At 40.3% G+C, this 126,729-nt stretch overlaps 1 protein-coding gene across 4 annotated transcripts; it reads left to right on the top strand.

Moving 5' to 3' along the window:
• The first annotated feature begins 8,019 nt into the window (after positions 1–8,019).
• On the top strand, positions 8,020–115,907 carry RPS6KC1 (ribosomal protein S6 kinase C1). Of its 4 annotated transcripts, XM_073338924.1 has the most exons (16): positions 8,020–8,225; positions 16,348–16,383; positions 26,130–26,250; positions 33,616–33,731; positions 36,121–36,214; positions 41,051–41,110; positions 41,942–42,310; positions 61,258–61,379; positions 64,864–64,956; positions 80,494–80,541; positions 82,089–82,221; positions 93,911–95,497; positions 95,769–95,858; positions 109,784–109,866; positions 111,116–111,211; positions 114,269–115,907. In XM_073338924.1, exons 1-16 carry the CDS (start codon positions 8,121–8,123, stop codon positions 114,377–114,379), a joined length of 3,264 nt encoding a protein of 1,087 aa, XP_073195025.1. In that variant the 5' UTR covers positions 8,020–8,120; the 3' UTR covers positions 114,380–115,907. The 4 variants fall into 4 exon arrangements, with proteins under 4 accessions (XP_073195025.1, XP_073195028.1, XP_073195026.1 ...); XM_073338925.1 differs by lacking the exons at positions 8,020–8,225; positions 16,348–16,383; positions 26,130–26,250; ... (2 more) ...; positions 41,051–41,110; positions 41,942–42,310 and adding an exon at positions 55,415–55,526 and having other exon boundaries at positions 114,269–115,906; XM_073338927.1 differs by lacking the exons at positions 8,020–8,225; positions 16,348–16,383; positions 26,130–26,250; ... (3 more) ...; positions 61,258–61,379; positions 64,864–64,956 and having other exon boundaries at positions 42,161–42,310.
• The last annotated feature ends 10,822 nt before the right edge of the window (positions 115,908–126,729 follow it).

The raw sequence follows: 126,729 nt of genomic DNA, 5'->3' as shown, positions 1-126,729 counted from the left end.
TTGCTGGGACCCAGGGACGATACCCGAGCCCCACCACCCTGGGCCAAAGCTGAAGCCCGAGGGCTTCAGCCTGGGTGGCGGGGCTCAGATTACAGGCGCCCTCATCTGGGGCTGAAGCCCTTGGGTGGGTGGGGCTCAAGCTTTGGTTCCCCTCCTGGGGTGATGTAGTAATTTTTGTTGTCAGAAGGGGGTCGTGGTGCAGTGAAGAAGAGGAGGAATAGAGTTTTGGTATGAGGAAGAGGGAAGGGGTCAGAGCTCCCTGCCAATATCTTCCTGATGAGGAAGTAAAGTGTCTTGAGGAGGGACAAATTATTAGACACTTCATTTATATTCTTGTACAGCAGCAAGGTGCATTTTCAGTGACAGGCACTACATAAATTATGTACATAAAAATAAGCCTTTTCTATTCACTGTAGATTATGAGTGACTCCCTTTAAAGTGCTTTCTGAGGTACTACAGAACATGACCCTCATCCTGCAAGCTGCTCTGTATAGGCAGGCCCCTGAGTCCACTGCAGAGTCCCTTTAAGACAATGGGGCTCCACAAGGGTGCATGGGGTCTGACTGTATGCACGAGTTTGGAAAATCAGCTTCTATGAATAGGGCCATACCAAATTCATGGTCCATTTTGGTCAATTTCATGGTCATAGGATTTTAAAAATTGTAAATTTCATGATTTCAGCTATTTACGTTTGAGATTTCAGGATGTTGTAACGGTAGGGGTCCTGACCCAAAGAGGAGTTGTGGGGGGGTCGCAAGGTTATTGTCGGGGGGTTGAGGTACTGCTACCCTTACGTCTGCGCTGCTGCTGGCGGCGGCGCTGCCTTCAGAGCTGAGCAGCTAAACAGGGGCAGTTGTTGGCCGGGAGCCCAGCTCTGAAGGCAGCGCCACCACCAGCAGCAGCACAGAAGTAAAGGCCTGGTCGGGTGTGGCCACCCTTCCTTCTGCGCTGCTGGGGTGGTGGGGTGCTGCCTTCAGAGCTCGGTGCCCAGCCAACAGCCGCCACCCTCTTGCCACCCAGCTCTGAAAGCAGCTCAGAAGTAAGAGTGGCAATACCATGACCCCTCTAAAATAAACTTGTGACCCCCCTACAACTCCCTTTTGGGTCAGGACCCCCAATTTGAGAAACGTGGGTCTCCCCCATTAAATCTGTATAGTATAGGGTAAAAGCACACAAAAGACCAGATTTCACGGTCCGTGCTGTGTTTTTCATGGCCAGGAATTTGATGGGGCCCTACCTGTGAAAGATTTTGCATACAAACACATAGTTTATTCAATTCCTGGTATAAAGAAGCATCTACTTCATTTCTACCAAAGTATCAATATATGTAATGTAAGTAGAAGGTTAAGAGCTACATTGGTGGGATTTAACGACAAATCCAAAGCAGGCGTGCAGCTTAACAGCATGTGAAGATAAATAGCATGCGGAGAAGACATGAGAATATGATGGGGTCTGATGGAGTGACAAACAGTGCAAATACTACATGGGAACTAAAACCAAGAAGGGCATGGTATCTCCATACTGCAGTTGTTTGTTACATGCAACTTATTAAACATTTCTAAAGTTTTCCCAGTATGGAGGGTGGGGGAGCATGCTTACAAACTGAGATGTTACTGAGTTAAGGAGGTTTAGGGTGGTTACCCTATCAAGTCCACTTTGGCTATTTATTTTTCAAAGGTAATTTACTTAAGACACCTCAGTTTTAAAAGTGCTCATTAATTCTTAATTTGCTTCTCCAAATGCAGTAGCTTCCAATAATCTCTGTTAGTTATATATCTTTCTGTGAGATGGGGGACAAATAAGAAATAATTACAGCAAACTACTATTAAACCATTTTCCTAGCAAAGGGAAGTTTCACATGGAATTTAAACAGTTACTGTATTGATACTTAGTACTATATTCAACACATCTGTGCTGCTGTCACTTTAAAAGGCCTTTGCTCAGTAGTAATATTTTAATAGGACTACACTGGGAATTTTGGTGAGGAAGGAGGAAAAAGGAGTTTAAAAGTTGGTAAAAGTATGTCAAAAGCTTAAAGGAAGGAGAAGCAGGAAGAACAAAGAGGTCAGGCTCAAGGAAAGTAATGATATGTCCTCGCTACAGGGAAAGGTTTGTTAGGCACTAAGCAAAACAAAGGGTAAGTAAAAGACTAATCCATTCAAATGGCTTCTTATCACAGCTGTTCCCTTGAACTACTACTCCCTACATTGATCTAAGCCAAGAGGTGTCACTTTGTAACAGATAGTTTGCTCCCCTCTTTATTACAAAACTTTGGGAAATCCCTGGTTCTAAGTATTTAATGCATTTCCATGTATAGAACAGAGTTAAGGCGAGATGGTATCTCTATAATTCTTATTGCCTAAACATCCTATTGGTCACTTTTGAAACTCCCTAACAGATGGATGCTACCAACTAACTGGGGAGATGTTTTGATTATTGAGGAGCTGTTTCTCTGCTGAAGGAGTGTCCCTCCCACATCAGTACTAGCAGGGGTGCTGGAACAATTTTTATAGTCGAGGGTGCTGAGAGCCATTGAATCAAACTGTAAACCCTGTAGAAATGGAAACCACTTCAAGCCAGGGGGTGCTGCAGCAACCCTAGTTCCAGCACCTTTGAATTCTGCTGACTTTATGACCATTTTCCTTTGTCATATGCAAAAAGAAAGTAGTAACTGTCTCCAGTAGACTATAAAATAACTAAACAACCCCCACTCTTATTAGTGTAAGTACTCTGGTGAACTAACTCACAAAAACAAAATGGGCAAGCATTTGAAAACAGCATACTTCATCAGGTCATGGAAACAACGTTAGGATAACAGCAGTTGCAGCTCCACTGGTAAGAGTTTTTTTGCTCTTATAAACTAAATGTAGGACTAAATCAAAGAGGAGTGGAAAAAATGGAAAACTGGAATATTCCTTCAGTTTCCCAATATACACTCCATTATAGCTGAGAAGGCACTTTAATTTTAAACCTCTGATTTCAGCGATGTATCTTTCCTCCAAAATGAGCTTGTGGGCAAACTCTGTCATGCTTTGTCTCCACCTAGCTCTGAAACTATTGTATGGCACAAAATGTGGGGTTTAGATGTCCTCTTGCAATGCAATAATCTAAACCGTTTGGTTTCATAATTTTAGATCTAACATGTGATAGTCTTTGGTGAGTGAGAAATATGTATATTACTATGTTTTAGGGAATAACTGAAAACCAATAATAATGAGTTAAACTTGGTAGTAAACTCATACTAAGTATTTGCCTTAACAAGTTACTTCATTATTGGCTTTTTATATCTGGATGTCTGCAAACACATAATCTCCTCAGGCTCCTTCCATCACTGGTTTCTGGGTTCTCCTCTGTTCTTAAAGTCATAGCAAATCTGATGGCTTCCCTTGAATCACGTTGGCATGTGCAGTTTCAAAGTTTGTACATATTGGCGTATAAATACATCCTGTGATGTGTTGATCAAAACCCCGCATGAGTTGAAATGGCTTGATTATGTGAAGGCAAGTAAACGCACTTTACTTTTTTCTCTTCTAAATATTTTTCCCTCTTTCCCTTGTGCTGTCCCTTGTTAATTTGTTGCAGAGAACAAAGAAATTCATGCAAGCAAATTGTTAATTTAACTTTAGGTTTGAAAGTTGTAGAAACTTGCCAAAACTCGAAGTTCTGGTTCCCACAGTGACTTTAATCTAGCTACTCTGAGCATATATAATAAATAATTAGACTATGAAATAGACTGTAAAATGAAATATTACTCATGTGCAAGTATGCAAGAGTTGTGGCTGCTGTGAGGTTAAAACCTTTAAATTTCTGCACTTTTGTGCATTTACTGTCTCAACCATAATGTTGCATTAAGGTTACTTTTCTTATACAACAGCATGAGCTGAGACCAGCAAACTGGACAGAGAACATCACTTGGAAAAACAGGATCTCAAATTTTGTCAAACTGCCACTTTCAAATATGTAAACATGTATCCAGCTCATCCAATGTAACCCTTATAAAAGTCAACTCAATATCTCTGGATCATTTTCTTAAATTCCCAGAAAATACATGTGATAAAAGACAAATTACATTGATGAATTTGAAAACCAGAAAAAATGTTCATAATACAAAACAGAGGGATGTCTATTGAGGAATATTTGTCACCAATACAATGCTCCATATCTAATTTACCCACTACAGTTTTTTTATATAGTTGAGGCTGGTTGAGAGATTCCCAGTTTTGTGTTTTAACAAAAAGGTTATCTCTCTTTTTGGCAATGGGCACCTTTCTGACAATCTTGGAAAGGCCAAGGATTTAATGGGAGGTTGAATTAATAAACCTCACCCTCACAGGAGGGTTTAGGCCAATTGGCAGACCTGTAAGGGAAAACCTCTATGGCTAACAGTCTGCAATATTTCACCTTTTGCTAGCAGTAAATTACCAAATTTAATAATATCTAGGTAAGAACCCAGGTAGTTACTGCAAAAGGAAAAACAACTATCTACATATAGACAACAGTCTCTATTAGGATCACACAGAGGAAACATCTCTAAAGATAGCAAAGAGAAAATATAACTAATATACACCAACAGAAGGACTTGGGTATTGTACCTTGCAGCCATGATATCACTCAAATCTGCTTCTTACAGTAACTGAACTTTCAGAAAAAGAAAAGGAGTACTTGTGGCACCTTAGAGACTAACCAATTTATTTGAGCATAAGCTTTCGTGAGCTACAGCTCACTTCATCGGATGCATTCTGTAGCTCACGAAAGCTCATGCTCAAATAAATTGGTTAGTCTCTAAGGTGCCACAAGTACTCCTTTTCTTTTTGCGAATACAGACTAACACGGCTGTTACTCTGAAACCTGAACTTTCAAATTCCCTCTTGCCACATGCAGATTTTTTTGAGACCATATAAGACTCCCAATGGAAAGTTTCATTGGGGTTACCAAGGCAGTGTTAGATGCCATTCTTGGAACTATGGGCCTGCTACTGTTCTGTAGTTATAAGTTTCCAAAGGACCAGCTGTGACCCAGGAACCTCTTAGTGCCAACTGGGAAGTGGCACGGAATCTCCTGAATCTGGTATGTACATTCTAATGCACCAAATCGTGTCATGTAAAGACTCAAATAAAAGCTGGTGTCACAGTGGTCATCAATATCACTGTAAAATGCATGTATGGATGTTGTGTAAGGAGTTATTTATAGGGCCCTCCCAAATTCAGGGTCCATTTTGGTCAATTTCACAGTCAGGATTTTAAAAATAGTAAATTTCAGATTTCAGCTATTTAAATCTGAAATTTCAGGGTGTTGTAGCTGTCAGGATCCTGACCCAAAAAGGAGTTGTGGGGTAGTTGCCAGGTTACTGTAGGAGGTGTTGCAGTACTGCTACCCTTACTTCTGCACCGCTGCAGGTGGCGGTACTGCCTTCAGAGCTGGGAGGCTGGAGAGCAGTGGATGCTGGCCGGGATCCCAGCTCTGAAGGCAGAGCCGCTGCCAGCAGCAGCACAGGACTAAGGATGGCATGGTGTGGCATTGCCACCCTTACTTCTGCGCTGCTGCCTGCAGAGCTGGGCCCTCAGTCAGCAGCTGCCACTCTCCCACCACCCAGCTCTGAAGGCAGCAGCGCAGAAGTAAGGGTGGCATGGTCTGGTATTGCCACCCTTACTTCTGCACTGCTGCTGGTGGGGCACTGCCTTCAGAACTGGGCACTTGGCCAACAGCTGCCGCTCTCTGGCTGCCCAGCTCTGAAGGCAGTACAGAAGGACAGGTGGCAATGCCATACCCCCCCCCAATAACCTTGTGACCACCCCCACCCCCCTGCAACTCTCTTTTGGGTCAGGACCCCCAGTTTGAGAAATGCTAGTCTCACCTGTGAAATCTGTATAGGATAGGGTAAAAGCACACACAAAAGACCAGATTTCATGGGGGAAGACTGGATTTCACAGTCTGTGATGTGTTTTTCATGGCCATTAATTTTGTAGGGCCCTAATTATGTATATACAGTTAAAATTATGTTCTTAATGTCCGTGTCTAGGGCCAGGTCACCAGCAAAGGTGAAAAACAGATGAACAGTTTTTTGTCAGACAAAAAACTGTTCATCTGTCTCTTTACATGTAAATTTAGTATTTGGTCCTGGAGGAATTCTCTGTCAAAAAAATTAAAAATTCTGTGCACAATATTTAAAAATTCTGCATATTTTATTTGTCAAAATAACACAATATAATCACACTGTTTTCAATTATTTTGGTAATTTATTTCAAAATACCTGTTAGCAAGTATGTCTCTAACAATATAGACAACAAAAAAGATTCAGGAAAGATTTTTTTGACAAATAGATTTCTTACTAGGCATATTAATACAGAACTTTGAGTAATAATTCATTTAAACTACAATATAGAAATGTATTTCCTGCTCCCTTCTGAAGCAGTGCAAATGCTTGGGGAAGTCAGATTTAACAGAGGAGCTGAGGGACAGGGAAAGGTTACAAGATTACATGGAAATCTGAGAAACTAATGCAATACGGATTTCAAGTCTGTGTGACCAAAGTCTTCTAGGGAAGACTTTTTACTATATGCAAGGGAAAATGGGCATTTAAATTAATCTGGAATCCATTCCTTGAATCCCTGGAGAAAAAAGACTGCATAATATATCCCAAGTCAATCTGTATAATACATCCAAATTTGTATCCCTTGCCTTTGTACTCTTTGCACCAGTAGTATACTCCATGCTATGAGACTCCACTCCCCCGCCTGCCTCTGCCTGCAGTTCAAAGGTTACTTTTGTCTGTACTCCTTTTCCTCACCAGTAGGGTAGACAATGTTCCAAGCATGAAAGTTTAACCCCAAAGTTAACTGTGGCCAGCTAATATGTTCTTAAACATGATATGCACCTTGTCCACAATAAGAGCAAAACCTGGTGCACTGTAGATGCTAAAGCTTGAGTGCTGGTAACACTACCATTCTGCAATGTGGGCACAGGGTGATGAGGTAGGGGTGGTTTTAAAACATACCTTAACATGTTTACATGTTTTCATTAACATGTTTTTAAACACCACTTAGCACCTAGCATAGTCAAAGACAGTCATATCTAAAGCATGTTAGCTGGGTATGGTTAACCTTAAACTCTCCTCCCTCCCCAGGATTAACAAAGTCAGTTAGCTGAGCTTTGTTATACATCAGAACTGTGCCTATATTAGGAAAACGGGTTTGTGTTTTAATACACATTCAAAAATGAGACTAGTCTTAGTCCAGACAGGACCTAGTTGTTAAGGCATTAACTCACATTTAATTAGAATGTTTCTGAACATTTAAATCATGCCTGCACTCTATTTGTTTTTAAAGCTCGGGTTCACTGCTAATTAACTCAAGATAAACCGACCTCTAATGAAGACAAATCCTAAAATGCCCCTGGTTTTCCCATGGTAGAAAAAACTGTCTCCCTTTGCCCACCTGTAAAATGCTTATCTCACATCCGCCCTCCAGAATGTTTAACTAGCCGATACTTGTCAGGTGCGGTGCTTTGGATGCAAGATGCTATGGAAAGAAAGTACTAAAACCATTGCATGCATCCGACGAAGTGGGTATTCATCCACGAAAGCTTATGCTCCAATACGCCTCTTAGTCTATAGGGTGCCCCAGGATTCTTTGCCTACTAAAACCATTGTTCACCGACCCAGTAGCTACAAGCTTCAGCGCCGCCGCAGCTGCTTCGTGGTGCCCAGGCCCTGGGAACACGGCCTCGCTCTCGGAGCCGGCGATCCGGTGCCAGGCGCCGCAGCAGCTGCACAAGGCGAAGCCACGTTTGTGGTTTTAAAGCTGTCTAAGCAGCGGGGCTGCTGCCGCTGTCCCCGCCGGTGGGTTGAAGGCCGCTGGCTCGGGGCAGTGCGGGCGGCTGGCTGAAACGGAGCAGCACGCTCTGTCCCCACAGGTCACAGATCCGGCCTTGCAGCCCAGCCTCCCTGGCTGTGTGCACGGCTCGGGCGGCTCCGGATTGGGGTTCGGGGGGTGGGTGGGGCGCGCCTGGTCTCCGGCAGCCTCCCCGGGGAGAAGGGAGGGGAGTTTCTCGGAGCTGCTTCCGCCTCCAGCTGAGGCCTGACCCGGGAGTGGATCGCAGCGGCTCTGAGCGGCGGGGCCAGCATGAGCTGCCCCCGGGAGCTAGCGGGGGAGCTGGCCCGGTTCTACACGGTCACCGAGCCCCAGCGCCACCCCCGGGGATACACCGTGTATAAGGTCACCGCTCGGGTGAGTCCGGGGCGGCGGGGACCTGGACAGCTCCGCTCTTAGCGGGTCGCTCCCCAAGGGCCGGGAGCAGGGGGGGCTTAAAGCAACCCCCTCCCCCCCAGCCCCCGACCTGCCTCTGTGAATGGGGGGCAGAGAGCATCCCTTCCCCCCCCTCCCTAGTCCCGGACATGCCACTGTGAATGCGGGGCGGGGGGCAGAGAGCATCTCTCCCACCCCCAATCCCCGACCTGTCCCTGTGAATGGGGGTGGGGGACAGAGAGCATCCCTCCCTGCCCCTCTCCACCACCTGCCCCTGTGAATGGGGGCAGGCAGAGAGCATCCCTCCCTTCCTCCCATCCCCAATCCCTGACCTGCTCTGTGAATGGGGGGTGGGGGGCAGAGAGCATCCCTTCCCCCCCCTCCCTAGTCCCGGACATGCCACTGTGAATGCGGGGCGGGGGGCAGAGAGCATCTCTCCCACCCCCAATCCCCGACCTGTCCCTGTGAATGGGGGTGGGGGACAGAGAGCATCCCTCCCTGCCCCCCCACCACCACCTGCCCCTGTGAATGGGGGCAGGCAGAGAGCGTCCTTCCCTCCCCCCAGTCCTTGACCTGCCCGTGAATGGGGGCAGGCAGAGAACATCCCTTCCTCCTCCTGCCCCCCCAGTCTTGGACATGCCACTGTGAATGGGAGGGGGGCAGAGAGCATTCTTTCCTGCCCCTCTGAAGGGGGGGGTGTCAGAGAGCATCTCTCCCTCCCTCCATCCCCGACCTGCCCCTGTGAATGGCAGCAGGCGGAGAGCAGCCGTCCTCCCCAATCTTCCCCTCTGAAGGGGGGGGGGTGAGGATAGAGAGCATTCCTCCTTCCCTCCCCACCAGTCCCGGACATGCCACTGAATGGAGAGGAGGGCAGAGAGCATTCCTCCCCGCTCCCTGCCAATCCCGGACCTGCTTCTGGGAATGTGGCCCCAGGCAGAAAGTATCCACCCCATCACAGAGCTTCTCCCAACAGAGGGCCCAGATGAAGCTTCTCAGACCTGCCCTCGTGCATGGAAGTGTGTGGGTGGCTAGAGCAGAGATCATCCCTATTCCTTACCCTAGACTTGCATCTATGGGGGGCTTATCAAAGAGCATATCCACCTCATCACCTCCTGCCTCCCACCTGTTCCCTAATGAGAGGAGGATGAGAAAGAGAACATCTTCCCTTCACCTCACCCATCTACCCCAAATGTGGGACAGGTTCTGAGCATCCCCAGCATGCCTGTCCAGCTTCATTCAGATCTGCCGCGAGTCTCACATGTGATGGGGATAGATGGGTGAGGAGAGGAGGTGGGAGGAAGGAATGAATGAGACTTCTTCATAAGGGAGTCTGCTTTACAGTATCTCTTTGTCCGTCAGGGGATTGGAAGAAGATGATTTCGACATGTCAGTGAGACATTTAAAATTAGATGCTTGCTGTAACTCGGCCTGTACTGTCTCCCCTTTGCTGTATACTCATCTTAATTTTTTCATAAGTATTAACTCAAGGAGTTGAGTCCACTTCAGTAATATTCCACCCATGCAGATTATCCCAACAGTTAAAGAGCAATCGTAACCCTGACACTAGGGAATGCCCTATCCAGCCTAAAGCACATTGCCTCATGCTCTTCTGGTTTTACCAGGCCACTAGCTACCCAGACCTGCTGTGTCTCAAGCTCTGGTACTTTGAATGAAGGTGGTTTTTATTTTATTTAAAAAAATTAAAAAAGCAAGCTTGGTCCACTGAGGGTCAGACTTCAGCAGGTGTCATCAAAATGAGTCTTCAAATGAGGGCCCCTGCCACTTCCAAATGAATGAGAGACTGCAGGTCTGCTTAACGTTTCCTCAGTAGCACTTGAAGGTGATTGTTTTATTTTGAATTTCTCTATCCTGTAATTTAAAAAAAAAAATAAAGCTAGAGGGGAGACTGTGTTTGGATAAATGTCTCCAAAGTGCATGTTACACAAGACCAGTGCTTAATTTATAATGAAAGAGGTGCTGGGACTCAAGCAATTTTTATTTTACTTTAATAACTGAGCTGCAAAGCCCAGAGGTGCTGGGGCTATGAACTGCCTAGCTCAGAGGTGCTAAGCCCTGGGACAAATTAAGCACAGCACAAGACCAAATGTGCTGGAGTTGCGAAAAGCCTTAAATACCTTCATAAGTGTTCCTTGGACTTGCCCTAACCTGACAGACTGGTAACCTGAACGTTTGGACTCTAGTGTATATGCAGTAATTCTTGATTTTGCGTGTTTCTTAGTTGTGCATCATCGGTCAGAAGCTATGAGACAGTGTTGGTTTCTATTGTTGAGTTTCTGACTTACACAGGTGTTCTGATAGCATCTTAAGTCTGGTAATGTAATGCTGCTTAGTGACAGAAAATAGTTGTTCTGTCTGATGGAACTGTTAATACTGTCCTAGAAATTGTTAGCTGCCTTAAAACTGCAATAGTGGACCAGTCCAGAAGTCCATCTAACACAGGATCCTGTATCTCACAGTGGCCAGAATCACAGTTCTGAGGAAGATGCAAGAAGCTCTGTAATGGACAGATAGGGGGTAAGAGTGGGATCCACAAAGGGTCTTAGGCGTTGCAAAGTGAGTGGCATGGCACCTAACTTTTAGGTGCCGAGAAAATCACAGGAACAACACTATGACCCACAAAGCCTCAGTTAGGCATCTAGGCTCCTGTACACTGGGGAGAGAGAGAGAGGTGCCTTAGAATGGGATCCAGAAAGCCAGCGTGCTAGGCGGTGAGCTGCCTAAACTAGCCAGTGGGAGATGCCAATGAGAGGGGTATGTCCCAATCCCTGTCCCCTCCCAGGGATAGGCACCTAAGTCCAGGCTACAGGGAAGTGCCTCTCACAGCATAATGCTTCATGAATGGAAACCCCTCTCTGGGAGTCAGATGACTTAGGCAATAAGGCATTTCTTGTCAGAATGAGTTAGACTCCTGTCTTGCTCTACACAAAATGGCTAGAGGAGGCGGTGCCCACCTTGTAACTTAGCCCAGTTCAAGCACTCAGCTGGGATGGGGAAGACACAGGCTCAATTCCGTCCTCTCTGACAAAGAGGGAGACAGGATTTGAACAGCGCTCTCCGACTTCTCAGGACACTGTTCTAATCACTTAGCTATGACATATTCTGAAGTGGGGCTCCTTCAATCTCTCCTGTTGAAGCTAATCCACTGTGGATAAATAATGAAGAGCGACTGGAGCAGGGGGACTGTACCCTGGGTCTTCCATCTCCCGGGTGAGTGTCCTAAACACTGGACTACATAGTCATTTTCTCTCTCTCTCTCTGGCTAATGACTGTTTAGTCACTGAGGAGTATAAGTGGAACTAATTACAGAGCAAGGTATTACTCAGTCTGAGTAACGCCGCAGAATCTGGCCCTTGTAAGAGGGGAGGATGGCCTTGCGTTGGAAGAAAAAACTGGAAATTAGGAGACCTGGTTTCTGTTCCTAGTTTTGCCAAAGGCTTCTTGGGTTCCCTTGGGTAAGCCTCTTACCTTCTTTGTACCTCCACCTTCTTTTTTCACAAATGGGAATAATGCTGCATAGCAGTGAGTGGGAGGGACTTGTGAGTTCAGTTAATTAATTTTGAGATCATTGGATAGGAAGTGGTATAGAAATGCAAACTTTTATTGAAGTGACATGTCCTTTTGCAATCACTGTTGCTGTAAATTTTCTGCCTGTGCGAGCTGTCCATATTTGCACATATCCTATCTTTATATAAGGAAGAGGATCTAGAAAGTTATCTGTGTAGAATGTAGATATATAAATAAACATAGCTCTCAGGCTGTTTGTCTCCGTGTCAGTTTTCTGCATTAACTGTAAGACCATAGACTACTTGAATAATATTTTGTTCTAGATATGATATATTATTCCATCATAGGGTAATGTAAGATGTTTAAACACTAATTAAAGTGCAATAAAAACATGGTGTTTTTTTATTGAGAAAAAACACTTTTTCCCCTGTAGGTTCAGTGCTAGAGAAGCTTGTCATGGGACAGAGGCAAGGAAGATAAGGCATTTAGTTTTTCCACATATCATCCTGATTAACTCAGTTCACAGGCTTAATCCAAGAGGTCAATATAGTGGCTTAATTTCATTGGTGGAACTGAAAGCAATGCCCCTTTAGTCAGGACAGTAGAACACAGTCTTGTATTTATCTTAATTCTAATTCTTCACTAATTTTTGTATTCTGCTTGACTTATATTAATTTGAAATACAGCATCACACAGCTGTAGTACATGTGCTGAATTCTCCAAATCGGAATGAAAGTTGTATATAAGTCAGGGGGAATGTCAACATTTTCTCAGGTCTCTGAAGTTGCAGGTTCTCAGCTTCTACTCCAAGTGACACATGGCAGTTCACACAAATTGCTGGTGGACAGAGTAATTCAGATTTTTCTTAATTTAAAATCCCCAAATATTAGTTCTTTAAAGTATTTTAACCTTATAGCCCAGAGGTGATAAAATACTATTCATTGTGCCCAAACGTGCTTGGGATTTCACAAACACAGAAATGTTCAGAGCTCTTGCCTCCTAAAGGCTTATGCTCTAATCGGACATGTAATAATAACTGGGCTGGGGGTAAAAACGTGGGACAGTGGAGAATATTAAAAGAAGCTGTTCAAAACTATGTAACAATATTTTGTTTAAGGCAGTTGTCTGACCCCCACCACTTTTTGTTTTCTCCCTCCCATCCATGCAGTTGGCTGGCTCCATGGTTGATATGACATCACTACCACAGTGCTTGCTGGGGCTGTGTCACTCATACCGTGAACTGGTGATCTGCAGCTTTGGGTGACTGCATGGAAAAAAGTAAGGCTGACCTGCCCAGTGTACTGAATACCCCTCTTATGCTAGCTATTTCGGGTATTCAGCACATTCTACTAGAGATCTCTGATTTCTTTTGATTCTGTACTTGTGGATCATCTGTAAAACTGGTTTAATAGGTTAAGAGAACTTTACTGTCAAATATAAAATACCATTTTAATATTCGTGAGTAGGAGAGTTGCATGTTGAAAGTGTCCTGAACATCTAAACCAAATGCACAGGTCTCATTGGAGACTTTTCTGAATGCTAAGCTGAACTAACTTTGGGAAATTTTTCTTAAGGTCTGTTCTTAGGAGATGATTTTAAAAGAAAGCCAGCTTTAACAGTGTGGAAGCCCTGAAAACATTCCTTTTATATTTTTAGCAAGGCTGGCACAATGTGGAAACTGTATGTAAGATGTGAATTCTACATAATATATTTAAACTTTTGTACTGTGAAAGACATTACATACATCTGCGAAGTTAGGCCTAGTTTACATTGGGGGGAGGGTGAGGGGATCGATCGAAGTTACGCAACTTCAGCTACATGAATAACGTAGCTGAAGTGGGCGTACTTAGATCTACTTACCGCGGTGTCTTCACTGTGGTAAGTCAATGGTTGACGCTCCCCATCAACTCCGCCTGCGCCTCTCGCTCCGGTGGAGTACCGGAGTCTATGAGAGAGTGCTCGGCAGTCGATTTATTGCATCTAGACTAGACGCGATAAATCGGACCCCTCCCTCCCCTGGATTGATTGCAGCCCGCCAATCCAGCGGGTAGTGTAGACAAGCCCTTAGAGAAGCATTACAGGTCCTGTATTCATTTCCAACAATTGAATTCAAGAAAAGATATGAAAGGATTAAAAAAAAAAAAAAAAGAGGCACCACAAGAGTATAGTATCCAGTGTAGAATTAAGAGAGATTTTAAAAATTAGTTTCTTATTAAAAAAGTCTGCTATTTATTGATGCTGAATGTTTACAGAGCAGACAAAAACATAGGATATTCTGACCATCTTGTTAAGTAACAAAGGGAGATTCCTATGGTCCTGTTTTATGATTGTTGTTTCCAGAACGTACAGTATTAGTTATGTATTCATCAGTTTGTATATGCAGGTGTGCTATCTATTGATAGCCTATTGATTATTGTGGATGAAAGCTGCTTTCATTAAGGATTTACAAACGATGCTGGTTGCATCATTCCATGCTGAGATTTTTCTGTGCAACTTTTTATCTTCCTAGAGCTTGAGATTTATGGGGTTGTTAACCCATATTCCCTCATGCCAACTATCTGAATTGATGATAGGATCGGTAAAAGTGAAAGAACTCTGTAGAGGTCTCTGGCCTGTGTTGACTTTTATGAAAAGGCTATGGAGAACAAATTAGTCCAGCATATAAATAAATAATTGCTGTACAGTGACTTGCAGATGGAATTGGGCAATAGGTATGGAAGACGATGTAATCTGTAGAAGAAGGGACTGTGAAACATATGGGTCCTATTCCTGACTCTCACTAGCTTGTTGTATAATCACTCATTGCTCTAGGTCTCCCTTTACCCATTTGAGTAACTTATTTACTGTAACCTCACAAAACTGTTGTAGGCTTTACTGAAAGGTGAACTGCAAAATAAAAAAGTTTATGCCATTTACTGCTTCTTTTGTGATGTGTAAAGATTGTTTAAGTTGCCATCACGCACCCCTCCACATGGTTTGCCTATGAAGTGTTCTAAAATTCTCACCAGGGAGAGAGTATAAACTCTTTACTGAACTAGCTATGTGGACTCTGCTATAGACCGAAACAAACATGAAAGTAGAGTGAAAGGAAAAGAACAGCTGAAACATAACTGCAGTAAAGAGGCAAATAGGCCTTCAGACTAATCACAGCAAGGGAAAAGGTGTGTAAGGTTTTGTCAATTGTCGGCTAAACTGGCACAGGAGAGTTTTAAGGTGCAATTTGAAAGAAGTGACTCAGTGTTTGGGAAGAAGAGTGTTTCAGGTTGATGGGGTAGAATAATGGAAAAATAACCCCGTTCTCCTCAGTCTAGTCCCCTCCAAAAACCAAATGGAGGATGAATGGGAACACTACAGTGAGGTTGGGCAGTAGGCTGAAGTTAGGGAAGCATGGAGGAATAAGTCACAGAGATCCTTGAAAACCATAAGGAAGATTTAGAAGAGTAAATCTAATAAAACTTGGGGTGGAGGGCTGGGAGATGAGAACAGTCTGGCTGCAGCACCGCGGATCCTCCAAGTAGCTTAGAGGAGAAGTTTTCAGGTGGCCTATGGTCTGGAGCTCTCCTGGGTAGTGTACTTTACCGCTGAGACAGAAACAACACTGCAGTTCAGGGCTTTCTTACACACAAGCAAACCAAACGAAGGCTGGTTTAATTCACACCTTTAATTATCTTAGTGCATGTCAGTGTATGGACAGTGTTATTTCGAATGAAACTGTCCATATGCTGACTTATGGCGTGAATTAAAGCTGACTTAGTTTAGTTTGCATGTGTGTAGACAAGCCTTCAGTCTTTGAGCAATGGACTTGATTGCTATTTGTAAATCTAATGCAGAACTCAGGCATTCTAGAGGCTCTCTTGACCAATATAATATATATTTCTTTTTTAAAAACACCAAAATCATATTTGCCCGGTGCTGCCATACCTGTCAGTCTTTGTCAGGTATTTCTTTGGGGTAAAGTCAGTGTGATCAAATGTGCAGAAAACACCAACATGTGACAGGTAGCAAATATGCACGAGGACAAAATCAAAATGAAAAGTGATCTGTAGAGAACTGAGCTGTGGGTAGCATGGGGAGATTTTGTCCTAAAAGATACAAAACCCACCCAGGCTGAGGTTGTGTGCAATCTGGATTTCAAAAATGGCTTAGTTACAGCTACCCATATCTATTACATTAATGTTACTTTCCTCTCGTGTTTCTAATAACAATTTCTTCAGGAAAGAATTGGAAGAATGGATGGGAAGATGGTCCATATGTGCCCCAGTTCTGAGTGTTCCCTAATAAGAAACTTGCTTGGGGATGTAGCCCTTAGAAGAAGGCATAAGTTATCTATTTTGTAATTTATTTGCTAGTTTCTAACATACCAGTTAGCTTTGTTACTAAATACTTAATCTTTTGTTCTATTTCTTATTTTGATAGGTTGAACTTCACTTAACTAACTTAAATCTGCTGAATGCAAATTGAAAAAGATATGCACCTTCTGTGTGGTTTCTTTTTATCAGCAACAGATCACAGTATATTCCTCTTTTAACTCTGCAGACTGAAATTCAGACACTGATCAGGTTTTTGTTTTGTTTTACAGGTTGTTTCAAGAAGAAATCCAGAAGAAGTCCAGGAGGTAACACATTTACATTTGTGAAAATGCTTCAGTTCATGTTCTCATTACTAACTTTTGAAGTATCTTTTACTTAATTTAGTATTTCCTGTGCGTTTTGTCAAAGAAATGAAGAAAACCTTTTTTGTGTCCATCTGTGTTTTTTGTCTTAATAATTCAAAACCAAATAGCTAAGGTAGCCTATTGCAACTTTGCCATCAGTGATGAGTGTTGGGGATGGGGTGGGGTGGGGAAATTATGAATCATGACTTCAAACAAAATTTTTGAGGAGTAAAGTGTCTTTTTATGACAAAACTTCTTTGATAACTTTTTAGCTCCTGTTTCATGGCTGAAATTGGAAATGGAGCTTTACTTTAACCCTTACTGGTAAAATTAGATAAGTTCACCATCAGAGTCTAGGTGTCCGCTGTAAGTGTTCTTTTTCCCTCTTTACCTAATACGTCACTGAAAAGCCTACATTAGTGCTGCCTGTCTGTTAGGTGAACAGAGTAAACTGAAGAGGATGAGGGTGATAAAGAGAGAGAGGGTAGATTTTAATTCTTTCTTACTGTAGGGTGCTCTCGGGCTTCTTAAGAAGTAGCCTGTTATACAATAATAAAAACTAGGGCTGTCAAGCGATTAAAAAAATTGATCGTGCAATTAATCGTGCTGTTAAACAACAATAGAATACCATTTATTTAAATATTTTTGGATGTTTTCTATATTTTCAAATACACTGATTTCAGTTACAACACAGAATATAAAGTGTACAATGCTCACTTTATATTTATTATATTTGCACTGTAAAAAACAAAATAGTATTTTTCAGTTCATCTCATACAAATACTGTAGTGCAATCTCTTTATCATGAAAGTTGAACTTACAAATGTAGAATTATGTACAAAAAGTAACTGCATTCAAAATTAAAGCATTGTAAAACTTTAGAGCCTACATGTCTACTCAGTCCTACTTCAGCCAATCACTCAGACAAGCAAGTTTAGTTACAATTTGCAGGAGATAAAGCTGCCTGCTTCTTGTTGACAATGTTCCCTGAAAGTGAGAACAGACATTCATTCGCATGGCACTGTTGTAGCTGGCGTCGCAAGATATTTACGTGCCAGATGCACTAAAGATGCATAAGTCCCTTGATGCTTCAACCACCATTCCAGGGGACATGCGTCCTGCTGATGACAGGTTCTGCTTGATAACAATCCAAAACAGTGAGGACCAACGCATATTCATTTTCATCATCTGAGTCAGATGCCACCTGCAGAATGTTGATTTTCTTTTTTGGTGGTTCGGGTTCTGTAGTTTCTGCATCAGAGTGTTGCTCTTCTAAGACTTCTGAAAGCATGCTCCACACCTCATCCCTCTCAGATTTTGGACGGCACTTCAGATTCTTAAACCTTGGGTCGAGTGCTGTACCTATCTTTAGAAATCTTACATTGGTATCTTCTTTGCCTTTTATCAGATCTGTAGCAAAAGTGTTCTTAAAATGAACAACATGTGCTGAGTCATCGTCCGAGACTACTATAACATGAAATATATGGCAGAATGTGGGTAAAACAGAGCTGGAGACCTACAATTCTCCCCCCAAGAACTTCAGTCACAAATTTAATTAACACATTATTTTTTTAACGAGCATCAGCATGGAAGCATGTCCTCTGGAACGGTGTTCAAAGCATGAAGGAACATACAATTGTTTAGCATATCTGTCACATAAATCCCTTGCAATGCTGGCTATAAAAGTCCCATGCGAATGCCTGTTCTCACTTTATGGTGACATTGTAAATAAGATGTGGGCAACATTATCTCCCATAAATGTAAACAAACTTGTTTGTGTTAGCAATTGGCTGAACATGAAGTAGGACTGAGTGGACTTGTAGGCTCTAAAGTTTTACAATGTTTTGTTCTTGAGTGCAGTTATCTAACAAAAAAAAAAAAGTAAGTTGCATTTTCACAATAAAGAGATTTCACTACAGTACTTGTATGAGGTGAATTGAAAAATACTATTTCGTTTATAATTTTACAGTGCAAATATTTGTAATAAAAATAATATAAAGTGAGCACTGTACACTTTATATTCTGTGTTGTAATTGAAATCAATATATTTGAAAATATATTAAATATCTTTGGATGTTTTTCTACATTTCAATTGGTATTCTGTTGTTTAACAGTGTGATTAAAACCGCAATTAATTGCGATTAATTTTTTTTAGTTAATCGCATGAGTTAACTGCGATTAATTGACATCTCTAGTTTACATTCCTGCTTTTTCGCGAAAAGCCAGTTGCCAGTTGTTGTGGAACTTCATACAGTATAAGTTCTTATGCACTCTCTGGATTTTGTGTGTAGTTTTTTACTTGATTTCTCTCCTACGTTTTTAATAGGAAGTCTTCCTGAATTTGAGCTCTGGCTGAAGTTTTTCTTCAGGAGTCCTACTTTTGTTGTTGACTATCTTAAAAATAGTCTATCCAAAATTTAGTAAATAGGTGGCTCCTGAGTAGATCTTAATTTTCAGATGCTTGAGTTAGGATCACTTTTAGCTATTATTCATGTTATAACTGAACATTTAAGCACAGTGCACACAATCCTGTCTAGTGGCCAGGTATGCACCCAACCTCCATCAGGAGCTTTTATATCAGATTTTTATCCCACAACAGAGAAAGATTTATGTACAGTCACTGAAGGACTATCAGCAGCTGCTCTTCCATCCTCTCCCCCTAATAGGGTCTATGCTTATCACCATTAATCATTTTAAAAACCCTAGAAAATAAATACATCTACTTAGTTGTGAAGCAGTTAGGCATGTTGTACATGTAGCACCCTTGACACAAACCCAGAAAAGTTGAGCCACTTTACAATACGTATTTCCTCCACTCACAACATTAACATTGCTACAACTACTGCTATTCATGGGCCATCCACCGCAGCCTTCAGTCTGCTTCCCTCTCTTTGCAGCCTTCCATCTCCCCTTTTAACAGCCCTTCTGGACGTAACCCTTTACCAAATTACCGTCTCCCATCACAACCAACTTCTACATCAAGCACCCCCAACTACTACTGTGGGGAGAGGGAAGGGAGATAATCAGGTAAAGCCGTGTGTGCAGAAGGAGTAAAGGGGTAATGATAACTGTGTGTGTCCAGCCCAGGGTGGAGAAACCATTGTTTATTGTGGAAGGAAGGTGTGTAAAACAGTTACTAGTGCTCCAATTATTCTAACCATGACAAACAGCCTATCACATCAGAACAGTGTAGCCTTTGCAGAATTGGATTAATTTTTTATACAATTTCAACAGATAATATCACTACTTAAGCATTTTTTCTATTTTTAAAATTGCAGAAATTATGGGGGAGTGTCAACAATTATTTAATGACAGCAGACAGAGACTCAAAATTTAAAGCTTTTATAAACCGTGAAAACACAAGTGGTCAACATCACATGTCCGAATATACAAAGTAAATATCCTTAAATCCAATCATACCTGTTTTTGCTGTTCATTTTTTAGTCCATTTGTAACCAGGTTAATTCAGAAGTTTGGATCACTGGATTTTGACTCTACAGTTTCAAACAGCATTTTCCTTACTTTTCCTACCTGTAAATTTTGATGATTATTGGTGGAAATATTTTTTTCATCTGTTTGTGTGTGGTTTGTGAAATTGTTTACTGACATTTACCTTTAAAAATTGAATTCTTCCAAGCCTAACTATAACAACTAACAATATATTCACACTCTCACCAGACAAATACCCTTTACTGCATTTCTTTAGTCCTCAGATTGCAGTTTGTCATCCTCCCTCCGAACCAGATTCCTCTCCATGATCATGGACTTTTCATTCTCTTGAGCAGTTTTATGTGGTGGTTCTGGGATTATCTATAAAACAGTGCTCATCAATCACCCGATTAGAATTTGACTCCTTTGCTTGTGGTAGCTTGGATTGGGCACTCAAAAACTTGAAGCATCCCTAATTATTAGTCCCTTCTGAAAACTTAGGCCAGGGGATCCTCTCCCTCGGGAAGTCCTAGATTTCTTGTTTTGTTCTCCTGAGCCTGATCGCTGCAAAGAGTGTGCCTACATTACTAACTTTTGCTGGCACAAGTTCGTTGGCATAAAGACACTGCAGTTAGTATATCGCTTGTGCACATGCATACTTGGCTTCTTGCGTTGGTGCTGCGGGCACTCACCAGGGGTGCTTGTGTCAATGCACGGTGCAGTGCACCATAGGTAGGTTTCCCAGTGTGCAACTCGTCACTGTCCAGTGCGCTGTCTTTTGGGAACTGTTGGCAATGTATGGTGGGGCAGAAACAAGTCACACGGGGGTGGCTGGGAGTAAGGAGTTAACTTCCCAGCATGTAACTCTCCATCCCACAATTTTGAGAGACAAGGTGGGTGAGGTAATATCTTTTACTGGGTCAACTTCTCACTCACCGTGTCTCTCTCATAACCAGGGACCCACACGGCTACAACTACACTGCACCCATCCCATAATGTCATCTATGTCTCATAATTGTTATACCTTTTTTTAAAAAAAGGTATTTCACCAATCCCTGTGGCCCTCCTTGCTGTCTGACATCTCTGACAGAAGCATGGAGCCTGCTCAGCTCTGTACTGTTGTCATAAGTGTAGCAGGCACAGGACACAAAATCCTGTAGTATTTGCAGAGCTGTAAGAAAAACTGAATCAGCGTGTGACATGATGATTTCCTGGAGGACATTGCTGTGGGAATGCAAGGCTGATGGTGGTGTTCACAGAGCATCTGCAGATGGTGGAGCGTAATTTCTGGGTCCAGGAAATGAGCACTGACTGGTGGGATTGTGTCGTAATACAGGCTTGGGATGATGAGCAGTAGCTGCAGAACTTTCGGATGCACAGTCCTGGATCTGTGTGGTGAGCTTGGCCCAGCTCTCCAGCTCAGAGACACCAAAAGGAGAGCCACATTGACAGTGGAGAAGCGAGTGGCAATCACACTGTGGATTGCTATTGGTCAGTTGGAAATAATTTTGGAGCTGGAAAATCTACTTCAGGGGCAGTTGTCATGCAAGTGTGCAGGGCCACAAATCATCTCCTGCTATGCAGGACTGTGACTCTTGGCAATGGGCAGGACCCTGTAGAGGATGGATTTGCAGCAACTGGATTCCAAACTGCAGTGGAGTGATAGATGACGCACACGTCCTTCCTGTGGCACCAGACCACCTTGCCACAGAGTACATCAACAGAAAGGACTACCTTTCTGTGGTTTTGCAAGCATTATTGGATCACCAGGAATGCCTCACCAACATCAGTGTTGGCTGGCCATGGAAGGTGCATGACACTCCCATCTGTAAGAACACAGGACTGTTCAGAAAGCTACAAGTAGGGGCTTTCTTTCCTGACTGACACATTACCATTGGCAACATTGAAATGCCAATAGTGATTCTGGGTGACCCAGCTTACCCCTTCCTCCCCTGGCTCTTGAAGCGGGTACACCGGTCACCTTGACAGCACCAAGGAAAGATTCAACTACCAGCTCAGCAGGTGGAGAACGACAGCTGAATGTGCTTCTTTAGATAGATTGAAGGGGCGATGGTTTTGTTTACTCACAAGATTGGATCTCAGTGGAAAAAAAAATCCCAAAGGTTATAGCTGCTTGTTGTGTCCTGCATAATATCTGAGAAGCAAAGGGGGGAATGTTTGCCACCAGAATGGAGAGTGGAGGTGTATCATCTGTCTGCTGAGTTTGAAAAGCCAGAAACGAGGGCTATTAGAAGAGCTCAACACAGAACTGTACGGCTCAGAGAGGCTTTGAAAGACTGTTTTAATAGTGAGCCACAGTAATGAATTGTGGTGTACCGTGCTCTACCTGGCCCTGCTGTTTTGGGGCATGTTAGGAATTGTATGGTGCTTGCTGTATGTTTGTGGTGCTTTCAGTATCACTAGGCATTCTGCAGCATATATTGGGAACTAATAAAGAAGAATTGTTTTCCAAACAATAGAAGTTTATTGAATAATGAAAACACTGCAGAAATGTTCTGTGCAAGTTAAAAAGCAAATATACTAAAAACTTAATAAATCTATAGAACAGAGCTTAAGATGGGGAAAGAATATTCATGCCCATTTTAGCTATGCGTACAGCAACTGTGGCTCTCATAGGTCAATGTACATGAATCTGTGGTTGTCCTTAATGGGGTGGAGTTGTAGGCATAGGGATGCAATCCCTGATGCCATGTTGAATGTTGAGGGAGGTGTGGGGAGGTGCTATAATGGAGTTCTCCATGGACTGCAAAGGGAGGTAAGCCTGTGACTTTTGAACCTGTAGGTCTATACGTTTGCAGCATCTGTGTTTGCTGCCAGAGAAGTCCCATTATGCTGTGGTACCTCTCCCTCTGCTTTTTCTGCACCTGCCACTGTAGTAGGAAATAAATTTTCACACTTATCTGAGGTTCTTTCCGCTTCATCAGGCTCACCTGTGCTCGTCTGAACTGCAGTGGAATCTCAAACGGGCCCTGGTTTGTGGCATAGGTGGACCTCTCTGGTCACATGTCCCCCATCCTCCTCCTCCTCCTCCTCCTCCTTGTGCTTGCTGCTAATGGCAGGGGTCTGTGACTCTGAGATATCCATGGTGGTGTGTGGGGTGATGGTGGATAGAGCCCTGCATGGATACAAAATTTATATCTGCGGCTGCAAAGTGGATATCTGAGGAGCTGCAGGGCTCTACTGGGAACCGCAGCGGCGAAAGCAGCAGCATCTTGGGCCAACGCTTGCAGGAGCCAGCGCCACGCGTGGCAGTCCCTCTGGCGTGGCTCTACTGCCCTTCGCCCCGCCCACTGGAGTGGGCACCAGGCTCGAGGGCAGCTGTCCTTGGTCAAGCTAGTATGTGCAAGTGGCTCTCATGCTCCCGGACAGGAGACCCTTCCACTCCGTGGTCTGCGTCTCCTGTAGAGCCCTGCAGCTCCTTGGATATCTGTGGACATCCACAAACGTGGATGTAAATACTGTATCCGTGCAGTGCTCTAGTGGTGGAGTCTCCACCTAGTATAGCTTGCAGCTCTTTGTAAAAGTGGCAGGTCTTCAGCTCAGCATCGGATGGACTGTTGGCCTCCCTGGCCTTCTTGTCTGCTTGCTGCAGTTCCTTGGCCCTGTTGTACCCCTTCTCCTGCATCCCCTGAGCAATCTGCTTGTAGATGTCAACATTTCTACAGCTGGTCCGTAGCTGTGCTTGCAAAGCCTCTTCTCCTCACAGGTCCAGGAGATCCAATATATCTTGTCTAATCCAGGCTGGAGAGGGTCTGCTGTGTGTACCTGGCGTCTTCAGCTGGGCAGTTGAATGCAACAGTGGAGAGCTGCTAAGAGAGCTCATCAAGGTGGAAAACCAGGAAAAGGCATTTAAAAAATTCATGGGGTTTTAAAGTGTGTGGGTGGCTTCCAGTCTCTGTGACTCTGGGCCATGGAGTTCGTGATTGCAACCAGAGAGGTCGGTGTCTGGCATTGTGGGACAGCTGCTGGAGGACTGTTAGTTTTGACGTAGGTAACACAGCATCTGTACTCACACTGTGTTGGCCTCAGTATATCGACCATGGCTCAATGTTTGCTCGGGGAGGTGGTGTTACTGTGTCGCTGTAAAGGAGCACTTTCGTTGGTGGGAGAGACATTTAAATGTAGATACTCACAACAAGGTTGATGCAAAGTGGCTTATGTCAACCTATCTTTGTAGCGGAGACCAGGCCAAAGTATAGTAGAGTTTGTGGCATAACTGCATCAGGAGAGCTAGTTACAACATGGATTAAAATTTATAGAGTGGCTAGGATGTATCTAGATTAAAGCTTTGGACAGTCCGTTATTATGGCCTACTGGTGAAGAAATGGTTAGGTCTATCCACACCACTGAAGCTTTAACCATGTTGTAGCAAGCTCCCCTTAATGTTTATATTTTTAGTGTGGGTTGGGATTTATGCATATTCTCATTACCAATGAGTTTAAGAATGTCCTCTGGCCTCGGCAAAATATGGGGTTTTTTCTACCAAATTGGGTCAAATTGAGGGAAAACCACAACAACCTTTTGACTAGATCTGATTCTTGATATCTCAATACACTTCTGATTTGGTTTGTATGAACAAAATTTGGTCCTTAATTTTGATACTTTCAGATTTCTACCTGGGGAGTAAACTGTTTAAAATCAGTTAAAGGAATATTTCACTTGGAATCTGTCTCATGGTGTTTTACTACATAAAACTTGAGAGATGAATTTGACTGATAAAATAATTGGATATGCTGCTGCATATACTTCACGTGTTTTGTCACTGTTGTTACACCTTAACATTTAATGTGGATTAGGACAGGGCAAAGGGCCTGAATGAACTCAGAGCTGGCACATAAAATGCTTTCATCTCTTTCATAAACCAAAGCTTATTAGGTCTGTTAGATTCAGATTTAATTGCTGAATTCTTTTCCTGGCCCTAATTTCCCCCCACTTATAGTTCAGGCTATTGTAGGGTGAAACACAAAGAACTGGGAAGAAACAGTGGAAACTGTATTAATAGCTGACTTTTGTACTTTTCAGCAATTGGGTAGAACTACGGAGTGGAGCTAAATTTTGTTGAATATAGTAATGTAGAAATCCTTATCCTGCCAATGTTATAATGTACCAGTGGTCTCCTTGCCCTCCTGTAATCAAAGGTTTTGCCCAGATTACACAGAACATGGTGTTGGATTTTTGGTTCAGGGATGTTCATGGCAAACTATTTAAATTCATGCTTACATTTATAGGTAATCAGATCTTTACGCACACAAATATTATGGGCCAAATTGTTCTGTCTCTGATTCCCTGTCTCATGAACATTCTCTGTTTTTCTTTCGTCTCTCTCCCCTCCATGATTTTTTTTCACCTGCTGGTGCTCAACGTATTGTTGTGTATGGTGGAGGTAGAATAACTCCCCATCCTTCTTTTTCTTCCTCCCTCCCCTTTTGGTTCCCTGTGCAGTATTGAGTCACTGTGTGATTGAAGGCAGCATCATTCTTCCCCTCTTCATCACCTCCGTTAGGCTTTTCCCCACAGTTCATCTGTACATTATGGTTCTGTTGGTCAAAAGGGGCCAGTGGAACAGGGTGTGTACATATGTAAAGATTGCCTGTGGCTATCATATATAATTACATATGTAGCTGTTCGGATTAGATATAAGAGAAGGAAAGATTCTGAGCTAAAAGACACTTGCCATAGGTAATCTTCATATTTCCTTAGACAATGCATTTGAGGCCAGATGCAGGGGCTACACAGTATATCCTGTCTATTGCCCAAAAAGCATGTTATGCATGCCTGAGTAATTGCTGACTCTTAGAATACAGAGGTAAGGAAAACAGGCCATATAGCCCTTTGTGCAAGTATTAGAGAAAACCATTTTGGTTGATGTGCCATGGTGTGTGTCAGATCAAGGAACTGTGCATCTCACAAAATGAGCTTTTAAAGTAGGAGTAATACAACTTTATTAAGACAGAATTTATGTAGCGAGCACTCAAAAGTAAAGTGGAACGATTTACAAACAAGAGACCGTAAAATTATTGCCTAATTTTTTCCCCTATGGAGAAACTTCTAAGCTAGCTGTTAAAAGAAACCACTAAAAATACTAATTAGAACCTGTTTAGCATCTTGATTTTTGTAAAGAGTTTGTTGGCAACTCTTTTTGGATGACCTAGTGCAATTATGTTAAACTGCTCTTGCTTTCAGCCACACTTAGCAACAATTACCTCACTGTGAGCTATTAAACTCATTAATGCTTTTTTCCCCCTTTTCTGTTTCAGATTGTTGTTTGGAAGAGATACAGTGACTTTAAGAAACTGCACAAAGATCTCTGGCAAATTCATAAAAACGTAAACAGGCATACAGAATTGTTTCCGCCTTTTGCCAAAGCAATAGTATTTGGTAAGCATGCCTTCTTTTTGAATTTCTAAAACTGTTCAATATTAGCTAATGAATCATAAATACATCTCATTCTGGAGCTGCCAGCTGCACCTTTGTACATGCTACTGCTAAAACTTACTTGGTTTTAGTAGTTAACTCTTTGTCTTATTATGAGGATCTTAATGAGATATGGGTGGATCACAGTTCTGTGGCTGTAAAGTTATTGACTTGTACTGAAGTTATCAAAATAACATAGACTGTATCCTCTTGTTTGCTTTCAGTTAAAGAACTATATGCTCTGAATGTTTATGGATGTATGTTGCACTTTACAGGCATAAAAACATGAGGTTCCTGTTCTGAGGAGTTTGCAATCTGTAACAAATATTAGCTATGTGACTAACACTTGTATACTGTCAGCTACAAAACAAAATAATTACATTTGTTCTTACACCAAAAAGATGGTTGTAATTTTTAATGATCTATTTATATTACATTATTAAACTATTTAGTGAAGGAAAGGATTTTTGTCTCTTAGGAAATTAATTTTTTGTCTCTTAGGAAATTTGATGTTCATTCCCAGTTTTATCTAATTATGTTTTTGACATCACCATTATATCTAGAGCAACCGTTTATTGCATCAGAGGATTATAACTTCAGGTGAGGAATAAGTAGCAAGAACTAACTAGCTCTTAGGAACACAGATCTTTATATTATTGTCCTTAGTAATAAAAATGAGAAGAAGAAGAGCTTCAGAAAATGTGAGTTATTTAATGGAAACTGTTTATAAATGTGTTTCCTTGAAGAATTATTTTTTAAGAAGTATTTGAGAATTAACTTTTGACGTAGGTGATCAAGCTTTAAAAGTGAAATCAAATGGACATCTAATAAAGTGGAACAACTCCAGGTATTGGAAGTTGTATTGGAACAAACTGTATAATTATAATAAATCCAAAAAAAGTTGAAAACTGTTACTCCCAACAAGAAATGTAATGTTAAGGTTTTAAAGTGGATTAATGTGCTCCATTTTAAGAAGAAATGGGTTTGTCCTGGGTGTCTTCCTCAGTGTAGAATTGCTTGTGTTTTTTGTCCTAACCTTAAGCTTACTATAGGTTTTTCATAGCGGGTACTAAACCCACACTTTTCAATAAGTGCATACAACTCCGATTACCTTTAAAACATCGAAGGGAGAATAGGCTCTGTAGCTTGAACCCCAAGACACATAATTAAAAATAAACCTCTTCTTCTTCCCATATGTATTATTTATTACATAGTTGACTCTGAACCTAATTGCAGTAGGAACCTCCCTTCCTCAAATCCTTTAGAAACATTCCTGGTTTTTGAGCATTACGCCACAATAATCATCGTGCAAAATTTTGTTTACTTACAGATTTATGTGGAAAATCCAAAGCTGTTCAGGTCTATTTTTGTAATTAGAGTATTCTTATTTCAGAGAGCTTTGTGCTCAGCAAGACAAAATGGGACTATGGCCTCTTATTCCACTAATTCTCTTTCTAAAAGATATTATGCATGTGGTATCTAGGAATGGTTGAGGATATTGTCAATACTAGGGCAGGATATTGCCTGTACTAGGCAGTTTACTTATCCCTATATGGAGTACCTAGCAAACACTTGTATGTATATGTGTCTATAATTTTTAAAATGGAATTATTTTGACCATTTTAATTTTGGGGTTTTTTTTAAGATTAAAAGTGATTAAACCATTTTTGCCAAATTTTAAATTGGCAAAGCTAACACTGTGTTCACAACTGAAAATTCTAAATTTAAGGATTTCCCCCCTCAAAATAACTATAATTCAGTGGCAATACTATCATCTCTTCACCATACCTGTGTTTATAGCACCCTACAAATACTTAACTTTTCAGTTAAGAACAGTCTAAAGCTAGACATTTTAAAATGTACATAGACTGAAAGTAAAAATCTCACTCTTATTAATGTTTTGAATTCATTCAGGATACTAATTCAATGCTAACAAATACTTCAAGGGGCCTGATTATTGTAATAGTTTTAGGAGCTTTCTGGTGGTTTCTCCACAGTGATTAAGCATGAGACAGACCCTGCTCTGTGCTCAAAAATCCTGAAAACTTCAAGGAAAGGTCTGCACTCACAATGACTGCAGCATTGGGCTTTATTCCTTAACAGTATCTCTTGGTAGAACTACCATGTACATTAGTTTTTTGTCTTTTCAAGATACATTGTGCATTTTCTCTATCCTCTACTTACTATTGCACACAAAAACCTATGTTAAAAGAACGCTAAGGTTGCAAAGTCAAGCACTTAAAAGTCTGGAAATGCCAGAATTAAGATTGCCTGTTCAATCTTAATTTGGCCCCCTTGTGCACGTATGTTATAACAGACTTCAATTACATGATTATATACTATATTTTTGTCCCATGGAGCCCCTGCTTTATTCAGAGAATGGTTCAGCTAAAACTTTCCAATTAAAACTCATTTTGAGGCAGATGCCCCGCTTGGAAAAGTTCAGCCTGAATCGTTAAAGTTGCAAAGTCTTTTATAAGCAACTGAAATCAGGGTCTTATAATGAAGCGTGTAAGGTAACCTTAATTATAGGTAAAAAGAACAGGAGTACTTATGGCACCTTAGAGACTAACAAATTTATTAGAGCATAAGCTTTCGTGGGCTACAGCTCACTTCATCGGATGCATAGAATGGAACATATAGTAAGAATAAATATACACACACACACACACACACACACAGAGAAGGTGGAAGTTGCCGTACAAACTGTATGAGGTTAATTAATTAAGATGAGCTATTATCAGCAGGAGAAAAAAACTTTTGTAGTGATAATCAGGATGGCCCATTTAGACAGTTGACAAGAAGGTGTGAGGATACTTAACATGGGGAAATAGATTCCATATGTGAAATGAACCAGCCACTCCCAGTCTCTATTCAAACCCACGTTAATGGTATCTAGTTTGCATATTAATTCAAGCTCAGCAGTTTTTCATTGGAGTCTGCTTTTGAAGCTTTTCTGTTGCAGAATTGCCACCCTTAAGTCTTTTACTGAGTGGCCAGAGAGTTTGACATGTTCTCCTACCGGTTTTTGAATGTTATGATGTCAGATTTGTGTCCATTTATTCTTTTGCGTAGAGACTGTCCGGTTTGGCCAATGTACATGGCAGAGGGGCATTGCTGGCACATGATGCGGATACAGACTAACATGGCTACTACTCTGAAACCTTAATTATAGGTGTCACTACATGTTGCCTGATCCTGTTGCATTTAACACAAAATGGTGTTTCCTTCTGATAACTAATAGTGGATGTGAAACATGTAAGTGATTTGCAAGAAAATTGAGTTGTGATGTGGATTTTATGGATGCCTGCATAGAGTCCCCTGAAGTACACAGAGAGCTTTGGCTCTCTTCCAAAGCTGAGACTGAATTGCATTTAATGTTGTTTTTATTTTGCTTATCTGTGAAATTGGATCCGAGGTGAATATCAGTTCCATGTCAGCACTTGCACGCTGCATAGTTAAGTGGAGAATATATTATCAATATAATCTCGAGTTGATTTTGTATCTAATTTACAGAGTAGCATGGTCATTATCCAGGATGCTTTCAAAGCTGATATTTGCTGTCCAAGATTTAAATTGAAAACAAAGATATGCTCTAGGAGTGGAGAGGAGAATAGATCCCTATATAAAGCCATATAGGGTAAGATACCCAAAAAAGAAACTAAGAGTTCTTGAGAGAGATTTTAAAAGTAATTAAAATGGATGGAAATCTTAAATCTGAGGCTAGCCAGTCTTGCTCAAGCCCTGTGAGCTGGAGTAGAATTGTGGGTGAAATCTCTTCTGAAAGACAGCCTTATTCTATTGTTTTATACACACACAAATGGCTACAGTATAGAATATAAGGGGAGAGAATCTACAAAAGTATTCAGTGTAGTTCTTTTTCACTTCTTGTACAAAGAGCCTTTCTTTTAAAAAAATCACATTTGAAATAAGAGCAACAGAAAAGCCCAGGAAAAGAGGTAATGCATAACAAGTTAAAATGATAACTTATTGGAAAGCTAAAAAGGAATAAAAATGGATGAAGCTGCCTTTTATTCCAGTTGAGGCATTTCTTAAAATTATTCAGGGCATCTTTCTTCAGAGGATCAGTTATGGTTGCTTGTTTAGTGGAGGACAAAGTGAAATGTTGGTATATTTTGAGTTGTTGCATATAGGTATTTTATTTTCATGAGTAGTGTTTTATTTTGAACTGCAAGATCAGTCCCATTTGTATATTAATTCCTTTTCCTCTAACTCTACATTAGCAATTGATGCTTTTCTGTATTCTTCCTTCCATCATGTGATTTTTGTCCCCTTTGCGGTAGCCTTTAAACTGGTTATTTGTTAGCACTGTCATTAGTTGCTGACTTCTGAAAATGTGTATATTTTTTAAAACTTTGTCATTTTAGTACAAAGAATAGCAGATGATGCAGTTTACAAATGAGCTTTAACAGTTGTTACAGCTGCTCTTATTTTCTGTACAGAAAATATTAAACTTGTACAGAGTCCCAGGCTGTAGCACTTAAAGAGCTGAAGAGAACACTCTGAGGCATCAAGGACTGTGTGGAAATGGAAGAGCCATGATACACTTCCACCTTTAGTGGAATAAATAGTTGAGAGATCTGCAGAACTGGAATGTTTATATTTCGTGCTTTAGTCCCACAACTTTTGAAAATGAAAAGCTGTAGTGTGTGTATTTTTTTTTCTGGTGTAATAGTGCTGGTTATATCACAGGATGAAACCCTTTGGGGAAAATTCATATTGCTTTCCTGTACTTCACCTGGACTTTTTCCACCCTCCTCACAGGAAAAAACACATTGGCATGGACCATGGGAATTTAAAGTGCTGATAACAGAGCCAGCTGTTAAAACTTCTTTGAATTGTCATGTGGCTGTTACCGTTAAAGTATCCTAGTATCTGTTTCTAGGAAATGACCGTTCTCAGTTTGGCTGCAGAGATTCATTTTGATTCCCGCACAACCATGAAACATGAAGGGAACATAATCTGAGGTACCAGTTTTTGACCCATTGTAATCTCTATGTACAGCTGTTCACATATTTGCAAAACAAGAGTATTACTCTTGTTTATGTAGCATCATGGATGTGCACAGTACTTGAGAGAAAACAGAAGACATGGTGGTTGCCCTGAAGCGTCTGAAACTGTATTTTAGGTTGGCCAAGAGATGCAGGGAATTGAAGGTGACAGTGATGATTTTAGCATAGCATATGGCTGCATATATTTGTTGACTAACAACTAGAAGTAAAGGGTCAATACTAGCTACGTTATTATTAGACAGAGCGGGTTTGGTGATTTCCTCCAGTGCTCCCCACTACCATTCTCCATCCATTGCATTGTAGTTTAAATAAATTACCAAAATAATTAAAACTAGCTGGATTGTATTGCATTATTTTGACAAAAAATATGCAGAATTTTACAGAATTTTAAAATATTGCACACAGAATTTTAATTTTTTTGGTGCAGAATTCCCCGCAGGATTTATGGTTGAGACGTTAGAGACAGATCCATCCAAATATAGAAGCAGTTAACAAGATTGCCAACTTGAGAATATGAGGGGGAGCGGGGCAGGAGAGTGTAGGAAATGGGAGCCATCACTGTGATCAGTTTTTCTGACTGCTGTCAGTGACATGGCTTTACTCAAGTGGGTGCGCTTATATATAGTGCACAGACAAGCCAATGCGATCTGATATTTCTACCTCTGACCGCCGAGTATTATAGTTGATAGTGGCGCATGAGTTAAAGAACTAAAAAGCATTGCAATTGTTAAACTTTTAATGGGATAGTTCAAATGCGCAGTGTGCTTTTTGTCGATGTTATAGGTTCCAACTTAGCTGGCTGTTTGACGTCTTTTTCAGCAGGGTTTCTGTTATTTAAGTCAGTATGTTTGTTGTATTTAGCGTTCAGACTTGTAAGACCATGCAATTTCAGTCACTGCAGTTTACTGAGGTGAGATTTTTTTTCCCCTCCATATTCTGTCCTTGTTAGTTTAGAAAAACAAACCACTCCACACCCCAAACGCTGCTTTGTGAACTTAGACATTGATCCTGGTTGGGGGTGGGGTGGGGGAGAAGGGCTTTTTCTTTTCCCCACTACCATGTGGAAACGGTTCATTTGAGGGACTGCTGAAAAAAATCCTACTTTGACACTTTCTATCTGGATTATTATTATTAGTCTTTTTTGCATGCCCCTAATGTAAATGAGGTTTGGTTTTTTTGTTCTATGTGGTTTTCTACAGTCACCTTCAAAGTTAGCTTTCAGTGATGTCAGGCAGCCTTATTTTATGCCATGCTTCAGTGGAGGTGCTTTTTCTTGAATTTGTCTCCCAGTCTCTTGTTCCTCTATGCAGAAGTGCGTGCCATCTATTTTGTTCTCTCTTGTCTGTTCCCCTTAACTTCTGTCCCTTTATCTTTTGTTTTAAACTTGTAACTGTCTATTTTGCATGATAAAGTAGCTGTGACATAATTGGTATGAAAGCCTATAGGAAGTGAGGTTCAGTTGCATAGTGTGTGCATATAATTAATAGGCCAGATTATTCCTTCACTGCTTCCCCCAGTCGTTGGGAGGGAAGGGAAGGAGGGGACTCTAAGGTGAGCCTTAATAATCTCTCCTTCGGTGGGAGGGACTTGGGGCATGGCATGGGGAAGCAGTGTGAATTTTGAAGGCTGTGCTGCCTCGCAGCTCTGCAATCCTTTTGTATCCATGAGGAAAGGAACACCCTCCTGCGTGGAGCCAGGAGCTATCCTGGAGGGAAGGCTAGTTCTTTGTTACCATCCTTGGTGACTGGCAGCGTGGCTCCAACATGGCTGGGTGTCCCTGACACTGCTTATCGTCTCCGTAAAGGACTTCCGAGGCAATAGAGAGAGAATATTATGGAGATCTATCATCTGGATTTTAGTAGCACTCCCTCTACTCTTTCCCTGCATGCTTTTTGGAGAGTGAGTGGCGAGTGCTCAGCTCCTTCCAGGATTGGGGCCATAATTAAGACTGACATTGACGAGTGTATTGTCAAATAGAGCGTGTATCAGTTACTTTTAGATCTCAGTGGACATATGTTAGTGTCTTTTGGCTAATCAAGAGTGTTGCCTCACATATTCTTAGAACGAAGAGCCAAGGATTCCTGTCATGGCTGCCAGCTTTCATCACTTAAGTGGATTGCAGAAGACAAGACTCTAGGGACAATTGAGACTCCGAAGTGTGAAGATTGCACAGTCTCTCCTGAAGCATTTGAGTGACTCTCATAGATGCAGGGCATTCTCTTCTGAGGGTTTCTTGTAAAGTAAATGTTCGCTTTAGTTATTTCTAAAAAAATGTCAATTCATATTTCTGTTCTAGGGCGGTTTGATGAATCTGTGATTAAAGAAAGAAGACAATGTGCTGAAGATCTGCTGCAGTTTTCTGCCAACATCCCTGCTCTATATAAGAGCAAACAGTTTGAAGACTTTTTTAAGGTTTGTTAATACTTCTGTGATAATTCAGATGTGCTTTGTCTAAATAGCGATACAAATAAAGTTTTAATGCTGCTGCTCCTTTACTCCGTAAATTGTGAAGTGACTTTAGGCCTGATCAGATGCCCTCTTCAAGGTAAATGGGAGTCTTTCCATTGACTTGGCTGGGAGCTGGAAGTGGTGCCCTTAGAGGGTAAGTACAGTGTCCTTACTCGTTAAGTTGCCAGTATTCTGTAGGGTGCTCAGGGAAAGGGCTTTAATTTTTTTTCATTGACTTATTAAACATACTGGAGGTCTGGAAAGCAATACCAATGCTATTTGATCCAAGATGCTCTGGAGGGAAATAATAAAGTATAACTATTTCTGTATTTTTATGCTGCTATTAATATACTTTGAACCAAGGGAAAACTAGTTAAACTTTTCAGTATTGACTGTCATTGGGGATTGTAACAGTTCTGTAACAAAACAAATATTGTATGTAGGAAGCCATGTGCAAACCACTACAGCTTTTGCAGCGCATAACTGTTTATGGTAACCAAACTTCAGGATGTGGTTTAGGACAGTAATTAACTTGTTTGGGATTTTAATATAAAAATCCCAGCATATAGTTCTTTCCATATTGAAAGCACCATATGCAGAGTAACATTTTAAAATGTTTTGATTTACAGAAGATAAATCTAAAAGCTTCTTACAATGTATGTTTTATTATTAGTCCCCAATCCTGTAAACACATATATACATGATTAACTTTACATACATATCAGGGGGTAGCTGTGTTAGTCTGGATCTGTAAAAGCAGCAAAGAGTCCTCTATAAATAAATATAAATATATATACCTGCCTCTGGAAATTTCCACTACATGCCTCTGACGAAGTAGGTATTCACCCATGAAAGCTTATGCTCCTATATGTCTGTTAGTCTATAAGGTGCCACAGGACTCTTTGCCGCTTTTACATACATAAATAGTCCAATTGAAATCAATGAGATTGCATAGATGTCTGAAGTTCAGAGCCTATGTGTTTATAGTGATATAAAGATAAAAATCATACTTCATATAGGTGAGTATTTTTACCTTTAACACGTTATGAAAAAATGAATTTTAAAATGCTTATTTTAATTCACATCCAGCTTTGGTATTGACACTGCTAATAGGCTGGACTGTTCCACTTTGTTGTCTTGTACTGCAACAACTGCATTTTGTCCTTGGGTTATTTTTTGAAAATATTTCTATTTTGATTAGGTTTTGTGTGGTTTAAAAACACACAATAAAAACCCCTTTCTTGCTTAAGAAAAATAAATTTATGACCTAAAGTACTTGAGTGTCCATCTTAAATTAGAAAAAGCATCTGTACTTACGGTTGCCAGCTTTGTAACATTTAAAAACCGGACACTACAGCAGGAATGCCGGAACCTCCTCTGCTCCTTCCCCCTGAGGCCCTGTGCCCATTTGCTCCTCTTTCCGTCTCCCTCCATCACTTGCTGCTTTTCCCCTCTCCCCCCTTCCCTGCGTGGGTTAGGAGGGACTCGCCTGCAAAGCCGGGGCTGGGAGCTAGGGCCACTTGAGTAGAGGCTGGCTTGGGTGATGAGTCAGTTCCTCCCACACCTGTAGTGACCAGACTTCCGGTGTCTGATCAGTAGACTTTTCTTTTTATTTTAAGTTGGATTTTAAAAAAATTATATACAGTAGTTTTTTTTAAAATAAACCTATGCTAAGGCATAAACTTACTATAATATATTAAAAGAATTTAAATTAAATACAAAAATAATATTAAACAGTACAGTAGAACCTCAGAGTTACGAACACCAAAGTTACGAACTGACCAGTTAACCACACATCTTATTTTGAACCAGAAGTATGTAATCAGGCAGCAGCAAAGACAACACCCCCCCACCCCAAGCAAATACAGTTCTGTGTAAAACATAAACTACTAAAAAATTAAGGGAAAGTTTCAAAGCTGTATTGAGTCAAGGTTCAGTTGTGAACTATTTAAAGAACAACCATAACATCTTGTTCACAGTTACAACCTTCATTCCCAAGATGTTCGTAACGTTGAGGTTCTACTATACATGTTTGCTGCCACGTTTTTAAGAAGTCAGACCTCTGAACTGGTGGAATTCACTGGCTAAGCATCTGGAACCAGAGTTTGTTGCAGTGCAGAACCAGCTTTTGACAATAGTAACCTCTACAGCAAATACAGGGAGAATATTTTCTTCATTTCAGCTTATTCAATTAGTTGAGTTCAATGACTAGTTGATTTAAAGTTAAACAAATTGGAAGCTGAATAGATCTCTTAAACCCAATTGACCACGTCCTCCTCCTTTACTGTTGTACGATAATGAGACTGTACCTGGTACATAACAGTTAAATGCATATTTTTCTTCCTTTTTTCAGGGTGGTGAGGTGCATGATGGATCTGAATTGATTGGTCCTGTTGAGCCTTTATCTGATTCCCTGATTGACAGCTTATCTGACTGCAGTTCTGAGGGTTGGTTTTCTTCTGTGATATAATCTGACCTCTTTGGTTTTTTTATAAGCTATTTAAAAAAAACAAAAACAAATAAAACACCCTCCAAAAGCTTTCAGTGCTAGAAGGCTACAGGTTATGTGGCCTTTCTTAGAATCTCTTGATGTTTAAGTCTCACAATTACTTGTATAGTATATTCTATGTATGTGTTGATTTAAGTTTCTTAAAACTTACAGAAGCTAATATAATAATGACTGACTATTTTGCTTGTCCAAACAAGGGAACAAACTCTTGAGCTGTTTAGCCCCTGAAGGTAGCTATCATATCTAAAGGTAATGACTTTTAAAAGGGCACTGTTTGATTATTTTTTCTAAACCCCAGATTCCAATGTTCAACCTTCACACCGTGTGTCCTTTTTAAAAATTCCTTTGTAAAATGTTTACAAGGATCTCTCTGCTACTTGATTATATTTTAGGTATTTATGTGGCCTCTATCATAGTAGCTGAGTGACTCACAACCTTTAGTCTAGCTATCTTCACAACACCCCTGTGAGGTAGGGAAGTGCTGGTACGATCCTCATGTTACAGATAAGGAACTGAGACAGAGAAAAGGCTAAGTGACTGACTTGCCTAAGGTCACATAGGAAGTCTGTGGCAGAGTAAGAAATAGAGCCCATGTTTCCCAAGTGCTAGGCTAGTGCCCTGACTCCTGGACCATTCTCCTTCTCCATGTGAAATTTACAAGGGCCCTTTTTAGGAAGGGAGAAACACATTGATTATTAAGGAAAAACTGAAACTGATTAGACACTATGTTCTGTAGAATGCAGAAAATGAACAAACTTGAAAAAATACAGAAGTATATTTTCTTATTCCGATATAGTATTTTTCAATAGTGTTTGCAACTACAGGATATACATTGTCAGGCATAAATGTAGTTTCCAGGTTGCTGTCCTTTCTTAAAGCCTATAATCTAACCAGATTACTGGGATAGAACAATTAATTCAAAACCAACACTGAAAACGAGAAATAATTATATTCAAATCCTCTAGATGGCAGTACTAGTACTCAACTGTGACTTTTTCCCCCCCTCCTGATTTATGCAAACTTCTAGACTTGTATTCCTGTTCCAGGCATGTTTAACGTTGTTAAATGCAAGTGCTTCCAAGTCCTATTCTGCCACCTCCCGCCCACACACACACTCTGGAGCCTTGGGATGACTGCGGGTCCTTTAAATCATTTTAGGACTCCCTTTTTTGAAAGGGAACTGATGAAGGGATTTACTTATGAAGGATCTGTAGCATTCTCTCACTCTTGACTCTTTAGTTCCCAGGGGCTATAAATGCGGACTCTGTAGCAGTCCTGCAAACCCGGCTTCGGAAGATGAATTTGGGTTTCCTGCATGGCATTGTCAATGACCCCTGCTAGATCAATGAGCAGGCTCTCAGTTGCCTTTTTAAACTGCGTGGTGCACTAGTTAAGGGCCAAATCTTATTTAAAAAAAAAAAAAAGTGTGTGTGGAGAGTGCCTAACGTTAGGCTCCTGAAATCAGAGGCCTTAGTTTTCAGGAGGGCGGAGTAGCCACAGCTCCCAGTGATGTTAAATACACTGCTTTGGATGTTCAGCCCTTCTGAAAAGTCAGGTCGCTGATTTCAACAGCCTAATTTTAAGCACCCTCCATTTAAAATCTTGGTTATGATTCTTTAGACACTTAGACACTACAGTGAAGGGGACTAGTACTTAAATTCATTTAATTATTTTGGCTTCTGTTAACTTCAGTGTTTCAAAACCTGGGTGTAAAGATGGAGGCTTCATTTCCAGAGGTAAAAAGTATTTTAACAACAAAGAGAGAGAGAGTGAACAACCTAACAAAAAGCATTTCTAAAGTTCAGAGAGTAGGAAAATCAACATCTATTTTGTACAGTTTTTTTCTGAAACAGAGTACCTTGGAGAGAGAGATTTTTTTCTTTCAATATGGTTTATGTATAAAGATTTCATTTGTTGGAGTTCTGTGTATAAAAATGAAGAAATCTTTCAATATGGTTGAGTCAGCATCTGAAACTCCATTCCAAGCAGAAAACTACATGTGAATAGAGGACTGCCTACACCAGAACAAGCCAGTGCATCTGGCAGTGGTCCGTAATCTTATGAGGAGTGCAAATTTCCTCAGCTAGACCTGGACAATTGTTTGCAACTTTATTTATCACTTCATAGTAGCTGATGCTTGAAGGATGAGGGTTAATGGCCTTCATAATAATTATTCATACTTGTATGGTGGTAGATGTTAACAGTATGCTCAGATAGTATGCCATATTAATTCTGAAACCTCACTCCATAGAAAATATTAGACTGGACCAAATACAGCATTATAAGCAATGTGCAATCCCACTGAACCCAGTGGGATTGCATGGGGTGTACACAAGTACGGTAATTTGGCCTGTTAATTTTTTTTAACCCTGAGTACTCATCCCCTGTTAGCTGCGTCACAGTACAAATGTGTAATGTTCCTTTATCTCCAAACAAGCAGTGGCCCCTCTTCTACCCTGCAAGCATGTACATATACACATCGTACCAACCTCTCCCCCTACACCAATTGCCAAATCCTCTAGACAAGTGACTTAGGGAGTCTTTCTTTCTATATGCATTATCATGGCCACCTTCTCTTCCCCAAAAATGAATCCATTCATGGCCTTGCCCCACCCACAGAACAGTTTCAATGTATCATCCAGCTGGAAATTGGGAAATATTCTAAGGACTAGTTCAGAAGTGACCTTGTCACTTATTTTTGTGAACTTTCTTAACATCTTAACCATTATTTCCTCTCTTGTGAAATTCTTGTTTATTTTTAAACAGGCAAGTATAGCTAAGCCATCCACTTCTCAGGACACTAATAGGAAAAGATGTGATGATGGGTAGGTCTACGCTGCCAAAAAAAAGACGCGTGGCAGCAAGTCTCAGAGCCTGGGCCAACTGACTTGGGCTCGCAGAGTTTGCGGCATGGGACTAAAAATAGTAGTGTAGATGTTCTGGTTCTGGCTGGAGCACAGGATCCGAAATCCACCCCCTCACCAGGTTATAGAGCCTGGACTCAGCACAAGAGGGAACGTCTACACTGCTAGTTTTAGCCCCGCAGTATGAGTGAGCCCAAGTCAGTTGACCTGGGCTTTAAGATTTGTTGCTCCAGGTCTGTTTTTGCAGTGTTGACATACCCTTTATTTACAATGGGGGGAAAAACTAAGTCTGCTAGTCTGGAGGGCCTGTATACCCCTCATCTAAAACCACCCCTATTTAACATATATTGCCATATCTACATAACTTCACCCATAAATCAATGCTTCTTCAACCCACACTCCTAGCTAATCGCTGTTTCCCATAAACAAAATCAACTGACCACCCCAGTTAATAAATTCTGGGCTCTCAGCACCTAAATTATGGGTTCACCTATAAATGCACAAATGATAGATTCTCCATGTGCACTCTCCTTTATTAATGAATTGTCTGCTCTCCCGTTGCCCACCTGGTAAGGAGTTCAGGCCCTCTCCCTTTTGCAGAGCTCTAGGACCCGCAGGAGACTCTCTGCTTCCCAGCAATCTCTGTTCCTCCTCCTGCTTCTCTTATGCCTTGTCTGCACTTCCTCTTTACAGCGCTGCAACTTTGTCGCTCAGGGGTGTGAATAAATACACCCCTGAGCGCTGCAAGTTTCAGCGCTGTACAGTGGCAGTGTAGGCGCCCAGTGCTGGTAGGTACTCCTCTCGTGGGGGTGGTCCTGTTTACAGGGCTGGGAGAGCTCTCTCCCAGCGCTGGTGCCACAACTGCACAGCCATGTTAAAGTGCTGCCTTGGCAGTGCTTTAATGTTGCTAGTGAAGACATGCCATTAGAATGGAAGTGGTGTCTGTACCACGCTCCTTGTTTTCTGCAAAAGAACAATGGTGCCCTGCACTCTCTCTGCCTTCCCCCAGGCTTTTTCCTGAAAGAGCAAATGGGAGTGGCTCTACTTCCTGCCTCCTCTTCCCCCTCACTCCCCTTAAAGGAACTAGTGTCTCCAAAGACCACTTTTCTAGGCAAAAATTCTGCTCATCCTTCATGAGAAGGTGAGTGGGGTTTTCCCCCCAAACTCTGTCTCTAGAGCTTTGGAGAAAGTCTAAAGGAGTTTGTTTTTGTTTATGAGAACCACCTGAGTCATGAAACATTACCTGGTGGTGTGGAGAATCTCTTGCCTGCAATGATAATGCACAAGACAGCAGACTTCAGGGTTTATCTCAGAATTTTCTTTTGCCCATTCATTTATTGCTTCAATGGGTATGTGTGGCAAGATGATAAAACAAACTCCCATTTGCGGTCCAGCTGGCAGTGTCAAGTTCATGGCTTATTCCAGACATCTGGTGCAGGATGTTATTCTGGAATATTGTTTTCCAAATTGAAAGCTTGTGCGTCGTCTTAAAGCGTATGCATGTTTGCAAGTCCCTCAAATCTTAAATTTCCATAAAAATTGTGGAGGAGCAGAATAGTCTATATTGGGATTAAATGCCATCATCACAGTTGAATTTGGATACACTAATGCAGTACTATGGCTTCATGTAGTTCCCCTAAATAGGCACCTTTGCTGTTTAATCTTTTTAAACCTTTAAGGCCTCAAGGAATTGAAAGAATTAAAATCATAGTTACGATGATGTCGCTGTTTTGGCAATCCAAAATGAATACATCTGAAAGCAGGTTTGAGTGCAGTTGCTTCGGATACACTTCTCTATCTGCCACAAGACTGCATCAATAAGTCTCTTCTTCCCTTTGCTTGATATTAAATTAATTTATATTCTGTGATGTAAAAATATATCTAATGCCTTTCCCCTCTGTCCTTTTTAGTTCAAAAGGATTTAAGTGGACTCGATGATGTGATGCTTACCAGCCAATCAGAATGTGGAGGTGAGATCTAGAAATAGCTTTGTTTATATATCTGCCATATAGTCAAATACCAAAAAGAATATTTTTCGAGTTGAAACTTGGTGCCTTTTATACATGATAATATATACAGAGAGAAAAATGATAACCTATATATTAAAATTGATTTGAAACCAATGGGTCACAAATATCTAATTGGTAATTTAACAACTTGGGCCACTTAGTCTTACTAACTTAAAGCAACAAGTGAAGTGTTTTTTTTTTTTAAACAGTAAACAGTTGCAGCCTGAATTCATTTTGTAGCATATTCCACGCAAGTAGGGTTAGCTGTGTAATTTCCAGGAGCCCAAATGAGAGTGGGCTCTGCAGGTATAGATTGGCTGCTAGTTGCTTATTCTCCTTGCATTCTCATTGTTATAGTGAGGAATTTGGGCTGAGAGTTGCTTTTGGAAGCCTTTTGCCAACTTGGGGAAAATTGGGCTTCTTCCACAGGAACTCAAAAATCTTGAGGTCCCAAGAGAGTGCTGGTATATAACGCTAGTTCTACCCTTGAAGTCTTGTGATGATATATATCAAAAAAACAGGTGAGGTAAAGAGTCTGTAGGTTTGAAATTCAAAATGGAAGAGGAATGGCAAGTCTTGTGATAGAGAATTCCAAAGGGCACTTATGGTAGAGGAGGAAATCAGATCATCAGTAGTCCTTCTGACCTACACCAGAGATGCTACAAAAGTTATGGAGGCTTAACTTGAGTATACATGGTGGGTAACAAGAAAGAAATTTTCTCAGAGTATTTGTAGAAATACTAATACTAGCTGCTTTCATTTCTTTGTATACTCTTGTGATCATACTTCCAGGTTTCTCCAGTGATAGTGACCTCATCTCTTTGACAGTCGATGTAGACTCTCTTGCTGAATTAGATGATGGAATGGCATCCAACCAAAATTCTCCCAGTAGAGCTTTTGGTCTCAGCCTTGCTTCAGAATCCTTAGGACAAGGTGCTGTTGCTTATGATTGTGAGTGGAGCAAACCTGAAGGCGAGAGGGAGAGCGAGAGCCGTAGTCTGTTTACTGGGAGCTTAAGACACAAACTTGGCAAACATGATTACTTGGAGAAAGCGGGGGAGCTGATAAAGCTGGCCTTGAAGAAGGAGGAAGAAGAAGATTATGAAGCTGCCTTTAGCTTTTATCGGAGAGGGGTCGATCTGCTCCTGGAAGGTGTTCAAGGTATGGATCTTCCCACTGCATTGGATGACTTCTTTGATATGTTAGTCTTCTATTAATAACAACAATTTAGTAAGTGCTAAAGAGGTTCTGTTAAATGGCAAATGATATGTGTAGCTGAGAACTGAAATGTGTTTTCTTATCTGAGACTGTTTTCGAACAGTAATGCTGAGTGTCAAATACCTGTTCTCTTTTCAAACCTGAAGCACAACCACAATCTAAATGCTGAGTTGCAGTTTGTCTTCTCTGTCTAGTATACTCCTGTAAATATTCCTTTTATTACACATGAATTATTCTTTATGTACCATTGGGAATGATTATCTATAATACTCAGAATTTGCAGAACTGTTGTAACATAACTTAACTTACATGGTTAATTGAGGGTTAATTATCCCCTTTTGACACATGGGGAAACAGACTCAGGTTAACTTTCCAAACACATCAGGGAGCAGAAGTGTTTCTGCCTCCTAGCCTTCTTCCTAGTCCACTAGACCCTTTTGCCTTCTCTAGCTGAAAGACGCATATACATATAAATGGTTTTCCAAATTCTTTATTATAGAGCTATTTTCATTGCTAGAGGAGAACAGAATTGTATTCACACATGACCTCATCCCTGTAAAATGTCAGTTTGGAAATGCTGAAGTTAAACAACAGAACATCCTGCTTGCCACTCAAGGAAGGGTTTTCTCTCTTCCATCTCTGATCCCCAAAAGCCCCAAATTACAGCAGCCTTTCAAGCCAATGAAAATTAAAATATATTAGTATTAACTTCTGGTCTGGCTGCAGGAATTGTAGCAGAGCAGTTGCATGTGACTTTGTACAGGAGTGAATTCAGAGCCTGTGCAGTACTCCCATCCCACGCTAACCTGCTGAGAACAGAAGATTGGAATCCAGGTCCAGGTCTCATTTGACAGTGCAGAGCCCTAACCACAGATCGACTGGGTGGATTCAGAAATTAACTCCAGTAGTTCCAGACAGACTGGCTTTCAGATTTTTATTGTATTTCATAAGGACACACAGCATCGATCCTCTGGAGGGGCCCCTATATGGTTCTGTGAATGGATGTTGCATAATGTGCTGCTTTTTACACTGGCCGCAAGAAAATAATAGGAATAGTATTGTAGGTGATGGAAAATGTAGGTGATGGACAAGAGTATGTGCTTATCCTCTGCTAGAGATGAGCCAACTCACTGTTTATAAATCTACCTCTTTCCTTCTCTCTGGGAGTCATGTCATTAGGATGACGGCACGTCATAGCTTTTCAATGGCATCTTATCCCTACTTATCCATATTATCAACATGCTTTTCATTCCGGATGTTGAATGTGTTGGGAATCCATCTGTTGGTAGCAACCCTGCTGTTCATTCTTTATTAATACACTTTCGTTTAGGATGATGTGCCTTTCACTATTGCTTTTCTGAAGGACATTCCATTTTGTCATAACCACTTCTGCTTTTTAACCACAATGCAAGGGCCTTTCAAACAGGCATTTGCAGCTTCAGCATAAAAAGGCCTTTCTGACAAATCTACCTTTAAATTCTTAGTTTGCTGCAATCGCTAGAGTATTCTCTAAGAACTTGAGATTTCTTGCTTTCTCCTACTCTCTCTCATATTTCCTATCTCTTTGTACAGCTACCTAGCAACAGTCCTAATTCCCAATCTTATTCTCTAATCCATTGATATCCAGGATTTTCAGCCTGATGGCCAAACATTATTTCAAAAAAGTCAAAGGGTCCCAGAAAGCGTGGTGAAAGTGAATAAGGAAGCATTATTTACCCCTTTACATAACACAAGAATCAGGGGTCACTCAATGAAATTAACAGGCTGCAGGCTTAAAACAAACATAAGGAAGTTCTTCTTCACACAGCACACTATCAACCTGTGGGACTGGTTGTCAGGGGATGCTGTGAAGGCCAAAAGTATAACAAGATTCAAAAAGAATTAGGTAAGTTCATCGACGATAGGTTCATCAATGGCTATTAGCGAGAATGGTCAGGGATGCAACTCCATGCTTCAGGTGTCACTAAAGCTCTGATTGCTAGAAACTGGGGCTGGATGATGGGGGGGATGGATCACCTGGTAATTCCATTATTCTGTTCATTCCCTCTAAAGCACTGGGCACTAAACACTGTTGGAAGTCAGGCCGTTGGACTAGATGACCATTGGTCTGACTCAGTATGGTCATTCTTATCATCCTAATGGTTTTCGGCAGATTTTCTGCCCTTTTTTTGCTTCCTTTCTACCACTTGGGCAGCACAAAGGGAGTAGTAACCAGCTGCAACTCCATGCTGGGGATACCCCCCCAACATGGGGGATTTCTGTGTGGGTACAGAATTAGCATAGCTGTTACCTACACTTTACTTTTCCTATATGACAGGCTCTCTGTGCCAGGGATTGGGGATCAGGGACGGAAAGTGATTGGAGTGTGTATCATTCTGTCCATCTCCAGCTGGTATGTAATTCCTTGGAGACCATAGCCAGCTAATTCAGGTTAGAGCAGCCCCTAAATTGCTCTAAACTAGGCTGGGGCAGAGAACCTGGGAGCTGTAACTGGTTGCTGGTTCTGAGCTTGTCATCTCCTCTGTGAGGGTGGGATGAAAGAGAGAAGTCATCCTTTGCTAGACACTCCCCCTAGGCTCAGGTAGAGCCAGCTGAACTTGTATCCAGTTCTTTCTGGGGCTCTCACAGCCTGGCAGAGAAGTCCCCAGCCTCTTTGCCACAGTGACACAGCTAATTCAAATATTTCAGTTTCAAAATTCCAGGGTGTGGTTCAGAGAACATCTTTTCCATTCCTAATAAAATACATATTTTCTTATTACAGTCTCCTTTGAGGGACACAGGTGGCCCCCAACCCACAGATTAAACGACTGTGCTGTAACTCTCTAATCTCTCTGAAGGGTTTGAATTCATCATATTCTTAACTAGCCCTGGAGATACTTATGTCAGTATATCTTCATTTAAAATATGCTGTTACTGTTAATATTGACAAGTGAATATTCACTCTACATTGCAATAATAATCTTAACTCTGACTCATAAAACATGCTTATTATCTTTTCCAACATATATCTCACGTGGTCAAAAACATGCATGTATTAGTGATATGCATGTTAAAATCCTTTGTAAATGTCTTGGGTGTCAATAGTTCGTGGTTTACTTACAGAATATCTTCATTTTGTGTCTCTTTCCAGGCCAGCCAAAACAGTTATCCGATCTTAGGGTGGGTTTTTTTTTTTTTCCTTTTTCCCCACATGCCATCACTACATAATGTGTGTGGCCTGTCGTCTCAGATTTGACACTATTAGATTGAAGGTGTCCTTTCCATATAAAGTGACAATTCAGAATGCTGCCACTTGGTGGCACCAAGAAAATAGAAATTGACGCTTAAAAAGCAGAATCACAAAATGCAATCTATGTAGCAAACAGTCAATCCCTTCTGTTTGGAAGTTCCCTCTGACTGCTTTTCATATTGTAGTTTAGTAACTTGGCATCACAGACCTGGAATTTAAGTTTCTTTTTATCCTGTTGTTAAGCGCTCCTATTGATTTGGTATAAGGTATACTCACTCGTGCTTCTGACCTGTCCCAATGGTATTGCCCATGTTCCTAACTGTAAATATTCTTGAAGTTATTACATGAATTACTTTAATCTTGCAGACTTGCAATTCCTTAGCCGATGATAAATAGCTATAATTTGTCTGCTCTTCCGTAAAGGCAGTCTCTGTAAATGGAAAATCTGACATACCTGATGACTCTTCAGCCCTTTGACTTTATGGCACTAATCCCAGAGGTGAAAAATTCTGCATGTGCTGAAGCCAAGGAGATAAGGATGTTGACTTGGTTTTCAGTTTCCTTTGTGTATACAGTGGAAAGCAGGGTTCTGTTAACTGCATTGTTAGCAACACACTTGTATCTTCCCCTGTTACTCTTCTGTGACATTTTAGCATGAAATCTTTAGTGTTCAGTTTACTGTCCTGGCAAGAAAACTGATCGGGGTGCCTTTCAGGGAATAAAGGGGGTTGTATGACAGTGTTAAATTCTGAGAACTAGCTGTACTATTTTTGCTCTGGGCATCAATACAATAAACATCTTAGGCCAAATTTTGTTCATGCACAGCCCATGTGCATAAAGAGATGAAATTCTATAACCTGTGCCCAGGCTCGAAATGGCACCAGAGCCCATGGGCTGCAGTAGTATCTCTTGTACTCTAAGTACACCTCCAGACTGAAATGGATAGAGTACTTATTGCAGCACGGTTCCATGGCGTACAGTGGGCAGCAATGGCTGTTTGCATCCCTCTCCCCCTCTCCTGAAGTGGAATCCCACTGGTGCGGCTTCAGAACTAGTTTGGCTGACAGATATGGCTATTTCTTTATTTTGTTAGCATGGTGAACAGTCTGTGTTGCTTCAGGCCTGTTGATGATGAATTACATGAACAAAAAAAAAAAAAAATCAGCAACAGCAAGCCTTGTGCTTCCCAGCTGTCCCTCATTTTGAGGACTTTGGTCATTTTAGTCCCAGAGTTAACTACGAAGCTGGTGTCCCTTCATTCTTCTTGCTGGACATAATTTACATTAGTAAGAAACTAACTGGGAGGCTGAGGTAACAGAAAATGCTATTTGTACTAGAGAAATTAATCCCATCTCTTCAGTTCTTTCCTTATTGTGTGACCATCCCAAATTATACCCCAGTTGGGCGTCGACAAGTTGAGATGTATGGGGAGCAGATAGTTAAACATGATTACTTATTTTAACCTAAAAAAGCCGACAGTGCCTAAGATGGTGAGGCAAGAAAGATACAGAGATAGAGGGGAACCAGATACATGAGTAAGGGTGACAGAATCTGTCCTATTAGGTTGAAAAAGTAAGGACTAATAGCTAACCCTTTTTTACAGGTCTCCAAGTTATACATGAAAATCTGGAGGAAGATTATATACCTAATCTATGGTAGATCTGGAATGCTTGTTCCACTTTGGGACTGTACATTCTTCACTTGCATGTGTATATATCTGAATGATGAACAGTCTTGGTTGTGTGGAGTGAGCATTTGTACAGTGTAGTCTTCAAGGCTGAGCATCTGATTAAATAAACCATGATGCATACAATTTGTGTGGTGTCCTTGTAGATCATAAATAGATCTTAAGATAATTAATTAGTTCTATCTGCCAGGTCTTGGACACTAGTTTTCATTGGCTATCCACAAACTATGGATAAGCTTCTGGTGTCAGGGAAAACATTTTGATTAGGGCTGTCAAGCGATTAAAAAATAATTGGACTGTTAAATCATAATAGAATACCATTTATATAAATATTTTTGGATGTTTTTCACATTTTCAAATATACTGATTTCAGTTACAGCACAGAATACACAGTGTACAGTGCTCTTGTGTAGAATTAAATACAAAGTGTACAGTTTATTTTTTACAGTATATTTTAATATAAATGCACTGTAAAAATAAAAGAAATAGTATTTTTCAATTCACTTAATTTTTCAATTCACTGTAGTGCAATCTCTTTATCATGAAAGCTGGACTTACAAATGTAGTTATGTACAAAAAATAACTGCATTCAAAAACAAAACAATGTAAAACTTTAGAGCATACAAGTCCACTCAGTCCTACTTCTTGTTCAACCAATTGCTCAGAGAAACAAGTTTGTTTACATTTGCAGAAGATAATGCTGCCCGCTTCTTGTTTACAATGTCACCTGAAAGTGAGAATGGGCATTTGCATGGTACTGTTGAAGTCGGCGTTGCGAGATATTTACATGCCACATGTGCTAAAGATTCATATGTCCCTTCATGTTTCAACCACCATTCTAGAGGACATGTTTCCATGCTGATGATGAGTTTTGCTCACTAATGATCCAAAGCAGTACAGACCAACTGAGTCAGATGTCAACAGCAGAAGGTTGATTTTCTTTTTTGTTGGTTCGGGTTCTATATTTTCTGCATCGGAGTGCTGCTCTTTTAAGACTTCTGAAAGCATGCTCCACACCTCATCCCTCTCAGATTTAGGAAGGCACTTCAGATTCTTAAATCTTGGGTTGAGTGCTGTAGGTATTTTTAGACATCTTACATTGGAACCTTCTTTGCGTTTTGTAAAGTCTGCAGTGAATATGTTCTGAAAACAAACAACATGTGCTGAGTCATCATCTGAGACTGCTATAACATGAAATATATGGCTGAATGCAGGTAAAACACAGAGCAGGAGACATACAAGGAGTTCAGTCACAAATTTAATTTACACATTATTTTTTTAACAAGTGCCATCAGCATAGAAGCATGTCCTCTTGAATGGTGGCCAAAGCATGAAGGGGCATACGAATGTTTAGCATATCTGGCACATAAATACCTTGCAATGCAGGCTACAAAAGTGCCATGGAAATGTCTGTTCTCGCTTTCAGGTGACATTGTAAATAAGAAGCAGGCAGCAGTATCTCCTGTAAATGTAAACAAACTTGTTTGTCTGAGCAATTGGTTGAACATGAAGTAGGACTGGGTGGACTTGTAGGCTCTAAAGTTTTAGATTGTTTTGTTTTTGAGTGCAGTTATGTAACAAAAAAAAATCTACATTTGTAAATTGCGCTTTCACGAATAAGAGATTGCACTATGGTACTTGTATGAGGTGAATTAAAAAATACTATTTCTTTTATCATTTTTACAGTGCAAATATTTGTAATAAAAGTAATATAAAGTGAGCACTGTACACTACACTTTTTGTATTCTGTATTGTAATTGAAATCAATACATTTGAAAATGTAGAAAAACATCCAAAATATTTAATGAATTTCAATTGGTATTCTATTGTTTAACAGTGTAATTAAAACTGCGATTAATCGCAATTCATTTTTTAATCATGATTAATTTTTTGAGTTAATCGCATGAGTTAACGGCGATTAATCGACAGCCCTAATTTTGATAATATCAGTTGTATACCCACTTACATTAGTTTTGCTGATATCCAACAAACAGAGCTGGAATGAAAGGTACAAATACGATTTGAATGTCATTTTGAACTTCAACCCAGAAATTTATATATAATGAGGCATTCCCACAAAAAATGAAATAGGGTTGCCTTAGGTGCGTAATATTTTTAGACCTCTAGATGATATTTCTAGCCATTTTGGAAACGAACTAACTTTCCAGTTTAAAATGTTACCTCCGCTTTTGATGGGGGAAGATTAGGGTTTAAATCATCTATTCAGAGGAACAGGGCAGCATGATTGGAGATTATTCTTGGATCTGTTAGGGATGCCACACAACTTTCAGAATATAATATAGATAGAAGAAATAGATCTAGTCTAGTATGTCTGGTATCTTAAGGTGTAGTAACCGGAGGTTTTGCCTGTAGAGTTTAATGCCTCATTGAGTGGTGTCATTTGAGGTAAGCCTTTACTGGTGAAGGAAAATTGGGTATGGGTTTGAGGTCCGGTCTGGTGCTACGTGACCTTGTTGAATACAGAAACAAGCAATGTATTTTTTTTTTTTTAATAAAAAGTATAAACTTTGGTGTCCTAAAAGCAACCGACTGAATAGTTTATTTCCACCTCCTAGCTACTGAAGTGGGCTTCCTACACAGTTTTGCATAAAAAATTAATCCCTGCTCCTCAATTTATGTAAACCAATGCAAAATACAGATTTAAATCTGGTGATTTTTAGTCTCAATTATCCAGGCCCATCCCCACCTATAGTACTTTCTGGTAAGCAGCAGAATATACAAATACTAGAATACCTGATTTTAATATAGCGAAGAGCTTATCTCTGTGTTGAAGGTGTAAACAGTTCTCAGAATCTAAGGATTCTTGTGAGGGTTTTATGTTCATTCCTGGTGAAGATTTTTAAAGAAGCTGGATAGATGGGGCTGCATCTGTAACCATATTGCCTGATGATGTTCCTTACTGGCTTAAAGTCTGCGTAGTGTGAAATCCTACAGAGACATCTTGGAAGAAACATGCTCATGCCATTGCGTAGAGGAGTAGTTCCTTTTTTTTTTTCTTTCCCCATAGCGGCTTAAAACAGCTTGTCTTCACAGCTGTGGGGCTGGGCCAGCATGAGTTGTAGCCTTTTAGGAGGAGTGTACGGTCTACTCTTTCAATTTTGGGTTTGCAATTTTTGTTGAAACTTCAAGTAAGTGGGAAGCTAGTCTTCAAATAAAAAGAAAACAGAGAGAAGTAGGATTAGGCAGTTCACTACCTTCTGGGAGTACTGTAATATGAATCTCTCTCCTTCCTCCCCCCCCCCCTTCCTACAATTCCTCATTCTTCAGGCTGTTGTAGCTTCTTTCTTGGAGTCAGGAGTGTGTCTTCAAACTCCTGTTGGATTTCCTCTGACCTGTAACAAGTTTGGTGTCACATTCACTGACTTTCAGTCATATTTCTCTGTTTAGTAGAACGCCCCCCGAGAACAGACTGAAGAGAGGCTTGGAAACATTTCGTTTTTCATTTCTCTGGTAAGGTTCTGTGTAACTACGTCCACTATTTTGGCTGCCAAAGCTGTCTCCTGTTTCTGTGTTGCTAGTGTTGGAGGACATGCTGCTGCTGGCACCATTTTGTTTTCTTATCAGTGCTAGGAGGCTGCTGCTTCTCCTTCTGTTTTTGTGCTGATGTAGGTTCCAGATTTTATTTTTTTAACAGAAGAGTATCCAGGGATGTTTCTTCCATTGTAGAATCCATGTAGTTTGACTGATTATTTTTTGTTGTTAACTGCTCAATGGGAAATAGAGCCAGAGCTCAGTGTGAATGCAGATGCTAGCTAGGTTTGCCTCACATGACCAGATCACAGGTTTCTTTGGACATTTACACACATACTACAGATTACCAGCTTCTGTCCTGTTTAACACAGTTATGAATGCAAGAAACATTTTTATCTGAAGTGAGATACTCCTATGAATAAAACTTTTGAAAAGCTATGTCTTGTATGTACTGTGAAATTTGTGGTTCTTAACTGATACCTGCCTGTTAGTCACTTGAGCACTCCATATGCAGAACACTTTCCTAGGTAGCCTTAACCTTTGCACTTATTTCTACATATTTTTCCAGATACTCTGTTCAGATTTGTGATAACCCATTGGTGGGTTAAATTTTGTTTCACTGTCTGAGTTGGAGTTGGTACCTTCATTCAAGGTATATGGGTTCTAAATACATAGGTAAACATGCATTAAATGTGGTGTACTCAGAGTCCTTAAAAGAACCCAAATGTTTGTCCTGGAAAGTTATGAGGGTTCTGTGTTCCAGGGAGTCCACTTGATGCCACAGATTTGTGCTTCAGACTTTAAGGCTTCACTTAAAAATATGCTGTTCTTCACGGTTGCGTAGATAACCGATGAAGTCTGCAGATAGCGAGAAAAAATAACTCAAAAAAGTGAACTGCACTATTATCTCAATCAGTTAGTTACTCTGAAACCCGAAGAAGGCAAAATGTCAACATTAACTGTTTCAATGCTGATCATTAACAAACTGCTAGCGTATGTGCTCATCCTCCATCCCAAGCTGCTTCCAGGTGCTGAAATTACTAGCTGCCTCCTTGACAGCTGCCAACATGTCCAGCAACTAATTATGCAGTCAAATTAAAAAGCATTCTAGCTTGCTGTGGCGTTCAGGGGGACTTGTTCGTGACTCAGCTCCTCCTCCCATTCCTGAAACAAATTTCCCAGAAGTGTGCTTGAAATTTCAGGGCTACAGAATAGTGGCTACAGTGTCAAGATTTACAAATTGCATGTTCACTTACGGTGTGCACGAGTTTGTTTGGTTAATAAGGAGATAGCAGTCTCATTCGTATGAGGTAAGAAGTGTTTGCACTAATAAAAATAGAGGTCCTCAAACCAGATAAGCAAAAATAACAGCTGGGTTACCCACTAATGAGGAAGGTGTTGCTAAACCTCCTTTCACTGTGGGAAGGATAAGTCTTTTAAGGCTTCCCCCCTTGCATTTTATTACTCTGTGGGAAAACGGAGGCATTCTTTGAAAAATCCAATAATCAAGCTGGGGGATATATATGGGGTGGCGGTGAAGGACATAGAGAAACTTGTTTATATAACAAAGAGTATTTAACTGTTACATTGGGTGATTATGAGTGACTTATTCAAGCTTTTAGCATCTGAAAAAAGTTTTACTGTTTCAATCAATGGCCCAATAATTGGAGTTTGGGAGGAATTGCATAGACAGATCCTCCATCAAATTCCTGGTATGATTCTTTAAGAGAAGAAACTTCCAACCTCTTCTGGTTGGTTCTTAAATCCTGATATGGTCTAAAATATTTGAGTAGTCATGAGAGAGAAAACAGAAGGGTATGAGATACCTAGAAGCAATAACATATCAGTAGAGAGATAATGGTAGCTTGTTGGTCTTATTCCTTCTGTGGAAATGTCCTTGTCGTGTGCTGAGGTTTACTGCAGATAGTTGAGGACAGGGGAGAGAGAGGACATCATCTGATTAGATGATTTTCTAGCAAAAATGAAAGTGATCTGATATTTATCTGATAAATCTTGGGCCCCGGCAGCACTGTGAAGACTGGAAGGTGGAGACATGGAATGTCTCCCCTCCTCCAAATCTCACTTGGGCTACTATTTCCAAAAGCTCAGTGCAATCAAATGATTTTCCTGCGTGGTATGAGGCATCTGTGTATTACTCTCCCACGTCTTTTGTGGTACCTGCAAAGTATGCCTTCTAAAAATTACAGCAGTGGAATGTTCTAACTTGAAACTCAATCAATTGCCATGAATCACTCTGGGGGAAAAAAACCAGGCCCTTCTTTTCTCTAGGCTAGGGCCCTGGCAATAATGTAAAAATCTAACTTTGATGGCTGTGCTGGTCTCTGAGGTGAACAGAAGTGGTTCTGTTTGGTTTCAGTGATGCACATAGGAGCGTCTCTCAAGGAGCTTGCAAGGTTATTCTTTTTTCGTAACATTCCTTGTACATTCTTGGTAGAAGAGGTGATTGTTTAGTTTGATCTTTAATTGTAAATCAGATCCATTTGGAGTGCATCTGTTTTTCCTTCACAAGAATAAATAGCTCACGAATCTCACTTCCTGAAATGGGATGCTCCAACGCGATTGTCTCATCTTGCAAGAGATGGACCAAGCTCATTCTGGAACGTTGACTGACTTATTTTTAAACTGGAGGTTTGGTCTGAACTATAAAGATTTATGTAGTATTTTATTTATGTGTATATATATATATATATATATAATATAAACCTACTTAGGTGGGGTAGCCTCCCCTGGCTCACCAACTGGTTGAGAAAAGTGTAGGTTTGTTCAGTGGTCACATTAATAGAGACCGCAGTCTTCATTCTTAAAAAATGTGCAGGGGGGCTCAAGTCTATATCTGGATGGATATTATCTCTTGAATTACTGGAAACAAGGGGTTCTAGTTTCTGAGCCCATGGCAAGTTTCTTCACTGTTAACGTGTATAAAAAAACAAAGTTAATGGTGACCCGCAAAGGTTTTTTTTAAAAAAAAACAAAACAAACAGATTTGTGTTTTATGATGTATAAAGGGGACGTGTGTGTGTGTGTGTGTGTGTGTTTTGAGGTTTTTTCCTGCTTAGTTTGTACCATAAAAATATCCTGATGTCAATTTTGGTTGTGCTAGAGGAATTATTGGAGTCTCTGAAGATGTATATTATGTATTTTTCCTGCTTTTGTAGTGCTTCTGTCCAGTCAACAGGTTTTCCAAATCCAGGATAACTGGATATATTCCATCATATATGTTGCATCAAAGTTATTTGATAAGTGATATTATTTAAGTGATAAGGAAATATACTATTTCTAGTGTCCTTCAATTGGCATTGCATCTGTGCAGGAGATTCAGGTGCATAATTAGGCAACAGCAATTTCTCACCTAGCTGGTATCTTCTCTTTGAATCTGATTCTTTTCCCCATTCCTGGATGCACTTAGTGATTCTCATGAAGGGCCGTGTTTTTTTTAAGATGTGACCCTTAATCTACCTGCCCTTTTTTCCAGGGATGGGAATCAAAGGTGACCGTAATTGTGGCCAAGAAGTAGGCAGGCGTATCTCTGATGGAAGCATGGGCCAGTCGGTAGACCAGAGTGTTAATCCTGCGTCTGCCAATGATTGGCTGTGTGATTTTGGGCAAGTGTCTGAACAGCTGTGTAGCTGAATTACTCCAATCTGTTAAATGAGGCTAATGGGGTTTACCCACCTTTGTAAAGCACTTCAAGATCTAAAAGTTCCCAGTGTATTTTAAGTATGATAGTGGATCTGAGTGGGAGAGATGAGCAGGTTTTGAAATGGATGTTCATTTGGAAGCTTGTATTTTAATCTTCAGAACAAGTTTTCACTTTTTCTCCCTTTTGCTCTTTAGCAGCCAAACATGGCACTCTAGTCTAGCATGTTTTGTTTTTTTTTTTAAAGGAGGGGGGGGAATGGAGGGAGAGGAGATGGCCTTGTCTTCCCACTTGCCAAGAGAGAAACAGTGTGGGTCTGTTGGACTAAGTATAAGATCGGGAATTAGAAACTTCTGATTTCTAATCCTGAGTCTGCCGCTAATTTACTGTGTCCTTAGGCAAGTTGCTTAACCTTTCTTTTTCACATCAAAATAATACTTCATCTCTGCTGTATTAATTACAATAGTTAACATGTCTGCAGTCCCTTGAAGATATAAAGCATTAAGTATACCGAACAGCAGAGAAGAAGCCCTAAAGGTGTTTTTCTTCTTGTGAGGTAAATGAAGGTACAACCAAACTCCTGCATGTACGAAGGCATGATGTGCTTGCGTCAGAAAGAACTGATTTATAATATATTACTTATGAGACAGGTGGAGGCTTGGAGGTTGTTAGACAGTTGGTGAGAGAAGGAAATGAGAAAGAGAGAGCGAGAGAGAGCGCATTTCTGACCTTATGTTATACTTGTTGTTTGCTGGCACCCTCCTTTTGATTACTGTGCCTTTTTCAAAGCTTGTTGGTTGCATCTCTCTATATGGGGGATAAGCCATTTGTTGACCCTATGATGCTGTATACATCTAACTTTAAACGTCTTGCAGACCTTTTCAGTGATTTCTTTTTTCTTCCTCTTTCTGTTAGTACCTGCTACTTACCTATCTACCTGGGCAATCTGAATCTTCCATCTTAGTCCATGCTGTCCAGTATCCTTGGGGAAATGCAGCATGTCACTCAAATGTCTAATGACGCAAGTTGCAGGGCACTTCTTGCAAGTATTTGAAGCACATTTTGAGGTTACCAAAAGGACTTTTTGATCAAGGTACATGTTTACCTATAGGCCTTTTCTGATCTGTAAACTTTAAATACAAGTTTATTTTATAAAGTCATTTTCAATAGCTCATTGCCAACACCTCAACATAATTCCTTTTTATATCTAAGAGGATCTTCTGACTAAACAAGTAACCAGCTGGGGTTTGAGTAGCCAGCACATCGACATCCAGCAGATTGACAATTGAAAGATATATTCACTGCATGTTAGAACCCAGATATTCTTCATAATATTCCTAGTATCCCATGTGCTACCTCTTGTAATTATTCTGTGAAAATGCTTTTTGCGCCTATATATCTCATTTTTCATCAGTTGACCACAGGGTGACTAAGGAGGGGCATGGTATCCAATATTTATGCTCTTTGTCTATGTCAGACCCTCCAGATTATTTGAATATTGTTGAGAATTTCTTTTTTTGTGAGTGTCTGAGTTAAATAATTCTTAAAAATCTAAATAGCTAGCTGCTGGCTTATTATCCTGTATTTATAGAGTACCGCTAATGGGTCAGAGGTGTCCTGGCCAGCTGATCTAACACCAAGTTTGATTTTAAGAAATGTATTTTATTACTTGGGAATATACAAAGCTGTTGGGAAATGAGGGAGCAGACTGCTTCTGCTTGTTTAGATGGAGGCTTATGCGCAGCGAAGTAGCTGTAGAGTTTTTATATTCTGTTTGCGGTAACAGTAAACAGAGCATCTAAAATAACCACTTGCACATTGCAACAAACACATCATCATTTGCTTAAAAAGAGTTCTAATTACAGTTGACGAAGCATGGACACCATAAAAATGCATTAGTTTGGCTTGACACATTAATTACCTGTTTTTGCAGATGTTTTTATATATTGTTGTGTGAAGAGTTTACAAAATAATTACAGGAGAGTCATATGGAAAATAAACTAAGTGAGTGGTTTCTCGCCTTAATATTTTCATTCATGTGAATCTGTGTGAGGCACAGCTGCTCTGTAGCAAATGCAAAGAGAGAGAGCGAAAAAGAGGAGGAATCTCGAAGGGTTTTTATTCAAAGGTCTCTGTCATCATCATTACCACACTTTTATATCTTGCTTCTGCAGCACAGTTTGTAAACACTTAAAATGACATGGCTGATTTCATCCCAGTGAATGGGGTGGGATGTGGGGAGAGCTTTGATACTGATCAGATGAAATGCAACTCTTTTAAAAAAAACAAAAAACAAAACGAGGAGTCCTTGTGGCACCTTAGAGACTAACAAATTTATTTGGGCATAAGGTTTCGTGGGCTTCATCGGATGCATGCAGTGGAAAATACAGGAGGAAGATATATACTTATACACAGAGAACATGAAACAATGGGTGTTGCCATACCAACTGTAACGAGACCAATCAATTAAGGTGGGCTATTATCAGCAGGAGGAAAAAAAACTTTTGTAGTGATAATCAGGGGGGCCCATTTCAAACAGTTGACAAGAAGGTGTGAGTAACAGTAGGGGAAATAATTAGCATGGGGAAATAGTTTTTACTTTGTGTAATGACCCATCCACTCCCAGTCTTTATTCAAGCCTAATTTAATGGTGTCCAGTTTGCAAATTAATTCCAATTCTGCAGTTTCTCATTGGAATCTGTTTTTGAAGATTTTTTGTTGGAGAATTGTCATTTTTAGGTCTGAAATTGGGTGACCAGGGAGGTTGAAGTGTTCTCTGACTGGTTTTTGAATGTTATAATTCTTGATGTCCGATTTGTGTCCATTTATTCTTTTGCATAGAGATTGTCCGGTTTGGCCAATATACATGGCAGAGGGGCATTATTGGCACATGGTGGCATATATCACATTGGTAGATGTGCAGGTGAATGAGCCTCTTATGGTGTGGCTGATGTGATTAGGTCCTATGATGATGTCCTTTGAATAGATATGTGGACAGAATTAGCAACGGGCTTTGTTGCAAGGATAGGTTCCTGGGTTAGTGTTTCTGTTGTGTGGTGTGTGCTTGCTGGTGAGTATTTGCTTCAGGTTGGGGGGCTGTCTGTAAGCAAGGACTGGCCTGTCTCCCAAGTCCTGTGAGAGTGAGGGATCCTCCTTCAGGATAGGTGGTAGATCCTTGATGATGCCCGGGAGAGGTTTTAGTTGCGGGCTGAAGGTGACAGCTAATGGTGTTCTGTTACTTTCTTTGTTGGGCTTGTCCTGGAGTAATTGACTTTTGGGTATTCTTCTGGCTCTGTCAATCTGTTTCTTCACTTCAGCAGGTGGGTATTGTAGTTGTAAGAATGCTTGATAGAGATCTTGTCGGTGTTTGTCTCTGCCTGAGGGGTTGGAGCAAATGCGGTTGTGTCGTAGAGCTTAGCTGTAGACAATGGATCGTGTAGTGTGGTGTGGATGAAAGCTGGAGGCGTGTAGGTAGGAATAGCTGGAGGCATGTAGGTAGGAATAGCGGTCAGTAGGTTTCTGATATAGGGTGGTGTTTCTGTGGCTATTGCTTATTAGCACTGTAGTGTCCAGAAAGTGGATCTCTTGTGTGGACTGGTCCAGGCTGAGGTTGATGGTGGGATGGAAATTGTTGAAATCATGGTGGAATTCCTCTAGGGCTTCTTTTCCATGGGTCCAGATGATGAAGATATCATCAATGTAGCGCAAGTAGATTAGGGGAGTTAGGGGATTAGAGCTAAGGAAGAGTTGTTCTAAGTCAGTCATAAAAATGTTGGCATACTGTGAGGCCATGCGGGTACCCATAGCAGTGCCGCTGACTTGAAGGTATATATTGTCCCCAAATGTGAAATAGTGAGTGAGGACAAAGTCACAAAGTTCAGCCAACAGGTTTGCCGTGACATTATCGGGGATACTGTTCCTGACGGCTCGTAGTCCATCTTTGTGTGGAATGTTGGTGTAGAGGGCTTCTACATCCATAGTGGCCAGGATAGTGTTTTCTGGAAGATCACCAATGGACTATAGTTTCCTCAGGAAGTCAGTGGTGTCTCGAAGATAGCTAGGAGTGCTGGTAGCGTAGGGCCCGAGGAGAGAGTCTACATAGCCAGACAATCCTGCTGTCAGGGTGCCAATGCCTGAGATGGTGGGGCATCCAGGATTTCCATGTTTATGGATCTTGGGTAGCAGATAGAATACCCCTGGTCGTGGTTCTAGGGGTGTGTCTGTGCAGATTTGTTCCTGTGCTTTTTCAGGGAGTTTCTTGAGCGGATGGTGTAGTTTCTTTTGGTAACCCTCAGTGGATCCGAGGCTAATGGCCTGTAGAGTGAGCTTGTATGATCAGTTGTCAAGGGGTTTAACAATTCCTGTTTGTTACTATTTAAAAAAAAATCTTTCTAAGGTGTAAATCTTAATAAAAGATGCTCATATCAATGATTCAGGGCTCCATATTGAAGAGTGACCACATGATCTCTGTTGGAAATATGAATAAAATGTTCCCAAATAAACACTTTAAAATAAAAAGCTTGTATTAGAAAAAATTACTTTTCCCTCCTAAGTTTTGAAAAAGTTTGGCTAGTTTGATCAATAGTTCATTCCTATAAAACATACAAATACAACCTCTCTGCATTTCTCTGACGTGTGAAGTATGCACCACTGTTGCGAAAGATCTTGAACATAGAAGTTTGTCTGTCTATCATCTTATTGTAATATCTTATTTAAGTGAGGAGCTACAAGAAATGAAAACCTGGGATAAATGCTAGAGTCTGCGTTTAGTTTTCTGGATTGTTCGTCATCACAATCTAAGTGTTTTGTCACAGTTTTTTAAACATTTTATTATTCAAATCTTCTTGGAATTTGGTAGCCTATTTTTCCTTTACATGGTCCACATGTGCTATATATTAGATGTGCCAGAAAATCTTGGTATGTTAAGAAGTGATTGGACTGATAGGCAGCTGGTATTTTTTCATAACCTTTCTTGGCTTTTTAAAAATTAGAGATCAAACTAATGTAAATTTAAAAAATAAAATAAAATAAACCCAGCTCCACAAACGTATTTGATTCTCTTATTCTGGCTCAAAGACAGACCTTGTGTTTAAGCATTTAAAGCCTGAATTGGTAAGTATTGAGATCAGATTTCCTGTCAGCCACGAGAGAGATGTGACAACCTTTCGAATAGAACCCTTTTTGCAAATACAGTCCTTACTGGTATGGTTAAGTTTTTAATGAGTGAATAACTCATAAATTTAATATTTTGAAAAATAAATATTACTACACTCTTTCCTATCCTGAGTGACAAAGTAAAATTAATGTTGAATGAAAATAGGAGAGAACAACGAAAACTCAAAGGGACATGCTGTCTTGTGTGTTAGTTGCTCTAAAATAACTGAGGCATTGGGGAGAAAAATAGGTAAACAGTGGTAAACATTCAGACTAAAAACACATAATCAATAATTACAGCAGTAGCTTGACTTTCATACTAGTCTGGTGAACTGAAATTGCTGGCTGAAGAGAAGCCAAATATTAATAATATAAACAAATTAGCTGTTCCTGAGAAAACCAGCTCTTGATGGATGTCAAAGGGGCTGATGACTGTCTCTAAGGAAGTTGCAGACATCTGTACAAGATTAAGTTTCCTTCTGCAGACAGAAGCAACAGGACTGGAAGCAAGTTTTGAGAATTTAAAAAGTATATTGTTTGCATTTTTACACACATGGGCGGCGCATGAGCCCCCCCTTTGGGGCGGCTAGTCATGAGGCCCCATCCCTTCTGCCCGAGCCCCAAGCACCCCCTCCTGCAGCCAGAGGTGCCCCCGCTGAACTGCCCCAGATCCCCCACCAGCCTCAGAATTGGCCCCAATGCCGGGCCTCTGACCTCCGTCTGGAGCTGAGCTCCTGCTGCCTTGGGGGAGAGGGTGGAGTATGGGTGGGGCTGCTAGAGCTTGGCTTAGGGGAGGTTTAGCCTCCCCTGGCCTGTTATACCCGCCTATGTTTACAGACAATATATACCAGTGCTCTTATCAATAGCTTACGTTTGTTTAAACAAGAAACATTCAGTTTATTCTTTCCTAAATGGAAGACAACACTGACAGGTTGGAAAAAATTTCCAGAACCTTATTAACCAGTGGTTGAGATGAAAGATGATGAAGCTGCTTGTAAGATTCAGGCACCATGCCTATTTAGAAGCCCCGCTCTGACTCACAGCTGCAGGGAGGGGGCTTGAATTCTCATCAGGCTGCTACTGTTGTATCTTGCCTGCGGGCAGAGTGGTTTCATCTTGTCATCCTGGCTGGTGACCATCTGAAACTTATTAGCCTCTTAGCCAAAAAGGAAGGGGTCAGCCAGCAGCTGAAATCTGTGTGAGTTCTCGGTTTCACCCGGCTATTAGTGGCATTTCTGACCCCATTTTCATGGAAGTATAGGTTGGAAGGATGGAAATAAGCAAGTTTTGCCTCTTCTGTTTTTTTTAAAGTAGTAATTTATAACCTTTACCGTATATGCACTAATCTGATTTCCATGGATACAGAGTCCATTTCACTGCTGCCTCCGGTTCTTAATTTTGTTTCTATGGAAACTGACACCAAATTGGCAAAAATAATGTAAGAGTTTTCATTTACTTGAGTATGTAATGAGGCTTAAACTGTATCTTTGCCAGAATACCCAAATCCAAGAACATGGAATCGAATATTATTGTAGGCTTGGCTATCAGAATCCATGAATAAGGCTGGATCCAAAGACTGCAAAATCAAGTCAATCTTTCTCCAAGTGTTTGGAAACACTTAAAAAAAAACAAAAACAAAGAACCTCACCATTTTCTGTTACTCTATCTAGGTGAGTCAAGTCCAACTCGTCGAGAAGCAGTGAAGAAGAAGACCGCAGAATATCTAATGCGTGCTGAAAAAATTTCCAGCCTATACCAGAAATCCTTCTCTGAAGATGGATCAGTTTCTGGGGTAGGCTTCAGTTTCATTTCTCTGAAATTGGATCTGTAAGATTGTCTGTCTGAATTTCTTGGCTTTTAGTTATCTCAAAACTGATTTTAAAATTAGATAACCTTCTGTATGTACCCTAAACACAGTAGTTCTTTCTGGTAACTTTATATAGGGTTTAAAAAAAAATTCTTTGGTGCTTCTTGATTTAGTTTACTTTTTGTAGTATTATGCAAGATACCTGGTTCTAAAAAGTGCTGTCAGTGGGTTTTAAGTATTTTTACTTCATACTCCGCAGTTTATAAAGTAAACTGAGTTGGAGAATTCAGCAGCTTCTGCCAGCATTAAATTGCTTTTTGAGGTAACTTCCACCTTTTTAAGCTGATATCCTTAGCTGAGCTTACTTGTGCAAAAAAAAATCCTGTTTCAAGACATTCTTAATAGATCTCTACTTTGCCCTTCCCAATCCAGTTCCCCTGGGACCCATCTGTTCTTAGTTTGTTTTTTTTGCTGCAGTCACACTAAACTGTGTGTGATTGTCAATGACTGCTCCCAGGTAGCAAACATAAAAGTGTCAAACTTTCTGTCTGTCTACATTTGTATCAAGTAAGGACAAAAAGGGCAGAAAATTCTTTTGTCTTATTTTTCACAGCCCTAAGAGCAGTTTAAGGAGATTATTTCAGTTAAAAAGCAAAGCCTTAGAAAATTCAGATAAAATTAAGCTCCCTAATCCAAAGTAAATCTTAACCTCCACCCACCCCCACTCCTCTCCTCTCCAGTCTTGTTTTGAAGGGGAACTAAGAGACCACAGATACGTTTATGGGGACATTCTAAATGAGAAACATTTTGTGAGAGTTAATGTCTTACTACTTGTATCAGTTGTACTTGAGAGAATTGTAACACTGTGGTCTGTTATCTGCATCTGCATAGCAATGAACCACCCTCTTTCAAGAGGTGTCAAAACTAAACTGAGATGTTATGTGAACTACCTGCTGGTTGCCTTTCCTTGGCCAAATGCTCTTGGAAGTGGGGCAAATCTTGACTGAATGCAAACCCAGTATTTTTGGAATCTGAGCAGGGAAACAAGTTGAGGGACCCATTACAGTTTGTATAGTAAAAATTCACTATGGCTGGGTAACAGGAAGAAAGAGGTATTACTGTACAAGGACCCCCAAGGGCAATGGAACTGCCCTCTATCATTTTAGTACTGAATTGGACAAATGCCTCCTTTGCAGATCTTAAAGGGATACATCCAGAGAAAAAGGGGAGGAAAGAGAGAAACCTGCATCTCTCCTTGATACCATTCAAAACTGACTAGCTAGAAGAAGCTTGACTTTAGCTGAGTAAAATTTTGCTCTTGACTTAATCTCCTTCATAGCACAAACTTTGTCCATCTAGTGGCACTATTGTGCTAGTATCTAAGCATTTATTTTATTTTACTTATTCATTCTTGATTTTTGTCTCTTTTCTACTCTTGCGCCAAATAAAGTTTTTTGCTTTTATTTGAGATCATTGGAATTAATTTACATAGATTGTTACATTGGGAACAACCACTGTCCAATGGCCCACAGAGATGGAAACTGAGTTTTGATCAGAAGTGGGAGTGTGGTGACAACTGAGACGCATAAAAGAGCATGTTAAGTGCTGTGAAGAAGGAGGCGGGCATCACTGTGGGCAAAAAGAGAAACAAGGGAATAAAACTGACACCTTGATTTGTCACTCTCAAGAATTAGGTAACATGGCTGATCTTCTTGTCTACAGCAATCGTAAGAAAACATATGGTGAGAATAGTGACACGTGCCCTCAACTGTTGACATACATAGTGTTTGATATGAAGTTTGTCTAGATGAGAATAAAGAGGGTGGCTTTTTTTGGACAGTGGTTACTTGCCAGGCTCAGAGGCTCACTCTTTTTCAGGAATGTTTGTCTTGTTATTCTGGATCACAGTTTACCTCCGATTTCCCTTCACTCCTTCTTGCTGTTAGCTCTTTATTTCCATCTGGCAGGGTGGGTTCATCTGGAGTTAGTTTTCCTCAACGGTAGCTGCTGAAGGTGATAGGTTTGGAACTTTCCTTTCCTCCTTGTTCAGGAAACTGGACTTCTCCACAGGGAAAAAGATAAACTTTACAAAAGAGCTTTGCTTCAGTTCAATTATTTTAATCGATAAAGCCACTGGAAGCTGTCTTATTTGTAGGTAGCGGGTTAGGGTCTGTGGCTCTGTGTGGAAGCTGCATACTTGATTTTTTTGGGGGAAGGATCTGATTATTCTTTGTTAGGGCAGGTAAGTGGCTAGACCCTTTTGAAAATATGACTTGTTCAAGTGCCATAGGTGTGCATGGTGATCGGTGGAGCAAGTAAACCAATACAGGTCCCTGACCCGAATTGCGTACACTTGAACCGAATCTCCCCTCCTGCCACAACTGCTGGATAGACAAATGGAAGAGAGCCATCACCTGGCAATCTAACATAGACAAGCAGGTTAGTGCAGAAAGGAGTGTGTTCTCTGTGGCTTGGATTCCTTTCTCAGTGACACAATAGAAGCCATTCTGTGGCTTCTAAAGGGATGGAGCAAGGGATGTTTCTGGCAGGTCTCAGCTGGGTTTCTCCCACCCCAAACCCCTGGGGCACAGCACAACACTGCAGGTAGCCTGTCTTCTTTAGTTGAGCTCGTGCTACAAATTGCAGAATGTATTCCCTTTTCACCACAAGTGCTGTCGGGAGTAAAGTCCAAACTTTAGTTTTCAGGTGAAATTCTGTTACTTCAGGTATGGAAGGAAGTTGGAGAGAATAGCAGGGCTTGTATTCTGCAAGTGTGTGTATATAGCAGTGAACACACATGCCTGACACATAAAATGGGTAAGTTACATACTGATAGGTCACAAAACACAGTGGGGACAAAAATACACGTGTTAACTACTTGAATAGTTAACATGCGCACTCATCTGTTTCAGTGTGACTTATTTCTGGATGGGTAATGCATAGCTACCTTTGGCTAAGGCTGTTTTGGGGATCATTGTGTTGTGTACCTTATTACATCAGGGTTTATGACTGACATGAGTAGAGAGCACTTGCCATCAAACAAAAAGAGCACTGTTAAGAATTCTGTATTTTGTGTTCTTGTAATTTATAAAGCTTCTAATTTCCTTTTTCCTGTCCCTTAAGACCTGAACTATTGTGAATCCAGAATAACTATAAGACTATGATTGATTATTGTTGCCAGGTGGGAGCTCAGCTGTTTGTTACGAAGTTTCATTACCTCTGCAAACCATTGGAAACTATATAAACTCATTTCTTTTTCTATTTTAAAATTTTGAATTCAATGTTATCTTGATTTATTTACTTGCAACTTTTCTTACATTTAAGGACAAATAGAAAAGTTCTCCTTTCATCTCCACTCTCTCTGATTTATGATAAATTTCGTTTCCTTCGGCCTGGCATTTGCTACAGCAGGCAGTCTTCCTTCAAGTACCGCCCTGATTGATGTGTAATCTTTGATATCTTCCATTAGCCTCCAGGATCACTAAGTTCAAGGCCCTCTTGGAACCTAAGGAGCCCTGCCGAGGAACTGAAGGCCTTCAGAGTCCTTGGGGTGATTGACAAGGTAATTCTTCAGTGTCTCTTCAAGAGTTCAGTCATAAATCGACTGCATGCTGACATTTTGTCTTTGAAGCTGTGGATCTTAAGGATATGAAACAAAAGGGGAAAATGACTCAAATGCATCTGCACTTTAAAATAACAAAAGTAGAAGAAAAAAGGCTTTTATCTAAGCAATTCATGTAAGGTCATGCAAAATATATTTGAGCTAAAGGATAAGGTACATGTTTGGTGGCATTCATTAGGATGGGGCCTGCTTTTTGAAAATAATGTCATGGTTACAATACCGGGATAAGGACATGTTGATACATTTTCAGTTTATTAAACTGATGGCTATTTGAAATACAGAAGGGTAAAAATTCATGCACTTTACCACAGTCAGTGCAATATGGAGACTTGAGGAAGGGGGAACCCCTGTGAAAAAGAGATTTGCTTTCTCTCTTCTTAGAACCTGGAATTCAAATCCCCAGCCAAGGCAGAGATCTAGAAGAAGTCAAACTAATTTTTGACTCATTCAGATAAAATCTCCCAAAATCTCAGGGTAATATCCGACTATCGTGTAAATTGTAATGGACCATACAGATCTTTTGCAAGCCCAATTAAGTGACTGAAAGAATAACAGCTCATAAAGTAGCTGCACTGTTTTGATATCGCTGATTAGTTATCCCCTTACCAAGTACATTTAAGATGATGTATTATTCAGTAATGAGACGACGACTAATTCAACTTGTAATGACTCATTTCCTTGTTGCCACTCCATTCCCCTGATGCCTTTTGATTGTTCCTTGAGTGATCGCTGGCTTGTGTGCTTCGTGTTTCAGGTCACATGACACATTTGTAACTTGTATTATTAAAAATTGCTGCTATACTCTTCGTTCTGAATTTGTTCCTCTTTTGTTAGACTGAACATAGCAATTTGGATTTTTTTTTGCCTATGCTGTTTTAATTGCATGCATAACTATTATGTTGTCTCCTCTGGGCTATATACACACAGATTTTAACCTTGTTTTCACAACATGCAAGGACCTTTTAGCTATAATATCACATACATTGTATCTCCTTTCATTTGATGGCAAGTGTCTAATCTATTCAGTGTTTCTCTCCCTGTATATTTATTAAGGAGCAATTGAAAGACCAATTTGATAAGCTGATTATAGCTGTTAGCTGTGTGCATTGTATAAATCTTTAAGACTATGGGGGATTCCAGGAACTACCTAACCTCATAATCCCCCATAAGGAGAGATGGAGCAGGCAGCCTAGAGCCTTAGGAATTGTCCATACCTGGGCATACAAGGCTATGATATTATTGTAAAGAGGTGGAGTAAGACCTCTTCAAATGTCTTTCAGTTTTAAAGACCACAAAATACTGGAAATGCTTAGTAACTTGGAGGTGATGCTCAACACCTTGTAGGGCCAAGCTCCTTTATTCCATGGGCTAACTGAATCTCCCAGCAAGAACAGTGAGGAGTTCTTGTGGCACCTTAGAGACTAACAAATTTATTTGGGCATAAGCTGTCGTGGGCTAAAACCCACTTCATCAGATGCATCTGATCAATAAATAAATACATTTATTAGTCTCTAAGGTGCCACAAGGACTCCATGTTGTTTTTGCTGATACAGACTAACACGGCTACCTCTCTGAAACCTGAATCTCCCAGGTGTCACTAGATTCCTATTTAGCAAGCTTCTAGGTACAAGCCTGATATATCCAGATCCTGGAATCCGAACTTATTCTGCAAAGAGACAAGGTTACTGTGGTAACAAAAAACAAGCGATTTAATATTGGAGACATCAGCATGACATGCATTCTAACAGTGTTTTGTTGTATAGCCAGCCAGCTAGTATGCCATAGTTGGCAGAGTTAAGTTTGAATTATTGTTCAGAGATGGAGCAAGAGGTTTTCAGATATCTGTCTGCTTGTATACCTGCTCCCAGGCTCTCAACTCTTCTTCTAAGTTTTAATCTTACTCTGAGATATAGTTTTGTTTTTATCATTTGATTATAGTGTCATAAGTGTACCTAGTGTTTTAAGGCAAGTATAAAGTCAATCTCTGCCCCAAAGGAGCTTAATCATACAGTATGTTGTATGAATATAAAATATGTGTGTGTATAAAACATAATAGTGTTTATTACATATGTAGTACAGGGACAGTGTTTTTACCTTCACTGTAAATCATTGTGTACACTTATGTCCCATTTCTTCATGCACCCCCAATACGCTCACTCTAAGGCTCCAATTTTGGGAGAGCTTAAACATGTGCGTAAACTACTTATGTAACTAGTGACATTGAAAGCAAGCATATTCCAGGGAGTACAAGTGTGTATGTACTACAGACATCAGGTCACAAGTAAATTTATAAATATTAGATTGTCCAAAGGATCCCGTAATACTCTGAAGTTTCACTCATCACAGAAAAGCAGACACTACTGGGCTAGAGTACATAAATAGGTATTCAGCCAGTGCACGGCACAACATTTAGTTTTGGTCAAGGATATGGAGGCAAACCTCTGCTCCTTCTATGGGATCTTTAATATCTCTGCAGAGCAGACAGTCTCATCTCTCACTGCTAAGGCATGGCACAGGGTATAAGGCCTTGCCTATATTACAGGGGAAATTCGATCTAAGCTATGCAATTTGAGTTACGTGAATCGACGTAGTTTAGACCTACTTACCGCAGGGTCCACGCTATGTGATGTCGATGGGAGACGCTCTCCCATCGACTCCCCCTACTCTTCTCAATCCGGTGGAGTACAGGGATAGACAGGAGAGCGATCTGCAGTCGATTTAGCGGGTCTTCACTAGACCCACTAAATCGACCACCGATTTATCAATCTCCCGGTAAGTGTGGACAAGTCCGAAGAGTGCCCATTGCTGCTTCCCTTGTAAAACCACTGCTAGAGCAAGATGTGGGAGAACATCCATATGCAGGAAACACCCTTTATGTGTTGTGTGTACCTCTCCAAACCATTGCTACGCTCCTGATCCATTTCAGCAGCTGGTGTCGTCTATATCTGTAACTTGTCAGCCTGTTCCTGGCTGCAAAACAAGATATCCCATGTTAACCGGTCTCCCTCATATGAACTCTTTAAATAGTTTTTGCTCTTCCCTGAACAGGCTTGTGATGTGCTGTTAGCATCTACAGGATGCAGTGTCCTCTTAAAAATGAAACAAATGGCATCTCAAAAGCAGGGTTTTCTGAGAAATAGGTACTTTAACACACACTATATTGTGTGTTGTTGTGCTTGAGTACAAATCAGCAGGCTCGTGACACTTTGGTCTTGTCTCAGTTGCAGCCACGTGGGAGCATCCATTTGCAACATTTAGCCCAAACCATATTTTAATGTGTTTTGTCTGTGAAGAAGGGGCAAAATCATGTGACAGCCTGATCTTTCAGAACTGTAGCACAGTTGCCTTAAAGTAGTTTATAATGGTTTGGGACACAACATGGGGTAACTAGGTCTGCATCACACAGAGCTTTTTCTGATAAATTCCGAATCTTTGTTCTAGTCATGATACAACTTCCTTGGTATTAATAACAATGAGTGTGCTAATGGAGATGGACTAATGGAATTTTTACCACTGTGGTGTCTAACTTTGCTCAAACAAATCTAGATGATAGTACAGTAAAAATGCTGGTGACCAGTCTATATCCTAGTGCTCCCACTGTTGCTAGATGTCGTGGAGTTGCAACAGTGGTATACCAATGATGACGCAGAAAAAACAGCTTCTCTGGAATTTTGCTCAAACACTGCGAGAGTCCCTGGTTGGATATGCTGCCAAGATTGTAAAAAGGAAATGGGGTGACTTTTTGTGTGTGTGTGCGCCAATTGAGATGCCCAGAAAGGGCCTGATTTTCAGAAAATGGGGTGCTCATCATTTTCTGAAATGCTGGCTCCTTCAAGCTGGGCACCCAAAACCAATAGTCAATTCTGGAAAATTCTGGCCATGGCTTTATCTTATCTTTTTTCATTTGGGCTGTTTGCTTCAAAAGTAAGCGGTGTGCTGCTTTATTTGCCACAGGCTTTTATATTTTTAAAAGGGGAAGGGCCCCCCTGTGAATAGATTTTTGTTGTTGTTGTTGGGTTTTTTTTGGGAAAATGGTGTTTTAATCTAATCAAAAAATGAGGCTCTTGTCTTTTGAATGTTCAGGGCTCGAATCTATTGTGAATATGTGAGTGTAACTCCTGTGAGCATGAATGTACCATGCCAAAGAGTGGGCTTGTGTGTGTCTTGCTATAGATACCCCCTGACCAAATGTAATCAGTTACATGAGCACAATAAAGCATCTTAAACTTGCAGATTTCTTTTTGAAGTAGAAAACTTTTTTCTTTCAAAACTTATTTAGTAAAAAATATTTCTGTGTTGTAGAATCTATGCTGAGTTTCTGCCCCCCAAGCAACTCTTTACTTTGAAACTATAATCAGCCCCTGAAGAAACTGATTTGCTGTGGTACTGCAGACACCTTAACAATGCTGTTTCAAGCCCAATGTCTTATTCTTTAGTGGGCAACCCTCTGTTATTTAGATTCATTTTGTTTAAAGATTCATCTTGTATCCCTTAAAAGCACATTTCATTAAGCAAGGACTATGCTACTATAAGCAATGTCTCATCACTTTTTTCCCCAAACAGCCAAATTTGATGTAGTCGGTATTGGTGTAAATCTGGAGTAACACAATTGGCTTCAGTGGACTTTTATCTGGATTTTCCCTGATGATTCTGATATCAGTAACAGGCTCAATCTGCCAAGACTTGTGTGAATTAGGTTTATTGTTCAATAGATTCATGGTTAAAATGTATATAACATAATCTGAAACACTAAGAATTAGCAAAAAGAAAAGGAGTACTTGTGGCACCTTAGAGACTAACCAATTTATTTGAGCATGAACTTTCGTGAGCTACAGCTCACTTCATCGGGTGCATACGGAGTTTCCACGGTATGCATCCGATGAAGTGAGCTGTAGCTCACGAAAGCTCATGCTCAAATAAATTGGTTAGTCTCCAAGGTGCCACAAGTACTCCTTTTCTTTTTGCGAATACAGACTAACACGGCTGTTACTCTGAAACCTGTCACTAAGAATTAGAACACTATCATCAGTGGTCCTGATAAAATTAATTGAGAAGTCTTTAAACAGGGTTCTCACATGGATGTAAATCTCTCTCTGTAATTTTTCTGAAAAACTGAAAAAAATCTCATTGCCACTATATAACTTTACTTCATTACAAATATTTGGTTTTCTGTTCAGTGTTACTCTGTATGTGAGAAATCACACCCCCAATGTTAAATTATTATGCTCTATTTCTAGGGACAAGTCACCATGACGCCCAAATCAGTATTATTAATTATTTAAAAAGTATGATATGATTATTACTTATATCAGCCTCAAAAGAGGAAATGCCAAAAAAGGAAAAAAAAGGCACAATGTAAAGAACCCATGTGGTGCTTGCTTGCATAATGCATTTTTTTAAATATGCTGCAGCACCATAGTTAGTTGAATTCCACAGGTTATGGTTAGTTTAATTGAGTTTAATTAAAGGGTAGGAAAAATGGGCTTGTGTTATGACAGTTCCTCTGTTGTACATGAATGTTTAATATTGCAGTAGTTATGACTTAGTCCATGTTTACTAATTCCCCTTAGAAGCGTAAGTATTTTAATCCTCAGTTTTACTTTGAGTAGAGTTTAAACAGTACTGCAGTTGCACAATTTATATTGACATCAGCTCATATTTTGGCATATGGCAGTCAGATAAACATTCTGCTAAATTTTGATGATCTTCCTCTCCCCTAACGTTAGTTAAGGGTTTGTACAGTAACTGTGAGCATAAAAGATTTAGAGAAAATGTAGCTGCAACAATCGCATGACTATTTGAATTCACATATTACCTCTATTGTGGTATTATGATGATGATAAGAACCAGAAAGAGAAACAAGTCTGAAACTAATTTTTGTTTACAGTTAAACTGACTAGTCGTATTTTCATTGCCCAACACATAACACAATGGAAACAAATGTCATAGTTGTTAAAAAGCAGATTAAATATTTACAATTTGATTAATCTAGTTATTATTAATAACGTAAATAAGAAAACTTGTTTTAAGAGTAGTTTTTTGTAATCTGAGTGTTTTAAATGACTATCTTGTTTTATAGCAATTTCAAATCTATGATAATAATCATAGACGTTAAAGATGGAAACGTTGTATTTGGATCACTCAATCCATTTCGCTGTCATTACAGAATTGTTTCCTAAAATACATTTTAATATCTAGTCTAGTTTTAGGTCCCAAGACTTGGGGCTTCCACCACTTTCCTAAGGAAACTGTTTTACAAACTAACATATCTCACAGTTAAGAAGAGTCTCATCTCTTCTGCTATTCAGCCTTTTATTTTCCATAGTTTCATTCTATTATTCCTAGCTCTATCCAGTTTATGAAATTTAAGAAAATAATCTCACTCCTTGGAGTTTACACACTTGACATATTTAATATATTTTCGCTTAGCCAAACTATACACACACAAGTTTTTGAAATCTTTAATCATACTTCAGTCCCTTATAGCTCTCTGATCACTTCTGTTGCTCTTCTCTGAACTCCCTCAGATTTGTCAATAACTTTCTGGTAATATGGTGCCCGGAATTGACTGCAGGTGCAGTTATACAACAATTGTACAGACAGAGATTATTACCTCCCTGCTCTGACATATTGCCTTGGGGTAGGCAGTGTTGAATCACCCGGGCTTGCCTTTATAATCCCATCACACAGCAAACTAATGTATTTGCTCTGTTAACCCTCCCGTAGGTCTTGCTACTGGTTCCCAGACGTCCCCTCCCATTGAGTATGTGTTTAAGATTATTTTTCCCCTTATGTATTGGACTGCATGTTTTCATCAGAATCTTTTTTTTTTTTTTAAACTTGCGTTTCTAAACTCTCTAAGTCCCTCTGTATTTCAGTACTCGCTGCAAATATTTGTTGTACTATTGACTTGATTTCATGTAATTAATAAAGATGCTAAATAAGAACAGTCTAAAGAACAGTTTCTTCTAACTCAGAAGACTAACATAAATTTAACCCCTTATCTCCACTCCCCACCCCGCCCCCCAAATCAAGAATCTAACAATGCATGTTTAATTTCTCTGGTTCATTATAGGCCATCTGCCAGCTTCCATGTAGAAGTAGTTTGTTCTTTGGGAAAAGGACCTCGTCTTACTAAATGCTAATAAGTTGCTTAGCACAGTTGATGCTTTATATTTAATAACTATCTGATCATGGATGATACCCTGAAGTATAATCCACTGGATACCCCCTCCGGCTTGATATTTTGCCACATATAATTTTTGGCTAATTTCCAGTCTATTTCAAGGGAGTAAGCTTTCACCTTTTACAGCACAACTAAAAGTCTAAAAACATAAGTGAGTTTTCATATTTGCTGCTCTCTGGCACTTTCAGTAATTAAACCAATAGAGTTTTTCTTTTGTTAACTATAATATTGCTCATCAAGAGACTCCACAAAGCATAAATTAATTATGGATAATCACTAAAAAAAAAGGGGGATAACTGAAGGCATCGCACTGACTCCACAGATAGTGATGAGCACTAATCTGTTTTTTTTACAAGTATCAGCCAAGTGCTTTACTAAAGTTGCCTTCTTGGCTCTATAATCTTTGAGTGCATGCATGTGTGTGCAAGTATAAAACAATATAAATAAAGATGGGGGGTAGAGCTGCTCTGAAAACTGACTATATTTAGTGGCAAAGTAAATTTCTGTTAAATAGACCATTTACTCTGATTAGCCTTGCACAGCCAACACAGCTGAGGGAGAGTAAGGTGAATTTTATTCCTACTTCTGAAGCATCAACAAAATTATGTAGCAAATTCTGGTCAGTTACCCCTGTGCAGTCTCTTGGATGGCAGTGGAATTTCACTGAGGTTATTACTTGACTTTTTAGTCCTGGAAGTGATAAGCAAACAAGAAAAAAAAAAATCCAGCGTGGTCATCAGATCCCAACTTGAGTTTGCAGGATTTGTGGTTCGAAAAACGGTGTCATAAACGGAGCATATTTGGTCTGGAGTTATACAATAAGCATAGAACCCAGTGATGACGTTTTTGCACATTTATTTTCAGAGTAGAACTGCAATTCAGTAACAGAGGATAAAGCCAGCTTTTTAAAGTATACTCTAGGTGGTAGCCTTATCTCCAAAAACCTTAAATGACCAGGATAAGTAGTTAAAATTGGTAATGCATTTTCATTTGATTATACAGGAGGTATTTGTAGCCCACATCAGCACACTTTAACCCACTTTTTTAGGAAGCCATTTTTAAATTTATTTTAATAAATGTTGGTCAAGTAAATAGAACAAACTCAAGCTCGTGTAACTATGTTAGGTTTCAGAGTAGCAGCCGTGTTAGTCTGCATTCGCAAAAAGAAAAGGAGTACTTATGGCACCTTAGAGGCTAACAAATTTATTTGAGCATAAGCTTTCGTGAGCTAAAGCTCACTTCTGTAGCTCACGAAAGCTTATGCTCAGATAAATTGGTTAGCCTCTATGGTGCCACAAGTACTCCTTTTCTTTTTGTAACTATGTTGTGTTCTGTTCTGAAAATGTGTAGGATTGAAGCAGCAACAGCAGTAGATTAAAACAAGGCAGAACCTAATTGCAGTTGGTAAGGTGACTGCATTTCTGTTAAAAACCACCCGAGAGAGAGCAGTGCATTTATAGCAGCTCTTAGTTGATCCAGTAGTGTCCCTTGTGACCTTGGTTGGGTGTTTTATAGGGTGACTAATGGCTCCCCATGTTCTCTTTTTCTGGTGACTTGCCTATTGCCTGCCTCTGGGTTTGTGATTCCCCTTATGCTGACTTCTGCAATATTCCTTCAGTCTCTTATCTCAAGGCTTTGATGCATATGTTCTGAAGGTGGCCACCGTGACTTTGGGTGGCAGCAGATGGTAAACCTTCAGGCTGCCACCGGCTATACTGGTGTTAAGTTGGAAACTTAGCGTTTGATGAAGAATCAGTAGTGCATATGAAAGAGCTTTTACTGCAGAAATATCTTTTAATTAAAAAAATTAGCATACTGAAACACTTGCTAATTTCTATACATGTAAAGAATCCTAAAATTACCTGTTTTCTTAAAGCTAAACTATGGTTATTGACAAGTTAGATTTTATTATTTCTCAGATTTTTTGTATATAATATATTTAAATAGTTGTGTGTGTGTGTTTGTAAACTGAGCTGTTGGACACACTTATAAATCAATTATCTGAAGGTCTTTGAAGTGCAATTATTTTTAAGAGTAGTTTCACCTAACATCAGAATTAACTTCCAGTTTTAAAAATGAAATGGGAAATCTTGCTTACAAACCCACAAAGAACTGGTACGTTATTACCTTAAGTATTACTGATTCCCGCTTTGTTGTAGTAGCTGGATGGCAATAATTCCTTGTTTATATGCATTTTGGGACACTTCATGGCTGCCTGGGAGAGCTAAGATACTGTACAAAGCACACTTGAGTGTGCTGATGAAAGTATTTATTTGGCCTATTGGCAATGCTCTTTTCCTGTCGACTTTCTGTGTCTTTTTGAATTGGCTCTTGTAGCACTGCCTACCTATGTTTTTTTTTTCTTGGTGGTAACATGCTATATTGGAGGATTTTAAAGCCTAAAACAATAGCACATTAGTATGACAAATAGGGTTTGCATAGTCTCGTTGTGTATCACAATCCCACTTGCCATGAATGGCGAATGTCTGGCGTAGCACTTGGTTGCCTCCCTTTTGAGGATGGATGTGGATGACGGTTAATTGTTATAAGGTATTAGACGTCACAATTCACGCTACAGTCATCCTTACACAACAGCTTCCATCAGCATCCAAAATCCAGGAACAGATTTGCTTCCTAACATAACATAAGAGAAGTGCCTGTACACAATCTGCTGTTGCTGATACTCCTGATGCCATCACTTTGGATAGAGTATTGAGACAAGAAACATGCTATGGAACTTCATGTTCTCAAGTCGCGCTTGTTCATGGGGGAGCTCACTGACCCTGGTTGTTCTGTGTTCTGAAGGGAAATCCTACCAAAAATCCCTAAGGAACATACACCTGCACTCTCCTCTGCAGTGGGAGAGGGATGTGGAGGAATGCCAGTATACATAACTCCTACTGTGACAATACCAGTAAACAATGTTTGGCCCCAAAGTCTGAGGAGCGAAGCCTCTGATGTTGAGAGCAAGTCAGTGCTTAATCCACTGGATATATGTTTCATCTTTGCAAAAGTACGTTACAGCACTAGTCCTGCAAGGTAGCCCAGAGGAGGTTGTTTTTTTTCTGCTGTGTAAATATAATGCTTTGTAGAGTAGATGTACTGGAGTCTAAATAAAGTGGTTGTGCCTCTTTCTTTCTTTGGCTCATCCCCTTTTGGATTTGCATGCTATTTGCATGTTATGGTAATGCCAATAATAGTGTGGTAATTACCCATTTTTGTAACTTGTGCAGATAGGCCAATTATGGACTACGTTTTGATAAATTGCATGAGCATACCTGTTTCAGTACAATGTTAGGGCCCTACTCTGCAGTTATTTCAAAGTAATTATATATAACCTAGATCTACCCAGTCAAATTTGGCTAAATGGATGACACTAGGAGTTTCTCTAAACTTCCATCATGACAAAATAATCACTTACGCCAAGATATAGAGGTACTTAATAAATGGTAATTCTTTATCAAACAAAATGGAGCCATGGATTATTTTCAAATCTGTGGAAACTGATTTCAGCTTTGAGTTAAACAGAGAAAACAAGACCAAACAGGAGTGAGTATAATGCTTGCTTGGGGAGAAAAAGCGAAGGAATGGTGGCTGGTTGGAGAGACTGGTGAATCAGTCTAACTAGTGAACCTCAGCAACGCGGAACTATTATCTGTTAAAACCTGTTCTGTTACGGATGAAAAAGAGTAGCTGCTAGTCTTTGTGATGTTGTAATATAACAGCTGAAGCTAGCCCGTAAGGGGCAGGTTGTCTGCTTTATTTCAGCTAGTGGCAGTCATTCTATATGTTACTACAGGGCGAAGAGTCGGAAGTCTGCTCTGTTACACCACATGTTAATACAGTTCTGATAAGCAAGTGTGAAACATGAAAGGGAGGAATACATTAATTGTATTTGTGCAATAAGGTATGCCATCAAAGGTAATTATTTCATGACAGTTTTAGTTATAGCACTTGTTTTATCATGAAATAAAATATGGCTTTAGGAGCCTTTTATTGGAAAGACAATTGTATCAAATTAGTACCAAATTAGATTTTTGCCTTTACAAAGGTGAGCAAACCCATGAGCAGTTTTTAAATTGGTGTGTTGTATTCTACAAATGAACAAATCCTGTCTGAGGGTTAAAGAAGCGATTATTTTGTCCTTTATGCTGACAGCTTCATTACTGATTGGCCTACTGTTGGTATTAAAAAAAAAAAAAAAAAAAAAAAGTTTGGCTCCTTATGATCTTTGTGCATGCAGCTATAATATTAATACAGAGCCATAGAACTGTTCATTAAGAAGTGACTTTAAATGAGGTTGATGCATGAGATACAGATGTTAAATGCAGACATTCCTTTTCGTATACAGCCGTACGGCTAATAATTTCCAAGTGGCTAAAGCTCTTGTTAGCAAGGGTGCTGGTGTGTTAAGAATGGCCCTATAAATAACTTTAAGAGCCGAAGTTGAAGGTGCTTTTTTTTTTAAAGACTATTGTTAACTAAACATTATTGCCAAACAGATGGAAAGCATTCACCAGCCTGATGTTTTTAGGTCTAATTATATTATCACCAGTCCTGTATGGCTCAGTTGAAGAGGTGTATCCAGAGGCCAATTTATAATCATTTAGCCAACACCTGTTTGGGAGAAATTGACAGTCAAAGGGCACATTTAAAAAAAAATCACATATGTTCTTGTATTTATTGCCTCAATGTGAATAGGACCTACCTACAAATAAACTTGGTAAAAGAAGACAAAGTGACTGTAAACAAAATATCACTTCCTAACAATTTTTATCTGTCTTAATTTGGCATATCTTGTAAATTTTATTTTAAGACTGGTGGCTAAGCAAGAATAGTAAAACCAATGTTACTGCTATGATTTATTCCACTGTCTTCTTTTGTTACTGAGAGCCCTACAGAGCAGGCTTACAAAATCATCATGAAAATTCACCTGCTTAGGCACATTATCTACTCACCAGCCTTCTCATTATGATGAAAATGACATTCAACACATCCCTCAAAAAAATTAATCCATTGAGTGGGCAAATAGAATTTTTAGAGGCTGCTATAAAATATTTTATATCTTAGATTGCATAAACTCTTGTTTTATAGGTTTCAGAGTAACAGCCGTGTTAGTCTGTATTCGCAAAAAGAAAAGGAGGACGTGTGGCACCTTAGAGACTAACCAATTTATTTGAGCATAAGCTCACTTCATCGGATGCATTCAGTGGAAGCTTCATCTTAAAACAATCAAGTATTTTTGTACACTGTACAATGAATGAGTATTACAGGAGGCGCTGGTAGTGACCTCTGTACTTAGGCTTCCATTAGAAAAGATTATTGCAACCTTTCCTTAAGAAGATCTAACACATCCACTGTTTGCAGCAGGCCTTTGAAATTAGGCAGGGAGAAAATTCTTGGGCTGGGGAAGTGCCTTGTCTTCATCCCATGAAATTCTGTTCAGGTTTAGCAGAGTTATAATTGATTAAAAAAATCACAATTTCCCTTCTCTTGCTTGTATTATTCTGGAATATGTTGGCAGTCTGCCCAGATAATTGAGTATGAACATTCTAAAGAGCTAGGCCCACACTGCTGTTACTTCACTGGGAATACCTGTGAGCTGCTGTTTGGGCACCATTATTCTTGGACACAGCATGTGGCTCCAGCATTCCATTCCACCCCCTTCTGGGTACTATGTGGGACAGGATCTTCCCCCAGCTCCCAGAGAGGAGAGAGAGCTGAGTGGGTTTCCCAGAACCCCCAAACCAGCACACAATCCCAGCAGATCATCCCTCTTTCGGTGGTGCCAGCTGGGGCAGGAGTCCTCCTCTTTCCAGAAGTGGGGAGGGCAGGGGGGAGGGGCGGGAAGAAAGCTGGGCTGGCCTGCTCCTGCCACCCACTGGCCCCAGAACTTGGTGCCACTGGCCCATCACCCCTCTGGAATGTCTTCTGCTATTGCCAGCTAATATGGTTAGTCCTATAGCTCAAGTTGTAGCAGTCTGTACTGCAATGCTGCAGGTTGTATGGATAACTGTAAATCTGGCATTTCCTGTGGTTTTTTGTTTGTTTTCTTAAATGCTTCACTTTGCAGTTTAAATAATGTTGAAATGTATTTTTTATTTTTTTTAAATGTAATTGTATTTACATTGGAAGCATAACAGTGTGGAGAAATTTAAAGAGTGAATATTCTTGGTATGAAAATCAAATATGACTCAGACTGCACACGCTCTACTTCAGGGGTGGGCAAACTTTTTGGCCTGAGGGCCACATCTGGGAATAGAAATTGTATGGTGGGCTATGAATGCTCACAAAATTGGGGTTGGGTTATGGGAGGGGGTGAGGGCTATGGTTGGGGGTGCGGGCTCTGGGGTGGGGCCAGAAATGAGGAGTCATGGGTGCAGGAGGGGGCTCTGGGCTGGGGCAGGGTGGTGGGGTATGCGTGTGGGAGTATGAGGGCTCCGGCTGGGGGTGTGGGCTCTGGGGTGGGGCTGGGGATGAGGAGTTTGGGGTGTAGGAGGGTGCTCCAGGTTGGGACTAAGGAGTTCAGAGTGTGGGAGGGGGATCATGGTTGGGGCACGGGGGGGTGAGGGCTCTGGCTGGGGGTGCATGCTCTGGGGTGGGGCAGGGGGTGAGGGGTTTGGGGTGCAGGAGGGTGTTCCAGGCTTGGATGGAGCAGTTTGGAGGACAGGAAGGGGACCAGGGTTGGGGCGTGGGGGGAGGCTCAGGGTGCAGGCTCCCGGAAGCAGCAGCATGTCCCTTCTCCAGCTCCTAGGCAGAGGCGCGACCAGGTGGTTCTGCACGCTTCCGTGTCCACAGGCACCGCCCCTGCAGCTCCCATTGGCCGAGGTCCTGGCAGTGCTCGGGGCAGGGGCAGCATGCAGAGCGGAGCCCCCTGGCTGCCCCTATGCGTAGGAGCCTGAGGAGGGCCATGCTGCTGCTTCCGGGAGCCGCATGGAGCAGCCCTCAACCCTGCTCCCCGGTTGGAGCACCAGAGAGGGGCAAGCCCCAGACCTCGCTTCCCAGTGGTAGCTTGTGGGCCAGATTAAAATGGCTGGCAGGCTGGATCTGGCCCGTGGGCCGTAGTTTGCCCACCCCTGCTCTACATGTTTGATCTTGGAGTATTGGTCTTGTACATGTACCATTTTAGGTTATTGTACTGAAGTGGAACTCTTCAGATATGCCTGGGCATCTATAGTCTTGGAATTCCAGGGTAACATGCTCAAGAGTCTGGGGGTTTGCAAAGAGATTTGGAGAACTTCAGTTCCCTAAAACTGGAATTTCTGAGGGTTGTCTTTCAAACAAGTGTCAATACTAAATTAACTAATTAGATTTCTTCTCCTACAAAGTAACAAAATGTTCTTTAGCACCCATGGTGGTGTCACTAAGTTATAGATGAAGTTGTCTATGATGTGTCTGCAGCAGAGCCAGTATACTGTAATGAAGACTGTCTTTTGCAGCTATATCTTTCCACTTTCTACAAAGAATCCATTCTCTTTTCCGAAATAAATATTCTTTTTCCATCTTACTGTAATATTGCAGTTCTGACAGCTGGATTTCCCTGCAACAATTTGTGTTGCCAGTTATAAATGCACCAAAACTGTAAGGTTGTGGAGGAATTCAACAGCAGTGATAGTAGAGTTGATTAAGGCATTAAAAATTTTAGGTGTTGCCGTAATCAGTATGAGCTAGAACAAGCCATGTTGTCGTCATAATGCACAATTTGGTTTGTTTCTTCCAACACAAACAGTCTTCAGTTGGACTTCCTGGGAGGGACCATCAGCCTCACTCTAAAAAACAAAACAGCCTCTGCTCTCTCCCAAGAAAACAGGGAGCCTCTGGGGAAGGAACAACGTTTGGGTATAAGAAACCTGGTGGTGTGAAAAGAAGTCTTATTGGGAGAAGGGAGTGTTGGACTAAACTGAGGTAACACAGCTTTTTATGCAGTTATCCTAACTTGAGTTCTGCTGAATTATACCCTCACTCATAAAACACCAATTGGTGTTTTGGGGTTTTTTTGTTTAAGTCAAGTTTTAAAATTTTTAGGCAGCTGATTGGTAATCAGATGAAGTTTCTGCAGTATTCGGGAGACATCGTTCATGTCCTCAAGCATAAAAAAAAAGATCAGTAAAGTTCTTACTAATACGTTATCAGAATTTTTTGTATTTTAGCGTGCCTTGTTTTTTAATAACATGCAGCTGTTGGTCTATAGAAATGTTCAATAGTTGATTTTTGAGTTGCCTACTGTTAAGTAGCTATATACTAATGAGAACCTTAAAATAATTTTTTCTTTAAATTATGTGTTTGTTTAGGTTTTACTTGTAATGGATACTAGAACACAGCAGACGTTTATACTGAAAGTAAGTAAAATCTTTATTCTACTTTGCTAAACAACTTGGCCTGCTAATTTACTCCACACAAAGAAAATATTTCCTATTTTTATGGTTGCCATCTCTGTGAATTTTATTGGCACATTAACATTTCTATCTTCTAAATGTATTTGAAATATATTTTCACTTTCTTCCATCTCCTTTTCTTTCCTTTTTCTCTTCAGTTCTTGTACACATAGCATTACCACTGATCATGATATTGAGGCCAGTATCTTAGCAGGCTTCAGTAAAGGATCATAGTTCTGTTAGAGCATAGAAGACATAAACCCTCATGCTTCAGTGCATACGTTAGGAAGAAATTTCTCCTATACACAAGCTACTCCATAACTGTTCGTTACAGGGCTTGTTCCCCGAGGCATCTGATATTGGCCACTGTGAGAGACAGAATATTTGATGAGGTGGACCACTGCTCTGATCCAGTATGGCAGTTCCTATGTTCTTAAAACTATAGGCTACTATGCTGTGAAAGGTCCGTTTAATGCCAGTAAACTACTGAATTAACAATAAGGACCTCCCTGCATGGGAATTAAATCCTTCAGGTTTGCCTCCTGTGATTCATGTAGATCAGGTCAAAATTCTTTTGAGAACCCAGTGAATCCATCACGTTGGGAATTGGTTTAGTTTGAGGGCTTGATGCAGGCCTTATTCACACAAGGAATTGCATTGCTTTGAATTAGGCTCCTGACATGAGTAATGGCTGCAGAACTGAGGCCCAAAAACTATGCTGTAGGTAACTGCTGAAACTTTATTTACACCTCAGCTTCAGGTACACTGTGTACACATGCTGTAAACTGTTCTAATTCTATTTATCTTGCGTTAGAAATCCTAACACCTACAGTGCACAAAAAATCATTCCATTTATAATTCACAAATGGTTATTTGTAAACATTATATAGTGCAGATATTAGACCCTAGGTAAGGATGCTCATTGTATCTACAGGCAGAATAGATGAACTTTATACTTTTCCGTTTTACTCCTTACATCCTCTTTATCAATATAATAGTAGGTCATACTTACCTCTCTCCCCCTCCTTTCCAATAACTTCATCTGTGTGCCACCTTCCAAAATCATTACCTCTTCAGGAACTGAATCTTTTCCTATTTTTTTTAAGTATGGTGGAAATATAAAGATAACACATGAATCCAGGGTTTTCTTTTGTCTCTAGAACATAGACTGATTTAAACAATGTCTTTTGCTTAAAAAAATGAATTTTTTAAAAAAGGTCATAGGGAAATAACTGTGTGTCATCCTGATGACTTAGTTTGAGAGAGATTCTAATAAAAACATTGACCCATGTAATTGATTTTAATGGCAGCTTTGTGCCATCTTCTGTTCTCTGGAAATGCGCCAGATGCCATCAGCAGAGCCTCGGGGGACTGAGGGGCATAGAGCAGCAGATGAGTGGTTTCTCTGAAGCCCAGAGTAACTCGGATAGATTAGTTTGGTTGATAAACACAGAGCACAGCAGGCTCCAAAGGCAACTGAGGGTACAACTGACCTTTTTGTTCTCTGTCAGGGTCTAAGGAAAAGTAGTGAGTACAGCAGGAACAGAAAGACCATCATTCCCCGCTGTGTGCCCAACATGGTGTGTCTGCACAAGTACATCATCTCTGAGGAGTCTGTATTTCTTGTGCTGCAGCATGCAGAAGGTTTGTCTGTGGTTTAAAAAAAATCAAGCTTTCAATCTATGATACATTTAAATAACAAATTACTTTCTTGTGTATTTTTCTAAACAAAATATTTCAGTCTTAGAATAACAAAACTATGTAAATAATGGATTTTTTCCCTTATTCCTATTCTGAATCTCATTCCTGTTTTGAATTTCCCCAAAAGCTTTAGTAATATTGTACATTTCTAACCATTTATTTTCTACAGAACAGAAACTGGTTTGGTTGAAACTGCAATCTATAGTATGTACAAGTCAGCTCTAGGAGATAAAATCTTTTTGCCACTTTTGTAATCTTTGGCAAGTAAATCTTTTTAATGTTATGTAGCTAAAATGGGAAGTATTCCCATAAGAATTTAATAATTGCCTTCTAAAAAACAAGAACATTTGCCTATTACTTAACATTACATAGTTATTCTGATCTGGGTTTTTAAGAAAATAGCCAGTGGTGTCAAATAGGAGTTCAAAGCAGAAGCACAGAGTTGTGCCTTCAAACTATTTATAAAATTCCTGTTATATGTACAGGGAACAGGTGGCAAAAAATAATTACATTTTGATTTTTTTCCCCCTCTGGATTTAAATATTCCCTAATTTTAATTACTCCTTTTTGTGTAGAATGAGTTCAGAATATAAATTTCAGTTCTGCTAATATATCTCTTCCTTTTTAAGGGATGCTGCTAATTCAACCAGAATGGGAAAATGCAAGGCACAGAACTAGTTTATAGAGAAGATAAGTTTAGAGGAAATATTATTCCTTTTGTTTTAACTATTTGGGATTTGCCTAGGCACATGTCACTTTTGTCACATAAGGGATCACAGACCAACAAAAGTTGACTCTTTAACATGAAGAGGTTTCTGTTTCTGTAGTATGTTTTATTTTTTTATTTTAAACTTGACTGTACAATGTTGCATGAAGGAAGACTTTACGTTACTAGGCTACAATGTAACTGTATGTGAATTCTCTACCTCCCAAGAGACCATCCTGGGAATTTGAAAGCTATCAATTGACCTCTGACCTGAATGTGTATTGGTAGTTTTTGACTGAATCTTTGGAGAAACTTAGAAAATTTGTTGGGAATTCATTGATGCCAATGGACTTCTGCTCCCTGGAGTCTGCAGGGGCAAGGGATGAGGAGAAAAAATATTGGTGGGATGGGGTGGGGAGAGAAATCAGTTGATTATTATAACTTCAGGTCCCTAGGATTTTTAATTCTCTTGAGGAAAAACTTCCTTTGGTAGCACAGGATGAAGATGGGATGAGAAGAGGAAAAGGTATTTCAGGGAAAATTATTAGGGTGGGCAATAATGAAACATCCCAAAAAGAACTTTAAAGTACACAGGAAACTGCCACAGTCCAGTGCAACCTTCTGGAAATGGTTACTACTTCTCAGTAAGGAATATCTTCCTTTAGCTCTGGTGAATGAAGAGGGGAAGGGAAGCAGAGATGTTTCATACCCCAGAACTCTTTTGTATGTAAGAGCAAAGAGGTGAGCTGAATGGATTGGACAGGACACTTGTTGTAAGAGGAAAACTTTACATCTTGGCAGGTCAGGAGAGAATAACAAATCCAGTGAAAAGTTACTGTCCTGGCCTGCTCATTCTTGCCGAAACCAACCATAACAAGCGTTGAGTTCCCGAGGTAAAATTAATTTGTTTCAACTGCTGCTAAATCCCTACTTTGTATAAATTGTATAGGGCAAAGTGTTTTCTCTCAAATCCCTTTTGTATATGAGGAATAATAGAGCAACATATTGTCTAGAAGTGGGTACATGATAAGCTCAGTCACTGTTCAGTTAATGATTCCTTATAAAAACTACTAATTTTGAGAGATAAGTTAAGCTTATTTCAGTGAGCCAAACATAAAGGAAAAACAATTGCATTTTAAAAGTAATATGCCCTCCTTAATAGAAGACCTATTTGTGTACGTGGAAAAAACATGCAAAAGAATGTATTGTAAATAAGCACTTATTCGTTCTTATCTAAATCTCAACTATACACAGTAGCACAAACACTGTCACAGCCTGAAATCATCCTGAACACCTCCTTCAGCGTGTCCTGTTTATCCTTGAGTGATGTACTCGAGTGATACTGGAGAGGAATTGTGCTACCTCAGATTCTAATTCACCTTCCTTTGAGGCATAGCAAGGTGGTCAAAGTTCTTAGATGGCTATGCTTCCATCATCCAAACTCCAGATGACCCAGACTTACTATTGTGGTTGTTGATTTATTTATATTCTGATTAGTGCCTAGATGCCTCAACTGAGGTCTGAAGTTCTTTTGTACTAGATGCTGTCCATACACATTATAAGAAAAAGTCCTTGACCCTGAAAGCTTATAGTATAAATAGACAAGGCAAAGGGTGATAGAAAGGAAGTGGTGTTCCCATTTAAAGAGGGGGAACTGAGGTACAGAGTGATACGGTGACTTGCCCAAGACTATGCACAGGAAATGTCATAGATCCAGGATTTGAACACAGATCTTCAGAGTCCGTGTCCAGTTTCTTATTTAGAAACCATCCTTCTTCCCTGACCTTTGTCAGTCAATAAAGTAAAAAAATAAAAAATAAAAAAATTGCCATTGTGTTTCTAGTATCCATGGTGATTCTCTGACATCGGCCCTTGAGTTCCCCAGCTCATCTGGATTCCCACACCAAAGATCATTTCCCAGCTCTGTCTTAGTAAAGCATAGCTGGAAGACCGTGAGCACAAGAATAGTTGGAATCCTGTCAGTCCTGATACCCAATCTGAGCGGCTTTTTTGAATTTTGCCAAGAAAAATAATTGGAAGGTGATTGACACTCAGGATGGGGATTTTGATACGGGCTGATGCAGTGGATAGTGGCTGACTCAGTAAGACCTTTTAAATTGTTGGACATTGTAGAAGTAGAAATCATGACTGTAAAATGGGGTAAAGTTACACTGTATTTGTATGGGGAAGTTAGACAAGAACACCATGCTGTGTTGATGACAGGAGAAACCTATTAGTTAATAGCAGTCAGATTGCCAGAATCTTGTAAATTTCTGGGGTAGATAATCTTATCAAAATCCCTACAAAGGAGGTTTTCGTAAATTATGGCTACCTCACACTCATTCCTCTAAAAGCCATCTCTTTCTCTGCTTTTCAGGTTCCCCTGATCAGTCAAAAGCCAAAACTTTTTAATGATCCAGAGCTCCAAGGTGTAATGGTAGAGCTAAAAAGGCTGCTTAGTCACTTAGAGGTACTAGCATTACTGCTCCCAGTTAAAAACAAAAAACGATAAACAGGCAGAGTATGCTTTGCAGTCATCTTTGGGAATGGATAAAAACTTTAGGGTCAGTGCCTGTTTTGGTGTAAATGCCTAAAACTGCGTGTCACTCCTGTATTTATCCTTTGCGTCCAAACTTCAAAAAAAGTTCTGTTTCATTAGAGAGGAGCATTGAGCAAATAGAACATTTGGTTTATATATTGCTCCACGGTGGCTTATCATGCTTAGAGGCCAGTGTACCATTTGGAAGTTCAAGGATAAAAATGTTAATTTTAACTGGAAAACCGTTTGGATTAAGGCCTGTTCAGAAGAGGTTGTAAAGTTGCCTATGAAGGTAGCCGCTTATCTGCGAAAGGCTTTGCTGTTGATTTTACACCCACTCCCTTTACTGCACAACTTGTATCCACTGTCAGGTTTAAAACTATTGGGTTTTAAACTCGACTCGGAAAACTTGACCCCAAACATTCTTTGATTAAGAAGAAATGAAATTCTCGTTTTACCCAGAAGTGGTGATGCTGTCATCCCTCCAAATACAGTTAGTGGGGCTGGTGGATTCCCTTATAAGCTCTTCCCACGGTCACAAAACATTAGAGGGCTTTAGAGAGGTGTGTTAGAGGCAAGGAAGTCCGAAAAGGTATCTGGTAGCTTTGTCAGAAAGCATTTGGCAAGCTGTCCTGTGGTGGAGAGCTGGTGTGATGTTAACAAGGCCTTAGTTTTTGTTGGCACTCCCAGTGCCAGAAATTTTAGAAACAGATGCTTCAAAAATAGGCTGGGGGGGCTTCCGTGGTATATCAGAGTTTCAGTGGCGGCTGGAAACTGTCACATCTCTTTAGGCATAAACAAGCTGGAGCTCCTATCAGTCTGGAGAGCGCTCAAGAAACTTCAAATTGAGGAGGCTTTCAGGGTATGGGAACTAATGGACAGCAATTCAGTGGTGGTCTGTCTTGCCAAACTAGGGACTCGCTGGTCGGAATGGATTACATTACTAACCCTAAAGATTCTATTGCCAGTCCCGAGAAAGTAGTAGTGACTGAAAGTCCTTGTCCAAAGGCTGGTTTGAAATGATGGCGCGCTCTCTCAATTTTTGTCAGATGGTGGGCACACAGGCTTCTTCTATGCTAGCAAAGTTTGTAGCTGTTATTCACCACCAGGGTTAGCAATGCTGAAGGCGGTAATATGTGTAGGACTCTGTTTTTAACTATCGTACTGTCATGTTAGAGGTTCTGGTGATAAACTCCTGTGTCCTATGTACTCTACAGCATCCACTGCGTTGGTGGAGTTATTGCTTATGTTATGGTAGTGCCCAGAAGTGAGGTCACAGTTATGTTGGGCACTGCACATATATAAATATATATGTTTTAATAATCATTTTATCTATTATGAAGTTGACTAGTGGCTGCATCTCTTCTTTACAAGATCTGGTTTTAATTTTTTCTGCCAGCAGTGCCACTCACAAAACATGAGATACTTTATGTGGCTTGTGATCAAAGGAGCAGTAGGGTGAGATGTATTTTCAGTAGGGTGGAATATCATGATTGGGTTTTTTTTTAAAGATATACTACACCCCTACCCTGATATAGCGCTGTCTTCGGGAGCCAAAATTTCTTACTGCGTTATATCGAACTTGCTTTGATCCACCGGAGCGCACGGCCTGCCCCCCCCAACCCCCAACCCCCTCCCCCGAGCGCTGCTTTACCGCATTATATCCGAATTCGTGTTATATTGGGTCGCGTTATATCGGGGTAGAGGTGTATAGTTAAAAATGAATTATTTGGAGGAAGTTCTATGGCCTGTGCTATACAGGAGGTCAGACTAGATTATTACAGTGGTCCCTTCTGGCCTTTGGATTTATGAATCTTGAAACCATTTCCCCCTTTTTCCACTAAGGTACAGAATTTGGGAGGGTTTTGAAGGATGAATTGAGTAGATGTGTCTCAGCACTCCTCTTCTCTCTCCCCTGTGTGGTCATGGTTATTTGGGAACCCAGATTGTTGTCTTTAACTGTATTTAGCAAAGCCCAAATCCAGTATGTCCACAATTTTTCAGCTATAATCATGTTTTGCAGGCACCGGAATACATAGCCCTGCATTGCAGACTCCTGGGCCAACTTACCAAAAGCTAAATGATTGTTTTTGCGATACATCTGCTTAGTTTTTCAGGATGTGAACTTGCAATGTAATGTGTCTGCAGGATGAGTCAAAATTCAACAGGACATTAATTCCTCTTGTAAACTAAAACTAAAGCATGGCTAGGAAACTGAATTTACTGTCAGGTTTTCTTTCATCCTAATGATACTTATCCAAAAGTCTTTGTATCCTCTTGTCTTTGTCACTACTTCAAACTAGCATACACCCACACCCTCCCTACAGAAAACATTTAAAAGAAAATCTAAAAATTGTGAAACTAACAGGAACTAACTAAAATCTAAATTGTGGAACTCCTGTTCAGCATCACTGCCCACCCACTTTGCTTTTGATTGCATTCAAATTTCCTATCGCTTTTCTGTACACTGACTTTTATGATTCATCTCTTTGGGGGCGGAGATCTAATCTTCTGTCTGTAACGTGCCTATGCTGTCTGAGTGACTAATATGCTCTGTGCTATACATGCATTGTTTGCATTTTTCTGCATACAAGTTCACTTTTAAAAATAAGTTTCCATTGTAGCTAATATGCTGCAGTGGCACAGGACTGGGTTAGGAGAGCCAAGTCTATTCCTGGCTCTTTCACTGCCCTATGGTGTGTCATTGAGCAAGTCACTCCACCTGTACCTCAGTTTCCACATTTGTACAACAGATGCACATAATCCTTATGTGTAAGATGTTTTGAGATTGTAAGGGAACTCAGCCAGGGCTCATCCCTCAGCGGGGGAGTGGGGTACCACAATGCCTCACTACATTCTCTGCTGGGTTAGGGAATACCCAGTCTATGGCCCAGACTTTGAGGCTGGGCCGTGCAAGCAGTTCAGTATAAACCCAGGCCCTGGGTTAGGGCGGGGCAGCAAACCAACAGTCAAGGGCTCAGGCCCTCCGATAGGGACTGAGCAAATTGTTCACAGCAAACCCCAGGCTCCTAGCTTTAGCAACCAGGGGGAGGGGAAGATTGCCTCCTGTGAGGTGGGTGGCAGGGGGGACGCAGGCCCACCCACTCCACTGCGTCCCAGCCCAGGCAGTGGTCAAAGACCCGCTGCTGTGTCAGTGGGGGTCCTGGCCGCAACACACTGACATTGGCTCTGTCAGTGCTGCAGCCAGCCTAGGGTTGGCTGCCCCCAGGCTACTTCCAGACTCCCCCTCGTAGGGTACCTGGGTCAGGGCGGTGTCCTTGGAGGGTTCCAGCACCATGGGTTCCTCTGGGTCGCCGGCGAGGGGTAGGCTTGGCAGCTCCTCTGGGTAGCTGGAGAAGGGTAGGCTTGGCAGCTCCTCTGTGTATCGGTTAGCGTCAGACATTGGCCAGTCCAGCCAGTCCTCGGGTCGGCTGCGGCTTGCCGGGGTCTCCCAAACCGGAGCCAGGCCACAGGTGTCTGGCCTCTCCAGCTGCTGCTGCCCAACTGAGCTCCGGGGTTGGGCTTTTCTACTTCCTGTCCTGCGCCTTGACCTCTGGGGGGAGGGCACAGGATCCACTGGCTCCGCCCACTTTGGTGTCTGGGGAGGTTCTTCCCTTGGTGTGGTGGTGGGATGGGTACCACACCGCCTCACTACAGAGATATGTGGAGGAAATGTGCTACTTTTGTATAAATAATTGAAAACTAATTGGAGCAAGGGCTAAAATGTGGGTACCCCACCTCCCTAACCATTGGGCTATAGAGTGATTCTCTCTCCCTCTGGATTAATAAATATTTACCTACTTATCCAAAGCATAATGGTTTCAGCAGATGAAATTTGAGAAAGAGACCCATCAAAGTAACCTGTAGCCCAGTGATCAGGGCATTCATCTTTTGACATTTCTAGGAAAAAAAAAAATTCCAGAGTGAAACAATTTGCTGACATCGACACGAATTCACGAAATGTTTTGGTTGACCAGATCTGCATTTTCTGGCAGAAAGAAGTTTCAGCTGAAAAATGCCTCCTAGCTCTATATAAGAGTCAAATATTATTTTTTTGCTGTGACACTAGTACTTGATTAAAGTAAAATTTACTTGGAATGCACTTTATTTCAGTTAATACTGTAGTGGTTCCTGGTAGCAATCAGTATGGCTGGGTTTCCACTTGCGTTCTGATATCCTGCTTTTCAGGCGAACTTAACTTTCTTAAATTCCTTCTGGAATGCTCATCCATGGTTTGTGTAATCCAAAAGGTGGATTTTTGTATAAGGTAAGTATTAAAAAAAAAAAAAAAAGTAAAAATGAACTTCTCCTATCCTGATTGAAGTGATTTGGCCTTATGTAATTAAAAAAAAAAAAAAAGGCCAGCGTTTGCTAGAAATGTCAAAAGTCAAATTACTTTTTTTTTTTTTTTTTTTAAATAAACTAGATTTCAAGTAGGTGTCACTTGGAAGATTTCTGCAGCAATATTAACTCTTCCACATTGCACATAGGAAACACTTCATATATTCCTTGGTACAAATATGTTTTAGTACATTAGTGTTGATGTATTTATACTATAAAATGTATAGAATGACTGGCAACCTTGTGGTAGAAAGATTAGGTTAGATTAGAAAGGAAATTTGGTGGCATTGATGCTAGTTTCCTGTGATTCTATTAAAGATGAATAAAGTTCAGTTTTGCAGTGATACTTTTTACCGTTATTTAGTATGTTAGACAATATTTGACAAAGTGACTGAAGCCTGCTTGCATGGACTGACTTCTGTAATTTTAGCTTTTATAGATTCCTGATACAATATTAGCATGGCTTACTAATGGGTTTTCTTGATTTTACCCAACACATGGTGAGAGGAGGGGGAGATTATTTGTGTGTCACTCATAAAAACATAATTATATACCCAGAAACAAATATTGCTCTTGTTTGACCCTGGAGTGGGCATTTTCAGAAGGGAATAAAATTGTTGTTTTTCAGTATTGAGCAAAATTATTGAACAGCATTTATTTACATATTTCCACTTGACCAGGAGGCCGCTCTTGAAATACTTCTACATAAACAGCTATATATATTAATTTGGACATTAATCAAATGGTTTTTCATTTAGTTGCAATTAACTGTAAATCAGAAAGCAATAAGCAACAGTTTTTTATCGTTTCCTACTACAAGTAAGTATTGAATCATAAACTTTTTTCTCTTAAGCTTTTAAAAAGAGGAAGGTTTATACTGGGAGTAATTATTGAAGGGTAGGCAGTATGGCCATTAAACTGTTTTCACTAGTGTCAGAATAATAGTGTAAATTTGATTATTTTCATTGATCTTAAGTATAATAATTGGAAGCTGACCTACTGACCATCTTTAGATGCCTACTAGGACTAAGGGAATTGGATTCTCTGTTAAAAAGCCAGAAATAAAAACCTTTAAAACCGGCATGCGCTATTCTCTTTTTAAACCGTTACATAGTGACTTGAGAGTCTTTTTTGACGTTGATAGGATCAAATGTATGTGAAACATAAAGAAACAATAATGCCCTGGGTTACCCTACTAGCAGAAATAGCTAGGGAGGAGGATGTGGGGATAAAAAACTCCTTGAAAGTTCTCTTATCCCACTGTTGATTTTCCTTGATATATTTCTGAAGGGAATCAGGAAGATATGAGAATGGGGACTGGCTTGGCACTTGTGGATTCTGTAGCCAGAGAAGTGGGCAAAATGCTGCATATGGATGCCCAGGGTCCCCATGCCACCTCTGGTTCCCTGATAGTACAGCTCCTATGCCCCAACGACATCTCTTAGACAGGGGGTTTCTTCCGACCTCAATGGTGTATAAAAGCTAAGCCCACATTCTGCCACCTCTTAAGTGTCAGTGGACTGCTGCTCTCATCTGGGAGCTCCATGACAGTCCACTCATGTGCAAGAAGTTCTAGGGTCTATATTTATGGATGGGTTAGGGGAGTGTTGTCAAATGAAGTTTTATTAATTGGTACAGGCAAACCTTTAATATTTCCATTATATGTAAATGAATGAGCTGGTCAAAATTATTTTGCCAAATTTTTAGCATTTAAAAAATATGATTTCAACAAAACCTAATAAAAATAAATTATTTTTGAAATTTTCATTCAGAATTGTGGAATAAAAACCCCACATTCACTTTTGCTCCGTCTTTTTTTCCAGTGGTGGGGAAAAAAGTGTGCGGGGACAGGTAAAGAGGGGAGAGTGGTCCCCCAACCCCACTTTCCTCTGCTACTGCTGAAGTGAGAGAGAGAGAGAGAGATGGTGGCAGTGGGGAACTCAGAACTGAAAATTTGAAACTATATGTTTTAACAAATTGTTTAAAACATTTTTGTTTTGAATTCTTTGTGTGGGGGAGCGGTAAATGGTGGACAAAGCATCAATCTTTTGCAACCCTCCCAAAATTTGACCAACTCTAAAACTTTTACATAATACAATAAAATGAGATAACATTCCATATGACTCATTTAAATACAGACATGTATTCGTGATAACCATGAATATCTTAAAATCAGGATCTAAAATTATGATATAAACAATGATTGATTCTCAGTGTTTTCTATATCAGGACCCCCTCGAAGTTTTCCTGCCCATGTAGCTGGGACCGTCACATTTAATTATATGGGAATGTCAAGGTGGTGACACCCTGACACCTGTTTACAACTTGTAGGTTGAGAGCATGTATGTGAATAGATCCAGATTGTCCTCCTTACTATCAGTTTCCAAACTGTTAGAATTTTCTATTAATATTTTTTTTTGTTTGATACAGTTAGCTTCATTGTAGCTACTGAAGATCTTGTTCAATCAAACATACTTTCAGGAATTTCAGTAAACTCTGTTATTTTGAAAGGGAACTTATTGAATTCGCATTTTTTTCCTCCTTGAAAGTTTTCTAGGACCTCTCTCTGCCTGCTTGAGGTCAAGTTCTTAGGACCAAGCAAGCACAATAGAACAAATTGGAGAGAGTCCAGGAGAGGGCAAAGAAAATGACTAGGGGGCTGGGACACATGACTTATGAGGAGAGGCTGAGGGAACTGGTCTTATTTAGTCTGCAGAAAAGAAGAGTGTGGGGGGGATTTGATAGCAGCCTTCAACTACCTGAAGGGGGGTTCCAAAGAGGATGGAGCTAGGCTGTTCTCAGTGGTGGCAGATGACAGAACAAGGAGCAATAGTCTCAAGTTGCAGTGGGGGAGGTCTAGGCTGGATATTAGGAAAAACTGTTTCACTAGGAGGGTGGTGAAGCACTGGAATGGGTTACCTAGGGAGATGGTGGAATCTCCAACCTTAGAGCTTTTTAAGGCCTGGCTTAACAAAGCCCTGGCTGGGATGATTTAGTTGGGATTGGTCTTGCTTTAAGCAGTGGGTTGGACTAGGTGACCTCCTGAGGTCTCTTCCAATGCTAATCTTCTATTATTCTACTATCTTCTAATTTCATTTTGTGCAACCTCCTGCTTTGTACCCATGATCTGTAATTGTTTATAACAAGCATTAATAGAATTTTCAAGATTTTCAAGAGTAACCATCCAATTTTATTATTTCCAAAGTTTAACTGCAGCCAATACAGTGGTTACATTTAGTGCTGTAACTTTACTGAACTTTTCAGAGATGAGAGAACTAGGCTTGGGTTGGGACAGAGACAGATGCTCTGTCTTATTCCTTCCTCTTTAGCCACAGATTCTGATATCTGTTACTGAAGTGTATTGATTAAAATCCTCCCCCCAGCCACCAGCAAAAAAAAAATTGCATAATATAGCAAGGTATTAGGGAAGAAATCTTAACTTGGGAGGGCAGGGGGAGAAACAATCCTGATTTAATAGACTAATAAGATACCTTCAAAAAGCAAGAAAAGAAATATCTGTATTTGTATCCTACTAATAGGGAGCAGAGGGGCACTAATACCCACAAAATTGAAGAGGGGAAAACCTAGAACTTGGTAATAATTCCTCCTTTATTCCATCCCTCCTTTTTTCCCTCCCCTGATGTCACATAGAAGATTGGAGCTGCGATTCAGAAGCATCTCAGGAAATGCAGAATGGTTGCAGGGAACCTTATTTTCGCTGATTCTTGATATGTCCTGAAATGGGAGAGCAGTTGTAATTCTGGAACCACTTGGTTAGAGACCATTCTGTAGGATTTTAAACATTCTTTCTATTTTAATAATCTAAGATGCTGCTACTAACATGAATGTATTAATAAATTTGTTTGAACTATGAGTTAAGTCGATAGGGTCCCTCTAGCTATTCTCTATTGAAATAGCAGTTCTAACCTCCTCTAATTGGCATAAGGAAGTAATTTGCCCTGGTGACTTGTGTATTTTATATCTCATAATGAAACAGTGTTTTAGTTCTGAGTTAAATTGTGATTTTTCTTTTTCTTCCTTCGTAGGAGGCAGACTGTGGTCTTACATCAGTAAATTCTTAAACAGAAGCCCTGAAGAAAGCTTTGAAATCCATGAACTCAAAAGTTCTACTAAAATTCACCTGCAGCTGCCAACCCCTAGCCCTACAGAAATCAGCAGTAGTGTTGACTCCAAAGGAAGCAATGGGGGGAACATGCTGAGAGTTATACCTCTGAAGAGCAGCCTTACACCAAGTTCTCAAGATGAGAGTAGTAACCAGGAAGATGGCCAAGAAGGTTCTCCCAAATGGACAGATTCTGGGTCAAGTTCAGAAGAAGAATGCACTACTAGTTATTTAACATTATGCAATGAATATGGGCAAGAAAAAATTGATCCTGGCTCTTTAAATGAGGAACCTGTGCCGAAACCAGAGGGAGAAGATCTTAAAACCAAAGAGTTAGGATGCTTACAGGCACATACTTTAGTTGGCAATGATAGCCTCAGCTCTCAGATCACCTCTCGGGAGCTAAAGTTTTTCACTGAAGATGCTGACCCGGAAGTACTTAGTCCTACTAGGATATCAGACTCATTAAGTAAATCCAAGCACAGCCCTATGGAATTCTTCAGAATAGACAGTAAAGACAGCACCAGTGAACTTCTGGGGCTTGATTTTGGAGATAAATTGTATAGCTTAAAATCAGAATCTTTAAAGCCATTTTTTTCTGCACCCGATCATGACAGGAGCTTTGAAACAATGGAAAGAAAGGTGGGCTTTAGAGCCCAGGACACAATAAGCCGGGGTTCCAATGACTCTGTGCCTGTAATTTCTTTTAAGGATGCTGCTTTTGATGATGTAAGTAGTGCTGATGAAGGAAGGCCCGATCTTCTGATAAATTTACCTGGTGTCTCTGAGAAACTGGAAGAAGTGCCGGTGGTTAGGCCAAAAAAGTTTACAAAGACTGATGTAAACATCTTGGAAAGCAAACTGTTAGAAACCCCTGATGTCTTACAATTAAATAATAGTACAGAGCAATGCAAAGCACTTGATCAAAAGTTAAATCATGTGGTACCAGAATTGGGCCATCCTTCTAGCAAGGAATCAGAAGGACAATATGATGTCACTCAGGAAATTGTCAGGACGCTATTTACATCTGACACTGACCTGGCTAGTTCAGAAGATGTGGCTCAGTTTCAAGGACTCGGAGTAATTTCTTCCTCATCATTAAATGCAACAAGCACAGAAGAAAATTTCTTATTTATTTCTAACCCACTTTCAGGTGCTAAAGAATATAGTTTAGATGGAGGCATTGTAAGAAATCAAGCAGTGTTGCTATTTTCTGATCAAATGGAAGACTTTGGTAAAGAGAAAACAAACCCTGCTGTCTTACCAAAAGCAGAAAGCAAAGAGTCAGCAGTGGAGGGCAAGAGTGAAATAGCACTAGAAGGAGAGAAGGAGATACATCAAATTTTTCAGGACCTTGACAAAAGACTAGCACTAACCTCCAGATTTTACATCCCAGAGGGTTGCATTCAAAGATGGGCAGCTGAAATGGTCGTAGCTCTTGATGCTTTACATAGAGAAGGAATTGTGTGCCGCGATTTGAACCCAAACAACATCTTATTGAATGATAGAGGTCAGGAACTTTTGCAAATGCATTTCTTTTTATTCGCTGTTGCTTCCAATTAACTGGGTAGGCGTTTTATCTTGTAATTAGTATCTTCATTTCCTGTCTAGAGCTTCATTATCAGTGCAGCAAATTCACCCCCAGTAATAGCTTCTAGTACTTAATGATGCCATTATTCTTAATGATACTGTTTTTAGCTACAAAAGGAGTAATTACAGTTCACTTCTGTAGAAAATGGAAGGGAAAAATGTTTTGATTTCTCCTGTCGTTTTGTTTTTAGGACACATTCAGCTAACGTATTTTAGCAGGTGGAGTGAGGTTGAAGATTCCTGTGACAACGATGCCATGGAGAGAATGTACTGTGCCCCAGGTTAGAGCAATCACCTAAAATGTTTCACTTGGAAAACAGATTAGCAGTTTTCATTTTCTCAGGGAGTCTATATAACATACTTCTCTTTGGGACCTCAAGTTCATGCAATATCTGATTAGGATTTTTTCTGACTATCGTAGAATCTGAGAGAGCTGGTAACTATTCCACTGTTCAACTGACCTGTAGTTTGATGTGTTATGTAGCTCCTCTATAAAAGGTTACTGCACTGAACTTCTTGTTTTTTAGGAAACATTTTGTTTTCCTTAGGATATTTCCAGTTTCAGTGAGGGCATGCCTGATCCCTGAAAAGGGCAATTAAAGAAAAAAGAGCAGTTCAGACTGAAGATGCCACAAAAAGATTTTAAAAATACAAACTTAACAAATGTACAATAATAAGAGAAACATAAATCTTACAACAGCTTTAAATATAAAACTGTAATAAACATACAAATATGTGAGGCACCTACGATGAGCAAAACTGGAAATAATTTAGAGATAGGTATGTTTTCTTAGAACCATTTCTATTAAACCCAATGGGATAAAATATGCATCTTAGCTCTTCTGGTAAATGCTGTGCTTCAACCTGAAAACTGCTAATTTTATGTAGTGGTCAAGTGGTAATGCCTGGCAAAAATGAGATGGCTAAATAGTTTCACTTATGAAATTTTGAAAACAAGAGGTTATAAACTAGCTTAGAAACATACAACAAAAACTTCAAATTATTTTAGTGGCTGAGATTTTTCATTTGTGAGTTCTGTCCACAGATGAACTGTTTGGGAAGTTTGAGCAAAATCTATTCAACTGTTTGACTCTTTGTGAAGGGGAAAACTTCCTTGCTTTAAAATTTAGAATGCCCTGTACACTTCCTGCTGAATTCACACACAGGTTGAACTTTGAAACTTGGCATGCAGGTGGTCCATAACTAAGGCATGTACATAGTCAGTGACCACGCTTGATAAAGATTGGTTGAATAATAGCTTATAAACAATTTAAAAGATGGCTTCAGAACTTAGCATTGAGCACCACTTCATTCTGTGAGTTAGTCCCCTTAAAATCAAATGGAGTAAGGGGCTACACAGTGTGAATAGACAGTAGAATATGGTCCATTGGCAGCTGCTAAAACTTGAATTCGGACCCCACACTGTGACATTGCACTTTGTCTCTGCCCAACCTGACTTGCACTGAAGGTGGTGCTGGGCCAGTTTACAGGAGGAAGATTATGAATGTCTCTGAATCACAGCCAGATACTTCTTTATATTTTCAGACAACACAAAACACCTCACTACCTTAACCTCAGGAACAGGAAAACCTCCAGATCTCTGGTGCCAATTGGGGTTGCTGTGGGAGGGGGCAAATGCCTCCTCCGAAGGTTTTTGCACTTGGTCAAAGTTCCATAGGCCACGGAGCTGGGGCGGGGGGGCTTTCCTGAGCACTTTTAAGCACTGGTCTCGTGCTAAATCAGTCTGGCTACTGCCAGAGTAGCCTGGAACATTGGTTTGGCTGCATGGTTCCAATGCCGCTGAAATTTGACCCAGCCAGACTGAGTGATGACTGGGCCAAATTTCAGTGAGTGGCATTGCGACCGCGTGCACGGAGTCACATTGCTACTCAAATTTGGCCAGGCTGCTCCTCCATCCAGATGGAGGGGTAGTCAGGCCAGATGGTGTTGTGAGAGGGCACATAAGGAGCCTGTTCCTGTGGGGCAGAGTGCAGGGGAGTCAGCCGAGAACTCGGCCGGCGGCACTGGCTCATGCACTGTATGGCTAAGAGAGAAGGGAGACTCTGAGTATGTCTACGCTGCAGTTAAACACCCGCAGCTGGCCCGTGTCTGCTGACTCTGGCTCACAGGGCTTGGGCCGTGGGGCTGTAAAATTGCAGTGTAAATATTTGGGTTTGGGCTGGGGCTTGAGCTGTGGGACCACAAGTAGGGAAAGGATCCCAGAGCTCCCACCTGAACCCAAATATCTGCACCACAATTTTACAGCCCTGCGGCCTAAGCCCGGCAAGCTCAAGTCAACTGACGTGGGTTAGCCACAGGCGTTTAACATACCCTTTCTGAAGACATACCCTCTCTGGCTGAGGGAGACCTGGGGTCTGTGCAGGGAAAGGACAAGTGAGGTCCCTGCTGGGGGGAGCAGGAGTGGAATTTGTCCCAGCAAGAAATATCTGAACGGGCGCCACTGCTACAGATCCCCTCATTTTAGAGTTCAAGCAATTTCTATCACTTTTTAAAGGTGAAAAAAACCCAACTTTCTGTTGCCAAGGTGCATCCATCACAGTGCAAACAATGTGCTGCTGCCTTGGTAGCCCAGCCTTGCAGGAAGCTTTCTTCAACAGAACAGTAGTGGTAGCAAAGATGGAAACTCATCCTTTCCCATGATATTGCCTTAATGAGGTGTGAACTTCAAATCGTAACTGTACCCATTTTAATGACTACACGATTGGAGGCCTTCTCTGCCCCTGTAAGCTCTAAACAACCAACCCCACCCTGCAGTAATGTAGTGTTGACCAAGCAGTTGGAATAACATTTAAAAATCACAAAATGCAAGAGTTAAGGCTTTCTGCACCATCATTAACTCTGCTTCAGTGAACGTTGGTAGTACCGATCTGGAGTTGTTTTGGCTAAGCCTCCAGTCCTGCAATTTGGATCAGTGTGGGCAGACCTTTGCATTCGTGGAGCCTCACTGGAACACTGCATGGGTGCAAGTATGTGTCTGCACATATCTCTCCAGTTACAGGATAGGGGTCTTCATGTGTAAATATTATATATGTGCAAGTTGACTGAGTTAATGTTGCTGTAGGATTCTTAGCTTCCACGCTTCCTGAATATTAATATTTTCTGTGCAAAATGTAACAATGCATTAATGTATTGTTTTGGAAATTAATACTTCATATATTGTAAATGTTTTCAGTAACTTAACAAGAGAGTGTTGCTTTGAGTGGAGGAACATTTTATTTTGAGTAGCAGTCTCATAGTTGTACCTAGAAATAACCAATGTCACGCAGTTCAGACTTGGTCCTTAGAGCTCCCACTTTTTAATCATGCTCCAAGCCACTTGCTCATCATTAGACAGCTAATTTCAGTCTACGTCCTTCAGGTCCAGGAACACTCCAAGATTATGGGGAGATAGATGGTGCTTGAGCGATCTTCATTCTATTGAGGACCCATGTCTCTGCTCTATCATGACAGCATATTCCCCGCTTCTTAGGATAGTCTATTTTAAAATACTACTTGTACTCCACTACATTGTGAGAAACTGTTCTTTTAAGTTACTTGCTTCAGTTACACATTGCATTCTACAGAGAGATCTTATATTAAAACATTGCCCTCAAGATTCTGTTGTTATAGATACTATACAAATTACTTATTCTTGAGATGCAATTCTTTATTTGTATTAATTTTGGACATGGTTTCATCAACAGAAATGGCAGAAAATTGATCTGAAAGTTTAACATGTAACAAGATATCAACAACTTAAAATCAGACTATGTAAAAAGTCTAAAAAATATTTCAACTCCTGTGGTTACAAGTAACTCTGGAGATTGCTAGAACTGAAAGAGATGAGAGACAGAATCTCTGTTGATTCAGTAGGTTTACTTTGATTATTTCCACATTTATAGTCAGCCAATTTCCCTGACTGTGTGGGTCCTTCATAATAGTCATAGAATCATAGAAGTGTAGGACTGGAAGGGACCTCAAGAGGTCTTCTAGTTCAGTCCCCTTCACTCATGGAAGAACTAAGTATTATCTAGACCATCCCTGATAGGTGTTTTTCTAACTTGCTCTTAAAAATCTCTAATGACGGAGATTCCACAACCTCCCTAGTCAATTTATTCCAGTGCTCAATTACCCTGACAGTTAGGAAATTTTTCCTAATGTTCAACCTAAATCACCCTTGCTGCAATTTAAGCCCATTGTTTCTTGTCCTATCTTCAGAGGTTAAAGACAACAACTTTTCTCTCTCCTCCTTGTAACAACCTTTTATGTATTTGAAAACTGTTATCCTGTCCCCCCTCAGACTTCTCTTCTCTAGACTAAACAAACCAAATTTTTTCAATCTTCCCTCGTAGGTCATGTTTTCTAGATCTTTAATCATTTTTGTTGCTCTTCTCTGGATTTTCTCCAATTTGTCCACATCTTTCCTGAAATGTGATGCCCAGAACGGGACACAATACGCCGGCTGAGGCCTAATCAGCATGGAGTAGAGCATAGTTACTTCTTGTGTCTTGCTTACAACACTCCTGCTAATACATCCCAGCATGATGTTTGCTTTTTTTGCAACGGTGTTACACTGTTGACTCATATTTAGCTTGTGATCCATTAGGACCCCCGGATTCCTTTCCGCAGTACTCCTTCCTAGGCAGTCATTTCCCATTTTGTATGTGTGCAACTGATTGTTCCTTCCTAAGTGGAATACTTTGCATTTGTCCTTATTGAATTTCATTCTATTTCCTTTAGACCATTTCTCCAGTTTGTTCTGATCATTATAAATTTTAATCCTATTCGCCAAAGCACTCCCGGCTTGCAAACTTTATCAGTATACTCTCTATGCCATCCACAAACTTTATCAGTATACTCTCTATGCCATTATCTAAATAATTGATGAAGATATTGTACAGAACCTGACCCAGAACTGATCCCTGTGGGACACCACTCGATATGCCCTTCCAGCTTGACTGTGAACCACTGATAAGTACTTTCTACGAATGGTTTTCCAACTAGTTATGCACCCATTTTATAGAAGCTCCATCTAGGTTGTATTTCCTTAGTTTGTTTGAGATGGTCATGTGAGACAGTAACAAGCTTTACTGAAGTTAAAATATACCACATCTACTGCTCTCTCCCTCCCCGCATCCACAAGACTTGTTACCCTGTCAAAGAAAGCTACTAGCTTGGTTTGACAGGATTTGTTCTTGACAAATCCATGCTGATTGTTACTTATCACCTTATTATCTTCTAGGTGTTTGCAAATTGATTGCTTAATTATTTGCTCCATTATCTTTCTGGGTACTGAAGTTAAGCTGACTGGTCTGTAATTCCCCAGGTTGTCGTTATTCCCCTTTTTATAGATTGGTACTATACTTCCCATTTTCTAGTCCTCCATAATCTCTCCCATCTTCCATGACTTTTTGAAGATAATTGCTAATGGCTCAGATATCTCCTCAGTCAGCTTGAGTATTCTAGGATGTATTTCATCAGGCCCTGGTGACTTAAAGACCTCTAACTTTTCTAAGTAATTTTTAACTTGTTCTTTCCCTATTTTAGCCTCGGATCCTACCTCATTTTCACCAGCATTCACTATGTTAAACGTCCAATTGCTACTAATCTTTTTGGTTGTAAGAAGCTCTTTGTTTACCAATGTACTAGCATACCAGAATCTACTCACTGGAATGGCTTAAGAAAATGGCATTTTAGTATTAAAGTCTCTCTTCAGTGGGGCTCATTATAGGGGCAGAAGTCCCTCCATGTGGAGGTCATTGCAGGATCAAGGCCTAAGAAATCACTCTAAAAACTTATTGAATACCAGAGTATAGAACAGTATCTATTTTTTTTAATAAAATAACCAACACTATTATAGAAACAGCCATCACAGCCTTTAGAGTATGAAAAACAAGCAATTGTCACTCTCACTCAAACCCATCAAGAACTGAGATGAAATGTGACTGTGTATGTATAAAATATATTGTTTTCCTGCCCTTTATATATATAGGGCATTATATATGTAAAGGGCAGGAAAACAATATATTTTATATAAAATAAAAGGAAAGACTCCTTACTAATGGTAAAGCAGCGAGAAAATGGAAAAAAACAAAGATTTAAAAAGTTCCCCAGGATATCCTTGTGACAACATAGTCAACTTTCTGTAAAATAGCAATATAATTTTATATCTTGCATACATTAAAAGCCTCTTTGAGAGAAATCTTTTGCAAGAAGGTACATTTCTTTCAGTTGACCAGCAGGTGGCATTGTACCATTAATGGATTTATGCTGTTGTCTGCCTGGCACCCTTCTTTGGCTTACTTTAGATAAGATCTACAGAGTGGAGAAAAGCTTTGTTGTAATTATTTGCATAACAAGAACTGTACTTTCAAGCTTTGTGAGTTGTAGAGCGTTCTAGCATGGTATATATGGTTAAAAGTGGAAAGTCCCTTAGCTCCTTGGTAGATCTACTTTAATAAAGTTCAGGCTGAAATAAATAATGCAATAACAAAGCTATCTGCAGATACTTAAAAGTAGTGCCTATATTATACTTTGATTAATAGCCAACCCAAATCTTTGCTGTCCACCCATGATAAGTCAGTTTTTCTTTCTTTGAACTATAAGGGAAATGACGATGACTTATAATTCATTCCTCATAAACTCAGCACCATTAAGAGTAAAAAATGTGGATTTGTTTTTGGCCAAGATTAATGAACTATAAATAACAAATGTGTTTAACTAACAAATTATAAGGCCACAGATGAGAATTTTCACTGCATTAACTCTGAAATGCATAATGTTTTCTTACAATCCCCTTTTTACATTATTTTTTGTTTTCTAAATAGTCTTAAAATGTGCTAAGCTGCTGATGTTTGAATAAAATGTAAAGTTGTCACCAGATCATGATGACAATGATTCACTTCTGTTTAAAGTCCTTTGCTCTCAGTGCCCCCTGAGAACTCTTATCGCATATTTGTTCAAAAAACAACAACCCCCCCCCAACACACAGCCTATTATCCACCCCCTCCCCATGCTTTATAATATCAGCAGAGTAACTTTTTTATCTCTTGGTTAATGTGCCTTGGTATTTTGAGGGGGGAAAAATTCCAGTAACAGATTCAATTTACAAGGACAGAAACTTGAGCAAATGCCAAGCTAGCAGGGGGGCCATTATTCTGCTCTATAAATACGTTTGAAAAAGAAACACACACACACACACACACACACCTGTGAATCAACATGTTTTGGTCAAAGTGAGGGGAAAGCAAGATAGATAATTTTTTGAAATGCAAATGATCACCTTCTGTTATTTAAGTACAGTTTTTGCCCACTTTGTGATCTTAGATTTGCCTAAGAGTCATTTCCATTTAAATAATGCAGTAATCGTATTACACTCTTGGTAGGACATAGATAACCACAAGTTTGTAAAACTAAAACTGGAACTTTTAAAAGACCCTAGCCATTGTTTGTTTATATCTGTGAAAAAGGCAAAACATGAATGGCTGCAGCCATATCAAGAGCATCTGGAGCCAGACCTGATCAAGATTAGGTCTCGTTGAGAAAGCAAAAACAAGTCGTTTTGGTATATTTTGTATCTCTGAATTCTAAAGCAAAGTGCAGCAGAAAAAAATCTACGGCTTTAACACGTGAATGTGCATCTTGTGCCCCACCCCCCCATACTGCAGGGTGTATTGATTTATTTTAAATCAAGTTTCAGAGTAACAGCCGTGTTAGTCTGTATTCGCAAAAAGAAAAGGAGTACTTGTGGCACCTTAGAGACTAACCAATTTATTTGAGCATGAGCTTTCGTAAGCTACATCTGATGAAGTGAGCTGTAGCTCACGAAAGTTCATGCTCAAATAAATTGGTTAGTCTCTAAGGTGCCACAAGTACTCCTTTTCTTTTTAAATCAAGGCGATTTAAAATCATGATTTAAATCACCAAGTGGGAAGCCTCGATTTAAATAATCTATTTTAATCAACTTTTCCATTTGAACTTCACGTATTTTCTAAAGAAAGGTACATTCTTACTGGTTGACATAACCATTAAAAAGTCAATTTACAATTAAATCGAGCCTTTACAGTAGATTTGGCACACCTTTTTGCTACCAAGTGATGTCATACACGATGGTGTTTCCTGGAATCAGAGGCCAGGCCCCAATGCCTGTGATGACTTTGCCAGTCAGTGTCTTGCACCAGTAGTGCAGCCCCTGGGGCCCCCCACAGGATCAGGCCCTTAATACAGTATATGATCTATTGTGCCATATTTATAAAGCTTGACCTCAAAAGTTAAGATTTTTTCCCCCTTGTTTGATTCTTTCTTTATAAATTGTAATTCAAAGTTTTTGATAGTCTCCTGGATTCAGAATATTTATCCTTTTATTTTAAGGTTTTCAGAGATTTAGGCCTTACTATATTTTATAATGATTTCAGGTTTTATTTGAATCAAGTTTTTTTTAAAATAAAAGCTTATTGTTATAATTTAAAGTACAAAATAAAAAAAAATCTGATTTAAATAAAAAATAAATAATTGATTTTTTTTTTTATCCACCTTGCCATACTGTATATGTCAAACATCCAAATCCCCCAGCTAGTTAGAAGGGAAAAGTCCTATCTACTTAGGGTGACCAGGCAGCAAATGTGAAAAATTGGGACAGGGGGTGGGGGGTTATAGGAGCCTTTATAAGAAAAAGACCCAAAAATTGGGACTGTCCCTATAAAATCGGGACATCTGGTCACCCTATATCTAGTCCAGAGGTCTAGATTTCGCAATTGAAACGTTGTAGATGAAAAGTGATGGGCTTTTCTGAACAAATAAGAAAATCCAATACTACTTTTTAGCAACAGGATTGCAGTATGTAAACTTATGATTCACCTCAGATATCACCCCACCATACAAGGATGGCATTTTTTTCATTGGTATATCACAGCTGTGAAATCTAGCCCTCTGATAATGCAATGGTAATGAGAGAACAGATGAGTTATGAAGTCCCATTTCTCCCACCTGCTCTTTTTTCCCTCTAACAGTGAATCTTGAACAGTGAATCTTGAACAAGCTGAGTGTGTAGAAAGACAGATACATAGTTGAGATTTTCAAGACAGCAAGGAGATCTAACTACATAATTTCCATCAATTTTTCTTGTAGGATATGTGAAGGAAATACAGTCCTAGTCACATACCCTCATGTTTTGATGACTTCACAAGACACTTGATGTGATCAGGATCCCATGTGCATGCTATATTCTCTGTATATGGATGCACACAAGTATATCAGTATATTTGGTTTGATCTAAACCAGTATTTAGTGTATACTATACAAAGCCTACCCAAATAAAAGATTTGTAGATACAAATTTTAGTCCAAAAAAAGCCCAAATTGCTTCATACCACAAGTTGATATCCATGCTCCCAGATGTGAAATGACAGCGTCTCTTCTTCTCTTAGACAATTTTCTATAAGGAAGAAACATGCGGCTGATGGTTGGAAGCACACAATATTAAAAAGTCAAAAATATCAGCAACATTGGTCTTTATGGCATGATGTTTATTTGCTGGACAAATATATCCCACCCCATGTTACCAATTACCTGAAGCCTTGTGTATCTGTATATCTAACTTTCAGTGTGAGGTTGCTGATATTAAGTACTACTGTTCTGTAGTCTAGCCATTTCATTTGGAGTAGATTGTTTAAGAAAGTAGATTAAAATATAATTGACCCCTAGAAATCAAAGGGAGGGTTGGTCTAATGGTTATAGTGAGAGACTAAACTCCATGGGTTCTATTTCTGGCTTTGCCATTCACTTGCTGTGTGAACTTTTATATACTGGTGTGATCCTAAATGCAAAGGAGAAAGCATTATGACCAAATCACTTATGTGATGTGGTATTTAGTTACTGTATCTTATGAGATCTTGGCTGACCGAATCTGTGTAGAGTAAATTGGCTTTGGTTCCTTTTATCTGGTTCTTTGCAGATGCTCCTTTACATTTATAATACTAAATTAAAATGCAAAGCTTTTAAATTAGGACTATAAGGCAAATAGATTGTCTGAACTCTAATGGCTATACATGGCAGCAGAGAATGGTAAACACCATGTCTATCATTTTCAGGGGGTTGAGCTTGTCCCTCCCCATTCCTCCTACCCCCCATCAGTCCTCCTTAATGGATTTGGCTGGGTACCACAGTGGCACCTGATGGTAATTCAGACTGGAGTTTTGGGTTCTGAGTTTTGGTTTCTGGCCAATAGAAAAACTATACTAGATGTTTACAATATTTCCACTAGAAATGCAGTATAGATGAAAAGGACTCCTCAAAACTTGAAATAATTATCATGATCAATCAACCAAAAGTCAAATGGTATCTTTTTTTTTTTTAAGCTTAGGAGAAACCTCTCAGTACAAAACTCCAGAGCTTCTGAATATTAGGTTAAGCAATGCCTCTACTTACTTTCAGAAATCAACTTATTTTCATGTGTACTACCTTCAGGACTTTTGCCTGAACTAATTCAAATGTCATCTTTTGGGAATTAGTTTCTCCTGGAAAACTTGACTGAATTTTGTTCCAGGTGTAATTGAAAGACAAGGAGACCTGGCCTAAATTGCATCGTGACTGCAAGTCCACTGGACTGCCTCTGAACCCAGTATCTTTTGTTCCAAAATCTAGCACTGCACTGCTCAACAGATCTTATGGGCAGCTCCAGATCAGGTGCATTTGGGAGAAAAAATTTTCCTGTGCCTTTTTGTATAAAACTTTTTGAGATCTTTTAGCATGAAGAGTGGTATTTCAATGTAAGGTATTGTACCATTATTGTATGCATTTTATAAAGGACAACAGGCAAAGTGCATCTTGGTTACGATATTAATAACTGTGTAAAGGATTTGGTTCCAAAATAGATTAGTTTGGGCTCCCCTTTCTACTCTAGAACTGGCTTGAATGTTTGCAAAATAAATTGAAAATAAATAAACAACTCTATCAGCTGCATATCAGGAAGGAAGGTACCACTATGTATAATATAAATGTTCAGATAAATACTGGGGGGAGGTAGGAAGGAAAGAAGGCCTTTCAGTCAAGACCAGCCACTATATCAGAAGAATAGCACTGAACCTCTTCACAGAAGCTGTTTATCTGCACCATCTGTCTGTGAGTGAAAGTGGTTAGCATTTCACAAAGCTTGTCTTAGCAATAGGTGTTGCAGGTAAAGTATTTCTGTGCAGGAATTTAGCACTGTTGTGCTGCATTACCTGATTCTGGCTGTCCCGTGGATATAGTTTATGTGGAAAAGAAAGCAGCTCTTTCCCTTTAGTCAAGTTACATTAAGGTTGGATGAACTACTGATTTGTTCACCCTGTCATCTTTTCCAGTTGAAAGGATCTTGTGATCTTGTATACTGTTAATCCTAGGAAACACTAGCACCTGTGTCCGTGTCCGAATGTGAATAGGGTCCTCAATTTAAAGGTTGATAAAGGACTGGCACAAATATGCCGAAGTTATTCACTTAGTTCTTATAGGCACTACCATTTATTGTCTAAATTACTTTGCTGATGGATAGAGATGAAAATGTTTTCTTAGTGAGGGCAGATATTGTGGTTCACATTTAGTGCAATATTAAAGCTTTGAAAAGCATATGCACTGTGTGGTATTACATTAGCTGGCTTCTGTGTATGACTTGAAAGCTCTTCATAATCTTTTTTCTAAATTTTCCCATGAGTGTAGTCGAGATAAAAATGCAGTAATATTGACATGACATTCTGAACTTATTACTATCAATGTATTGCATCAAAAGTAATGTGACCTGCTCAAAGTAACGGAATGTAAACAGCATTTGTTTATATGTAGCATTTTCAATGACTTTTTAAGGAAAACATCTTACTTTGATTTTGAAAGTGAAAACAGTGGGGGGTGGGAAGGCAAAGCAGCACCTAAGGAGGTACGGGTGGTGGTGGAATGGGAGGAAAGTAAAGCTAATTTCAATGTTGATTAGTACCTATGGATGCTTTACCTAGGTGGCTTTTACAGTTAACATTTTGGTTTTGGTGACTAACCATTTAGACTCTATAAACCACGTGAACAATCTTGCCAGAACCCTCAGTGCAAGTTGAACCTTGTATTTGGCGGCTGTTTCTATTTATCCTAATTATATCATTTTAATGGTGTTTGGGGATGAAAGCGACAGAAGGATTTGGTGTCTGAATGTTGTGGCTCACATAGGTAAGAGACTGGAAATGATACAACTCTCCATTTATAATTTGACAGTTTTCTAATGGTTAGACTTCAGGCCTTGGAGTCGGAAGAACTGGGTTCTTGTCCCCACTTTGCCACGTAATCAATCTCTGTTTCAGCTTGACCTTCTGCAAAATGAGTGAATTAATACGTAACCACCTCTTGTAAATAGCTCTGAGGTTCTCTGGTAGAGCTTGATTCTGGGCTTGATTCTGCAAATAACCCATCAGAGTCTGTTACTACCAAGGATTGTATTGCTTTAACTATCCTAGTAAATTTTCTAGTGTAGATAGTGTGTTAGTTAAAGAAATACTGCCCCGTGTGTGTGGTACTAGAGAATGTAAAAAGGAGCTGTATTAAGGGAGTCCTGCAAGGGCTGAGCATCTTCAAGTTGCATTGCAGCTAATGGGAGTGGGAGTGCTCGTCACTCCACATCTTGCAGGATTGGGCTCTCAATGTTTCTGTGCGTCAGGTGGAGAGCTGTAGTCACTGTTCTGCTCTCCCCTGCTACAGGAATCTGATGCATTTGTAGTTCTTTTTCTGCCATCTTCATTTTAATCTGCATAAAACGATACACAGTAGTTTTTTCTAACCTGGCATAATGTGTTTCATAGCAACTGCCATGTGACTGTATACTAATCAATGCTCTGTGTTTGGAATCTGGGGTGGATTTTGACACTAAAGCAATTTTAGTGCAGCTATTGAATTTTTGACAGTCAAAATTAAGATTTTCTTTTTCCTGCAGTCTATTATGCCTCCTGTTTTAAAGCAGACAGCTTGGTTTGTTTGTTTGTTTTTTAACCTGAATCAGTCAAGGACAGGTGCTTTCTTTTTGCTATCACCATGGGTGTGCAACTGCGTATGATGTGAGTGTACACAGGCCACACTGCTCTCTGGTGTCTGCTGTCTCCTGAGCATAAAGAATAATGAAATAGTCTGGATGGCTGGTGGGTATTAGGCATGGGAGTTTTTACCATGTAGGTAGGTAGTTGATTTGAATCTGGTCCAGTTGGTAGCAACTTTCAGTTACTAAATTCTAATGGCTGTTGAATAGCCTCTGTGAAATCCTGCATGAGCACAGTGGGCTGGACTAGATGACCTCTTGAGGTTCCTTCCAGCCCTACATTTCTATGATTCCATGAAATGATTTTATGGTCTCAGTCCAGTTTCCAGTGGACTCGTGTCCTCCTCTTAAAGTGGCATCCTCCTTGGCAACCTCCAAGATCAAGGATTGGTTATGAGATAACTGAACTATCCTTTCACCTTCTAGAACAGAACTGAGATATTGCAGTGGTCCTGTCATGCCTGGACTGCAGGGCTGGCCCTAGACCAAATGGCACCCCAGGCGAGGAGCATCTTTGGTGCCCACCCCTCCATTTGTTAAACTTTTGAATACCTTATTTTTTATCAAATTTGTGGCTCATTTCATGACTTTGATGCACGATTTGCATGCATGATTTATCCCTGTCATGTAAGAAGATAAATTTGCATGCTAGGATCTGTAAATCTGTATTTATTCATGCCATATATAAGCGAATAAAGACAAATTCAGTGCCCCCGCCACCCCCTCCCCCCAAGCCCAGCAGCTAAGGCGGTTGCCTGGGTCACCTGCCCCTAAATCCAGCCCTGATGGACTGTACCTAATTTATGGAGAAATGGATTTCAGTTTTAAGAATGTTTAATCGGTCCCCTTTCACCAGTCCTAAATTCACTAAACAAATTTTGTTGTACAAGGAAACATTGCAGTCCAGTGGAGAGGAATCCTTGCCCATGTGCCTACTGGTATTGAAACTGTCCGTACTGTGCAAGTCATGAGGAAATAATAAATCTGCATAGAAAAATGCAGCCTACGATAGGTGGCTAAAGGGCTCAGTAGCATGCAGGCATAACGGAAGCTTTGTAGTGCTTAGTGTATGCGCAATCAGCATTAAATAGACACCTTGTAAATCAATATTAATTTTGAAGGTGAAACTAACTTTTCAATCTTAATCTAAATGTCTTGTGTTCAGAGGTTGGAGCTATTCTAGAAGAGACGGAAGCTTGTGATTGGTGGAGTCTAGGTGCCATTCTCTTCGAACTCCTCACTGGAAAGGTAGGCACTGGTGCAGGTATGCAATCAAACAAACATGGAGGCACCATCCTTCCAGAAGCAATTGTGCCTGAGCATGCTTTTATTACTATCTCCCCCTCGTCTGTGTTCTTCAGACCTGAGCTGCATAGACTTGCCTGGCTTGCACAGGATCAGAAGAACAGTGCAGGTTTTTCAGGGATTCAAACTTGTTCAAGCTTCAGCACACACACTTGGTAAAGTTGTATTTACCATATTGCAATTTTGAGGTTAATAATAATAATAATAATAATAATAATAAAAAAGCCACGATTATTCTTTAATAATCCTTCCCTACTTTTTTCAATGCATATGTCCAGCATTTGTACACTATGTACAAATGTTAGTGCTGAAGCTATTGGATATCAGTCCAGGGAGCAGTATAGACCTACATATGTGGTACTGACATGAATTCAGGTTTGAGCTGGGTCTGCAGTGAAATGTCGATTATTTAATCAATTTCTATATAGATTGACCACCCTGTCAGTAAAATGGATTTCACCTCCTCCCCTCTTATTGCTTGTTCTCATATGGCCCAGTTTGACATCTCTCCTGCATATGTTCTAATGCATGCATATACTAGGATCAATAATTTTAAAGTATAATGTATGAGGTTAATGTGCTTAAGTGATGATATGTAGTTAGCCCATACAGAAGCAGGTGGTAGAAACAGACATTACTGCTTATTGGGGAAAACTACTCAGTATTCTAAAAAATGAGTAGCTGACCAAATCAGATTTGTTGGGGGACTTGGACAATCGTAGCAGTTTCATTTTGAACAAAATCCAAGAATCCAATTGACCAAAAGTAGGAGAAAGATAAAGTCTGGGGGGAGAGGAAGAGGTTTAAAATATAAATTGTATAAAAACATAAAAAGAAAAGGAGTGCTTGTGGCACCTTAGAGACTAACCAATTTATTTGAGCATAAGCTTTCGTGAGCTACAGCTCACTTCATCGGATGTAGCTCACGAAAGCTTATGCTCAAATAAATTGGTTAGTCTCTAAGGAGCCACAAGTACTCCTTTTCCTTTTGCGAATACAGACTAACACGGCTGTTACTCTGAAACCTATAAAAACATAGTTCCAGGAGAACTTCAAGTACCTTCATATTATACTCTGAGGTTTGCTTTTTATTCGTCAGAGGATTGCTCTAAGTACAATGTTTGCATCAGTGTGCACCTATACTATCTTTGTATTATGTTGGTTAAGAAGTGTTCCTGATTGATTGTTTCAGACTCTGGCTGAGTGTCATCCAGCAGGAATAAACACTCACGCTTCTTTGAACATGCCAGATCACGTATCCAAAGAGGCCAGATCACTCATTCAGCAGGTAATTTAACAGGGAATGTATTTTACATACGTAAGCATACATATATATATATACAAACGTTTCTAACTGCTGTAGCAGTGAAATAACCTAACTATAAAAAGCTGACTGCAGGGTTGTAGGCAGCCCTCTTGTCATTGCTTATGAATTTTGCATGAATATATTGTTACATCTGGAAATTCTGACTTCTGATGCCAGACTTCTAAGTAGAGGACTAAGAGTTTAACATTGACTTCAAAGGGAGAAAAATTAAGCCAATGCTGAGTGCTTTTGAAAATTGTCTTGTGGTATACGACCATTTTAGGAGTTTTGTCCTAAATCCATCCAAAGTATTTCCATGAACATTTTAATTCAATCCAAAAATACCAATACCAATATAGCAAGCTACCTTCAGACACTAAATAATCCGTAACTTACTGTTATTTTAACCATACCTATGACATTGCTATAGTTGAAAATGTGTGACTACTCTCCATGAAGGAAGAGAACTTCAAGGCATCCCTTAAGGATGGAAGACAAGTGTAATTTAAAGTGTGAATAATCTGGCTTTTGCAACAGAAAGATAATTTTTAATACATCGTCCATTAGAGGATTGAAGCAAAGGGGTGCTGGCTTGAAAGAAAATACACAGCCTTCCAGGTCGATGTGTCTTGTATTAAAGTTTTTTAAACATTGAGGGAAAGGACAAGACTTGCTGTTTTCTAGCTCTCCGTGTTAGGTGGTCATGACTGATAACACAAGATGCTGAAATATGCTTATGCATGAACAGCATAGAATTGTAATGAATGCACTTCTCCTTTCTCTCCTCCTTACGTGTTCATTAATTTCAAACAAAACATGGGAACCTACCATAGGTATGACTGACTCCATTTGCACAGGGTAAATTATATATGGTGATTTGTAGTTTGGACTTTGGATGAAGAGCATCTGGCTTAAAAGCTACACATCACTTAGGAACTCAGTCTTGATTTGAACACAGTTGAAACCCAAGGAAAGAGAGTTAAAACTTGACCATCTAAAGGAACCAATGGCAGACTGACTTCTGTATCTTTCTACTAAGCCACTGATTTATGGTCAGTCAGTCATATTGTAATACGGAACCAATTCCAGTGCCAGTCTTGCACCCACAGGTGTCATGTTACTAAAGTGTGTGAGAAATAGATGAACAATGCACAGTGAAGGAAATATCTCATGTATGCTTATAGAGCTGGAGACTTACTAGGTGCTGTAGTCCAATTCTCTCTGACAGTGTAAGGATTGGTCTCTGTTGTAAATTTACTTGTGTTTTTGTCTGGTCCACTTGTAAATCTACTAAACAGCGGAGTGTCTACCATTTACAGTTTGAAGTGACACACAGATATATAGTATAGCCTTCACTTTCAGGCAACTTCAAACTGATAACAAGATCATATCTGTTGGGGTCATAGCTCAGGTTAAGTCCTCATGTGCAGTCTGGTGACTTATAGGATGGAGGTTCGGCTCCATAGGCTAGTAAATCAAACCTCTGTTGTGTGACTATCCAAGGAAACTACCATTCATTGTTGAGGAAGCCTTGTCAGGAAAAGGAAGGGTCTCTTGGCATGGTTAGCAATTTGTCATTGTGGCTTTCCTCTTCCACCCCCAAACAGGTTACGCAGGTCAGGACATCACAAAATAGCTTTCAGGGATCAGTATGCAGCTACATGGAAAACCATACCAAGTTTTGTCTCATGGCATACAGCTTCCAGTGCTGATAACTTCACTGCCTTCTTCATCTAGCCAACACCATGTCCTTCACTTAGGAGAAAACAGATTTTTTTTTCTATTTTTTTTTGTTTTGTTTTGTTAAACAAATAAGCTAAGGTTCTTAGTTTATATTTAATTGGTATTTTGTCCTCAAGATTTTTCTTTAGATACTTCCAAGTTTCACTGGCCAATAACATTTGCACAAATTTTTTAAGAAAAAAAGATATCTGGTATAACTTATGATGCATTTATTTTCCAAGAGTAAAGTTTTTGTCCTGGAATACAGAACTTCAGAACATAAAATTTGTTGTGCTTACTTTCCCACCTGCTGTTGCTTGTTACGTTTCAGGGGAAGGCAGCATGACAGTGACTGCATCTGCTTGTCTGCTGGCTTGTGTAAATTCTCCCAGTAATGCAGTTTGCTCCCCGAGTTATGTCTCGGGAATGAAGTTAGCTTATTTTAAATAGCAGAATCAACTTAAAATGTACAAATTAATATTCTTATGGGTTTATGCTTTTTTTGATTCTCAGGTGTAGGCATTTGAATGCATTGAGATTAGAATTCACAGTACCCCTTCATGACAAGTATGAGAAGAAACTATGTCATTAATTTATATTCTGAAGAAAGGCAAAAACTAAATTTATGCCCTGGAACTGTGTATTTTTAATATAAAAACAATCTCCAAGTCTACAAACTCTTTTCATGGCTCTTTATCAGACTATTTGAAGTTCTGCCTTAACATTCCCTTTAAAGTTACTGTTCTGCATTAAACTCAGTAGGGATAAATATTATGCTTTCCTTTCCACATGGATACAGCCTGTTTTCAATATGCTGTCTTGTTTGGAGATTGTAACTCAAGCAAAGAAGCTGTTTAGTTTTAGCAGTTTTCCATTAAACTATTGCACCAGTTTTCTCCAACATCTCAATTTTAAATTTGGATTTAATGACAACACTGTAGACTCCCTTATTTGTTATAATCATTTTGTGGAAATACTCTTTTCAGGAGATAAAAACCATTCGTAACAGTACCGTGTTCTAGGGCAGTAGAGACAGAATCATGGAACTTAAAGAAACCTCTATGTTGCCATCATCTGTGGCATTACGTTAATGCCAAGGTGTCTAAAGAGTGACCATAGGCCAAATACAACCAACAGAGTTCTACAATGCAATCCATGGCTGCCATTCTCTTAGCGTGTCCAATAAGGGGGTCTTCAATGAGCTGAGCTTTATATATGTTTGGTGTTAAAGGCTGTACCTTACTCTTAGATCTTGCTGTGACTCTTTAAGAAGCAGTACTCACTTTTACTAACTGAATTGTATGTTGTGTTTTTAAGCTTTTGCAGTTTAACCCTGTGGAGCGTCTTGGTGCTGGAGTTGCAGGTGTTGAAGACATCAAATCTCATCCATTTTTTGCCCCTGTAGATTGGGCAAATCTTTTGAGATGAAAGGAACTATGGCTCTATGAATATGCTCAGGTCTTCTGATGGACGAATTTCTCTGGCACAGAAGCACCTCTGACTTGTCATCGTTAAAGGTGTATTGAATCACTTGGACAATATGAATAAAGGAGATGGGAGTAACCATGCAAAAAGCAAATATTTTTAACACAAATCACTGAATGGACAGGGTACTAGTTTATTTTTATTGCGAGTGGCTGCTATATGTAAACCTTCTCACCAAAGGTGTGCTCTGTGTTGAAACTGTTGGGTAAGCATGTCTAGCTCTGCCAGCTTATGAATTAAGTAGAAACAGGACCTCACTACAGGTGCTTCATCAGATGACAGAAGTGCATAACTCCCTAGTCCACGACAGCAGAAAGTAGGGCCTTTTATAGTGTCAACAGACTATGTCCCTGTGCTAGATGCAACTGTGGGGGAAAGGCTCAAATAATTTATTAATGGTATATGCAGAACAAAATACTAAAAGTGCTTTATGCAAAACTTGGCCTATAAAACAAAAATATGTATCCATGGAAAAAAATAAGAGCTGTTGCATCATACTGTGGAATGTGTCTTGAAAGTGGCTGCATATCATTTCAAATAGTGGAAAGAGCTGTCCGCATTGTGCTTTCTCGGTTAGCAATGTCTGTGCAGAACTCTCTCTCCATAACGTTGGATGAGTTTCATGTTTAAGTCACTACAAAAAAGGGAAGTTGTTTTTCCTCAGCCAGGTAAATACTGCTTTACTAACTGAATAAGGACCAAGGAAACATGATGCTAAATAAATGTATGGATATAAAAATGAGACTCTTCTCTCTTAATTGGAGCTACCGCAGTTTCAGTTAATGAACTCTTCCTTGGCGTGTTCTCCTCTTAACCTCTCCCTCTTCAAGACCCCATTGCCCACACTCTTCTTCCTGATTAATCCTCTGGAGTCTTACTTCTTAATGATCCCAACAATATGAGTGGCTTGGCCCACTCTCATGATCTGTTTCCAGGTGCAGAAGAACCAGGGGACTTGTCGGTCCCAACTGAGAGAGCAACAACTAAGCAAACTCTGGGTGGGAATTGGATTGAGACAATTGGCTGAACTGTTTGGTGAGTAGTGGGATCTGAGGGAGGGAATGGAGAGAAGGGAGCTAAGAAATGAAGAATATTTATTGCCTTAGTTTTGCTTTTTTTTTATTGCAGCTCCCCAACTATGCCAATCCATGTTCCTGATGTGTACATAAATACAGTATAGACAGATTCTTTTACAGATAATGTATTTGTATTTGTTTTTAAATGTCCCTTTACCCTAGTTTTATCCGGAGAACAAAGGGCAAATCCCTTTGCGAAAGAGAGGCTTCAGCAATCATTACTGTATTTAAAAAAAATATTTTTTTGCTCCTATTTGTATTTTAGCAACATATTTTATGGGCACTCCCAAAAGTGCATCTGCACAGTCTCCATCTGTTAGACACGAGGTCTGTGTATTAAAATAAAGTGGAAAAGGAAAATACTTCACTTAAACAAAGGAAATCTGGAAACTTTTTTTCCTTTTTAAATTATTCCACTCACCTCTTTTTTTTTTTTTTTTTTTCCCTTCTTGTGATCAGAACTCCAGCAGAGGGGCTGCAACAACAGGGCAGGTTGTAACCAGGTCACCAGTATCATTGCCTATGGAGTGCTGTCCAAGATGACATCACTCTCAGAAATTGCATTTCAACCTACCACCCTCTGGCTTCATAACAGGAACTCCCTCAGGTGAGCCACAGGAACAACTTCCTGTGCCGAGCTGGTAGGAAATCTCTAATGCTCAGACCAAGCTGTTGCAGAGCTTCCTTCCAGCAGTGCCCTAGCTGTGACTTTGGAAGGAGATCTCTTTGCTCAAGTGAATCCTCCCTTCCCTCAGCCACCTGACTCAATCCCTGGGGCTCTCTATACGGTAACACTATCAGATAAATATGGTCTGTTGGCTTATTCCATTGTGGTAGTTTGCCAGTAACTTTTTAAAAACACTTTTCTTGTTGTCTTGGTAATTTAAAGATACCAGTCTAGCCTAGTTCTAACCACTCAGCTTGTGTCTATGTGCAGTTTGCCGTCAAGGGCAAGGCAAAATGATATGTAAACACAGCCTGAAATCCAAAAATCAAGAAGAAAGAAAACGCCATTCCGGAAGCGACCAAATAACCATTTATATTTTCAGTGGAAAGTATGCGGTTTAGTTAATGACATCCAAATATATCTTGAACTTTTTATTTGAATGCTGTCAATAGTTTCTCCTTCAGCGGGGGGTGGGGGTGGAATCTGTGTCATAGACAATATAAGGAAGCTGTCACTTGAGAATGCAACTTGCCCTAAATAGTTCTTTGATGTCCTATGTTTTTAATAACCATACCACTAAATAGACTATTTGTATCCCCTAAAGCAAACACAATTTCCGAGCTGATACATGAAAAGGTGGTTTCTGCCATTGCTCCTATTGCTGGATGTCGCACAACTTTGGTGTTAAATATATTGGTTTCACAAAGCTGTGGGGCCAAATTCAGCCTGCTGTTTGTGGATTTCAAATTCAGCCATGGAAGGCCAATGGAGTTTCGGCCATTCCCCCCAGCTCATAATATGGCCCTGGTATCTAAATATATATTTTTGTCTGTTAAGTCCTCAGCATGTCTGACCAGCTGTTGGAGGTTGTGCTGATTTTTCCTCCTTACACGCTTTCCCACTGGGGCCCTGCACTGAAGACTTTTTTTTGGCTGTAGCAGGCTGATTGACCCAGTCACTACAGTATCTTATGGTCCCCGGTCTTTTAGTGATCTAAAGCCCATCCTACTGTTCACTCCTGTTATAGCCCTAACTGCTTATAACTGTTATAGAAAAACAAATCAGTGCTGTCTTGTACTAATTATTGAGAAGTGTATTTAGTACAGTGGAATGAGCCTTAGGTTTCCCTACAATCCTAATTCAGGGTCTAGGTAAAGCAGTGATCTTGGGACACTTCAACATAGTCCTCACTGGCCAGTTGCCCCTGTTAGAGCTATCACATAAAAGTTTTTGCTTCCTATTAAGGGAAAAGTTTTGGACTGGTATCAGGGTGCTGAAGTTCTCCATTGAGGGCATTGTGGTGGGGAGAGTTTGGACACCCATCCCTCGCTATACAATGTTCCTCCCTTTTGTAAGAACTTGAATCCAATAAAAAAAAAATCTAAGAAGGGGGCATTGTCTGGTTCTCCCCCTGAATGGTAAGAAACATCAGTTCCTGTGCTTGTAGCACAGTTCCTCTTTCTTCTTTGCAAATGGCCTCTTGGGAGCTCTGGCTGCATCAGCACTGCCATGCAGCCCCTGTCTGCACCTCCAAAATAGGTGGTCGTAGCACTTCAGATCCAGCATTTTGCATCTCCTCAACATATGTTCATTTCTAAACCTTCGAAAGGTGGTATAATAAACCCCATGCCAAAAGGCTTCAGAATGAAGAAGGCTGGGGATGTCCGCCCTTTGTAAATAACGTACTAGACCAGTGGTTCTCAAACTTTTTTTTTCGCGGACCACTTGAAAATTGCTGAGGGTCTCGGCGGACCACTTAATGATCTTTCCAAATGTTGTTTGTACCGTTAGCTAACTCTTGTAAAGTGCTTTGGATAAAAGCACTATATTAAAGAAAAAAACTTAATAATTAACGTTTTTTTGTTCTACAAATAAAAGCACACAACCCATATTTTAATATCAGTAGTGTTTACCTTTCTAATGCGATCGATGTGCCCTCTCTCCCAAGCTGGGCCTGGGAAGGAGGGGCATCTCTCCCCGGCAGCTGCAGCCCTGGAGTTGGGGAAAGTCGCCTCTTTCTCTGGCTGCCGCAGCCCTGGGTGTCCCAAATTTCCCCCACCCCCTCTTCTCACCCTACTGCCTCCTCCCACCTACCCTCTATTCTCCTGAAGGCCACTACCTCTCATGTGTGTCTTGTCCAGGCACCTAATTAGTGGAGCCATGCCTGTGTGGCTCCACTAATTAGGCGAGTAGCCCTTCATTCTGTTGTGTGCAGCCGCCCAGGCATGCACCTTAGAGGGAACTATCCACAGACCACCGGAATGGAGCTCACGGACCACTGGTTGTCCGTGGACCACAGTTCGAGAACCTCTGTACTAGACATAATCAGGTATAGGGAAATGGGAAGTAAACCACTACAGGCGTGTGTGTGGTATGGTTTTTTGTTTGTTTTTTTTATTTTTTGGTGAATGTGGTGTCATTTTGTTTCTCAAGGACACTAGACACGAAGCTGGAGAAATAGAAACTTCCTCTCTAGCAAGATTGATGAGTGATTTAAGTAATAAAATGCAAATTTTTGTCAATTTTTTTGCATCTGTGCCCTGTACATTAACTGAATTGTTATGTTCGGGGCTCTCTTCTGCCCCACTGATATATCTGAAAATCCATGTAACCTAAATGTGGAACACCTAGGACCCAAAATTTCGGTTGACACCAATAGCAGCTGCGAGGGCTGAGTACATCTGAAAAGTGCCCTCCAATATCTTATCTTTTCTGAGTTACACATGTTTTTAGATTGAAATCCTACAACTTCTTGGCAAGGGAAGAAGAGATTAGAACGGATTTTGTTTTTTCTTAGCCACAAGGGATTTCCAAACTTTCTGCTGCTTCTCCACCCTTGAGATCTCATTTTGTGTCTAGCCTTCCAGCCTTATTAGATACTGCTTCCCCAGACCCTGTCACCGGTGCTCCTAAATGGTCAGTGGGGTTGCCAGAGATTGATGTGACCAGTGTTCTGCCTCTGCAATGATTTCAGTCCCTAATCCCTTTTATACTTCCCTGTTTCAGGTTTGCAACCCTTCTTCTACATTATGACCTAGACTTCTTATGCAGAACTTCTCTCAGTGTATCACTCGTTACTGCTATGGTATGCCCAGGTTTAATTTTATTGTTATTATTTTTGTGCATATTGTCATAATGAGTAAAGATCTAATATCTGCCTTGAGGAGTTCATAGTCCTGGCTGAGTATGTTCTCAGGATAACCTATTCTATGACGCTAGCCTGAGCATAAGTGAAATAAACAGGCAATGGGAAGGGAGGAGCACATCACTAAGATTATGGGGCCTGGTACACATTGTGTATGTTCATGTTTTATTGTGGTATCAACCTATGGGAGGTTGTTTGAGGGGCTGTCGGGAGTTTTGAGGAGAGAGATGTTGCATAGCATATGGGATTAGCATGGTGACTGCAAATGTAGAGAAAGGGAGTGGAAGATTGTGTGGATCCATATAAAAGACGAGGTGTGAATCAAAAGTCTATGGAATTTGTGTCGATCAGGGTGACAAGTGATGAGATGTAGGCAACTGTATAGAGCTTTAAATTTGAGAATGAATAATTTGGTCTGACTCAGTATGATCGTTCTTATTTTCTAAGCTCAAAGGTCCATCTAGCCCAGTATCCTGTCTTCCAACAGTGGCCAATGCCAGGTGCCCCAGAGGGAATGAACAGAACAGGTAATCATCAAGTGATCCATCCCGTCGCCCATTACCAGCTTCTGGCAAACAGAGGCCAGGGTCACCATCCTGGCTAATAACCATTGATGGACCTATCCTCCATGAACTTATCTAGTTCTTTTTTGAACCCTGTTTATAGTCTTGGCCTTCACAACTTGGCCTTAATCTGGAAGTGGCTGCAGAGCCAGTGGAAAACCTCATGGAGGGGTGAATGGGAGGGGGGAAGTGTTCATAACAGCTGCTATTTGGCAGCAGCATTTTATCTAGGCACCGCAGAACTCCTGTTTCCTGCAGAACAGTCTGTGAAGGGTGGCAGTCCTGACGGTCTTTCTGCTAACAGCTTTTCACGTGGTGCAGAGCTGGAATCTCATCATGGCACTCAAATCAATAAGAAGTATCTAAAAGAAAACCAACATTACCTGAAGCACTGATGTAAAAGAACACGTAGCAGATCAGAGCAAGCCTGGTGTTTCACCATGTGTTTGATCTAGATTGAGCTACATTTCCTGAGACCTTGCTGTTAGGCCAAAGGAGGCTAACTGGAGCACAGCAGAGATAATGCTCATAACTCCTAGGGATGGGTGATGGTTTAATGCACTGCCCCAGCAGCACCTACTGGCTGTTGGCGGATTAAAGGTGCTATTTCTCCAAAGGCAACTCTGTCTCCATCTTCTTGGCCACGGGTGCTGTCAGAAGGGATTAGAGCCTTTCTGCTGGAGGGTTGTTACAGCATTGTGTTGGGCAGGAACATTGGTGGAAACATGTCAATGGTGGGCAGCAGGGAATTAGTATCTTCTTGTGAAGGTTTGGGGCAATAACCTTGATTCATTGGCTCATCTGGGGAAAGTCCTTTTGGGCAAATAGACCAGGCAAGCTAGTTGGCAAATGTTAGGCATGGATAAGGGAGGGCCAGCCAGGAAAAGAGAAGATGTCTCAGTGGTTCGTGACCTTCTTAAATGAAGCTGTGCTAAGCTATGTCTGATTTGACTTGAAGTTATCATTGTTCTGGATAGTTTTGCTTTGGCATAAACCCTGATTTATGAGCTTTCTCTGTCTCTCTCTCCCCCCCCACCCCTCGAATGTGACTGAAAAGGAAAAAATAATTGAATCCTGCAGCACTTCTGGGGAACTCTAATTCACCATGCAGCACTTCTTATGCAATGAGAGTCTTGCTAAAGCAGCGCCTAGAGGCAAAAAACAAGATCACCCATGATTCTTTGCAAATGCAGATTGTGAATGGCTGCTAGAATGGACCAGAAAAAAAGCTTCATGGTGCGTAGTCTGCAACCTGCCTTTTGTACGGGCTAGTCCCTATGCTATCTTCCCTATTATCCAGTCCTCACTGCAATGAGTGCTGCGAAGGAACCTTGGTTTTTCTTTCACTCTCCACTTTGCTGCTGTTGTCAAGATCTTCTTTTCTTTTGCTGAAACTTATATATTCCCCCATCCCCCTTCCTCAGCTGCAAACCATTGCTCCCTGTCCTACCATCTTCTCAAATTAGGAGTAATTCTCTTTCTTAAGTCAGGTCATTTACCGTGACAGTATGTATAGACTAGGGTTCTCAAACTTCATTGCACTGCGACCCCCTTCTAACAACAAAAATAACTACACAATCCCAGGAGGGAGGACCGAAGCCTGAGCCTGCCTGAGCCTCACTGCCCTGGATGCCGGGGCCAAAGTCAAAGCCTGAACCCCACTGCCCCAGGCAGGGGGCAAAGGCCCAGGGAAATGAAGAGGATTAGTCTCCCAAAATGAAAATATCTAATTCAGAAAAGGGTTAGTAAATTGTTTACTCTGGCAGCATGGGTAAATAAGATGAATTCGAGAGTGCTTAAGCATTTCACAGTGCCCTGTACAGGGCTGGGATCACTAGGAAGAAGTTTGACACAAAAAGAGCCAATGCTGTGTCGTGATTTAGAGCAGCCTGCTCTGTAATCACCCTCCAGGATTGTCTTGGAGTCTCTAGGAATTAAAGATCAGACTTTAATTACAGATTATGTTGTGATTAAACCTCCAGGAATATGTCCTACCAAAACTGGCAACCTGCAAGGTCCAACAGATCTAAGCTCGGGTAAACCAACTAGGGAAGCAAATTCCAATGATAAGGGTCCTTCACGGTATGAACCATGCTATCAGCCTCCTCACAGTTCTGTCAGCAGGTGTGAGCTTGAGCACCTCTGATTATCTTAGTTGTTCCCTTGTTGCACCAAGAGAGAAAGGAGCTGTGAGGTAATCGGTAACAGACCACCTTCAGTTTTATAGGTTAAAACCAGAATACTGATGTCGATGGAGCTAGATGGAGCCAGTTCCCTGAGACCAAGAACCCAGTAGCTATATTTACTTTCTTACCATCAACACGTCCATGTAGATATTTCTCAGCACAAGAGAAGTACAATGTTCTTTATTTCAAACGCTGAATCAAGTAGTCAACATGGCTTCGTAATTGTGGGCTGTGACCATTGGTGTGATCCCGAATCTCTTGGGGCCCCCATCCTTGCCAAAGCCCATACAGCACATCAGTAGCAGAGCAGGTTGCTTGATCCATTTCCCCATCTCAAGAGGGGATGATACTTGACTAACTCATGAGGGTGGGGTGCTGGTTGATTAGTGTTTGTTGAAGAGGGGAAGCTGGTGGTATGTATTGTCTATTAAGATGCATGGCAACGTGGAAAGGGTGAGATAAAGAGAAGCATTGGTTTCCTTGCACTTTCTTCCTTTTAAATAAATTACCCTAATCATTGCAAACTGGACTCCTATGACATATAGAATAGAACACAAAATGCTTTCTGCTTAAATGCAGTGACATGTAAAGAAGCTAAATAATAGAGTTTTGTCTAAATTTTCACCAGTGAAATCATGAGGCGATGCTTCCCCTCCCCCTCCTTTCTATCCTCCTTTTGTCTCCTCCAGTACTTAGGGTCAGAATCCATGGCCAAACTGAGAGCATGGTTGCTATTCCAGGTCCCAGATGCCAATATGTGGCAGCATCTGGCTCATTGGCAGGCATCACGGGCAGTTGTGCTGGCTGCTCCGGAGCCTGTCATGTGGCTTAGTCTGTTGATGGGTGCGCTGTGTCTTTGAGACTATGGTCCTAACCAACAAAACCAAATATAATTAAAGATATGAAGGGCTGTGAATGATTGAATAAGGTGACTGTAGTCTGAAGCTTTGCTGACTCTGGGCTGGGTTCTGTCTCCTCTTCGGCTGTGTCTCATGTAACCTTACCTTACCTTGTGCTGTTAGTGTTTCAGGTGCCTTAAGGCATGGAGCTCCTTGAAAGAGAAATACAAATCACTAAAAATGTAGAGATAAAATCCTCTCCTTAGAGGCCATGTGTTTGGCATGGGAAACGCATGATAACAGCTTGCTTTAGAAAGGTGACATTTCCACTGAAGGCTGAATAATAAAAAAATGCATTTTAAAAATGGTGCTCTTCCCTGTCTTCTGATATTAGATGTTTGTAATGAAGACAGCATCTGAGTTTGGGAAATCTAGTTTTCCCTTGATAGATGTAGATATGCATGTAACCTTCTTTGGCCCTAATAGGTGTCTCGTGTATGATTCGGCCTATATTTATGATAAAAAGAACTGTTGGTAGCTTTGGTTCATGGCATGTAAAAGGCTAGTTTTCCTTACCTTCATTTTGGTTCATGCTCACACACACAGACAGCCTTGCCTAAGGTTAAGTCTTTTGTAATATTGAAGATGGATAGTGCAGATTCTTGTGAGTGTTTTTTTTTTTTTCTTTCAGTTCAGTGCTCATTGCTAAAGGACTCTAGTGGGGTTAGAAGCTAAAAGAGGCTTCTGAGAGCCAAGTTGGGTCTATGTTCCTGTGTTCCAGAGAAAAGAATATCTTTTTACATAAACAGCTGCTCAACTCAGGCAACCATACAGTCTATGTTAAAGATATGCATTAATTCAAAGACAATGTTGACAAATTCCCAGTCAGAGTGCATTACAGTTAGACTTGTTTAGTGGTTCATGTGCTGATAAATTTAATGCTACATGATAAGATTCAGAATAAGCCACTGCATTATACTGTGATGCATAATGAATGCATTGGTATATATATCTTAAAAATAAAAGCACAGAGCAATTCCAGTTCAATATTTTCAGGTTTTCTTCTTCTATAAATCTGTTAAAAGTACAGTAATGTATTATCCAATCTTGTTTTTCTTTTGCCAATGTGTTACTTTGTTTTTTAAATCAAGAAATTCACAAACCTTGCTGTTTTGGTTTGAAATTGAGAGCAGCTTTGAGTTTTGCCAGCCGTAATGTTGTCAGTCTGTGATAAGTTACTCATGGTAGTGATGGTCCCTTTAGGAGTTCCACCCCTTGGTTTACAGCACGTGCACACATGCATGTGAGTATCTGTATGTTTTGGTTTGGCTTTTCTGGCATGGGATATGGAATCTATGCTGCAAGATCTCCTCATGCCCTTAGCTCAGGGGATGGCTTTTGACCTCCCTGCTGTTTCACAACAGCATCAATATTAGTGCCAGCGTACTATCCTGTCACATTATTGGCATGGTCTTTGGAAATATAGTATCTAAAATTAAAGATTTGTTTCTGTTTTGGAAAATTTGAACTGACCTTTGTCATTGACTGGGGAGAGGTTGGTGACAACTAAAGGCTTATTCCAGCAAAGTTAACTGGGAAAAATAGAGGTGCTCTTTTAGGCTTTTTACAAATCCTCTGTGAATAGTAATATCTTCATAGGATCTCAGATTTTATCAGGTGACTTTTTTTGTTTAATCAAAAAGTAAGACAGTGATTAATCACAATTATTGCTTAGATGAGTAAATACAGCCACTGAATGGTACAAATTTAAAATGAATTTTCAAAGCAGTTTTTAGAGATACCACCCCTGTCTTTATGTCCACTCAGAGCAGATCTAATTGACCTTGGGCTTCAGATTGCATCAGCAGTCGGTGAGCTATACTACACGAAGGTTCCTAACCTGGTAGAGCTGAACCAGTCCTGGCAGTGGTGTAGGAAATACTTTACATTTTTCTGTAGTGGACACAAGGCCAGTATTGTCTGCCATTTTGATATCAAAGCAGTAATGTTCCAGCAAGAAGCCCGTTCTCATTAAGACTGAGGGCTACACTCCCATTTGCACTGGTTTATTTAAACTGGCTTAGTTAAACCAACACAAATCCCTACTTGGACATACTTTTTAGGCTTGAAGCTGGTTATATCCCTGAAGCTGGCCCCTGTAAATTCATGTCGCCAGGGGCATGGCATTACATGTAACAATAATGAAAGTTATTACAGTGCATGGGAGCCAAAACGAGCAACCGTAAGTCTAGTCTTAGTGTCCAAAGTAAGTGTAGTACAGGAAAGTGAACAGTGAATTGGGTTTAGAAATTCTTCCAGTCTTTCCCTTTTTGAAGTGCTGGTAGTAATGCAGGTAAAAATTTGTTTTATTTATACATGACTTCCATCTTCATTTTGTCCTTGGAAAAAAAATTAAAAGAAAAAGCTAACCCTGTCAGTCGGGACACACAAATGACATCCAAATCAGTTGGGTGTGAAAGATGAAAACTCTGCCCAAGGAAGAGGGTGAGCAGGGCAGTTTGTAGAGGAAATAAAAGTGCATGTTTCAAAATCAGAGAATTTTTTTTTTATCCTACTGCTATTCTCCAACAACACCCAAACCGCCTCAGGCCACATGCAAAAATAAAGGAAGAAATAGATCTATGCAAATAGCTGAATATTCTGTGCAGGTCCAAAAAAATCATAAAAAGGACAAACTCATTTTGTGTCTATTGAACCATTTCAATTGACCTGAAATGAAACATTTTGTTTTGATTTTGAAGTTTTAAAAACTTTTTTTTTTCTTAAAAATATTGAGGGAAATTCTAAAAGGAAACATCTGTCTGAAATGAAAAGTGAAAACATTTCATTTTGGAAATGTCAAAACAAACCATTTAGACATTTCAGAATTTTTTTTTCTTTCCGACTGAAACAATTTGTTGAAATGGACCCAAATTCATAAATTGTTTTGGTCAACTTGAATCTAATAAAATCCTTCTTTCCTCCTGACTTTGGAAACAGTTGTAAGTGGGTGGAGAACTGGGAGAGCTCAGAGGGCATATGTTACAATTCACTACACATGGCAGTGGGCATCAGGAGAGAGAAATTGAAGATGTAGTGGGAAATCAGCAACCACTGTACTCAGAAAACCAAATTACAACCGAGAATCACACCCAGGAAATGAACAGTGTGTTCATCTCAGTGATCTTAGATCATCCATCCACACATTTTGGAATGAAGTCACCAACAGTCCCCTGCACTGAGAGAATGTGACTGATCCCTGTTGGAAGAAATGAATAAGTATTAAGATGGAACATGAAGAATGAAGAGAAAGGACCGTTCTTGCACTGAACGCTGACAATTTCTGAAGCGTGCTCAACACATTGTTTTCAAAAGATTTCTTGGTTATTTAAACATGCCCGAGGCAGAGCTCATCACTGAGGAATAAAGAACAAAATGCTACCCCCACTTGCTGCACATGAAACCTGGGAAAAGGATCTTATGCACAGAGCCCAGCAAGGGATGGAGTCTCCCCTGTTCCACCAGCCTGTGATGTCTCAGCAGATTCACTCTTGTAGAATTGTAGAAGTGAGTCAACAAACATACAGCTGGTTTGGGAAGCATGGGACACTTTGGCCTAGTCAATAAGCACTTAAGGAACAGAACAAATGCTAGTTCTACTTGTTTTCAGACAATCCACTCCTAGAACAATAAAGCCAGCACAGAACATTGGGATTTCAGCTTAATTTGTTCAGACCCTTTGAGGTAAGAGTGTTATTTGAATTGGGAAGCCCTTTGGAGCAGAGACCATTTCTTCCTAGAAGTGGGCAAAGATGTT

Source organism: Lepidochelys kempii, chromosome 3, assembly GCF_965140265.1.
Source record: "Lepidochelys kempii isolate rLepKem1 chromosome 3, rLepKem1.hap2, whole genome shotgun sequence".
Lineage (NCBI taxonomy): Eukaryota > Metazoa > Chordata > Testudines > Cheloniidae > Lepidochelys > Lepidochelys kempii.
Note: the sequence above shows the minus strand (reverse complement) of the source record. Positions and strands in the feature narration are given on the sequence as shown.

What these genes read in the sequence shown, in the direction of transcription:
- RPS6KC1 (XM_073338924.1), top strand. Translation starts at nt 8,121, where the DNA reads ATGAGCTGCCCCCGGGAGCTAGCGGGGGAGCTGGCCCGGTTCTACACG. An exon ending in TCCTTGGGGTGATTGACAAG is followed by an intron (nt 64,957 to 80,493) that starts GTAATTCTTCAG and finishes GTGTTTGTTTAG; the next exon opens with GTTTTACTTGTAATGGATAC. An exon ending in TGTGCTGCAGCATGCAGAAG is followed by an intron (nt 82,222 to 93,910) that starts GTTTGTCTGTGG and finishes CTTCCTTCGTAG; the next exon opens with GAGGCAGACTGTGGTCTTAC.